At 29.6% G+C, this 144,179-nt stretch overlaps 7 protein-coding genes and 3 long non-coding RNA genes across 23 annotated transcripts; 6 read left to right on the forward strand and 4 right to left on the reverse strand.

The window, feature by feature from the left end:
- The first annotated feature begins 5,320 nt into the window (after window positions 1–5,320).
- LOC126833586 (uncharacterized) lies at window positions 5,321–8,985 on the forward strand. Of its 2 annotated transcripts, none has more exons than XM_050565014.1 (11): window positions 5,321–5,443; window positions 5,647–5,712; window positions 5,803–5,832; window positions 5,911–5,940; window positions 6,368–6,427; window positions 6,518–6,547; window positions 6,634–6,660; window positions 6,751–6,801; window positions 7,087–7,119; window positions 7,686–7,775; window positions 8,572–8,984. In XM_050565014.1, the coding sequence occupies exons 2-11, from the start codon at window positions 5,652–5,654 to the stop codon at window positions 8,826–8,828; spliced, it is 669 nt and encodes a 222-aa protein (XP_050420971.1). In that variant the 5' UTR covers window positions 5,321–5,443; window positions 5,647–5,651; the 3' UTR covers window positions 8,829–8,984. The 2 variants fall into 2 exon arrangements, with proteins under 2 accessions (XP_050420971.1, XP_050420977.1); XM_050565020.1 differs by having other exon boundaries at window positions 5,370–5,472; window positions 8,572–8,985.
- A 2,093-nt stretch (window positions 8,986–11,078) lies between these two features.
- Window positions 11,079–11,922, forward strand: LOC126836198 (uncharacterized). Its single transcript, XR_007685295.1, has 3 exons — window positions 11,079–11,156; window positions 11,748–11,824; window positions 11,905–11,922. It is a non-coding gene; the product is annotated as an uncharacterized LOC126836198 (long non-coding RNA).
- A 1,564-nt stretch (window positions 11,923–13,486) lies between these two features.
- Window positions 13,487–14,808, forward strand: LOC126836135 (uncharacterized). Its single transcript, XR_007685290.1, has 3 exons — window positions 13,487–13,505; window positions 14,343–14,432; window positions 14,643–14,808. It is a non-coding gene; the product is annotated as an uncharacterized LOC126836135 (long non-coding RNA).
- A 2,374-nt stretch (window positions 14,809–17,182) lies between these two features.
- On the reverse strand, window positions 17,183–35,648 carry LOC126835763 (zinc finger protein 501-like; the record flags this gene model as incomplete). The annotated part of the gene is made up of 4 exons (XM_050568564.1): window positions 17,183–17,298; window positions 19,034–19,631; window positions 34,749–34,904; window positions 35,157–35,648. Coding segments are annotated over 4 exons (1,362 nt in total), but the record flags the coding sequence as incomplete, so codon positions are not given.
- Window positions 35,649–40,247: 4,599 nt separating this feature from the next.
- On the reverse strand, window positions 40,248–45,211 carry LOC126832993 (uncharacterized). Of its 3 annotated transcripts, none has more exons than XM_050564075.1 (11): window positions 45,104–45,211; window positions 44,714–44,779; window positions 44,608–44,637; window positions 44,488–44,517; window positions 43,954–44,010; window positions 43,830–43,859; window positions 43,716–43,742; window positions 42,877–42,927; window positions 42,575–42,607; window positions 41,484–41,573; window positions 40,248–40,672 (listed from the first exon to the last, which is right to left on the reverse strand). In XM_050564075.1, exons 2-11 carry the CDS (start codon window positions 44,772–44,774, stop codon window positions 40,425–40,427), a joined length of 657 nt encoding a protein of 218 aa, XP_050420032.1. In that variant the 5' UTR covers window positions 44,775–44,779; window positions 45,104–45,211; the 3' UTR covers window positions 40,248–40,424. The 3 variants fall into 3 exon arrangements, with proteins under 3 accessions (XP_050420032.1, XP_050420042.1, XP_050420052.1); XM_050564085.1 differs by having other exon boundaries at window positions 45,075–45,178; XM_050564095.1 differs by lacking the exon at window positions 41,484–41,573.
- Window positions 45,212–52,398: 7,187 nt separating this feature from the next.
- Window positions 52,399–57,142, reverse strand: LOC126833842 (uncharacterized). Of its 2 annotated transcripts, none has more exons than XM_050565406.1 (9): window positions 56,945–57,142; window positions 55,487–55,658; window positions 54,763–54,842; window positions 54,502–54,676; window positions 54,372–54,436; window positions 54,113–54,272; window positions 53,158–53,228; window positions 52,823–53,033; window positions 52,399–52,757 (listed from the first exon to the last, which is right to left on the reverse strand). In XM_050565406.1, exons 1-9 carry the CDS (start codon window positions 57,002–57,004, stop codon window positions 52,645–52,647), a joined length of 1,107 nt encoding a protein of 368 aa, XP_050421363.1. In that variant the 5' UTR covers window positions 57,005–57,142; the 3' UTR covers window positions 52,399–52,644. The 2 variants fall into 2 exon arrangements, with proteins under 2 accessions (XP_050421363.1, XP_050421369.1); XM_050565412.1 differs by having other exon boundaries at window positions 52,403–52,757; window positions 55,517–55,658; window positions 56,945–57,141.
- Window positions 57,143–69,383: 12,241 nt separating this feature from the next.
- On the reverse strand, window positions 69,384–70,973 carry LOC126840945 (uncharacterized). Of its 3 annotated transcripts, none has more exons than XR_007686133.1 (3): window positions 70,492–70,973; window positions 70,031–70,174; window positions 69,384–69,760 (listed from the first exon to the last, which is right to left on the reverse strand). It is a non-coding gene; the product is annotated as an uncharacterized LOC126840945 (long non-coding RNA). The 3 variants fall into 3 exon arrangements; XR_007686119.1 differs by lacking the exon at window positions 70,492–70,973 and adding an exon at window positions 70,237–70,481 and having other exon boundaries at window positions 70,031–70,171; XR_007686116.1 differs by lacking the exon at window positions 70,492–70,973 and adding an exon at window positions 70,237–70,481.
- Window positions 70,974–73,155: 2,182 nt separating this feature from the next.
- Window positions 73,156–112,660, forward strand: LOC126840371 (nose resistant to fluoxetine protein 6-like). 4 transcript variants are annotated; one of them, XM_050576354.1, is made up of 14 exons: window positions 73,156–73,272; window positions 74,091–74,412; window positions 74,606–74,817; window positions 74,968–75,197; window positions 75,301–75,395; window positions 75,472–75,653; window positions 75,827–75,984; window positions 76,197–76,368; window positions 76,523–76,710; window positions 87,217–87,355; window positions 110,193–110,382; window positions 111,883–112,040; window positions 112,162–112,275; window positions 112,356–112,660. In XM_050576354.1, exons 2-14 carry the CDS (start codon window positions 74,094–74,096, stop codon window positions 112,416–112,418), a joined length of 2,220 nt encoding a protein of 739 aa, XP_050432311.1. In that variant the 5' UTR covers window positions 73,156–73,272; window positions 74,091–74,093; the 3' UTR covers window positions 112,419–112,660. The 4 variants fall into 4 exon arrangements, with proteins under 4 accessions (XP_050432311.1, XP_050432139.1, XP_050432051.1 ...); XM_050576182.1 differs by lacking the exons at window positions 87,217–87,355; window positions 110,193–110,382; window positions 111,883–112,040; window positions 112,162–112,275; window positions 112,356–112,660 and adding exons at window positions 76,872–77,010; window positions 77,088–77,277; window positions 78,814–78,971; window positions 79,110–79,223; window positions 88,551–88,651; XM_050576094.1 differs by lacking the exons at window positions 87,217–87,355; window positions 110,193–110,382; window positions 111,883–112,040; window positions 112,162–112,275; window positions 112,356–112,660 and adding exons at window positions 76,872–77,010; window positions 77,088–77,277; window positions 78,814–78,971; window positions 88,357–88,470; window positions 88,551–88,651.
- LOC126840587 (nose resistant to fluoxetine protein 6-like) lies at window positions 81,423–101,068 on the forward strand. 2 transcript variants are annotated; one of them, XM_050576475.1, is made up of 14 exons: window positions 81,423–81,472; window positions 95,558–95,879; window positions 96,090–96,301; window positions 96,453–96,682; window positions 96,786–96,880; window positions 96,956–97,137; window positions 97,311–97,468; window positions 97,670–97,841; window positions 97,996–98,183; window positions 98,346–98,484; window positions 98,562–98,751; window positions 100,261–100,418; window positions 100,557–100,670; window positions 100,751–101,068. In XM_050576475.1, the coding sequence occupies exons 2-14, from the start codon at window positions 95,561–95,563 to the stop codon at window positions 100,811–100,813; spliced, it is 2,220 nt and encodes a 739-aa protein (XP_050432432.1). In that variant the 5' UTR covers window positions 81,423–81,472; window positions 95,558–95,560; the 3' UTR covers window positions 100,814–101,068. The 2 variants fall into 2 exon arrangements, with proteins under 2 accessions (XP_050432432.1, XP_050432512.1); XM_050576555.1 differs by lacking the exon at window positions 81,423–81,472 and adding an exon at window positions 94,148–94,259.
- Window positions 112,661–115,859: 3,199 nt separating the features above from the next.
- LOC126840722 (protein dimmed-like) lies at window positions 115,860–132,472 on the forward strand. Of its 4 annotated transcripts, none has more exons than XM_050576835.1 (6): window positions 115,938–116,422; window positions 123,708–123,958; window positions 127,084–127,277; window positions 128,562–128,803; window positions 130,365–130,501; window positions 131,819–132,472. In XM_050576835.1, exons 3-6 carry the CDS (start codon window positions 127,097–127,099, stop codon window positions 131,937–131,939), a joined length of 681 nt encoding a protein of 226 aa, XP_050432792.1. In that variant the 5' UTR covers window positions 115,938–116,422; window positions 123,708–123,958; window positions 127,084–127,096; the 3' UTR covers window positions 131,940–132,472. The 4 variants fall into 4 exon arrangements, with proteins under 4 accessions (XP_050432871.1, XP_050432792.1, XP_050432634.1 ...); XM_050576758.1 differs by lacking the exon at window positions 115,938–116,422 and adding an exon at window positions 119,991–120,103; XM_050576914.1 differs by lacking the exons at window positions 115,938–116,422; window positions 123,708–123,958 and adding an exon at window positions 115,860–115,931.
- The last annotated feature ends 11,707 nt before the right edge of the window (window positions 132,473–144,179 follow it).

Below are 144,179 nucleotides of genomic sequence, written 5' to 3' on the forward strand. Positions count from 1 at the left end.
ATTTATTTTTCCTAGCATTTCAGTTTTTGATATATTTTAATTAAATTTGTGCCAACGGTTGTAGGTTGGTACTGCATAACTTATTAACATAAAAAAAGTGTGACTAAAACGTTTAACACTGATAAAATGACTAAATAATTAATTTACAATTTGGTCGGCGATTTTGATTAAATTATTATTTTTGCTGTTATTAAATTTTATATATTTTTAAGAAGATGACAACTATTAATATTAGTACATAACAATAAAGTAGGCTATACAATTGTCTTGTATTACTAAAAATTTGAGTGTCAAGTATAAAAAGATGAATTTCTTCAAGTTTTAAAGTTATTGCCAAGTTTAAAAAAACGATACCACAGTTTTTTGAAATATAATGCAGTTATGTTACAAACAACCAATTAATTTTTCTTTTCTGTTCAGCGCTATAACTCATTAATTTTTTCAGCTTTAATTGGTTACCCATTATCGGATATGGGACTTACTAGAAGATATGTAATTAAAAAAGCTGCAAAACCTTTAATCCTCGCTGCGCTAAGTAAATATTAATATAGACTTGTACTGGTTGTGCTTTTGATTAGTTTTAACTATATTAGTTTTACATATATATTTTCCAGCCAATCAGATGTATAGAACATTTCTTTTTCAATAATTATTTGATAATAAAAATATTAAATAAATATAACAATAAATAATAGAAGTAATATTCAATTATATTCATAAATAACACATATCATAGATTCATTCTTGTCATAGTAGCTCACAAATTTAATTATTGTTGTAATATTAAAAGTATAGGACTCACACAAACAAAAATTATATTTGTCAAGACTTTACCTTAATATACACTTCTTGGATAATAATATGATCAAATTTAGTTTTCAATTTATTGATTGATCTTAAATAATATTGTCATGACGCTTTTTGGTCAATCGCTTAGGTGATACACACTATCTTGTTACAAGACAATAATATTGTAATTAACAAGAATATAACTTTTTCAATTATTAAATAGTTAAATAGTAATAATTGACTGAGAGAAACATATGGATGAAACACCCTGCATGTTGTAATAATTACAATATTACTTATCTTTAATTATTACAATAAATAATAATAAATAAATACCTAGTAAAATAAGTTGTGCAATTTTTTTTTTAAATAAACTTTCTTTTTCATTTTTTAGATGGATTCGAAGAACCTTTCAACCGCGATTTAGCCGCGACGTGTCGTTTAATAGCACTGTTCAGAGATTTAAAATTCGACAATACATTTGTAAAATCGGCTAAGTTTGACGGTGTTGGTACTTGTACCCTAACAAGTTTCGATGGTAGTATTAACTATTATAGACTAAGGGACAACCAAATATGGAAAGTAGTGTTCAATGTACCTACTAATATATCAGAAAGATTACTAGTTGAAGAGGTTGAAAATTGGCATATTTGGTTGACTTAATAAAAAGTCGCAAACGCAGCTAAAACATATTAATGATTATATAGTATTTACTGTTGTTATTTTATGTCAATAAAATTTATATTGTACCTCTCGATTATCTAAATTATTTTAATGTATCTCATAAAAAACAGTTTTGCTCACGATTGTAAGCATATGTATTTGGTGTTTATATGTTGATATAAATTATATATGACAAAATAAATGGCACAGGTGATGTGAAAAATTTTGTTGGAAACGTAAAATAATTGAACATTTGGTAAAATTTAGAATTTTTGTACATCGCTGTTATGTGTCATTCGATTTTATAACTAAAAATATTTGTATTATAGTGCTTTAAATTCCAATCTACAGAGTTTTCAAAACGTTTTTACTCTCTTTCAAATAAGCGCATTGAGCGGCAATTTGAAAACATTGTTTATAAAAACGGGTTATTTTTATTACCGAAATAATTTTTTTACCTGCGATGCGGAGCAGCGATGGTCCTAAAATTACGGCTAAAAAACCCAAAAAACAAAATAACTTGAACCCCTCTAGGGGCGTGGGAAACGGGTATAATTTCAATTTGAGACTATTGACGCGTGAGGGCATACCAAATAAAAATTCCTTATAAATTTGATCTCGGACCGACCATTATTCTCGAAACTATTGCCAGTGAAAGTTCTAACTTTAAAACTCGGAATTGGTCCAGTATTAAAAAAATTACCAGTGTTTACAGGCACAAAAAAGGCCCACATCGTGGTAAAACTAATAGTATCTCTGCTCCACATCGAAGCTAAAACAAGTTGTATTTTATGATTTACGATAAACACAATTGATTTGTTTTGATTTAGGAGACATGAAACAACAAATTAAGATAAAATTATAAGATACATTAATTGCACTTTCAAAAATTAAATATCTTCTTAGTTATTGTTTTATTATTTTTTTTTCTCCGGCTTCACGATCCATTGAGGATCTTTACCGCCAAAACTACCTCTTCCCATTTATCTTTATCTTGCGCTATAACTTGCCAATCCGTCCCAACTTTTCGGTCTACCGCATTCCATATCTCATTTATGCTGTCTATCCATCTTCTTCGTGGTCTTCCTCTTGGTCTTCTCCCCGCTAACGTCTAAGTCGTTATTTCTTTTATCAGGCAACCATCCGCTTGCCACGCATGTCCGCCCTATTGCATTCTTTTACTTTTAACAAATTGTACAATATTTTATCTTTTGTATAGGTTCCCCAGTTGTGAAATCGATCTTAATTCCGATTGTTGGGTTTCGGTATTAAATACTGGACCATGTATTTTTCTTAAGATTTTCCTTTCAAATCTACTTAGTTTTTCTTCATCACCTTTAGTTGTGGCCCACGTGGTACACGCATACGTCAGTATTGGTCTGATGTAGCTTACATAAAGTTTTTCTTTGACATTTTTTGATATCATTTTTTATTTAAATAGGGTCTCCATTGCGAAATAACATAGATTTGCTGCATTCAGCCTCACATTTATGTCTTCGTGCATAATATTTTTGTTGTTTAGAGTTACTCCAAGGTACTTAAATTCTTTAACTTGTTCGAATTCATTATTTTCTACTTTAAGGTTGAAGCTATCCTTTTATTATTATTATTAATATTAGTTTATTGTTATTTCTTCTTATTCGCTCTCCCCCACTTCTTTACGGTCCAGTAATGTTAAGAATGAGTCATAATTAAGGAACTATGTATAATATTGTAGAAAAATATAAAACTACCAGCTACTTGTTGCCTTTTGTATTAACTTATAAAATTTGCTTCATTTGCTCTATCTCCAATTATTTACGATTATCATAATTCTAAAACGCACACAACAGTATTAACACTTATTTGTTGTGTCCTAAAATTACGACTAAAAAACTTAAAAAACAAAATAACTTAGTACTCCCCCCCCCCTAGGGAGATGGGAAATGGGTATAAATTAAATCTGAGACTATTGACGTGTGGAGACATACCAAATAAATATTCCTAATAAATTTCAGTTTGATCTGACTCTTTTTCTCGAAATTATAGCCAGTAAAAATTCTAACTTTAAAACTCCTACATTTTTTTATTTGTTTTTATAAATTTTTGCTATGAAGAAGTAAACTTTTAGGATTATAATGTAAATGTCGTTAAAGTAATTGTATATTGTTTACAAAGTCAAATCAAACACTCTTTTTGGAGAAGCTAATTGCGCGTTTCAATGCTTTAGATACACAACGAAAGACCGGTGGTTCAAATATTTTCCTATAGGAGTTCGTACAGGTAATAAACAATAATGGGCAGCCCCATGCCATTGTCTGCGTTCGCAATCACGATACTTTTTCAAATAACGGCCATCACTTATCAAATAGGTACGAAAGTTCCTAAACTGACTGGGGGCGTTGTTTTTTTTATACCTGTGGTTTTTACGTTATCTTAGGTGTGTGTGTGTCATGTAAATGATAAGTCACTAGTTTAATACAATCAACGACAAGTTGAATAATAATAATAATCATATTTAATAGCGCATAATAAAGAAAGCGGATAAGCTGTCAGCTGTCTCCTAAACGTTAATTTACGGTCGATACGATATGGTGTAACAATATTGCAGGTGGAAGCCCGACTCTCAGAAAAAGCGTGAAATTGTAAAAATTTGCCATTTTTGAACGATAATATAATAAAAAATACTTGGCAAAAACTCAAAATTTTACCAACATTTTTTTAAAAAAAATAATAATCTAACAGAATATCTCAAAAAATATGGGAGTTCCAAATTAAATATTAAAAAAGTTGATATCACACATGCACGCACTACATAAGGTACAATTTTGTATTTAAGCGTTAAATGCGCACAATATAACACCTAACCACATCCAAAAGTCAAAATTTGAAAAAAATCAATAGCTGCTATAAAAATTGCCCGTTGTCGACCTTATTGAACACCTGTGCATTGGTACGCAGTACAAAAAATCATACTATTTAACTAAACATGATTCTAGTTAAATACGGGTTATCGTCATACACCTGTATTGAAAAATTGTCGGCGAGTAAGAAATATATTGTCGCCGACTATATGTATAAATATAATGTAAATAATTTTACTTTTGAAATTTCAATTCGTAATCAGGAATAACCAAAGAAATACTAATAGTGGTTTATATTCGGAGCCTTAAGCTTCACGCCCGTGGAGTGCTCAAAGATTGAATCTGTCTATCCGGAAAATTAATAAAAGTCCCTTTCTTCCTCTGAACTATTGTTCTGATGGAACTATTGTTCTTACGTCTCGTTGGATAGACTGAACATTACAAATTCATACCACCCCCTCTCATAGAAATAAATGATTAACTTCAACCGTTCGAGGACAGGACATAACCTATTTCTATTCCACTCTTTAATGCTCTCCCTTAACGTTTCCACATTTTTCACTCGCCACGATGATGAGCATTTGCCTGTGAATTCCCTCATCTGCTCTGGTGTCCTGCTAATTTCCAACTTCACCTGCCTCTCACCGTCACTCTTTCTTTCTATGAAATTAACCTTTTTGACCTTATTTCTATACTTTATTTTTCGGCAATACATTGTGTTCTTATATTTAGTTATGAGTCAGGCTTTGTGTTGTAGGTATACAATTAATCTTAAGTCATTTTTTTATTGTAAATATCGTTATCTTTTTTTATCTATTAATAAAATATGTACAATATTTTATCGATAAACAGTCGTACATTAGTAAATTATTAAAACTGTATAATGCCATCGCCCAATATTCGTTCTACACGTGGCCGTAAAATCAACAAGTAAAGCAAAAGAAATTAATAAATATTGCTTTAATTTAGTGTTATAATTTAAACACAGTGCAATATATTTGCACATTGTCAAATATATTAAATTGTACTGTTTTAGTTGACATATAAGCCCACCGATAGGACAAAAAAAAAATCACTTTACTCAGATATTTTAAAAAGCTAAAAGAATTCATATTTTTCTTACAAGTTCTATCGTTTAAATTACAAAAGTAAGTATTATTATGCTACAATAAATATTGTGAGTACACTTTTAATACATTTTTACTAATATAATTACCATAAATAAAATTAATAACACAGAAATAAAATAAAAACACAACATTGCAAATCAAAAAAAAATTTAAGCTTTGCATTGTAGGTAATAATTAAATAGTAACCGTGTCTAATATAACATACATTTATTTTTTTACAGTTAAAATGAAACTTCAATTAATCTTACTAACACTTGTTCTTGTAAACGTTTTGGCACTAAATGATTGTAATTATTTTATTTTCACACTTACCCACTAAATATAGTAGTTAAATATGTATAAAAAAAAACGGTTCATTATTGAATTTTTTCTTACAGATGAATATAAAAAGACGATGTTCATTACAAGTCAGGAAATATTTTTCATACAAATTAATTATTAAATTTTACTGTTTTTATACTAATGTTTTAAATTATTTATTACAGACTTACACATCGGTGCGGCTTTTACAGAAAGTAATACATATACATGAGACTATATTATATAATTTAGTAAATATAATATTTTATAAAAGTTTTGTTTTGTTGCGATACTTTACGCATTTGCAACTACCCTCCCTAAAGCGTCACCAAATTTTGAGAAAATTACAATATTAAATATTGAGGGCTTAATTTTTTACAGTGTCCTTATCTACTTAAGCTTAGTCTATAATTAAAATTTTTAGAAGCCCATCGTAAGAGGAAGTAGAGATATGAGGGTGAGAAAAACCGGGTGAATTGATTTATGTAAAGTTAGACTGATATTGCGGGTACGGGTGCATTAACCTTATATTATATTATGGTCTACCATTTAGCCTGTACACAATGGTGTACTCTTATTCTGAAGAATTTTATGTATATTATAATTTTATTTATTTTTAAGACTAAACCATATTTTTTTTAGACGCAATTGGATTGCTGACAGTAATTAAAAATTTTATTTTTAATAGAGATATACCAATGGGTAATTATAACTCTATAAAAAAATAAACTTTTAATAAAAAATAAAAACTTATATCAAAAACGAATTATTGTTTTGTGATGATAATTTCAGGGAAAATTGCTATGATGTTGTCTGTACCGGGTAATAATTTCTTTGAGTTTAATGCACATATTTCACATAGTGGTTTGATAACTAATAATTAAAAAATATTTTAATTTTAATTTTAGAATTAGCAGATCGTAACAGGATGCAACGTAACTCCTTTTATGCATTCACTATTGTTTATATATATCTTCACAAGAAAATGTGTTCAAACAAATAATATATTTTTTTTTTAATTATAGAAGCCATAGCGGACCAAATTTTTTTGCAAGATGAAATAACCCGGGTGACATGCAAGTATAATATTTTACATTTGTATTCGAACAATCGTTTGAATTAATAATTACTCAGTTTCAAAAAAAATAGAAAAAATATTAAATTCAAAATAATAAGTCAGTATGGATAATAATTAAAAATTTGATGATTATTGAAATTTAATTGATTTTGTTGTATAATATTTCATATTTATTAATTGGTCTTAGTACTCTTAGATAAAGACTGGCTGTTATAGATGAAATATAATAAAACTAGCATTTATTTATTTTATAATGATTTAAAATTTTTAATATTTGATTCAGTGGTCCCTGTGCCTCCAGTTGACCCAAACCGAGGTAATCAATCTAATTTTATGATAGACGTAAACAAACTTTTAGGTTAAGGTTATACATTAAACTTAATAAGCTATAAGAATATAATTTACTAAACATGTTTTATTTTAATTAATAACTCAACATTTTTTTTTCATTTTTATCCTTCAAAATAAAAATATTATTTATTGTTGATTAGTCACGAAACTTTTCTGTATGTATCTTTTAATTTAATTATTATTTTCACTAGTATTAAATGTAATATATTATTAACTTGATGACTACTACTATGAATATATAACAGTAAACTAGGTTATTAATTTAGGTCATTATCAAAATATAAGTTTAATTAAATTTCTGAATGTGTCAAGCCGTGGAATTTTCGCTTCTCATCGGCAATGTTGATTATAATTTTCATGAATTATAAAATTTTTGAGTGTCAAGTATAAAAAGATGAATTTCAAATTTTGAAGGAAGTTCCATGTTAAAAAAAAAAATATTACAGTTTTTGAAATTATTATTGCAAAGTCACTAACAACCCATTCAATCTTTTTTTTCTCATCAACTCTTAAACTCATTCATTTTTGCAGATTTTGGCATATACATCATGGGAGATATTGGAGAAGCTAGAAGATTTTTTATTAAACAGCTTATAAAACCTTTACTCATCGATGCACTTAGTAAATATTAATATAGTTTTGTACTGGGTTTGCTATTAACTAGTTGCACTTATGCCGTTTTATAAACTACTCCTTAAATAATTTTTTTTTCTACGTTTACGACGATATTTTCCATCCAATCAGATTTCTAAAACATTACTTTTTCATTTATAATTTGATAATAAAAATATTAAATTTTAATAATAATAATTAATAGAAGTAATATTAAATTATATTTATAAATAATATTTATTATAGATTCTTTCTCGTCATAGTATCTCGAAAATGTAGTTTTTATAATAATAATAAAAGTATAGAACTCGCACAACACAAAAACTATACTTGCTAGCCTGTTATCTTAATATATACTTGTTGAATAACAATATGATGAACCTAGTTTTCAATTTTTTTATTGTTCTTTAATAGTTGTCCGTGACGCTTTTTAATCCGTCGCTTAGGCGATGTGTTTTTATACCATCACATGGTACAAAACAATAATATTATAATTTACAACAAAAATATATTTATTTAAATTTTAACAATAGAAAAGCTTCCAATAAAATACTTTGTGAAGAAATGTAATATATGAACAATGGTTTCATACAGAATGCTTGACTGTGTACCCCCCAGTTAAATAGTTTTTGACTTAGAGAAATATATGGACACTGATAGCCTGTATATTGTAATAATTCGAATATTACTTTTCTTTGGTTATTATTATCATTTAGTGACCACGTTTAGCACAATAAAGAATAATAAATAATTACCTAGTAAATTAAATTTTTTTTAAGCAATTTTTTTTCGTTTGTATTTTTAGATGGAGGCGATCGAGCTTTCTACGATTTGACCGCGATGTGTCGTTTAATAGGAATATACAAAGATTTAAAATGTTCAAATTCTTTTATAAAAAATACTGAGGCTGACTATCATGGTAATTGTACCATAAAAAATTTTGAAAATAGTTATAACTATTACAAATTATTGGACGGCCAAATTTGGGAAATAGTGTTCAATGAGCACGATATATCAACACAGTTACTAATTGAAGAGGTTGTTGATTGGAAAATAGATTAGTAAACACAGCTAAAACATATTAAAAATTATATAGTACTTACTGTTTTTATTTTATGTCAATAAGATTTATAATATTGTACCACACAACTATCCATATTATCGATTATTTCAATGCATTATTTCATAATAAATAGTTTTGCTCATGATTATATGCATATTTAGTGTTTATGTGTTGTTATAAATTATGTATGATATTACAAATGTAAAACAAATGGCATTTGTTTCTCTTAAGTTTTATTGCATCCGATATATATCTGTTATAACTTGTATACATCCAACCAACTTACTGGCCATCCCATACAAATCACATTAAATTATCAGTAAAGAATCTGAAAGATCTATCAAGCGACAATTCGTTTGTGAAAAATGCAATGTGTTAGACAACTTGCTTATTGGTAGCGAATGACTTTTTACATAATTTGCACTCAAATTTCCTCACGACTCGCTACTATGGTTGTACTTCCAACAAACTGTTATCCTCTTCTTCTACCTCTATAAGAATCTAGTAGTAAAAATAATCATCAATTTCACACATTTGATACTATAATTGAATACTCTGCATCTGACAGTAATCATAATACATTTGGTGACATTTGGAATTTCTGTGCATCACTGTTAAAAGCATTAGAGTTTATAGCTAAAAATATTTGTATTTAGTGCTTTACTTTCCAAAATACAGAGTTTTCAAACCTTTAATACTCTTATTCAAATAAAAGCGCACTAAGCGGCCAAGATGGATTTGTGGAATAGGTAAGACAAAAAAAAATATGAGTAGATAAGAAGTTTAGGAATAACGCTATTAGCAGAAAAAATGAGAGGGAACAAGTTAACCAAGTTATCTGTAATAGAGAAGTAATTAAAAAAATAAGTGTAATCAATAAAAATTGTAAACAATTTTGTCCTGTATTATATTCGATAATCTAGTACAAGTCCATCATATAAATAATAACTGCTGTTAAAAAAAAAAAAATAGTATAAACACATTACTGTATTTAACCACGGCAGTTATATATATATATATATATACTATACGAATTAACTAAGTAGAAAAAAATAAAAATCCTAAACCCTCATAATTATTTAAAGTAGGTAATCAACTAGACAAAAACGGTTGGTATCATAATATTGCACTTATTATATGAAATCACAGACAACTAAATCGTGTATCTGATTATAGTAGATACAGGATTAATTGGGAAAAAACTGATTCGTCTACTTATTACACAATTTAAAAAAAAAAAAAAATACTTATGTTTTGCATATTGTTATTCATTTAAAGAGATTCACGCTTGATTGTTTAAATTATCCAATATTACATAATCTGCTTTGTGTAATTTTTAATTTTTTAGTTTATCGACTTGTAGCTCTGATTTTGTATAAAATAGTTTAATATTTTATGTTAAAATTAAGATATATTTTAATAATAATTAAAAATCATGAATTATAATACGTTATATTATGACTCAATCAAATCTCGTAAAAATTTAACTTTGTGCTACTGCTCCTATACTATTTTTAAAAAAACACAATTTTTAAAATGTCCATATAAGAATATTGTTAAATATGTAAATGTAACAGGCAACAGCCGACAGCTAGTGGCTATAAACGTTAGTAATATTTAACTAAGAAGTAATATATGTAAGTAAAATTTAATGTTTTCTCCACCACAACACCAGTATAAGATTTAGTTTTAGTTTTAATGTTAGAAACTCAGTTTTTCTTTAGAACACAGCACATTTTTACATTTTTCTTTAGATCCAATTTAAGGATCTATAAAAAGGTTTTTTTAGTTGCATTTCGTTTGTACATTGTCAATCCAGTAAAATAGAAGTATAATAGAGCTATGAAAGAATATAATCTATGAAGTATAAATAGTTAGTCTGAGATTGCTCTAATGGAAGTATATAATAATTAAATATTGTTTTATTTTTTGAGAATAAACGATTATAATTTAAATTATGGAGTACAAACACAATATCAACAGATTTTATGATTTTACTAATTATATAAAACAAAAACTGAACAAACATAATAAAATAATTAAAGCTGTATAATTATTCTTATTACAAATGGTCATAAAATCAGCGACTAATAAAGAAGTAATTTAAACAACGTCTAATTAAACGTATGTTAAAATATAAAGACACAACAATAATATATTTACATACTGTCTTGTATAATAAATTGAACAGTTTAGTTCGATATATAAGCCCATTAAAAAGTCGAACGAAAACCACTCCAACACAGATAGTTTAACAAGCTGATATTTGACTCAAGTTCTATTCTTTGAATTATTCAATTAAGTTATATTATTCGACATCAAACACAGTAAGTATGACATTAAGACATTTTAATTTTTTTTTTTTTTTTTTATCTTTATTTTTTGCAATAATATTTTAACCGCTAGGCCACTTTAATTAATGGTTTTGTATTGAAATCGTACCTATACAAAAAGTATTTCATGCATTAAAAAGTTTAAAAACGCTATCCCGTCCCTTTCAGTTCCAAGTAAAACTCTCAAACTTGAGGAGAATTGTTTTAAGTTACTACTCATACAGATACACGGTGAAAAATCAATCAAACAAGTTTACGCCCATGGTATTTTCTACATTCACTGTATATCTGTAGTACTATATCTATAAGATATTCCACTTTTGTAAGGAATTCAATTTATAATTTTTAATAAAGTTAAAGCTTGCCCAAATTTAAAAAAAATGCAAACACATACATTTTTAGGATGTTTTTCTTAGTAAATTTATTTTCATTTTTTGTGCCGCAAAAATTTCTTTTTAGGTGTTATCTATTTCTTATATAAAATCTCGCTGAAGTGGTTAACAATTTAACGCGTGGATCCATAAACAAAAACAAAGAAACAGTAAAATTTATAAACACATCATTGTAAAACAAAAACTTTCTCAGCTTTTTTACAGTTAAGATGAAACTTCAATGCATTTTAATATCGCTTGTCCTTGTCAAAGTTATGGCAATAACTACAAGTAATTATTTTATTCTTACACCCCACTTAAATGAGATAGTTAAAAATCTAAAAAAAACAATATTTGTTTTTTTCTTTCAGCGGACTATAAAATATCGGTTTACATTACAAGTGAGTATATATTTTTTTATAAAAAATAAAAATATATATTTTTGAATTAGATGGTTTTGTTACATAATATGTTTTAAAAATTTATTTCAGACTTACAGTTCGAATGGGCTTTTAATACAAGTAAGATACACCTATTTAATATGATTATACTAATATTAAATTGTTTTGTTATGTTTGTCTGAATTTATGATGATTTATAAATTAAAAACTATAGTTCCTATAATCTGTTTGGATTAAGAATGTACAGTTGTTATACAAACAACGTGTAGACACTTTATTTATGTGACCCAAATAATTTCTACGAAAATTAGAAGTTTATGTTATTTACTTTGAGCAAACTTGGCTATACCAAATAACTATTTAATCTAATAGGCTGAATGGTGTTAAGTTAAATGACCTCCTCTTAAAGTATATTCAAATATATTTTGATTTTCATTGACATTTTTTTAAAACTCCAACCGTTATTTGTTTATAGAAAAAAATCAATTGCAGACTGTAGTTAAAGATCTTGTTCTTGGAAATAAACCAATTGGTAATCATAATGATGATGTAATGATTATAAGAGATGTACAAATATGTTGTATTAAACATAAAATAGATATCTATTTTAATAATAATTAAACGCCATATCATTAATTAACTATTGTTGTACTATGTGAATTTCAGGAAAATTTCTATGATGTTAGCTGTACCAGGTAATCATTGGCTTTGCGTTTAATGGACATAGTTTCACATTGTTGTATGATGATCATTAATTATAAAAAATTTTCGTTTAAATTTTAGAATTAGCAACCACTTCAACTTTACGAGGTAACCACTTAAATATATAATAGATGTATATATGTGTGTATATGTATAATGATTTCTATCATAAAAAAATATGTACATATAAAAATAATTTTTTAATTTTAGAATGTGTAGTAGATGACCAGATTGATTTGCAAACAGAAATAACCCGTGTCACTTGTAAGTATAATGTTTAACATTTATCATCCGGTATTTGGTGAAATAATAGTACGGTGTACTCTGTGAATGAGTTAGGTTCCCAAAAATACATTTACCAAATATCGGAGAAAATTGTGATTGTTTGAAATTTGACTGTCCTGCCTTATTTGTAAGGAATAAAGAAAAACAGTATACATTTTGATTTTTTTACTAAATTAGCATAAGTGTTTATTAGTTATGATAAAATTATGTAGGCTATATTTAAAATTTCAATAAAAACCATACTACACCTAATGTACTCAACAAATGAATCAGACTTAACAAAAATATAGTTTTAAATTTACATTTAGATAGTAGCAATTAAATCATTTGTTATTATTTTTTCTTACACAGAATAGATTATTTTTTATACATTTTTTTTATTAAAATATTGATGGTCGTTTGGTAAATAATTCAAATCGTTGTAAAATATTTTACATTGGTTAATTGGCTTAAGTAATCTAAGTTTAAGAGTAAAAGTTATAAAATTAAATACAAAAAAAAAGTATTTTATTTATTTTAGAATTATTTGACATTTTATACTTTTGTTACAGATATCCCTGCGCCTCAAGTTGACCCAAACCATGGTAATCACTAGTTCGTTAGACGTACATAGCTCAATAGACTTAGATTATAAATACAACTTTTTATAATTTAACAGATGTTATTTAGCTTGATTTCTCTATCTCGCAAAAAAAAATATAATAGTCTAATTCATCTTCTTGGCTGATTCAATTTCCTAAATCATTTTCATGATGAGAAACCGTTGACGTTGGCAATATTATATATCGATTAAAGCATTTTAAACGTAATAGTGTACTTAAAATCTATCTCCTCTATATTCTTTCTGTAGGTCGGTAATAAAACCAGCCAAGTTATATGGGTCGGAATTTGGGACAGTATATAAAAAAATTGAACAGAGAAAAAGTGTAGCAGAGATGAGAATTTTAAGATAGATGAATGGAGTGACTAAGAAGGAAAGAATAAGAAATTAATACATAGGGAAGTCTAAGAATTGCATCAATTGTGGAGAAAATGAAAAAGAATAGGTTGAGACGGTTCAGTCATGTTATGAGATAAGATAAGGCAGAGGCGGTGAGAGCTGTTATGAATGTAGAGGGAAAAGAGGAAGAGGAAGACCAAAGGAAAGATGGATGGACGGAATACAGAGTGATATGAGGATAGCTGGGGTGTTTGAACGAGATGTAGAAGACCGAGCTCTATGGAGGTGTAGAACTAGGGTAGTCGACTTCATTTAGTTGGGAGTGTAAGGCGAAGATAAAGAAGAAGATATCATTAAAAATGTTATTAGATACCTAACGACCAATTCATTCAGTACACTTGAAATGTATTGCAATTACGTCACAAGCAAACAATTTAAATTTATTTCTACTTAACAACACGTAATGTATTTATTTTCGTAGAATGTCGCTATGATGTAATGGCAGATCTGGGAAAAGATAGAAGAAAAATCACTAGACAAGTCATAAAGTCTTTAATCCACGCTGCAATAAGTAAAATATATTAATACAAACTTGTCTTTGTTTTGCTTTTAATTATAATAATGCCGTTTTAAATACTACTTAAAAACATTTTCTTTTTAACAAAAATATTATCTTGCGCAATAATGAATAAAAAAATTTAAATAGTAATTTTTCATTAAAAAAAAAGGGTAAGTTAAGTTTAACAAATTAAAAATACAACTTTTTTTTTCAATTTATAAGATGAAGACGAATCAGCATTTGACGATTTTGCCAGCATGTGCCGTTTAATTGGACTGCTAAGAAATACGGTATTCTCGAAATCATTTACAACGACTGCTGAGGTTGACGGTTTTGGTACTTGCATCATAAAAGATTCGAAAAATGGCATTAGCCAATACAGAGTGTTCGACGGCGAAATTTGGGAAGTAGAAGTCGATCGAGTCGATGAATTAACACAATTACTTAGTGAACAGGTATCCTGTTGGTAATATGGATTAGCAAACACAGTGATAGTATACTTAGAAATTGTATAGTACCTACTGTTGTTGTTTTATGCCAATATAATATTTATATACCGTAGCTATGTCCAAATCTACCTATTGTTCACCAAACCAAATCAATGTATTTCATAATAAACAGTTTTTCTCAACGATTATAAACATAATATTTTTTGCTTTATACACTTTTTGATACCAAATCATAGAACATTGAACGGGTATAATTTTTTTTTTTTTATAAAAGTTCTTTAAATCTTAAATTTATATTTGTTGTAATATTTACATTTACAATGAAAACTTTGTAGTACAATCTTATTAAAAGTAAAAAGTTTAATTTTCTCTCCAGAACAATTTCAATTCTCTAACTTATAACAAGTGTGCACTAACCCATCGATTTATTTTAAAATAGTCCTCATTGAAAGTGGTACAATTCCTTTTACAAAATCTTTTAATCATTTATGAAATAGACAATATATTTATAAACAGGTTTATATATGTACATATTATATATATATATATATATATATAGGGTGATCCTATTTCCCAGTATTTGGTTTTTAAGTCTTTAAGTTAAAAGTAATATTTTAAAACGTATAGTATAAGTTGTGTAAAGCTTAAATCAAACACTTTTTTGGTTAAATAAACTATTTTATATATATATATATACATATATTTTGTATGGTGTTTTACGAGTAACACATTTTATCTTACTAGCTAATATAAATACAAATATACTATTATTTGTCTTTAAGGTTTAAAAAATTGATTATTTTATCAATTGTAATTATAATATAATATCCAGGTCTAACAGACACACGGGACAATGCCAGGGGCACTGATGCCCAATTAGTTGACATATTACCATCTTTGGACCGCGACCTAATTAATCTCAAGCCATTACCCAATATCTCGTATAACTTAACAATTTTATATTTTTTTTAACTTATCGGTACTCGTTTGTCCGTTCAACTCCGCCATTGCCTTGAATAACTGCAGAGAACGCTTTAGGATCCAGTTAGAGGTGTAATACATATGTACATAGATTTACTTATTTAATAAACCTGTTTGGGTTAGGTTTGGGTTGTACACTTGAGAGTTAATTTATTTAGAGGTACGATCGCCTGTTGAGCTCCTCGGGCAATATAGCAAATATATAAAGGAGACTTTAGGAATATTTATGTGTAGATACGGCTGAGCCATCCGTCCCGTCTCCGAGTCCACTCATTTAACCTTATCGACTGTCGTTTCGGCCTAGCCTAGCAAACTAGCCAAACAGACACGTTACAGTGTGTTACCAGTTTATGCACATCGGGGTTTTATGGTATCCAATACTCTTTCCATCTGTGATTTATATCTTAGCGCACGACATGACATGGAATGTGCCAGGCAGGGTTCCAGCAATGCCAGTGTATCTTTACAAGAACCAATTCAACCAGTTTTTCTAATCCACATATCTCTATTTCCTCTTGAGATAAGCTTTTGAAATTTGAAACATAGATTAAACTTAAGTAGCTAAGGACAATGTGAAAATTTGAGTCCTTAATAGTAAGTCTTTTCAAAAGGGAAGAATTTCAAAGTTTTCATTTCTGTTACTCGCTCACTCACTCATAATCATCATCAAAATAATAAAACACTTCCCGTGTAGGTAGAAACGTGAAATTTGGCACAAAGGCAGGTCTTATAGTGTGACTGAAGGGACAAATTTGAAAGTTGCAATTTTTTCAAAGTTAATGCCGCTTTATGATGTGACGTGCATGAATGTTCCTTGATTAGTTTAGCACAGGTTTTTATTAATAAACCGCAGATTTCCGCGCCGTCGAAACTGTTCCCAAAATTCAAAATGCTCCCACCAATGCTTTGTAAAAACACGACGCCCACGATGATGAAGCCAGAAAAAAGGAATGATATCTCCAACAAAAACGTAACAGTTAAAAAGGGCCAAGTTCTAGACACCCCCATCCAAAAAAGTCATCCTGTCAAAGTAGTGATCTCTACATGGTGGCAAAATCTGCTATTTCTTTAGTTTATAACCTCAATTCACTCCTACTTTTATGAGCAACACTGCTCTTTGTTTTGTATTGCTTAACACTTGCCCAGTTTCTAAATGAAGCATAAAACATCATTATCAAATATAATCACTAAGGAGTTACGTGGATGATAGGAAGAAGATAACTTAGAACGAAAGAAAAACGGTTCAGATCCTTTCCCATTAGAGTAAGCCAATCAAAATAGTGGTAGCTACATTGCGGCTAAGTTTATTTTTCGAATCTGTTATGATCCAAGTTAAAAATCGTCAACCTCGGCAGTCATTGTAAATGATTTCGAGAATATCGCATTTCTTAACAATTCAATTAAACGACACATGCTGGCAAAATCATCGACTTCTGATTCGACCCCATCTTATAAAATAAAAAAAAATTGTTTTATTTTTAATTTGACAAATTTAACTTTCTAACTAACAAAGTTAATGATTGTGCAAGACTTGACTATTAAAAGATAGTAAGAATATTCAAAGAAAAATAATTACAATATCCAGGGTGTTCATTAAGTCCAACCTAAATGAGACCAATAAACTAAAAAATAGGGGAGTTGGGTTGAGCATGACTTATTTTTCATCGACATTTAATCAAATACAATTAACCAAAGAAGAAAGAATTCATTTTATTAATCAGAATATTTTACGATAGGTTAATTATTAATAAAATAAATTAGTAATATTCTTGTTGTGAATTTTAATCTTAATACTTTCTTTGTAAAATAATCAATGTGAAAAGTTATCACCGAAGCGACGGACCTTTATAAGATAAATTGTATGTTAAAAATGCTGTTTAATTTAAAAAAATACAGTACTGTTGAATAAATGTTCATATATGATTTTACAATTTAACTATATAATTTGTGCATATATATTTATCAATTTATTGTGACACGCTTGTTTAATGTATTTACTTACAGTTTTCTTGTTCATTATATTATAATACATTATAATTTAATATTATGTTTGACGTTTACTGTCAATTAAAACTGATGCTATAAAAAATCAGCTGTGTAGTGTACAGCTGTGAAAGGGAATTTAATATACTTGACATTTCACGGTCGATTACAAATTGGTTAATTCCATGAAGATAAAAATACAAATTATCAAAAATAATTACATTATTTTTTGTCATCTTAAAATTGTATAATGGCAGAAAAAATTTAATTTAAAATAATTACACAATTACAAAATTTCAAATTTGCAAAGTAAAAAAGAAATCGGCTACATGCTGAAGGTAATACAATTATTTGTTAATCGAAATTAATATCTCACTCCAATAAATTAGTAAATCCATTTCCAATAGGTCTTCGAGCTAGTATATACAGAAAATGTTTATAAACGTAGTACTTATTATTTAACGATAATTCATTGATAACATTTTATAAAATGCGTGTGTATGGCTAGAAAAGCAGAGTTTTTTAACACACTCAATACAAATAATTACATTAATGAAATAAAATATAAACCGATGAGAAATTTTAATTGAATAATTTCTTGTGCGAGCTATAACTGACCAATACTAAATTAGTCACGGCGCACTTCCTGGTAAAGCGAAGTCAAGAGCTAGTGAATCACATTTTTTATTTTTTGTAAAAAGTTCATGCTCTCATATAGTTTAATAGGTATTTTTAAGCAAAAGTCGTCCACGCTTTATGATTTCCGTCCAGCATGAGTGCGCATATGTGCTTTAAAATAATCGCTATGTGTAAATGCTTTTTGACATATTGAGCAACTATACGTTTTTTCCCCACTGTGTATCTTCTGGTGTCTAATAAGATTGCTAGAGCAAGTAAAATGCTTACTACACATATTACACATGTATGACTTTGCATTAGTGTGCGCCCGTTCATGCACCTTTAAATTTGAACTTGACGCAAACAGTTTTCCGCATATGTTGCACTTATAAGGTTTTTCACCAGTATGCGTGCGAAGGTGAACCTTGAGATGCATTTTTTGGGCAAAACCTTTGCCACACATATTGCACTTATGCGGTTTTTCTCCGCTGTGTACCTGACGATGTCTAATTAGATTTGACAAGCAAGTGAATCTTTTAGCACAAACTTCACATTTATAGAATTTTTCTTTATTATGAATACGCTCGTGTACTTTTAAATTTGAGATATGGGCAAAAGACTTCTCACAAATATTGCATTTATACGGCTTTTCTTTAGTATGCACGCGTTTATGCACTTTGAGATGCATGTTTTGGGCAAATGATTTCAAGCATATACTGCATTGATATGGCTTTTGTCCGCTGTGAACTTTCTTATGATTAATAAGATTGGACGATGATGTAAAACACTTTAAACAAATTAGACATTTGAATGGTTTCTCTTTAGTATGAGTGCGCTCGTGTATTTTGAGCGAAATCTTTTGAGCAAAACATTTCTGACAAACGCTACACTTAAATGGTTTTTCTCTACTATGCAATCTCCGGTGTTTACTGAAATTTGAAGAAGAAGCGAAGCTTTTAGGGCATTCTTGGCATTGAAAGGGCTTCTCCCCAGTGTGAATACGCTGATGTATTTTGAGGGATATCTTCTGAGTGAACGTTTTTTTGCATACAGAACATTCATATGGTTTTTCTCCGCTATGTACTGCTCGGTGCCTATTAAGATTAGTCAAGCATGTAAAACCTTTGCTACAGACATTGCATTTGTACGGTTTTACACCAGTGTGCATTCGTTCATGAACCTTCAGCTCAATATTCTGACGAAATGTTTTATCGCAATAATTGCATATAAACGGTTTCACTCCACTGTGCACACGCTCATGTACTTTGAGACAAGAGCTCTGAGCAAACGGCTTATGACATGTGCCACATACAAAAGGTTTTTTTTTACTATGAACCCTCCAATGTTGATTGAGATTAGATGAGCAACTAAAACGTTTATCACACACATTGCATTGATAATATTTCCTACCATTGTGAATGAAAACTTGATGATTTTTTTGATATTTTTTTGAGAGACAGTTCTTTGATGTTGAATTTAAATTATTGTGTTTTTTTTTCAAGTGATGAGCCATTTTCTTTTTAGTTGAAAATGATTCCTCACAAAAATTGCATATCAATGATTTTTTTTCGTTGACAGTGTCGTCCAGCTCCGTTCTCTCAACATGAATCTGTGTCGTGGAAAACCACCCATCAATTTCATCCACTTCTGTTTTTATTTCATCTTCCTCCAACAGAATTTTACTCGTCCTAAAAAAAACCATGCATATTTTAAGTAATGAAATTATGAACTAAAATTGTACTGTTAACTTCAAGTCCATATTGGAATATCAAACAATTTTGAAGACTAGCATCACAAGTTGCAGTATACTAAATTGACTAAAATAGACTAAATCTGTAGTCAAAAAACCAAAAAAGGGGGGAAATACACTTTGACTGTAGTCAATTTCTTTAGGTTGCTTTGTTTGAGGAAATCAACAGTCAACATATATCGAAAATTATTGGGGTGGGGGTAAAAAAAACGTTGCTTGAGACACAATCATAAATAACAGATTTACTTACTTATCTGAACTTTCATCATGCCTTGTTTGGACATTCCCAGTGTGAAATTCTCTCATATGATGGCCGATTTGTTTTTTGGTAGCAAATGACTTTTGACAATTATTGCAGTCATATAAAAGTGTTTTGTTTACGTGGTTTTCTATTGATTCCATATCCAATAACTCATTTTCTCCTTCTTTTACTTCTATAAGGCTTATAAAGTAACAATTATCATCTACTTCATCCACTTCAACTTTAATACAATGATTTTCATCTACCTCAATACTATCATTATCATTCATTCTGTTGAAAAAAAATAATATTAAATTAACTCAATTTAATAGATATGCTATTGATATATTTAAAAGCAACAACAAGTTGATAGTAAAACTTCATCAATCTGATGTTTTTTAATACTTCCGATTATTGCTTTGGAACAAATTTAATTTCAACCAATTTTTTTTTTTATAAAATATTTTTTTTTTTATTAAAATAAAGACAATATTTACAATCTGTATACAATAAAACAATAGGTAAATCAGCTGAAATAGAAACTAGACAAGACGACGTGAATGAAGGGAGCGTCCAGTAACACTACTTCCAAATAGGAATTTAAATTTTCAGTTTAAGGGATTAGTAATGGGTTCCTATCACTGGATAGTGCCGTAAGACAAAAATAAATATAATGGCATTTGGACACTCTAGACTCTGGATGTATACACTGGTTGTTGAACTGAAACACTGGTGTTTGTCAGAGCACTAGAGTATAACGGATAGCTGTCCGGGTTCTTCGCGGATGTCGAAGAGCCGTTGATTATACTGGATTAAAAAAAAATTAGAGAATGGGAAAGGATAGGTACAAGGTGCGAACGAATCGCAAGACACGAGTACCTAAGAAAATGTAAGCACACACGGTGCGAACGAATCGCAAGACACGTGTGTGTAGAGAGGAAAGTATAAGGTGCGAACGAATCGCAAGACACGAATACTTGGAGAGATGAAGGAAGAATAAAGTACGAGGTGCGAACGAATCGTATGACACGGGTACTTTAAGAAAGGAATGTGCACTATGCGAACGAATCGCAAGACAAGCGCACAAGGAAAGAGGATAGACTACTAGGTGTAAATGAACGAACTCTCGAACTTAAAACTTGTAGACGGACAGCGACAACCGATTACTCTTGACTGATGACATATAGCTCTGGTAAAGTCGACTGACAAAATGTTATTGACTCTTATTGACTTTTATATATTTTTACAATTTGCAATTCAGCGTTATTGTTAATTTAATCGTTTGGTCATCAGTCTCAAGTCGCCGGAAGCACTGCCCGCATTTATTTAAAAAACATGTAACCTATAATGATGACGTGGTCATCATATAACAATAGCTTCCTTACTCATAGTCTACAAGTCATTTATTACATTGTTAGCATATTTTCTTATTGTATATTTTGTATGTACAGATTGTAAATGTTATTTAAAAAAAGGGATTAGTACTTTTTATATACTGTTTTTTAATTGTATGTTAAGTGTTGAATAAATCGCTTGGCCAGTTCCGTTTTAGTCGGCGAGGAGGATTGTCGGGAATTGTGAGAGAAGCTAGCTTAGATATAAGAGAATTAGAGTGGTTGAGAGCATTCGTATGGAATTTTTTATAGTGGTAGGAACCAAGAGTTGTTAGCATTGGTATGTTGAGTTCATTGTGTAGGGTTCGGTTACTTACATACCAGGGAGCGTTTGTGATGGGACGTCGGCTTTATTGATTGAAAATATTGATGGTTGTTTAAATTAGAGATTTTAGTAGTTCCACAGACTTGAATACCTTAGGTCATTGCTGGACGTAAGATATAATATTTATACAACGAGAAAAAATAAGTTAACTGCATAAAAAACACTGTAATTTTATAGAAAAAAAAAATCTTAAAAAAAGGGAAGGCCAGGTTAAGTAAATGTATAAGGAAAAACTTCACAATAAAAAAATTATAATTCAGATTTCAACATCACAGACTTATAACTAATTTAAATATCTATCGAAATTATAATAGTGTAATAATCTAAATTTTTTAAGACATACCGCTAGTGTATTTTTTTTTACTCTAGACAGATTCTAATCCAAAACGATTTACGCAACGATAATATCAGCTTACTTAAACTAAGTGATCTTTTCTCCGTTTCAAAAAGATTATTTCGTAACATCATAAAAGTTACTCAGTAGAAGGCGATGTTAACTTAAGGTTAACACACCGTCTCTTTGAAATAATTTAATTTATATATTTCTTAAACATACCTGCGAGATTTCACTGTCCCGTACAATCCAAAGCGGTGAACGATAAGAATATAAATAATAACCCGAAACGACAAACAAGATTGTGAGTTCATAAAAACGTTATAAATAATAATAATAAAAAGGGAAAGGCCAGGTTAAGTAAATGTATAACATAGATAAGGGAAAACGTCTCAATAAAAAAATTATAATTCAGATTTCAACATCACAGACTTATAAATAGTTTAAATTTCTATCCAAATTATAATAGTGTAATAATTTATATTTTCGAAGCCATACCGTTAGTGTATTTTTATTTACTCTAGACAGATTCTAATCCAAAACGATTTACGCAACGATAATATCAGCTTACTTAAACTAAGTGATCTTTTCTCCGTTTCAAAAAGATTATTTCGTAACATCATAAAAGTTACTCAGTAGAAGGCGATGTTAACTTAAGGTTAACACACCGTCTCTTTGAAATAATTTAATTTATTAGTTTATTAAACATACCTGCGTGTTTTAATATCGCGTACAATGCAAAGCGGCGAACGATAAGAATATAAATAATAATCACCACAAAAACACTTTATAATTAAATCGGCAGAGAACAGTACAATAATTACAATAAATCAGCGAGTAATAAGTATACAGTACACACGTCATACAGTAAACACAGTACCACATACACTGGGGTGTGGCCGTTCTCGACTCTCGGCTCTCACCCCCCGAGTGTAACAATCGATACCAAGTTTGGCATTCGGCAACACAACGCTCAAATGAATGGCGACAACGGCGACGGCGGGCGCTTGACGAACCCCATTTTGTATACATTTAACCATATACCTAACAAAAATGGACGGCGCGTAGAGAGAGAGAGGAAGAGCGGCCGTACCAAGATATGTGCGAGAGAGATGATGCTAGACGCTAGTAAGCGAATACCAAAGATGTAGTCGACGGTAGACTCCTTGGAATTATATTATCACGTATTATATGTAATTACATTTTTATATAAAATAATATTATTTACATAACGCATTTTTTTTTTTAATCAAATACTGACAGTTATTTAATAAAATACAGTGTAACTAGTTCGTAACTTATACATTATCATAAAATATACTTGTTTGTTAAACGATACAAATTAGTAAAAACTATTAAAAAATAGTACTAAAAATGAGTATAAATATAGCTGTTAAATAAAATGCTAAAAACGAATACATACTAAACAGTTATAAAAATTGTTATTGTATAAAAAGCAGCTGCTGGCATTGATAAGGAATCAAAGTGATAACGATAAGAGTGATAATAACTATACAAAGTGCAAAAGGCTGTGGTCAATGTGGATTATCCACCTTAAAAATTGACAAATAATTAATTTGAAAAAAAAGGTTAATAATTAACATAGAAATATATAAAACAAGCTTCTTAATAAAAAACTATGTAGATGGACCAAGAGAGAAACAATTATGTATCAAATGATAATAATTAAATGAAAAATATTAAATTAAAATAAAATGTTGTGATGTTCTTGCTAGCGTAGAGAATATTATCGATTTTCCTTCCTTCTATCAAGTTTTCATTTGGAAATATTTTCTGATTACGCTAATTGCTAGAAATGCGTTCGAACAAATGAATAACAGAAACATTATTATCATTTGAATTTATTGTACACTCACAAATGTAATTTTCCAGCACAATGAAAAAGCCTCTAGGTGGGTAAAAGGGCAATCGTTGTTATCTTACAACAAAAAGTAGAGTTCTATAAAATTATAATAAAACCGTATTTTAATTCTTCAGGAACTTTATAATTGTAGATACCAGATAAATGATAAAACAACGGCAGTACAAATAGGCATTTGAGAATTCTTTATGTATAGATTATTTAATTATTTATTTATAATATAATGAATAATTATGATACTAATCACAAGATGTTCTGAAGCCGTCAGGTCATACATTAGTATTTACTATATTTTAATATAGTAAGAGTCAGATCACAGGTATTGATGTAATATTATTTATACTCTGTGATGAAGAGTATTCAATTGGAGGATTAAATGTGTGTTAAAGTTGAAATTGATGATTATGTTTACTACTAGTCTTATACAGGTAGAAGAAGAGGATCATAACGAGTTGTTGGAAGTACAACCAAAGCAGCGAGTCGTGAGAAATTTTGAGTGCAAATTATGTAAAAAGTCATTCGCTACCAATAGGCAAGTTCTCATAGCAAAATTACACAAACGAATTGTCGCTTGAAGATCTTTCAGATTGTAACGATCATATTTCACCTGACCGTTACTTCGCGTCCCAAACCTACTGACACAGCACCCCCGACTATAGGTAGGGGAACGGTCGCACACACAGGACAATGCACGTCGCGTATCATCTAATTAACCAGTTGACTTTACCATCACGGACCGCCAATATCCTCGACCTTGCGCTCTATATTTTTGCCGTTTTACTACAAGCCGCCCATCCGACTATCTTTTGTGTGCGTCCGTTTCAACTCCGCTTTGACCAACCATTTCATCGTCCAACCCAGGTCAGAGTATATATATATATATATTGTATAATTTTGTATTTTATTTAGAAACCCTAATTTAGAATAAAACATCTTGTAGCCTGCAGCTGAGAGTTAGATTATTTAACAGTGTGACCGCCCGTTCTAGCTCCTCGGGCGATATATTAAGTTAATAAGGGAGACTTTAAGGCCAATTAGACGTAGACAACGGCCTAACCAACCGTTTTCCAGTGGGGATCCGTCTATTTTAGCCTTATCGACGGCCACTTTGCCTAGTCTAGCCAGCTAGACAAGTAGGTCCGTTACAAGATTATATACTGATAATTTGATGTTATTTGTATGGGATGGCCAGTAATTTGGTTAGATGTATACAAGTTATAACAGATATATATATATTGGATGCAGTAAAACTCAAGAGAAATAAATGCCATTTGTTTTACATTTATAATATCAAATATAATTTATAACAACATATAAACATTAAATCATGAGCAAAACTATTTATTATGAAATACATTGAAATAATTGATAATATGGATAATATTATAAATCTTATTGACATAAAAAATTCATTTTATGTACATATTTTCTTATGATATATAATATATTTATATATTATATATGTATATATATATATATATATATATATATATATATATATATATATATATATATATATATATATACAGGGTGTAATGTAAAGTTCTACCGAGCCTAAATGAGACATTCAGGAAGTATTATGGGTACAAAAAATTGTATTCATTTTTTTTTTAATTTAAAAATTATTTAAAATAGAACTCGTAGCTCATTAAAAAATTGACTTACGAAAAAAATAATTTCAGTTTTGGAATCGGGAGAAAAAATCTTGGTGAATTGATATGTAACATGATTTTTTGGTATCTGGCCACACATACGTCCACGAGGTGACCGGTAAGTGGCCACTGAGTGGCCGTAATGTGACTTAACCCAACATTTAGCATGCGACACATAGTTTAATAATTCTAACGACTCTGAATTGTGAATAAAATTCTGATAATGATGTGTCCCTTACCATATTATGTTGGTTTCGGTCACATGCCTGAAACTTTGGGAAGTTGTTTATGGGTGTCCAGTAGTGCTTCACCCAATGTATCCAACAAAAAAACCATGTGGAATTTTGGGGAGGGGAAATTTTTGCACTTTTTTTGGATTGTCGATATATTTCAAAAACGGTTAATTTTAGCTGATAATATAGAATTAGCAAATTATAGAAAACTAAATTTCCTACAATTTTTGTAAATAAAATTATATTTTAGACCACATAGGTACTGAGATACAAATTTTTTGAAAAAATGCAAATTTTCTTTGCTTGAGCTTGAGGAACTTAAAGCTAACATGAATAATAGACCGTTTAAAAGTAATGGTAATTATAGAAGAAATTTTAATAATTATAGAAATAATGGCAGTACATTTAATGGTAACGGTGAAGGTAAACATTTTAACAAGCGCGATAATAATAATGATTATAGGAATAGAAGTTATCATAATGACGACGCCGCATCCGATAGCAGATATGGACGAAATAGACCTAGGAGTAATTCTGATTATGGTAGAAGTGAGGAAGACGATTTTGATAACCATAGTGAAAACGATTACAACGCGCGTTTTAGGAATAATGATAGACAAGAGAGTAAAAATTATAATACTCTACCCCGAGTAGAAAACATAGGTAGCTGTGTAATTAATAATGCAGATTATAAAGGGAATAATCCAGTAATCATAGGTGTTTTAGATAATGTACCACATCATTTTACTGTTGACTCAGGCGCGACTACTAGCGTTATTAACGAAAATATGCTTCCCAAAAATCATGTAATTAGTTCTTACGGGAAGACAAAATTATATACAGCCAATGGTTCAAAATTAGATTTAGTTGGCAGGTCAACTATTAAAGTATATTTTAATAATATTCCTGTAGAAATACAATGCGCGGTCGTACGAAATTTGAATTGTAATAGTCTTCTTGGAGTTGATTTTCTAATTAAATATAAGGGTGTAGTTAACTTTGCTAAGTCAAAAATACAACTTAATGTGAATAATAAAGAAATACACATGGATTTTTTGAAAAATGATAATAATGGAATTTGTATAAATAGGGTTGAAGATAATAACAACAATAGTTATTATAGGGCTAATAAGAATGTGAATAATAAAAATAGTAGGATTAGCCAGAATACTAGGATTAATAATGGTAAAAGGAATTTTAAGAATTGTGTGCATAGTAATCATAGCGCTAATAAGAATATTAATTTGGGTAACTTTAATTATTATAAATATTACAGACACCCCCGTGGGTTAAATAATAATCATTCTAGGGCTCTATTCAATGGGAAAAATAGGACAACCCATAATTATTATAATGGAACTAGAAATAGGAAGTTTGAATATAACTGTAAGAGTTCTACTTTTAATGACCAATCTAGAAAGGGTATTAGCAATAGACAGAGACCCAATTATACTAGCAGACCATTTACCACTAACCAGCAACATAACATAGGTAACTTTGACCATAACCTAGGAACTCAAAATTATGTTGAAACTCCAATTCCTCTGTATTCCTCTGTCTCTTGATGGAAATTCCAAGAGGCAGTATAAGGAAAAGGAAAAATAAATTTCTATTTTTCTTTTGTAAAAGTATAATTTTTTGGTTTTTTTTGGGGGGGGAATCATACATATAATTATATTATGCGCGAATATATAAATTATTAACTTCTGTTAGGTAGCGTCTTTAAAAATATAAATATAAATTATAATTCTCATTTCTCACGGTGTAAAAAGATTACTAGGAATACATCTAGAAAAAAAAAACACATATTTCCTTGGCGGCAGACAACTGCCGTTGCAGGTTTTATAATTTCAAACTAACTGCTATCCCGTAATTATAAACGTTCGATTGTAAGGCAATGCCTTTTTCTGTTATTGCGTTGTCAGAAATGAATCATGGACATGTCCGAGTCTTATTTTCTGACAATCCTTGGACACCCATCCCCGACTCGCACTTCATATTATTATTTGAATTTGACACGATTATAAAATATTATAATACGATTCCTTGACCGTAAGAACAGAAATTTAAAACAACGTATTTAAAAGTGATGATCATGATTTTAACGGAGAATAATAATGTAACATGTACAATCTCAGACGGTACCCGAGACGATATATACACATATACACGCACACACCCGTATGTGCCAGTGATCGCAATGTTTTGCTGACCCATTCTGGGACAATTTTTATTATAATATTGGTTAAAAGGTTTTAATATTATTTTTCATAATATTAAATAAATAAGTGATTTTTTTTCCCTCAAGACAAAGTAAATTATATTATAAAAATATAAAAGAGTAAATATTATCGGTCTGTGCCATGCAATTATGCAAACGTGTAAAAATAATTATCTTTGTATTTTGCCCCATAAATATAAATAAGCAATTAGGATCGGAACGACATATTTGGCCGCACGTTGCCGCTTTGACGATAATCAATTTGAATTTGATTTTATCTGTTTTTATTTGCCGATTGCCGTTTTTGCCATGGCCATGAATCGCCGCAATTTTATTTTTGCCGCAGATCCATTGTTGCCGATATTGCCGCTTGGTGCCGCATTTTTACTGCAAATTCAATATTTTATTGAGTTATTTGCTTATGGTCTGAAGACCAACATTTTTACCACACCAAATTACAACAATATATCTTTGAGTTTCGAATGTCGACCATATGGGTAGTTTAAGAGAAAGGTGTAATTAACCTTTATTTTATACGTCCGGATCGAATTTTTTAATTTTAAATATTTTTGTTATTATTACGCGATTGTCATCAGCGATTTTGGTAGTGAATAAATACATATTTCCGGTTGGTTACCGTTGAGTTTCTATATTTTATTTGTACGGCTTTAGTCTCTGCGTTTGTTCAGATTGACTGTTATATTATTATTTTGGCAAATATTTTCCCGGCTAACCCCCGGTGGTCGTCCGGTTTTACCGTTGACATGTTTTTTACACGGTTAGGTTAGGTTATTTTACTTGTTGAATAATATTTTATTATTTTTATCAACATCAATGGACGACTATTATGTCAGGTCACGAGTTGACACAAATTATGCGGCGTATTCATTTTTCGGCTTTATAAAATAATTTCGGATTAGTTAATGAAATAATGACTGATATTTTACACGGCGTTTCGTTTTCAATTAACTGTTTTTGACTATGTTCACATTAAATCGGATTTTAACGAATTTATTTTATTCACACAAGGTGTGCAGATGCAACCAATATTTTCTTTTTACGGCGATTTTATTTTTATATGCATAATTTTGCGCATGCTGATTTTCGTAACTATATGAAATTATTTTGAAATAGTTTCGTTTATTTATTTTTTATTTTAATAAAAATATTTTATTTTTCTTATGAGAACACTTACAATTCTGAAGAGTACTTACGTAAAATGACGTCCGAGTTGCTTGTATTATCAAACCCAAAATATCTGACCACATAATTGATTCTATTCTTATTTAAATGTTAATTTTCCAAAGCAATGTGTATTTAGGGGCTATATAAAATTATTTATCAATTAATTATACTGTATTTCATTAAGTATATATATATATATATGTATGTCTTATTAAGTCGACTTTTATATTAAGTTTTAGGCGCAGCGGTACGGTGGTCAACTTTTAAAACTGTCTTTTTAAAGACAACCTGTTTGTTAATAATGCCTTTGTTTTACATATTTTTACTATATACATATATATTGACCGATTGTTATAGTTAAAATAAATCATTTCCTAGACATACGATACGCCAAAGGCGCAAGATTAGCCGACGTCAAAATAATTTATGTAAGTTTTTTTTTGTATCGTATGTTTAATGTTTGTATACATTTTAGAAAAAAAAACCGCGTAACGACCTGGGGACGGACATAATTACTTTCTTTAATTTAAATTGTTTACGGAAAACTACCCTACAACTAATCAAAATACACCTGAAGGTGCGTGCATTTTTTAACTTAAGTGTATATTGTAAATGGTTTGGTTTTTTATGCAGCTTTTTCCCCAGAGCCATTAAGTTAACTTAAATTCTATTAATTTAGGATTACACATCATTTTATTTTATAAATATTATTCACCGGATGCACGCCCACAATGTTTGTGACCCAATAAATGATAACTTAATACATAGGGAATTTTTAAGTGTAGATTATCGTTTTATATGAATTTTAGAACACTATTTTTGGGGAGGACTTTGCGAAGACCTGGTATCCCGTGTTTGCCTCGAGCTTATGCCAAGAAAGCAACGATAGGGCAAGCCATTTTCCGATGCAAAAGGAATGCGACAATGATGTGGCTCTAGAATGAGAAGGATGTCCTTCCAGCTATTCGAAGTCACCAGAAGTCTGCCAAAAATACAAGTGTGCTTTCCCCAATTAGTTTTAAGGGTTCACCTTTATTTTCAGGAATTTTTGTACCACAATTTCGTTTCTTTTGCTTTTCAATTTCTTTTTTTTTTGACAACCCTTAACTTTATACGACTAGGTCCGAGGTCGAACCTCTACGAGGTTCATATTTCACCTGACCGTTACTTCGCGTCCCAAACCTACTGACACAGCACCCCCGACTATAGGTAGGGGAACGGTCGCACACACAGGACAATGCACGTCGCGTATCATCTAATTAACCAGTTGACTTTACCATCACGGACCGCCAATATCCTCGACCTTGCGCTCTATATTTTTGCCGTTTTACTACAAGCCGCCCATCCGACTATCTTTTGTGTGCGTCCGTTTCAACTCTATCTGGCCACACATACGTCCACGAGGTGACCGGTAAGTGGCCACTGAGTGGCCGTAATGTGACTTAACCCAACATTTAGCATGCGACACATAGTTTAATAATTCTAACGACTCTGAATTGTGAATAAAATTCTGATAATGATGTGTCCCTTACCATATTATGTTGGTTTCGGTCACATGCCTGAAACTTTGGGAAGTTGTTTATGGGTGTCCAGTAGTGCTTCACCCAATGTATCCAACAAAAAAACCATGTGGAATTTTGGGGAGGGGAAATTTTTGCACTTTTTTTGGATTGTCGATATATTTCAAAAACGGTTAATTTTAGCTGATAATATAGAATTAGCAAATTATAGAAAATCAAATTTCCTACAATTTTTGTAAATAAAATTATATTTTAGACCACATAGGTACTGAGATACAAATTTTTTGAAAAAATGCAAATTTTCTCATAATTGTAAAAAACTGCTAAAAAGGCTGTTTTTTATATTTGTTTTTGATTTTGCAACATATTTAATGAACTTGTGGTTACTACTTCCATTGGTATACGTTTGCCCCTTCCCTCCCCTATAACCGAATCGATTCCGTTTCTCACTTCTTCCTCTGTTGGGTATTACACTATAGTCTATACAGTGTACACTGTGCATGCAAGGTTTGAGAGAACATAAAATAACATACTCGTTTTTTCACTAGTATAGACTTTATCCAGAGTTACCTTTGTAAGATTCTTAAGTGACCTATTTTTTTGGGAAATATGATGGCTCGACAATTCCAAATTATTATATAACCAAAAGTAGAAAAGCGTTACAATAGGTGATATGTACATAAAGAAATTTACAAACAATGTAATAGAAAATACAAGAAGTATAGTTAAGTTAAAAAAAAAATTAATAAATAAAAACTATATAGTATAACCAGAGCTCAGGATGAAGGATATTGTGGCATTAATTACAGGAACAACGCGGGAATTAAGGATGAGAGCTGGGTTAAGTTTAGAGATGCCATGCGAGGCAAGGAAATTAAAAAGAGAACAATATAATCGTAAGTTGAATTATAATTACGATATTAAATCAAAACACAACAATTTTAAAGTAGATATTATTTAGTATAATTGTTGTGGGTAACTTTTAGCAGTAAAATTTTAAGCTACATATTTCATTCGCCTATTAAGAATAGAACAATAATGTACCTAGTGAAACCAAAGACTGGTTAATAATGGAATAAATAATTCTTGTGTTATTTGACAACTTATGTGGATAGAAATAATAGTATACAAACCTTTTTCTTCTTTGCCGAGAACATTAATATTACATTTATATTGACTGGGTACATTTTACCCTCTGTTGGATATACATTTTTTTATCAAGATAGTTATTATTTCTATGTCATATAAGTGTGATATTTATATCAAACATCATATTTTAGGTTATTAAAATTTTGTTAAGCAAAAAGTTAGCTATAAAACAATATAAAATGTGTTTTTTCATAGTAGAGAATTCTATTTTAGTAACATAAATTAATATTATCAGAAGAAACAAGAAAAGAAAAGTTATTTAAACAAAAATTATACACACCAACTAATTTTAAGGGCATTCAAATATTATTTTTTTCTAGTTTTTTAACTTTTAAAGTTATTTTTCTCAGTTTTGGCGTTAGTTTGATAAATAGTAACTCGTAAAGTCATTTTAAAACATAATAGCAAGACAGATTTCTAATTTTAATTTTAATGTGAATCTTAAAGTTTTCTCTGTGGCGGTTAAAAGCCTAATTTTTTATTAAGCTATTAGAAAACTAATTCGATTTATAGACTTATAGTTTTAGAGTAAATTATAAACATTTCAAATAAAATTCTTAAAACCAAAATTAAAATTTTTAAAATATTTTTTTTTTTTATTGTCTGCGATAAATATTATATATTTATATATATAACTACAGCAATTTCTTGTTTATCGTTGACAATAACATCCCCTCTCCACACCCTCTCAATAGGTCTTGTCACCAGACGGTTAGTGGTCCGCCGCAAATATAATAAAACATAATTGTCATGTCTAAAATAACACATAAATATAAAAATAAAAAAAGAATTTACCTGAAAGAAAATTCTATTTCATACATAAAAATTGTAGGAAATTTAGTTTCCACAATTTACTATTTCTATATTATCAGCTAAAATTAACCGTTTTCAAAATATATCGAAAAACCAAAACAAGTGCAAACATTTTGGGATTTTCCCCCTCCCCAAAATTCCACATGGTTTTTTTGTTGGATAAATTGGGTGAAGCACTACTGGACATCCATAAACAACTTCCCAAAGTTTCATTAAAGTCGGAATTTTTCGAAGGAACTAAGTACTTGTCGACTGGACTAAGTACTAAAATCGTCAACCTCAGCAGTCGTTGTAAATGATTTCGAGAGCACCGCATTTCCTAACAGTCCAATTAAAAGACACATGCTGGCAAAATCGTCGACTTCTGATTCGACCCCATCTTATAAAATAAAAAAAAATTGTTTAATTTTTAATTTGGCAAATTTAACTTACTAACTAACAAAATTAATGATTGTGCAAGACTTGACTAATAATAGATACTAATAATATTCAAAGAAAAATAATTACAATATACAGGGTGTTCACTAAGTGACCATTAATCTAAAAAATGAGGGAGGTGGGTTGAGCACGATCAAACACTCTGAGGTATTTCATTACTTATTTTTCATCGAAATTTAATCAAATACAATTAACTATAGAAGAAAGAATTCAATTTAATAATCAGAATATTTTACGTTAGGTTAATTATTTATAAAATAAATTAGTAATATTCTTGTTGTGAATTTAAATCTTAATACTTTCTTTGTAAAAAGTTATCACCGAAGCGTCAGACCATTATAAGATAAATTTTATATTAAAAATGTTGTTTAATTTTAAAAAATACAGTACTGTTACAATACATATGATCAAAAATAATTACATTATTTTTTTGTCATCTTAAAATTGTATAATGGCAGAAAAAATTTAATTTAAAATAATTACACAATTACAAAATTTCAAATTTGTAAAGTAAAAAAGAAATCGGCTACATTCTGAAGGTAATACAATTATTTGTTAATCGAAATTAATATCTCACTCCAATAAATTAGTAAATTTATTTCTAATAGGTCTTCGAGCTAGTATAAACAGAAAATGTTTAAAAACGTAGTACTTATTATTTGACGATAATTCATTGATAAAATTTTATAAAATGCGTGTGTATGGCTAGAAAAGCAGAGTTTTTTTAACACACTCAATACAAAAGATTACATTAATGAAATAAAATATAAACCGATGAGAAATTTTGATTGAATAATTTCCTGTGCGAACTATAACTGACCAATACTAAATTAGTCACGGCGCACTTCCTGGTAAAGCGAAGTCAAGAGCTAGTGAATCACATTTTTTATTTTTTGTAAAAAGTTGATGCTGTCATACAGTTAAATAGGTATTTTTAAGCAAAAGTCGTCCACGCTTTATGATTTCCGTCCAGCATGAGTGCGCATATGTACTTTAAGATAATGGCTATATGTAAATGCTTTTTGACATATTGAGCAGGTATAAGGTTTTTTTCCACTGTGTATCTTCCGGTGTCTAATAAGATTGGTAGAACAAGTAAAATGCTTACTACACACGTTACACTTGTATGACTTTGTATTGGAGTGCACGTGTTCATGCACCTTTAAATTTGAATTTGACGCAAACAGTTTTCCGCATATGCTGCACTTATAAGGTTTTTCACCAGTATGCGTGCGAAGGTGAACCTTGAGATGCATTTTTTGGGCAAAACCTTTGCCACACATATTGCACTTATGCGGTTTTTCTCCGCTGTGTACCTGACGATGTCTAATGAGATTTGCCTTGCAAGTGAATATTTTAGCACAAACTTGACATTTAAAGCATTTCTCTTTATTATGAATACGCTCGTGTGCTTTAAAATTTGAGCTATGGGCAAAAGACTTCTCACAAATATTGCATTTATACGGCTTTTCTTTAGTATGCACGTGTTTATGAATTTTGAGATACTTGTTTTGGGCAAATGATTTAAAACAAACATTGCATTTATATGGCTTTTGTTTGCTGTGAACTTTCTGATGATTAATAAGATTGGATGATGATGTAAAACATTTTAAACAAATTAGACATTTGAATGGTTTTTCCTTAGTATGAGTTCGCTCGTGTATTTTGAGCGAAATCTTTTGAGCAAAACATTTCTGACAAACGCTACACTTATATGGTTTTTCTCCACTATGCACTCTCCGGTGTTTTTTTAAATTTGAAGAACAAGTGAAGCTTTTAGAACAATCTTGGCATTCAAATGGCTTCTCCCCAGTGTGAATACGCTGATGTATTTTAAGGGATATCTTCTGAGTGAACGTTTTTTGGCATACAGCACATCTATACGGCTTTTCTCCGCTATGTACTGTTAGGTGTCTAGTGAGATGAGATGAGCAACTAAAACGTTTATCACACACATTACATTGATCATATTTCCTACCATTGTGTATGAACACTTGATGATTTGTTTGATATTTTTTTGAGAGACAGTTCTTTGATGTTGAATATAAATTATTGTGTTTTTTTTTCAAGTGATGGGCCATTTTCTTTTTAGTTGAAAATGATTCCTCACAAAAATTGCATATCAATGATTTTTTTTCGTTGACAGTGTCGTCCAGCTCCGTTCTCTCAACATGAATCTGTGTCGTGAAAAACCACCCATCAATTTCATCCACTTCTGTTTTTATTTCATCTTCCTCCAACAGAATTTTGCTCGTTCTAAAAAAAACCATGCATTTTTAAGTAATGAAATTATGAGCTAATATTGTATTGTTAAATTTAAGTCTATATTGGAATATCAAATAATTTTGAAGACTAGCAACACATGTTGCAGTACACTAAATTGACTAAAATAGACTGAATCTGTAGTCAATTTCTTTAGGTTGCTATGTTTGAGGAAATCAACATTCAACCTGTATCGAAAACTATTGGGATGGGGGTAAAAAAAACGTTGCTTGAGACACAATCATAAATAACAGTTTTACTTACTTATCTGAACTTTCATCAAGCCTTGTTTGGACATTCTCAGTGTGAAATTCTCTCATATGATGGGCGATTTGTTTTTTGGTAGCAAATGACTTTTGACAATTATTGCAGTCATATAAAAGTGTTTTGTTTACGTGGTTTTCTATTGATTCCACATCCAATAACTCATTTTCTCCTTCTTTTACTTCTATAAGGCTTATAAAGTAATAATTATCATCTACTTCATCCACTTCAACTTTAATACAATGATTTTCATCTACCTCAATACTATCATTATCATTCATTCTGTTGAAAAAAAATAATATTAAATTAACTCAATTTAATAGATATGCTATTGATATATTTAAAAGCAACAACAAGTTGATAGTAAAACTTCATCAATCACTGATGTACTACTTCCGTAAAAAAAACAGTAAAACAGTTATTATCATTATGTTATTAAATTTGTATTATAATACTTATCATCGATCAAAATTATTGTTAAAAAAGGTGTACAAATGTATAAATACAAACAAATTATCAATGCGGAAAAAGTTTGAAGTTTAATTTGGAATCACAGATTGGATAAATTTGGGCAAGATTTAACAAGGCAAAGTACCAACAAGATAAAATTTGTGATTTATAGAGTTGCTACTTGAAGGAATTGGTCCAGTATTAAAAAAGTTACAGTGTATACAGATAAAAAAAAACACACATCAGAGAATCGAAGCTAAAAGAATTGGTGAAAAAAAATGTATTTTCATTTATCCGTTTAAAAGTTATATTCATTTGAAAGTGAGGATGACTGGTGACGGGAGGTGGAGTGCGTTTATACTTTTTAAGGCGCATAAAAACGTTATTTTTAGATTAATTTTTTTAATCTACTTTAGTTATTTTGTTCTTTTTTGTTTTCGTATGTACGTATCTATATATTTAAATGTATAATGTTATATAATGAATATACATGGTAAACATGTATTCTATGGTATTAAAATGCAATAATTCTGTTCGTGCAGCAAATAAGATTTAAATTAAATTACGCTAGCCGCGCCGTACCAGAGGCGAGGTACGATATCGGCCTTACTTTGACCGCGACCAGGGGATAAAACGTGTTTCGTTTTTGTTATCTAAATACCGCCCGCTATCGACTTGGTCGTTGCGCCTTTATCTGTTGTATTATTATTTTCTTGTGTGTTACGTTGTTTTGCTAACAGTATTGTTGTGGATTAAGCGCTTTAACATTTCAATCCATAGGGCGGATTAGGTCATACTATTTGAGCCCTCCGCCTTATCAAAATCTATAAACTTTTAGATTTTTTACAATTTAAATTGCTACTTAGGTTAAAAAAAATTGTAAGAAAATGCAAAACAGTGTAATGATGGGAACGGGTTTGAACCCGGTACCGCTCATATCTGAGCACCGTTCACGCCCAAACGCACCACGAGTAATTTTTGCTGGCGAGTGAGAAATAAGTCTTTTTGAATTGCAAGATTCCACCCGAAACGACAAACAAGATTGTGAGTTCATAAAAACGTTATAAATAATAATAATAAAAAGGGAAAGGCCAGGTTAAGTAAATGTATAACATAGATAAGAGAAAACGTCTCAATAAAAAAATTATAATTCAGATTTCAACATCACAGACTTATAAATAGTTTAAATTTTTATCCAAATTATAATAGTGTAATAATCTACATTTTCGAAGCCATACCGTTAGTGTATTTTTATTTACTCTAGACAGATTCTAATCCAAAACGATTTACGCTAACGATAATATCGGCTTACTTAATCTAAGTGATCTTTTCTGCGTTTCAAGAAGATTATTGCGTAACATCACAAAAGTTACTCAGTAGAAGGCAATGTTAATAATATAAAGTTAACACACCGTCTCTTTGAAATAATTTGATTTATATATTTCTTAAACATACCTGCGAGATTTCACTGTCGCGTACAATCCAAAGCGGTGAACGATAAGAATATAAATAATAATCACCACAAAAACACTTTAAAATTAAATCGACAGAGAACAGTACAATAATTCAGTGAATAATAAGTACACAGTACACACGTTATACAGTAAGTACAGTACAAAATAAACTGGGGTGTGGCTGGTCTTGACTCTCGGCTCTCACACCCCTCGGTTCTAATAATCGATACCATGTTTGGCATTTGACAACACAACGCCCAAATAACTGGCGACAACGGCGACGGCGGGCGCTTGACGAACCACATTTTGTACACAGTTAGCCTAACAAAAATGGACGGCGCGTAGAGAGAGAGAGGCTGTACCCAGATAAGTGCGAGAGAGATGAAACTAGACGCTAGTAAGTGAATACCAAAGATATTGTCGACGTTAGACTCCTTGGAATTATACTATCACGTATTATATATAATTAAATTTTTATATAAAATAATATTATTTACATAACGCATTTTTTTTAAAATCAAATACTGACAGTTATTTAATAAAAAACAGTGTAACTAGTTCGAAAATTATACATTATCATAAAATATACTTGTTTGTTAAACGATACAAATTAATAAAAACTATTACAAAAATGGTAATAAAAACGAGTATAAATATAGTTATTAAATAAAATAGTAAAAACGAATAAATACTAAATAGTAGTAAAAATGGTTATTGTATAAAAAGCAGCTGCTGGCTTTGATAAGGAATCAAAGTGATAACGATAAAAGTGATAATAACTATACAAAGTGCAAAAGGCTGTGGTCAAAGTGGATTATCCACCTTAAAAATTGTCAAATAATTAATTTTAAAAAAAAGGTTATTAATTAACACAGAAATATATAAAACAAGCGACTTATTAAAAAACTATGTAGATGGACCAAGTGAGAAACATTAATGTATCAAATGATAATAATTAAATGAAAAATATTAAATTAAAATAAAATGTTTCGATGTTCTTTTTCGTTTTAGCGTCTGCCATTCCGAATAATCGTTAACAAAATAAATAATTAATAGGACAGCTTATAACAGGATATAATAGGTTAAATGTATTCTGCGATCAGCTCTTGGATGGACATAAAACGGTGACGGCCGACGCCCTTTAGATAATTTGGGAATTTAAATTACAAGGGATATTCCGTAGGCGTTGGGGCCAGCTGACGTTACTTCCCATTATGTAATTCTAACAAAAGAGTAAATACCATCTGCCTTATAGCAGTAAACGACCCCTCTCACACGACCGGATCTATGCTCGTATGACCGTTGTATAATAGTTTGCTCACGCTTTCTAGCGTAGAGAATATTATCGATTTTCCTTCCTTCTATCAAGTTTTCATTTGGAAATATTTTCTGATAACGCTAATTGCTAGAAATGCGTTCGAACAAATGAATAACAGAAACATTATTATCATTTGAATTTATTGTACACTCACAAATGTAATTTTCCAGCACAATGAAAAAGCCTCTAGGTGGGTAAAAGGGCAATCGTTGTTATCTTACAACAAAAAGTAGAGTTCTATAAAATTATAATAAAACCGTATTTTAATTCTTCAGGAACTTTATAATTGTAGATACCAGATAAATGATAAAACAACGGCAGTACAAATAGGCATTTGAGATCTCTTTATGTATAGATTATTTAATTATTTGTTTATAATATAATGAATAATTATGATACTAGTCAGAAGATGTTCTGAAGCAGTCAGATCATACATTAGTATTTACTATATTTTAATATAGTAAGAGTCAGATCACAGGTATTGATGTAGTATTATTATTACTCTGTGATGAAGAGTATTCAATTGGAGGACCAAATGTGTGGTAAAGTTGAAATTGATGATTATGTTTACTACTAGTCTTATAGAGATACAAGAAGAGGATCATAACGAGTTGTTGGAAGTACAACCAAAGCAGCGAGTCATAGGAAAATTTGAGTGCAAATTATGTAAAAAGTCATTTGCTACAAATAGTAAAATTGTCTAACACATAGCAAAATTTCACAAACGAATTGTCGCTTGAAGATCTTTCAGATTATTTACTGATGATTTAATGTTATTTGTATGGAATGGCCAGTAAGTTGGTTGGATGTATACAAGTTATAACAGATATCTATCGGGTGTAATAAAACTCAAGAAAAACAAATACTATTGAATTTCCATTTATTTATCTAGCATAAATAATATCAACATATAAACACTAAATATGCTTATAATCATGAGCAAAACTTTTTATTATGAAATGCATTGAAATAATTTATAATTTGGATAATTGTGCAGTACAATATTATAAATCTTAATGGTATATAAAAAAAAAACAGTTGGTACTATATAATTTCTTGTATGTTTTAGCTGCGTTTGCTGTTCTAAATTACCAACCACCAATCTCTTCAATTAGTAATCGTGTTGATACATTGAATTCAGTGAACTCTACTTCCCACATTTGGTTGTCTATGATTCTATAATAGCTTTTAATATTTTCATCATTTTTTAAGGTACAATTACCATAAGAGTCAGCCCGAGCCGTAATTATAAAAGAATTTGAACATTTTAAATCTTTGTATATTCCTATTAAACGACATAACGCGGCAAAATCGTAAAAATCAGGTTCAACTCCATCTTAAAAATAAAAAAAAAAGTTTTTTAAAAAAAAAAAATTGCCAACTTACTTTACTAGATAACTACATAATATTCTTTATTGTGCAAGACACGTCCAATAAATAATAATAATCAAAGAAAATTAATATTGTAATTATTACAGCATACAGGGTTTCAAAGTGTCAATATGTTTCTCTCAGTGAATAACATTTAACTGGGGGGACACTCTGTATATGAACACCCTCAAACGGGACAATTTGGGGCATATGTGTAAATAAATAAACATTAAAATATAATATATTTGCCAATGCCCCAAATTACCCGTATTGCCCCATGTTGGCCCGAAGGGACGGCATATAATTCATCGATATTTAATAAAATATTTTTAAAAAACTGTTAATTTCTTCACAACTAATTTTATTGGAAGCCTTTATATTTTAAATAAAAATTTTAAAGTTATGTTCTTGTTTTAAATTATAATATTATTGTCTTGTAATATGATGGTGTACATCACATCACCTAAGCAACGGACCGAAAAGTGTCTTAGTCAATTATTAAAGAACAATAAATAAAACTAGGTTTGATCATATTGTTATCCAATTAGCTATTAAGATAAGAGTCTAGACAAATACATCTTTTGTGTTGTGTGAGTTCTATACTTTTATTATTATAGTTAATACTAAATTTGAGATCTACTATGACAAGAACGAATCAACGATAATTTTTATTTTTTATGCATATAATTGAATATTACTTCTATTAGTTATTAATTATTATTATTTAATATTTTTATTTTCAAAATATTTCAGAACAAGACTATATTCATATTTACTTAGTGCAGCGAGCATTAAAGGTTTTGTAGCTACTTTAATAACAACTCTTCTAGCTTCTCCAATATCTGACAATAAGTAACCGCTAAAATCTACAAATTTAATGAGATTTAAAGTTCATAAGGAAAAATAGGATTGGGTTATTTGTGATATAATTGCATTACATTTCAAAAACCGTTGTATTGTTTTTTAAAACTTGGAACCATCTTCAAAATTTAAAGAGATTCATCTTTGTATACTTGAAACTCAAATATTTTATAATACATGAAAATAATTGTAACTAACATATAGTCGATGAGAGCAAATGTCACATAGCTTGACGCATTCAGAAATTAAATTAAACTTACATTTTGATAATTAAACGTTTTTAGAACCTATTTTGCCGTTATTTATTTGATAAACAGTTGTAATCTTGTTAAAAATATATAAAATTTAATATCAGCAAAAAAAATAATAATTTAAGCAAATTAATGGGAATTTTTAAAACCGATTTCTTCATGTAGGAAACTTATAGAAAGGTCCGTGCAAGGATGTTTCGTCACTAAGCTACAATAATTAAGTTTTAGTTTTAATAATTTAATAGTTCTAATTTGCATGGATGTATTTTGAGCAGTAATATCACATCTAGGAAAACTATGACCTGTCCAGCCCCTATATGTTTCATTCCCACTAAGGTCTGACAAAAGTATTGTGATTATGATAATTGAATAAGATGACTGGAAATATCCAATTATTTTAGTGACAATTTGGCTATAAAGAGTTAACACATCGCCGTCCAAATTGTAAATTTATTAACTAGCCATTTTATCAGTGTTAAACATTTCAGTGACAATTTTTTATGTTAATGAGTGAAGATGAACCCACCTACAAACATTATCATATATTTAAACACATTCAAATACAATATATCAAAAACTGAAATGTTAATAAAAATGAACGACATACATTATATTCTATCAGTATGTATAGGCCATATGTATTTTAGGAGCATTACAAAACTATATATTATATTCTTATAACTACTTACTAAGTTTAATTTATAACTATGGCCCTAAATGCTATTTACGTCTATTATAAAATAATGAGTGATCACCTCGGTTTGGGTCAACTTGAGGCACAGGAATCGCTGAAACAAATAATAACAATTTTAAATAATTGTACAATGAATAAATACCAGTTATTTTATACTTCATCTACTATAACAGTCAGTCTATAACTAATATTACTTAAACCAATTAAAAATATAAAAAATCGTAAAACGAAATAAATTATGTTTCAGACGATCAATTAAGTTTTAATTAATATCCATACTGGTTTATGATTTTGATTTGTTTAAAGCTGAGTAATTATTATTTTGTTGATTGTTCGCATAAAAATTTTAAATATTATACTTGCACGTGACACGCAATATGTCTTCTTGCAAAAAAATTTGGTTGTCCATGGACTCTATGATATAAAAAACAAATAATTTTATGTACATATTTTCTTATGATATATAATATATTATATATATATATATATGTATATTGTATATATATACAGGGTGTTATGTAAAGTTCTACCGAGCTTCAAATGAGACATTCAGGATGCTCTATGGGTAAAAAAAAATGGTATTCATTTTTTTTTTAAATTTTAAAATGATTTAAAATAGAACTAGCATCTCATTAAAAAATTGTCTTACGAAAAAAATGATTTCAGATTTGGAATCGGGATAAAAAATCTTGTTGAATTGATATGTAACATGATTTTTTGGTATCTGGCCACGGGATTACCGCCAAGTGACTACTGAGTGGCCGGAATGTGACTAAAACCAACAATTAGTATGCGACACATAGTTTAATATAAAATAATTCTAACGACTCTGAATTGTGAATAAAATTCTAACCGATAATGATGTGTACCATATTATGTTGATTTCGGTCACATGCCGGCCACTCAGTGCCACTTAGTGGACGCAAATGTGGCCAGATACCAAAAAATCATGTTACATATCAATTCAACAAGATTTTTTCTCCCGATTTCAAATCTGACATTATTTTTTTCGTAAGACAGTTTTTTAATGAACTACGAGTCTATTTTAAATAATTTTAAAATAAAAAAAAAATGAACACCATTTATTGTACCCATAGAGCATCCTAAATGTCTCATTTGAAGCTCGGTACAACTTACATTACACTCTGTATATACAATACGGAATAAAATAGTATAAATATGAGATATATAAAATGAGTTACGTCGTATATTGGTAAGATCTGCTAATTCTAAAATCAAAACGAAAATATTTTATAATTATTAGATATAAAACCACTATATGAAAGTACGTCCATAAAACGCAAATGAATTATTACCCGGCACAGCCAACATCATAGCAATTTGTCCTGAAATTACCATCACAAAACAATGATTAATTCTATACATGCGGTTTTATTTTTTTATTAAAAGTATGTATTTTTATTATAGAACTATGACTACCCATTGGTCTATATCCAATTATAATATTTTTAATTACAGTCCGCAATCCTTCTTCGTCTAAAACAAATAATGGTTGAAAATCGGTAAAAAAAAAATAAAAAACATAAAATCATATTATACATCAAATTCTTCAGAATAAGAGTACACCATTGTGTAAAAAATAAATGGTAGACCGTATAACTTAAGGCTACTCAACCTGTTCCAGCAATGTCAGTATGTAGTTTTACATGAACCAATTTACCCGGTTTTTCTTACCCTCATATCTCTCTTCTCTTAAGATAGGCTCCTACAAATTTTAATTATAGATTAAGCTTATGTAGCTAAGGACACCGGAAGAACTTGAACCCTTAACACTAAGCCTTTTTAAAACTGAAGAAATTGCTAATCTGAAAATTACAATTTTTAAAAATTGGTTACCCTTTAGGAAGGGTAGTTCTAAATGCGTGAAAAAACGCAACATAACATGACAATTTTATACTATTATAATAGTAACTAAATTATATATAGTCTCCTTTATATATTTATATGTCTTACCTTGTGTAAAAGCTGCCCCGATGTGTAAGTCTGTAATACATTATTTAAAACATTTGTATAATAACAGTAAAGTTTATAAACATAAAAATTAATTAATTTATACGAAAAAACGTTCCTTACTTGTAATGAAAACCAGTTTTTTATATTCATCTGTAAGAAAAAATTAAACATTGAACAATTTTTTAGATTTTTAACTTCCTTAAGGAGGTGAAAATAAAATAATTACATTCATTTGTTGCCAAAACGGTTACAAGAACAAACGATAGTAAAATGAATTGAAGTTTCATTTTAACTGTAAACAAGTAATTAACTTAAATACCTTTTATACTAGACTCAGTTTTATATTAGCTCCAATGCAAAGCTGAGCACTCTTTTGTTTTACAATTTTTTTGTTTTTATTTTATTAATGTGTTACTAATTTTATGTGCGATATATTATAAATCACTGGACCGATATTTTTATGTAGTGAGACTTTGGGTCGGATGTAAATAAAAAAAGTATTTATGTGGCCAAAAATAAATAAAAAACCAAGGCTAAACAATCTTATAAGGAATATATTGGTAAAAATGTATTGAAATTATACTCACAATAGTTATTGTCACATAATAATACTTACTTTAATAATTCAATCGATAGAATTTGGAAGAAAAATTTGAATTCTATTAGCTTATCAAAATATCTGTGATAAAGTGATTTTCTTTTGTCTTATCGGTCGGCTTATATGTCGACCGAAACAGTAATATTTAATATATTTGACAACATGCAAATATATTGTAGTGTGTTTACTTATTAATAGTCAATTGAAGCGTTATTTATTAAATAAATTTGTTTTAGTTATTTATTTAATGACCACGTGTAAAACGAATGTTGGGCGATGGCTTTAATAATTCAATTATGCATGCCATTTTGTCGGTAATATATCGAACATATTTAGTTGTTAGATACAAAAGATAACGGTATTTACAATAAACAAATGACCTAAGATTAATTGTATACCTACATTACTAAGCCTGACTCATAACTAAATACAAGAACAAAGTTTATTACAGGAAAGACTGAATATCCATGTATAGAATCAAGGTCAAATAGGTTAATATCATAGAAAGAAAGAGTGGCGGTGAGAGGGAGGTGAAGTTGGGAAATAGCAGGACACCAGAGCAGATGAGGGAAGTCACAGGCAAATGCTCATCATCGTGGCGAGTGAAAAATGTGGAAACGTTAAGGTAGAGCATTAAAGAGTGGGATAGAAATAGGTTATGTCCTGTTCTCGAACGGGTGAAGTAAATCATTTATTTCTATGAGAGGGGGAGGTATGAATTTGTAATGTTGAGCATATGAGTTGAGTCCTTCCAACGAGAGGTCTAGGTGGCATGTAGGGCCTTGCGTTTACATAGGTAGGATGAAAGCTGTCCATTTGCATTTTAGTGTAGGAATCTAGTGTCAGTATTTTATTAATAATTTAATTGTTTAGTCATCAGAATCGAGTCGCCGGAAGCACTGTCCGTATTTATTTTTATAAATATATCATATTAATAACGTGGTCATCGTATACCTAACAGATTGAAGCGAGGATAGCCAAGACAGGAAGTCGGAAACGTTGAAAACGTTATTAAAGAAAGATTATTTAATATATTCTAGTGCTTTGGTTATGCCTATATTGTATTCTTTAGTGAAGGACGGAGAAAAAAGGGAGGAGGGGGAAATGTCGCCATTAAAAGAATTGTTTAAGCAGTGGACAAAAAAGGCGAAGCCAGCTGAATTGAAAGAGACGGAACGATAGTGGATACGGTAGATAGGAAACAATAGTGTGCAGAGGGAAATTGTTTTGTATATATTCGTGAAATGGGAAGGTAATGTTTTTTAAGGTTTAGAATGAAGCCCTAAAAAAATAATATTGTTAAAAGTAGAAGGGTCATAAAGAAAGCCGTTAAATGGGGTGCGATAGAATAAAAAAATTTAGGGTGAGAAACAATATGGTGTTTTTTTAAATCGCTGTATTTTGGAACGCCGCGCCACTGCAATACTATATTGTCGGTGAATATTCTTTAAAAACTAACACAGGTTTTATTTTATATTATTTATAAAATAGTAAACCTAAAATGTAACATAATCAATATTAATAGTAGTTAGAATACAGCATAATATAAACTAGCAAAGTAGTTTCATTTTTTTTTTTAATAACTTGATATTTAAAGCTATTATTGAAAATGTGAAAAGTAAATTACTTGTCATAAATAAAAAACCGTTTCTTTATTTTTAAGGTTCTTAGTTATTTATTATGCAAATTAACTTAATTTTTTAACCACTTTGGAATAGCTTTCATTACAATCAAACACCCTGATGGGAATTTTTTTTGAATAACTCAAATCTAGCACAGTACAAAGCAGTATTAAGGTTTCATTTTTATACTTTTTGAACACCCTGTATACATTTAGTGTTAAATATGCATGATGTAATTTATGTGGTCGATATTTTTTATCTGTTTCATTTATACACGTGTCTCCAAAAACTATAACATTAGAACATATGACGGTTTAAGTTAAAATAAACCTGTATGCACAGAGTCGCAATACAAATATTAAAAAACGGTCTACCGCTTGACTTCTAAACGACGTCAATACGGAATCCTCTTAAAAATGTTTGATACTATTAGATTTTGGATAATTATGATTAGTTTTTTTTTTTGCCAACTATTGACTATCATTCAAACCTTTTTTTACTACTATCGTGAACATCATATTATCACATGATTGTATAATATTCGTTCGACGGGATTTTCATAATTGAGTTGTTTTTTTTTTTTAAATAAAGCTAAATAATATATAAGATCTTAGGAATCATTTTGATTTTAGTTTGAACAAAATTGGTTAAATATTGGGCTAAACGTTAAGACACGTTTAAAATACCATCACGCCAAATGGTGGGCCTCATGTAATTTATCATGTCCGATTAAAACCCAAATATATAAATGCCTTATATTGTTTCACTTGTACTTGTTCCCACGATTATTATGAACTTTACTGGTAGAATAGCATGTACACAATAATGTATAATTAAAATCTATAATCTGGAGTTCTATCAATAGACAATAATTACCTCCCCGCACGTTATGCACTGCTAATTTTTATATTTTAAAAGCAACATAATATTGTGCTCATTATAGAAAGTTATCTGTAGATTATATATTATTCTTAGAACTTTGATGCTTATAACTACACCAACTAGACACTGAAAAATCAAACACACATCATTGTAAAAACAGTACCTTCTCAGCTAAAGTGTCAAGTGTTTTTATCGACTTTAAAGGAATAGATGTAAACATCAATTCAAACGTTCGCCTAAATAAATTACCTTTCAGATAATAAAATATAATAATGTCAGGCTGTACAAAAATAGGGAACATATATTATATATATATATATAGTGAGTAGAATAAATTACATACATATATCAAGGATAAGTTAATTTTCTTTCAAAATAATTACAATTTTGTAGTTTTTCTTTTCTAAATGTTAGTACACAATATTAAAATGCTTTTCTTTAAAAATTTAAATGTTAACATATACGAAATTTTATGTTCAATTCACTTTTTAAGGTAGAAGCAATTCATATTTCACAAATTTTCACTAGATGTGTCGTTTGGTTTTAATGTTAATTCTTTGAAACAAATTTTTGTTTTTTAATAATTGGAAATTTGTACATAATCAATATTTAGTTATCAATATAAAATTATTTTTTTATAATACTTACACAATCCACTACAAAGTTTTATTAAACAAACTTATGACCAATGTTTTTTTTTAATATAGATGCTTTTAATTCTCTTATAAGTTAAACTATGTTTCAATTACGATTTTCTTTTTTCTAATGAATATTACTTGTTTCATAAATAATAGATTATAATATACAAAATGTTCGACCGTGTTCCCTACCAGTTTAAAATTTAATGGTCTAAAAGTAACATGTTTAAAAAAATAACAACTCTTATTTTTTACACGCGTGAAAAACATGTGTCTTGCAAATAATGAAGAGCAGTATTAAATCATATAATTTAGTAAATTTTTGCACTTTTTTAAGGTTGAGAGAATCAAGATTTTAATGATTTTTTCCAGATGTGTCGTTTATTAGAATTTTTCAGCAGTTTAAAATACCTAGGTTCATACAAAATGATCATTGCATACCGCATTAATATCCAAGCTGTCAATAAATTATGTTTATTTTAAAATGAACAGTTTAAGATACGTTTTAAACGTATTAGCTCCCCTGAAAAAGCTTTTTAAGGAAAGAAATGACATTAAACCAAATGGACCAAACGAAATAAAGTCTTAAGGATTAATATTAGGTTGATTGCAATTTTTTTTCAGACATGCAAGTGATTGAGAAAACAATATTTTCCCTAAGTTGTGGATGAGATAAACCTAACTTAACCGTATTTGGTCGTACTCATAAATCACTAAAAATTCATGAACACTCACTATTTCACACCTAATGAAGTCACATAATACTGATGTATTATTGGTATAGTACCACGAAGAACACCTGAATATGAACTATTAGCTGCAGAAATTTCAATACAAATTCCAGACAAATTTTTACATTTTATACTAATTGCTTACTTACATAATCAACACAACCCATTGTTTAGCTTATTTTCCTACTCACTGGAGACACTCCATTTATAATCTTCACTTATAACTCTAAAAAACCTCTTGAAATTTCATCATCTTATAGACCTAACCATAAGTCTCCTCCGTGTGTGAAAAACTTATTCAAATTTGAACGTATTAACTTAAGTTAAGAATAATTTGCTGGACATTTTGACTTGTCGTTCAAAACTGGTTAGGTTAGGTTAACATTGAGAGCTATAATTTATCGCCAAATTATATTATCAATATTGTAAAAGTTATCATATAATATGACAAAACAAATGTAGAAGCAAATGCAGTTGCGGGTTTTAATAATTCCTGTGGACATGCTACCCAAATACCCCCCTCCCCCATGTACTGGCATGTTTTGTAGATTAGTTTATTTTCTAAAAAGTTTACAAGATTAGAGGACTGGGGGATTTTAAATATAAACGGAGATCATCGTACATTCACAGATGGGTGTGGAGGTTAGGTTAGGTTAGGTTAGGCTAAAATATAATATTTTTCAACTTAAAATGATTGTGCTATACGTTTTACCATCGCTGTTTCTTTCTAATGATATCTAGTTTGTACATACAAGACCAGCACTTGTGTATCGTGCGAGTATAATAAACCTCAAGGCAATAGTAAATCTGACGTTTTAATGACTTTTTAGTAATAGAACTTGTCCAAGGCAAACAATAAGTGCGTGTCTCTTCGCTTTTGCTCGGAGTACTGTCGATTTAATTTGGCTATTTTCGTTTGGGTTATACACCGAGCAAGTCATGTTGGTTATGTGAAGTAAGCAAATTTGGCGCGCAGGTGATCGTTAACATGGGGAAAATTGTGATCGTTAAGTTGTTAACTGCGGCAGCCGTTTTGTGTGTGAAAAACGATACGAGGTGTAATGGCGCACTCACCGAAGAGCAAACAACCAATCTTGTAAATTATATTAGCACACCGGAACACTGGCAAGAGATGTGGTTCGACGCGGTGAAAACCGGAATGAATTGGATAGACAAACGCAATTTACCCGATCCAGATACCGTCAGCAGCGTAATAGACAAGTTGGACGTTATCCCTTATTTGATGGTATGCGGTTACGGGAAACAATTCAACGACTTCCTCAGACTGACGGTTCATACGATGGAAGAGTGCACAGCGATTCGACAAAATTTTGTAGCCGACGACTGTTGGCAGAAACTGAACGGTAGTCTCCAGACGCTTGCTTCGACTGTAATAAGCGTGTTGCGCGTCTTTGAGCTGCTCAATTCCATCGACGGTACTGTAACTCTAAGTGCACTTTACGGGTGTCTGTTGGTGGTCCCGACCCATATCGCAGCCCAAGGCTTTAACTGGCAAATAATGTCTGTTGCCGGTTACTTGGAGAAAGTCTTGAACAGGGACTGCAAGCCAACACCCCAGATCTTTAATATAAAGTCGCTGAAGGACGAGTATAACAATCAAAATACCACAATTCTTTGCCGATACGCTTTCTATGTAAACAAATTGGATTCCTACACAGGGTATATAAGCGAGCACTTGGGTAAGCTTGGTTTTCAATTCGACCCGAGGAATAACGTAATTACCTACACGGCTGCTAACCTAATAGACTAATATCGGGTAAATTCGGTAATAAGGAAACACAGATATAAATGGTTTTTTTCTTCCACATAAAAATGGTAAAAAGTTTAAAAAATATTGTTATAAAATGCATTAAACATGGCACGTTTATGTGTTATAACTTATTAGGTGTAATTCGTAAAAATCCATTGTAATAATTGTTTTTAGATTTATTGGTTTCAATGTATTTAAAAAATGTAATAAAAGTCAAACACGTGTTAATATAAACTGTACCTATTTTTATTGACTCGGTTACTTCATATGATGTATAATTATTTTCAGATTAAACACACTTGAAAACCTATTTAAGTTAATTGACTAAATAATACTTTTAACTCAGCCAAAAACCTTAACACAAAAATTGTATCCGTCAACATATTTTTACATTTTCCTTGTATCTCCATAACATGTTTATTTACAAACGTCCATCTAGTTCTTATTCCGCCTACCTTTTGCACTAAATCCTTAACAGAGGACTCTGCCACGACTTAACGCCAAAATTCCCTAGTTAAATGATTAGAGCATTGTTGGACAAAGTCAATCCTAAAAAAAAAAAAAAGTGCAATGAGGTTGGGGCATAAAGGAGACGGAGAGGTCACAGGTTTACAGGAATTACTATACTTAAAAGTGAAAAACAACTTTAAAATAAACGCTTCAATACAAATCTGTGGGTAACATGTTCATACCGGTACAGTCCAAACCAAGTAGAGTAAGTAGTAGTAGTAATAAGAACAATAAGGGAGGTCCAGTGTTCACAGATAAAAATACAAATATCGATAAAACCATTGTATCCAGTGAGAAGTGTGTACTTAAAAATTAATTTTTAGTATTAGAGTGGGTACGATTAAGGTTGACCATATGTCTATACAAATGTATTGCCATAGTTACCCATAAAGTTATTTATTCATTTATTTGTATTACCTGTTGACAAAGCAACCCATAAATTGGCTACGGTCAAAGTGTAATTCCACTTTTTTTGGGGGTTTTTTCTTAATAAAAATAATGTTTGATTCAGATTTTTGAGAAATATGTATGCGTTATAGTTTCGTTCTAGATCTACATAAGAAAAAATTTTAAATATTGAAAAAAGTATAAATTACCTATATTAACTTGGAACTTACATTCACATGACATTATAGATCATAATATTTATTTATATCTCATTTTAAGCAAATTAAACATTACAGTGATATAAATTTGGTTAAAAAAATTAAATTTCTATCATACCGTAGGATTGGAGAGTAAATTAAACGGAGAGTCCCGTCGAGAAGTAGGATGGGAATTTTTTGTGGTTTTAGCCCAACAAAGTAGATACTTCTGACTTCTGGCATTCAGAGTTGCTACATTAAGGAAACGGTTCGGCGGTTTAAACGATATCGTGGATTAAAAAATAGAAAAGTTGTAGAAAAAACACATCATTTAAGAAATTATAACTCATTAGACCGTTTTCGTCTAATAGTCTACATCGACTTTATGAGAATTTCGTTAATTTAATCGTTTAATGTCTTCAACTACATTTGTTAGTTTCATTTTTATTAGTATATTCGTTTACAAAGAGTTAACTGATAACACCCGAGAAATTTAATTTCTCATCCGGTCTAATCTTTAAAATGTTTAACATACTATGGTGAAAGTAAATATAACAAAATATAATATAATTGGCTGTTTATAATTGAACAAAAATAATTACAGTTTTGTAGTTGAGTTTTTCCATAATCTTAATTGCTTATTAGTACTTATCACATAACAAAAAAAAAATCCAATTCTATTACTTTGTTTTAGTATACATTAAACATATGTTAAATATTATAATAAGTTATTATTAAATGTAAAAATGTCGAATATTGTTATTATGCTTATTGGTCACGCACAAGATGAAACTTATGCTGTTTAAACTTGTTTGTAATCATCACTCATGATTATTATTAACGTCAGAATCAAGAAGTTTGAGTAGCACTGCGGTTTTTTCCGAATAGAACCATATAATTTCCAAGAATTCCGCAATGTTAATATTTTTATCACCTAAAAAACAAAAAAAAAGCTTATTTCAGGCAAAAGTCATGGTTAACTGGTCAATGTGACAATACCGTCAAAGTAAATGTTCGTTAAATAGTTTTTCGAATTTTCTCGAGTGGCAGAATCTTTCTCGGGCGCTCCCAAATACTCCAAAAATTCCTCTAACTCGTCAAGAAACCCGGAAGTCTCTTCAGCCGAAAGTAAACCGTCTTTGTTCAAGTCCAGTTCAGTGAAACCGTGTACATAGCGTCTGATCTGTTCCGTACAAAGCACGCCGTCTTCCTGGAGAACCGTCAAAGTAAAATATTGTTCAACGTATCGAATATATTATAAACAAAGTAGGTAAGTCGATACAATATACAACAAGCGGAGAAATTAAAAATGTACACAAATTTAACGATATTACATTTTTCTTAACCGTTCTATTACGTTCTGCCGTGACGATGACCAACTCCATCAACTCTTTTTCAGCGGGTCCTGTGCAGGTGTTATATATTTCAAATTGATATAATATTTAATTCAGATATATTGTATTTTATTATTAAAGTTTGGGAAAGGCGACAGAAAAGAAAATGCGGAGTGAGAATACAATATCAAAGAATTAATTTCAGACATGTCAGGGAAATCAACTATGGAACCAACATTTTGTAGGAGGCAAATTGTGGAAAAATACAGAGAGAAAAAAAACCGTGTATGGTATTTATAGACTTAGAAAAGGCATATGATATAGTTTTCAGAGAGGTTTTAAGGTGGACGTTGGAAAAAAAAGAGTGCCCAGGGTATATGACGTGAAAGTAGTAGAGGAAATTTATGAAGGGGCAAGTACAAGAGTGAAGAGTGTGTATGGAGAAACTGAAGGTTTTAGTGTAAGAATAGGTGTGCAACAAGGTTCAGCGTTGAGTTCTTACTTGTTCTATTTTGTAATGGTCAAGATTACGAAAGATATATAGAGGGAGGTGCCATGGTACCTTGGGAATGAAATAAGAAATAAATACATAAGGAGGAGTCTAGGAGTTGCATCAATTGTGGAGAAAATGAGAGAGAATAGATTGAGATGGTTCGGTCATGTTATGAGAAGAGATAAGGAAGAGCCGGTGAGAGGTGTTATGAAGATGAATGTAGAGGAAAAAAGAGGAAGAACTAGATCGACGAAAAGATGGATGGACGGAATAGTGAATGATACGAGGATAGCTGGGGCGATTGAACAAGATGTAGAAGATCGAGCTTTTTGGAGGTGCAGGACTAACGTGGCTGACCCCGTGTAGTTGGGAGTGTAAGGTGAAGATAAAGAAGAAGATATATATTGTATTATAATGAATAATGTATCAAACGTAAACACGTTAACATTGTGTTTTTCTTACTGTTGGATTTAAAAATTTTCGATTCATGTTCCGTTGTAGCCATATCGAACTCTTTGAATATTTTATGTACTTCCAGAGTATCGATGCTACCGTTATTAGTTTTGTGAAATTTGTACAAATCAACCAGCTTTTTTATTAGTGCTTGGTTTAGACCATTTCCCTGTAGTTTAAGAACAAAATATATAAAATACCATTAGATAGTTATAAATAAAATTCCCCCCGTATTATACTGTTTTACACACAAGATATACTTTCTTACTTCTGGTTTAATATCCAACATGATCAACAAGAAGTCCCCTGGATTAATTGCGGAGCTGTCAACTGCTGTATTAACAAATTTATTTATTACCATGTTGTAAACAGCCTTGTTTGGCTTATATATTTCTTACCACTATTTTTAGCTTTAAGGTCCTCGACTAATAGTTCGGCACCGTCTATTTTCAAATCTTCAAATACATCTTTCAGAAGTTGAGGAGTAAGATAGCCCTCTTGTTCATCATTTTTGACATGACCGGCAAACACGTTAAGGAAAAGCTCTACTTCGAAAGCAGTAAGCATTTGACACTAGGTACAAAGTTATCGATGTACAAAACTAATTCACAATTTTGATTAAAATTGCTATAATAAATTAAATATTTTAGACCTAATACCTCGAAGCAGTCAGATATTGGCTTATCTTCGTACGCTAATGCTAACAATAACTCCTTCAAATTTACAGAACCGGAAACTTCTAAAAACATTAAATTTAATATCATGGTACACGGTCCAGAGGTGTACTGACAGTAGGTCTACTTTAAAAGAAAACTAAACTATTCTATATCTGGAATGAATAAATCCACAAATGAAAGGTCCAACCCAGAACGAGGTCTACAAATCATAAGTATCTACATTTATATTATTGGCATTTATTTATTAACAACACAATACCAATCTATTGATGGCAAAAAACTTAAGTGTTCGTAGTTTTGTAAGAAAAAACTGGTAAAATAACAGGAATTTAATTTAAAAAAAACAGTACAGTACAGTAAGGTACTGCAGGTGAGAAAATCACTTTCAATTAAAAGCTTCAAAGCGATTTTGTAGATGGTAGATTTAAACTAATAGTTAAGTCCTAATAAATTAGGTACATTTTGCACCAATGAGGCAATGACACTATTAAAATAATCTAAATTATACGTCGACAGCACATACCTATGTTAAAAGCTATTCCCGGTAGAAGAACATAAAATAGTAGACGAGAATGATTTTAAGACATTATTAATTATTATTAATAGACTCTTAGAAACAATAGGCTTTCTGCTGTAGACCAACGTTCGGTAGACATTAAAATGTAGACCTACTGTCTTCTATTTTTTGCACCTCCTGACCTCAAACCGTTAAAATCTATACAAAATAATAAGTTACTGGAATCGTATTTGAAAACATTTCTGAACGATTTTATTCCAAACATGTTTTCCATAATTTGTGCGGTTTCTTTTCCGGAAATTTCGTCGTTTTCGTACATTCTAATAACTGTATTTAATTGATCTCTGTTTAGTCCAGTGCCCTAGAATATGGTATATCGACTTCAAAAACCCATACGATTAAATGATAATATAAAGTAATAATATATGGTCGTTTTGGTTTTTTTTCGGACACATAAATAATTTTAGCCACGAAGGTGCTCTACAAGAAGCAGCTAAAAAAAAATTGTATAAAAGAAAATTAGAAAATTGGTGTTCCAAAAATTGAAACATGTGTACTTGAAACTCGAAATGCGTTTTAGCCACGATTAATGTTAAATTCCGACTCTAGACTCAAACCATAGCGTTATGATCTAAATATATTTACATAAATATATATATATATATATATATATATATATATATATATACAGGGTGATTCAACTAACGTAAGACACTCATTTTCTCTGAAAATAAAAATATTTTGAAAACAATTTTTTTCCAAAACTTTTAGGTACATATTTTACTACACTTTTTAATATTTTAAAACATTTTATCACCAATCCTTATAAGCCAAAATGGGGGATTTTTGTTTTTTTTTAATGGCAGCATATGTTTTTAATTACATAAGTTCATAGACAAAAAATTTAAAATTATGTTAGCGTTTGAGTTATGATTTTTCATTTATTTGTTCATTTGTTACGACTTTATAAAGATTTGATTTTTTGACTGTATTTCTTAATATTTTCAATCGTTACTACGCAGACGAGTAGTTTTATTACATTGCATACAAATAATTTGACATGTTACCGTACTCTGTATCATAAGCAGATATAATAAATAACCTATAATCTAAGTAATCTGTAGATAAGAACCTTTGTCTATTTCAAAATCTTTTATAGTGAATTCCTAGTTGTTAGAATGTTATCGCCAATTGGACAATGCGAACATGAATATGAATTTGATGTGTTACCGGTTTTGAACAAACCGAAGAAATATCATTATTATTTAGAGAAAATGTAGTATCTTAACAAAGTCATAACTAATGAACAGATTAATAAAAATAAAAAATTTTAACGATAAGATATTTTTTAATTTTTTGTCTACAAATTTATGTAATTAAAAACATATGTTGCTATTTAAAAAAAACAAAAATCCCCTATTTTGGCTTATAAGGATTGGCGATAAAATGTTTTAAAATATTAAAAAATGTAGTAAAATATGTACCTAAGAGTTTAGGAAAAAAATTGTTTTCAAAATATTTATATTTTCAGAGAAAATGAGTGTCTTACGTTAGTTGGATCACCCTGTATATATATATATATATATATAATATACTAATCTTTGGAAATATTATCCGAGATAAATATTTGAATACGTATACTCTTACCCATGCTGAAGTTAAAAAATGCACTGCGCAGATTATATAAACGGCGCTCTTCAAAAGCATATTTGTTGTTGTGTTTATCGGAATTCTGTTGAGTAAATGTGAAATATATACCGACTATTAGCACCGAAGTCGAATAACGTATGAACAGTAATAAAAGTGTGTCTGTCGTGTCTTTCATATTAATTCGCTAAACTTAATATTATTATACTTGCGCTATGATACGTTTGATGGTAAGCAAGACGAACGGTGTTGGCTAACCAAATACAGCTGTATACAATTTTTGTATCGCTGTACTTTTTTTTAATAATATGTATTTTTTTTTTTTTTTTGAAAGTATTATAATTTAAAATAATAGTTTCTGGCTTTTTGGGTGTGGTGTAATGTTTTATTTTAAAACATTGTAGCCAAGAATGTTTAACAATTTGTAGTCAAAGCAATGCAGTGGGAGTAGATATAATTATTATCAAATACATAACAATATGAATGTGATCAAATCGTTTTCAATGTGGTGTTTAAATCAAACAGCTATTGTGAAATCAAATACAAATCACCTTATTATACAAAGCGTTAAAAAAAATTGCTGACTTCTAAGCTTGATTGTTATAATCAATTTATAGTAAACTCCTTTACATTGCCCCCCCCCCTCCTCATTATGCTGTTTTATTGTTAATTTTTTAGTATATTATTTTATGGCATCAATGCAGTATAACATTTGTATAAGAAAATCGTTTTTAAGCTATTGAAAAAGCTTAAATTATATTTGAATAAAACACGATTTAAATTTGTTATTTTCAATTTTTTACCTATTCACTCAGTATAGGCCATGAGAGGCATAATACATGTTTTACAATTGCGTATTACCGTGGTTTTTTGGTTTCGTTATTCATTTTCGACACCACAGCTGCGATGACAGTAGTAGCTTTTATTAAACTATAGTTTAATACATGTTTGTCTGATTTATGATAGAAAATATTGCCTAAATGAAAAAAAATTGCTATACACCGACTTTTTTCTTAAACCGTAATCGCTTTATTATGTTGACTAAAGAAAATGATAAGCATGAACAGCGTTTAAAAATTTAAAACATTGAAAAAAAACCTGCATAATATTGGAAACGGATTGTAATAATAAAAATAAAAGAATAAAAAGGGGGATGTAAGATTTGCAGGTATGATGTTAGATTGTGTGCTGATGCAATTCCTATTGTGTCCTGTTCTCTTTATCCAATCCTATTATTACCTTGATTCCGGTGCAGCGGCAATCTTGAAATAGCAGCTTTGTAGATTAAGTTAATTTACTACTTAGATATTTTTGAAGTAACATACTTGCGTCTACTCTAAATCAGTCGTCCTTTTTGGGTATTGATATGTTTTTCTGACACATATATTCAAGTATAATACATCTGCGACTGACTCAGTGTATGATTATAATTATTCTGATCAAACTAACGTTTGTATATTATACCCTTTAGCTTTGGTTATCTCCTCTCAGGCTGCTTGACAAATAATCGGGGGACTACACAAAGCTCGCTTAGAAGTCGAGTCTATTTGGTTATCCTAATTCCTATTCCAAGGCTACATATCTTAATAAAGACTGGTATTCCTTCCTTCACAAAACACTTCATAATGACTATTTAATTATTTAAAGAATCCGATTCTTATCGAGAACACCCAACTCATTGGCAATCAATGAAATTGGATTCCTGGGCTGCATTCGCTTCCCAAGAAATATAGTGAACCAGGATAAATATAACCGGACTACCTTAAGATAATTAAATTATAAAAAAATAAGTAAATGATCAAATAGAGTAATAGTTGAACGCTTTCATACAATCTCATTTAAATGAGATTGTATTGTCAACCATATTAATATGGTTGACATAAATATACTACAGGATCGTGTGGAGTGGTAGAGTTCAGAGGCTTTAGGGATTATTTTTACCAAAGTTGATTTAATCACTTTCAAATAAATGCTTCGATGTGAATATATAGATATAATGGAATAGAAACCCACTGAATAGTTACCTACAAACTAGGTTATGGATAAAACAAGTTGGTTTTAGTGTACCAAGAGGTAGGCCAAGTGGTGACTAGTGCCACAAGTTATTATCTACTAAAACTGAATAATATGTAGTCGAATTGCTAATAGTTTTTCATTTTTATTAATATTGTTTGTTGTAGTATATTTTTTGGAACTTGATAAAACAGGTGGTTTGTAAAATTGTTTATAGTTTTCACCATTGTAAGACTGGAGATACGGTACTCCAAGTATGTAATATTTATGTAGAACTATTGTTTCCTTATTGCCTATACAATTTAAAAAAAAAATTGATAACTATCTCAATGCTTTTTGTGCTCACTTGTCATTACTTTAAAATTTCCTTTAAACATTAATTTTTTACTAGTGTCACTTTCGAAACGCATGTGTTGGTATGTCTGAAAAACTGACCAAATAATAAAAAGAAAGTGGTTTGGGAACAAAGTTCAAACACGAAAAAAACATTTTAAATTGTTAAACACAAAAGGAACATTTAAGTTACAAAAAATAATTCATTTTTAAAGACTCAATCACCTTGACAGTCAACCGATAAACTATTTTAGACATTTTTTTAACGAAATTTACTATTTCCGAGCAACAACACGACGGATAAGCGCGATAGCGGTGAAAACACGACAGAGGTGCAGTTAAGGCAATCCTAGAAACACCCAAAAAGCCAGATGTTCCATAATTTTCACAAACATGTTTCAAACAATTGTGTAGCATATCATTATTTTTGATTTATCTTATGATTGTCATTACTCTTTCTTCAACGCCATCGACGTAAGTATCGATAAATAAACATTTTCCCCAAAAATTTCTACGACAAAATTCGGCATCCGGAATTGCAAATAATTTCCAAAATGGACCATCTGCTATGTGAGGTCAAACGCACACGTAAAGCAAATAAACTATTACGTATGTTGGCAGTAAGTTACTGTGTAAGACACAGTAGTAAAATTGTCACGATACAAAAACTAAAATTACTTAGTTTCATAAACCACAACATATCGTCTTGTTGATTTTGATGTGTTTCAAGTTTTAAATAGTATACCCCTTTAAATAAAACCCTAGTTATTTGCACCGCTCCACGGAACACCATTGAACCATAACGATTTTATTTGTATGAAGTACAATTAATTTACATTGCAAATTGACGGCCGCCACTGTCACACTTCCAAAGTATCAGGGTCCTATGCTAAATTTGCTACGCATTCCTCAGCAGTTGTAGCGGATGATAATTTATATGAGACGCATACCGTCAGAACTCCTTAACCTATTAACATCTGTTTATTTTTTTTAGAATAATACAATATAAACTTGCTCCAAAAAATCCTGTAAAGTGACTTAAAATTAATGTTTGTTGATTCTAACCAAACCTAACCTAACCTAAACCGGCACACAATAATAAAATTAACTTACCTTGCCATTCTATTCAATAGTAGATAAAAAAATTTGAGTTCCTTTTCTTTATTTAATCTATTGATCACAGAATTGTACATCATATATCCCGAAATTACAAAACATGTTTCCACACCAACATTGGTACATTTATCTAAACATTGCTCATCAACTAAAACATATCACGAATAATTGCATTATTAATTGTTAATTTAATGTCGACGGATAATCATAAAGCATGAATAAGAAATCTAAGATTAAGGCGAAACATTTTCATGAAGATGTTGTTAAAATATTACGTTTTTCATAAAATAAGGAGTAGTTGTTGTAAAATATCGGCCAAAATAAATTCTGTGTAATATAGGTACAAAAAACGGAAAATATAATTTTAGCGAATCAGTTGAAGCCGTCTCATTTTTGATTTGTGTTTTAAACACACTTTCCATGCTTGTTCTAATAGACAAATCCAATAAATATTTTCTAAAAAAGACAACAAAAAAAAAAAAAGATTTAAACAGTCATTACAACTTTTGAATTATTCATAATTGCTATATGACATACTTAAAATAGAACAATGAACGTATTGATCGCCAATAATATTCGTTTCGTACAAAGTCCCAACTATATTTAACGTTAAGATCAGTACCACAATCATGCTAAAAAGTACATATAGATATTATTATAATTTTTAAATATTGTTTAAAGTAATTAATATTTATTTAATATATAGTCGTATATATTTTAACAAAGCAATTTACTAAAAACAAAATAAGGTATCCATCAGTGGATTTTGCATCAGATGTTCTTTTTGATGTATATAGAGCTGGATGAACAGAAACCTTGATTGTAAGAATGTTGAAAAATAGGCTTCAACAATTCTTCCATTGATGTCTGTACGTCTTTGGCGTTACAAGAGTCCGGGATACATAATGCCCAATTTATGTTAACGATTTTTTGGCTATGGCTTGAATAATTGCCATCGTTCTAAGAACAAACAATTATTACAAACAATAATTTAATACATCGGAACCAAAAATATTAGTTGTAGTCAATAAATAGTTTAAGTATGAACGTTAAAAGTCTACTAGGTAGTTGGGCCTGCTCTTATATAAAATGTTTAAAAATGTTTACTAACTTCAACTTTCAGATTTAGGACAGGAGGTAGAGTGGTTATTTTTATCTGTCAAAATGTTCAGTACATTTTTTCAACAGTTATTAAAATATTTACATTACCGATTATGTTCCAAAGAATGGTGAAATTTTATAAAATACTAATAATGACACAAAATTGAATATTATAATATAACACAAACAAACAGGGTTCCAATAAAAAAAACTACAAATTATCAACTATTTTAAAAGCAAACGTGTGTAGGACGTTAAAATCACTACATAATATTGCGCTTAATAATATTTGTCTTTATATAACTTAAATGATAAGAAATGTTTCAACAATGAGAAAAAATATAATCATTTTTATACAATATACATTTGATTTTTATTATCATTAGTTGAGTTGCATCAAAATTATGCACTTTTTACTAAAGAGTACAAGTAAATATAACTTTATCAGTGATTATTCAAAACTAGTTGTCGACCATCTTAAATTGAATAAAACAAAAACGGTTAAGAGTAATAGAACCCGTGGTGTTTATAGTAAAAATGAGTTAAAATTCATTTTAAAAAACAAATCTTAAAAATAATCACAAGAACAAAAGTTTTGTCATTTGTCAGGTCTTTGTAGGACACTATAAAATAAAATAATTTTTAGTACTTGCGATTTTGATCTATTGCAAGTGTATCATGGTATGGATCTGAATTTCTACTAAAGTAGCTTCAGACTAATACACTTAAAAAATAACTATTGTTTAGCTAATGAACCAGTTGTCAAGACTTAATTATAAAAAAACAAAAATCCACTGACCGTCAAATTATTAAAACGTGGGATCTTATTATTATTGTTCTTATTTAAAACTAGCTGCCTTTACACAATGGCGACAAATTTTAATTAATACACCTAAATTAAAAAAAAAAATCGCTTCCTGGTTATATAATAAGTTTTACGAAAATAATAAATTACATAGTACATACATTTATTATTTAGTCATCTTTGCCTTTTTTATTTCCAAACAATTCCTTCTGAAAACTTAGGATTGTAGTACATTCGCCGTTTTTGCCAAGATGTTCGCATTCTTTGTAATATTATTTTACTTAACAAAACTTTAAAATAAATAGATTATTTTATTTATACGATATAGAACATTTTTTTCACAATATTGATATTCTAATATCGCCGTTGTGATATAAAACATATATTGGCCAACAACTAATTAATATAATCTGATTAAAAAAATAAAAATTATAATTTAAAATCATTTAAATAGAATTTTAAAACCTTTGTTAGTTCATTGCTCATAATTTTTATTGTTGTTCTATTAAGTTTCACATATTTTTAAATTAAAGTAAATAACACGTGGGAACATAATTGTCAGTAATGTGAGATTTTCCAAATAGATTGGCTCATTGTTTTAACGAGCTGACACGGCATTATTAAATTGTAATACCTCTAACAGAACTTAATTAATTATTATTTATAACAGTCAACAATTTTCTTAAACTCAATAAATAATCATAAGAGCGGAAAGTTAGTCTGAAGATGTATTTTTTGTGTATCAATAACTTGCAAAAAAATGATCTATACTCAACATTTTTTATTGTAAACGAAAAACATGAAAAATGTTAAAATTTGGACTTTGAATGCTATTTTGGGTTTAGGAACTTGAAATGTTGCATAAACACTATTATGTGAGTAGTGAGTACTATACTATACTGGGTGATTGGTAGCTTTTTTGTACAGTATAAACAAAGCACAGTTTAAGCCAGTGTAGTTCTAACTAGTACAGTATAGGCAATCTAATATTGATGGATATTAAAGCTTTATGATATGTGTATTATTCCGCTGCCGTAGTCGTTAAGTAACTATAGTTTTGCCAATGAACCAGTTGTCGAATGCATTTAAAATAAACAAATGAAAAATACATTGACCTTCGAATAATTAAAGTGTGGTATCTTATTATTATTGTTCTTGATTAAAACTAGCTGCCTGCGTTCCCGGTTTTGCTCTGGTTAAGAAATACAATTGCAACAAAGTACTCACAAATTTATATACTTCAAACTTTTAACAAAAATGACTGCCCGGGTTAATTAATAAATTATATAAATTACACAGTACTTACATTTATTTAGTCAGTCTTTGCCATTTTTTTTTCAAACAATTCCTTTAGGAAACTCAGCATTGTGGCCCCATTTACCGTTTTTGCCAAAATGTTCGAAGTCTCCATAATATTATTGTACTTTTTAAAATTTTTAAATAAACAGATAACTAGATTTTTGAGGTTTTTGAAATTTGTTTCATAATATTGACATTCTAACAGCGCCGTTGTGATGTAAAACAATTATCGACCAGCAACTATATAATATAAACATGATACATCTTTGTTAACACAATTACATAAATATTATATTTGATAATAATAAAAAAAAAAAAATTATTATTTATAACAAATCATTCAAGTAGAATTTTAAAACCCTTATTAGTTCATTGCTCAATAGTTTTATATAGTTTTATCCTCCAAAGCAATTAGTAAAATGCGAAGATAAAGGAGAAGAAGAATATACGTTTAAAATCTATTATAAAACTAATTATAAAATATTTTATTTTTACTGTGTGGAATTTCGTTATTATCAACGTAATTGGTTTTGTACAAAATTATCATGACATTTTTTTTTTTTTAATTTATACTTTCAGGTTGGAATTTGAACTTTTTTTTTCTGTTATGGGAAAGCTTACTTACGGTCTATTATTTAGTCATAACTTTTTTATAACACAATCACTGTTTTCCAATAAAATACTTGTGGAAAACGACTAGTGGATTATGGTATGGTTTGATTTCTATTCAGTGAAACTTTTCATACCTATACAATAATAGATAATTTATTTATGTTTTCTCAAATTTAATGTTAGGAAATAAAATGTTAGAGACTTGTATGTGTATTTTTAGATCCGATCTTCAATAAGTGATGTTGTATTAGGATTGTTTTGCAGTTTACTAATAGTTTTGTTCGTCGAAACCCCTTGTATTACGATTAGACATAATTTAGACAATTATTTTCAGGTAAGTTTTATTTGAAATATTTAAAAAAAAGTCGGAAATCGTATATTAATTTAAAACAAATTTACGTACATTTTTTAGAATGTATAAAAATAGAATATTTCCCGCTCGCAGGAAAACGATACCAAAATAAAACACAATATGTATCAAGTTTAGGTGGTCAAGTACACTTTTTTTTAAAGTGAAGATACAAACAGTACACCGTATAAACTCAAATGTAAAATTATTAGACACTATCTGCTTTTTATGTCGAAAAACTGACAAAATAAAATATGTAATTACAGACACTTACATCTTTTTTATTTATAGCTCTAGTTTTTTTCAAGGGAAATGAAGTTCTTCTAACCTGTCTCCCTCTCTCTTCCATAGTATCAAACCTTGAATTTTCTTCAAGTTTTTCTAAATTTATCACACAATGGAAATTTTAAACATTATATATCATAAACATGTTTTACAGAATGTAAAAAAACAGAATATTTCCAAATCACAGAAAACGATAATAAATAGCAATAAAATAAATATCAATTTCCAGTAGTGAAGTACACTTTTTAGCGAAGAAAAAATATAAATGAGGGCAGAACATCGTAGTAATTTTAATAAATTAATATTTGACTGCCTGGTTTTTTCCCTGTCGGAGCACTCGCTGTAATGCAATATACTGTATTTGGTTTGGACTTACTGTTTTAAATTTTCTATCCAAATATTTGCATCGAATTTTAATTATAGGTAACCTCTACGTGTCCTTAAGATAATTTATGAGTTTAAGAAAATTATTGGCTGTTATAAGTAATAATTAATTAAGTTCTGTTAGAGGTATTACCATTTAATGATGCTCTTCAAGTTGAATGCTTTAATACTTGTTAAATACTTCATTAACTTCAAAAATATTTATCCGAAAATGGTTATCGACCACTGAAAATTCTGAGTACATTATTCCCTATATAAAAAAAGTTAATAAAATGTATGCGTTACCATTGAAGTTTCAAAAGTTGCCATCAGAAAAACTAAGTTGGGAAAGTGATCACATTGTATAAAAACATTATGGTAAAAAATAATGTAATTATTAACTAAACCCAGTGATTGAGTGGTTCACGATAAGTTCACCCTGTGTAATATAAAAAAAATAGTGTTGTATATTTATATAGTACTCACTACTCATATAATATAACATTTTATGTGGTCTTTATACAACACTTTAAGTTCCTTAACCCAAAACAGCTTTCAAAATCTAAATTTTATGATTTTTCATGTTTTTTATTCATAAAAAAAAAAGTTGAGTATAGATTTTTTTTTACAAGTTATTGATACACAGAAGATTTATCTTCAGTCTATATTTCCGCTCTCAAGTCTTAAAATTGCCGGGGAGCAGGGAATGGAACAAAATTTGGACAACTATGTTCCCACGTGTTATTTACTTCAATTTAAAAATAGGTAAAAATTAATAAAGCAACGATAAAAATTATGAGCAATTAACTAACAAAGGTTTTAAAATTCTATTTAAACGATTCTAAATTATTATTTTTTTTTTTATCAGGTTTATATTAATTAGTTGTTGGCCAATATATGTTTTATGTCACAACGGCGATATTAGAATATCAATATTGTGAAAAAAATGTTCCAAATCGTATAAATATAATAATCTATTTATTTTAAAGTTTTGTTAAGTAAAATAATATTATAAAGATTGCGAACATCTTGGCAAATTCGGCGACTGTACCACACTACTAAGTTTTCCAAAAGAATTGTTTGGAAATAAAAATGGCAAAGATGACTAAATAATAAATGTATGTATTATGTAATTTATTATTTTTGTAAAACGTATTATATAACCGGGCACCGATTTTTTTTTTTTTAATTTAGGTGTATTAAATAAAATTTGTCGCACTTGTGCTTCTTAACCAGAGCGAGACCGGAAACACAGGCAGCTAGTTTTAAAAAAGAACAATAATAATAAGATCCCACATTTTAATAATTTGACGGTAAGTGGATGTTTGTTTTTTTATAATAAAGTCTTGACAACTGGTTCATTAGCTAAACTATAGTTATTTTTTAAGTGTATTAGTCTGAAGGTACTTTAGTAGAATTTCAGAAAACCTTGAATTTTTATCAAGTTTTACTAGCTTTATCACACAGTGGAATTTTTATACTGTTTTCAAAATTATTAAAATTAGTTCCACATTTTGATTCCACTTTTTTGAAAGTTCTTTTGGGACTTGAAACTTAGTAAATTTCACACACAGTTATCTCGAACATTAACCATGTTCGAGAACCATCTAAAATAATTGAAAAAAAAAAAACTCTTCCATGCATATTTATATATGGTAGAAATGTTAAATACCAATGAAGATCATAGTAAATTTAATAATACTGTTAAAATTGTGATTTCAGTATTAGATCTGATATATTACTATACTTTTGGGTTCATCGTCTGTCTGTAATAACAAACAAATAAACGACATAAAAAAATGTATGTCTGTTACCTGTTGACTATATTAATTTATTAACTCGTAGCAAGTTATACATTAAATAAGTTCAATGTGAAAATGTTCACACATATTTGGTTTTTAATTAATAAAAACAAAATGTTAACTATAAATTTTCGAGAAAACTGTGTATGTTATTTACTTATTTCCAAGTCCCAAAATTACTTTCAAAAAAGTGGAATCAAAATGTGGAACTAATTTTAAAACTTTTTAAAATAGTCACCCCTTAAATTTAAGGTACGACTGGGATGACCTTTTTGATTTTAGTGTAAAATCAATACCTTCTGTAATGAATATAGTGTATAACGCGATAGATATCTATCCTAAGGAAACCTAACCTAACCTAACCTTAAAGATTACCTATTTCCTTCAGTTGTACTGACATAGGCGGACTTAGGGGTGGGCTAAAAGGGCATTAGGCCCCCCAATTTGTGATTTAGCCCCCCCAAACCCAATTGGCTTTTTTTATTTCAGTAAAATTCTTATTTAATTTTCTATTACCTAAAAATGTATAAAAACCGTATTTTTTTTCAAATGTGCCTTTTTTATAATATATAATTCAATACTTAGGTTTTTTAGACTAGTTGGATAACGTATGATTGTGGTTAAGGTGTCATTTTACACAAGGCAACTTCTGATGCTTTATATTATTCTGGCGGCGACCGCCAACCGTCTGGCGGCAAGACCTGTTGGGAAGGTGTGGTGAAGGGTTGTTATTGTCATTTTAGACTACTTTTCACAGCTAAATATAAACAAATACAAAATATAAACATTGTATATACAGGGTGATCCAACTAACGTAAGACACTCATTTTCTCGGAAAATATAAATATTTTGAGAATTTTTTTTTTTCTAAACTTTTAGGTACATATTTTACTACATTTTTCAATATTTAGAATATTTTTATCTTCAACCCTTATATGTAAAACAAGTATCGCATTTGGTTTTTTAAATGGGAACGTATGTTTTTAATTTCATAAATCTGTAGACAACATTTTTAAAAAAGTTTTAGCGTTTGAATTTCTAATTTTCATCAATCGGTTTTGTAGTTATTACGTTGTAAAGATTTGAAATTTTGATCCATATTTCTTTGGGATTTCAAAACAGGTAGCATATTAAATACTATTAAATAATATTATCGACCTCGCCCCGTCGTCCGTCGATAAAACCGATAATCAGATAATAGTAATACTCCTTACTTTTTTTTTTTATAATATATGGAGATGCGGTTCTTTACCTACTGTCAGAAACCGCGATACCATATACATGTCTGGTCAATTGTTCACATATCTTATCAGTAGACAACACTTACGACGAAATTTTTTCCAACCTTACCTACCCATATTATCACGGTATGATTATGATATATTATCAAGCCCAAAAAAAGTGCGTGCAACCGGCTGCCGGCAACGTGACTTGCATTGTGTATTCAGAACCCGGAAACGTCCTATACTCCTATGCCGTTTTTTTTGTTAATACATTTAACTATTTAAGTAGAGTCAATTGTGTTTATATATTCTCTAATTGTGACTACATTTTATATTGCTCTACAATGTACGATGAAAACTAATAAACATAATGATTTCATAAGCAAAAACTTATTTCTACTAGTAATAGTAAACATTTTGTAAATATATTTTTGATATTTGACATATTATGGGAAGTAGGTTTATCAGTATCGAACACCGATTACACTATAGCGTAATAATAATAATAATAAAATATATTTCGTTTGTCAGATCTTTGTAGGACACCCTGTATATAATAAAATATTCTATTTAAAATTGTAATTATTACTAAAAGTATATTCTACAAAAAAATGAATATTGATAAAAAAAATATTTACATTAGTTTAATAATAATTAAAAGAGCACAAGTGAACAACAGTTGAATTTTCAAATCAATACAACTACTTTATTTTATTTTATGTACATTGACTGACTTGATTAAATCATCAAATGAAAAAGTTTGATTTATTGTTAACATGTTATAACCTATACGCATTTATTTGTCAATCATTAATATTTTGAAGAAAATATTTGGTATAAAATGTATGGATGATAGTCAAACACCAAGTTTAATTAATTTTATATTCCATAATCAAATATCCGTTATGCATTAGAAATGCAAAATATGGGTTAGATTACAAAATTTTAAATTAAATAAAATCTGACATTAGATCTACCATAAATAAAAATATTAACCAAATATGAATACATTTGCTTCATTGATAAAAAAAAATATTGCTACATTTTTTTTTAAAGATGATTTCATTCATGTAAGAAACTAGAAAACAAAAGCTACCACATAACATAAAATCTAACTTTTTTCATTTGTTAAGCCACATTAAAAAAATGAATAGTCAACTATAATTATAGAGTGACTTGACTAAAAGAAACTAATATTTTTAACATTAAATGGTACTAATAAAAATGCTTATACAAGTTATTATTCGAGACAAATAATTATGATGTTAAAATTTAACATCCTTATTGCAATCTCGAACGTTACACATCTTGAAAATATAATTGTTTTGTTATATTTTATATTAATATTTTTTTTTTTTTATAGCCTTTAAATATTTATAATGAGTTCTTTTTGGGCCACATAAAAATAATCGGCGGGCTGTATGCAGCCCAGGGGCCGCTGGTTGAGTATGGTTGTGTTAAATGCTAATATTTTATTCTTCTAAGATTCCAAGTAGAAAGCAATATTTTCTTCATCTGAAAAAAATAATTTAATAATTATTAACTTATATCTCCTAATTTCTATAAAATGCCTAATCTAAAACAATATTATTTTTATTTTGTACATTTTTGGGTTATATCTACAAAAGACGACTTCAAAATGAAGACGTTGACACAACTGAAAATATACAAAGTAACAATTTACTAATAGTAATAGTGTAATATCTATTATTCACAATATACAGTTTTTCAATACTAAAATATTGCACATCTAGACTCTAGTGCATATTGATATTCGAAACATACCTAACTAGTAACTGAATAATCATAAATGACATATTGATATGTAGCTTGATAAACCAATACTGACTATTGTAATCAGTGACAAATTGTACATTAAGGTTTCAACACATCATTATCTTTCCAGTAATCTTCTTAAAAAATGTCCTGCTAAAAAATACAAATTAAAATTTTATAAATTAAAATTTTAGTATTTAATATATTGTACTTACAGCTTTCCTGCGGTTAGTCATCAACATTTATTCCAGTTAAACTATAATTAACAACTGTTAATTGGCCATATAATAATATTATATTACGTATAGTATTAAATAAATCAGTAGGTATATTGTATAACTTGGTTGTTATGTTGAGTTTTCCAAGTCTTAAATACAAATTTCACTATTACTAATGAGAACTAATTATATTTATGAAATCATTACATTCATTATAGTTTCAAAATAAATTGTAAAATGTATGTCACTAACCACAATTAGACATTTTAAAACACAATACTAGTTTCTTCTTTATATATAAAAAAAACTGTTCACAAATCACGAGTACACGTTGTTTGTCGTTTGACAATTTAAGTTTTACTCATACCATAGTATAATGATACTGTGATAATAATATTAACGCTATATTATAATCATACCGTAAAAGTGGTTTAAGGCAAAATCGTCCACATCGCAGTCTACTGATAATACATGTGAACGGATGACGGTTATGTAAGGTATATTTGTTTCCAAACAGGTAGATTAAGAATCGATTGTCCATATAATAATAAAAAAAAATTAGAGCCAGAGTTATTTATGTCTCATTATCGGTGACAGTATTATCGATGGGGTCCAATATTATCATTATTTACTGGCAAATAAAAGTGCTACTGCTGAAAAACCGAACAAATATTGATTTTAATTTCAAATCTTTACTAAGTCACAGAAAACGAACAGATAGTTGAAAATTGAAAATTCAAACGCTAACATTTTTTAAAAAAAATTGTCTACATACTTATGGAATTAAAAACATATGTTTCCATTTGAAAAAACGAGTTTCGTAGTTTTATAACGTATAAGGGTTGAAGATAAAAAAATTCTAAATATTAAAAAATGTAGTAAAATATGTACCTAAAAGTTTAGAAAAAAAAAAATTCTCAAAATATTCATATTTTCCGAGAAAATGAGTGTCTTACGTTAGTTGGATCACCCTGTATATTAATAATAAAGCAAACTTATCGCAGATATTATAAAAATAGTTGAAAACCCGTGATAAAATGAAATGGTTTTATTTTTTTTTCATGTTAAAACATTTTGGGGTATATCTCTTTTCTACAGGTTTATGCCATGCTAAAAAATATAACCAATTCATTGCCTATTTTACTGACAAATAGCGCAGATAGTGTTTTTAATACATCAAAAATATTTCGGTTTGTTTTGGCAAGTGGAACAAGTTATATTCGTAAGTTGAATTATAATTACTGTAGTTGTTTTAAACAAAACAATTTTACAGTAGGTATTATTTTAAAGGATAAATGTTGAAGATAACTTTTAAAAGTCAAATTTTAACCTAAATATTTAATTTGTTTATTAAGTATAGAACAATAATGTACCTAGTGAAAACTGAAAACTGGTTTGTTATGGAATAAATCATTTTTGTATAATACGCTTTTTAAATTATAGACGAAGTATGTGGATGGAAATAATAGTATTCTAGTCTTCTATCACCTCATCGAGAACATTAAACTAAATTTTATATTTAATTGGACATTTTTTAGCTAAAATAAATAGAAAAAAAGATGTATAGGCGTTAAAAGGCAAATTTTTGATTAAGCTATTAGAAAATTAATTCGATTTATAGTTAGAAAAAAAATTAAAAAACTAATTATAAACACTTCTACAGTAGAGGCTTTGAATCTTTGCCTGGGGGGGAGGGGGCAATATTTTTGTATATAAACATACTCAAACTATAAAAAAAGTTAGTCAGCAAGTGTAAAATATAAATTAACAGTATATTTATAGTTTATACTATATAGTAATAATTTTGTTATCAGTTGATAATCAATTCGATTATAATATTATACATGTTGCATCAATAAAAAAATATAACAAAATATTGCATATACATGCCCACACATGCTTAAAGCGAAAAATTTACGAAAAATAAAGATTTTGTAGGCTACATCAGTGTCTAAATATTGTCTGGGACTAAAGCCCCCCCAAAAATCAACCCCTAAGTCCGCCTATGGTTGTACATGTGGAATCTGATTTTGCATCATGTCATTCCAACGGAATTCCTTTAATAATTCCACTTGTATAATTTACTTGTGCTATAAGACCGTCAGACCTAACATGTGTATGATGTGTGTTTACGTAGAGGTGTTTATCACCGCACCTAACCTAACTTTAGGTTAGTACACCATATAAACTCAAATGTAAAATTATTAGACACTATCTGCTTTTTATGTCGAAAAACTAACAAAATAAAATATGTAATTACAGACACTTACATCTTTTTTATTTATAGCTCTAGTTTTTTTCAATTGAAATGAAGTTCTTCTAACCTGTCTCCCTCCCTCTTCCATAGTATCAAACCTTGCATTTTCTTCAAGTTTTTCTGAATTTATCACACAATGGAAATTGTATACTATTTTAAAGATTATTTATCATAAACATTATTAAGTTCCTAAAACCAAAACAGCTTGCAAAATCCAAATTTTATGATTTGTCATTTATAAAAAAAATGTTTTGTACAGATTTTGTTTTACAAGATATTGATACACAGAAGATTTATCTCTAGTCTAACTTTCCGCTCTTAAGACTTTTAAAAATGAACCTTTTTTTTAAATTTTTGGATTTTTTTTTGTTATTTAAATTGTTTTGAAAAAAATTTTTTTAAAAAAAGGATGTCTTTTTGTGTTGTTGACCCAAGGGTTACTTTACATTGAACGGGGCGTAGTGTAATCGAAGAGGTTACAGGCCTAGTTCTGCTAGAGGTATTACTATTTAATAATGCCGTGTCAGCTCATTTAAACAATGAGCCAATCTATTTGGAAAATCCCACTATATTAGCAATTATGTTCCCACGTGTTAATTATATATTCACAAATAAAAAAATTTGAAAAAGAAATACATACGATATTTTAATATTTTGTCAGTCTAGGCAACTAGTTGGTTGGTTAAACTATAGTTTTTTTTTAAATGTATTAGTCTGAAACCACATAAGTACAATTTCAGAGCCATACCATAATAGACTCGCCATAGATCAAAATCGTAAGTACTAAAAATTATTTTATTTTACAGAGTGTCCTACAAACATCTGACAAATGAAATAACTTTTGTTCTTGTGATTATTTTTAAAATTTGATTTTTAAACTGAATTTTAACTCATTTTTACTATAAACACCACAGGTTCTATTACTCTTAACCGTTTTTATTTTATTCAATTTAAGATGGTCGACAACTAGTTTTGAATAATTACTAAAAAAGTTATATTTACTTGTACTCTTTTGTAAAAAGTGCATAATTTTGATACAACTCAACTAATGATAAAAAAAATTAAATGTATATTATATAAAAATGAGTATATTGTTTCTCATTTTTGAAACATTTCTTATCATTCATGATATATATAGACAAATATTATCAAGCGCAATATTATGTAGTGATTTTAACGCCCTACACACGTTTTCTCTTAAAATAGTTGATATATTGTAGTTTTTATTATTGGAACCCTGTTTGTTTGTGTTATATAATAATATTCAAATTTGTGTCATTATTGGTATTTTATAAAACTTCACCATTTCTTGAAACATAATCGGTAATGTATATATTTAAATAATTTTTGAAATAATTTGCTGAAAATTTTGACAAATAAAATGAACCACTCTACCTCCTGTCCTAAATCTAAACCTAACCAGTTTTGAATAAATGTTTTAAAAGTTATTTAAGTTCAACATTTTGGGTGCAAAATTAAAAATGTACGTTCAATTTAAATTAGGCATCTTAGACTCAATCAATAGAATAAGATTTATTGCATACATTTATTTCTATATAAATATGTATATATTTACAGTATTGTTTTATTGCAGAAAATGCAGACCCGTTTGATTTTGTTATTTGTCATATGCTTCAATACATTAAATCATAGTTTCCAACTACCATCTGATCATTCCGAAAAAATAAATGCATACACAACACCGTCCACATTGAACGACAAAAACTATGAGAATGAATTGGGAAAAAAACTTTTCAACATCAAAAGCAATACCAATAGTACCATATGGATAGGTAATATGATTGCTATGCATATGGACGGATTTGCACCGTTTTCTTCTGACAATCCAAAGTGTACTGAGGATGGAAAACTGTACAAGGAACACTTGGTCAATCAAGATTTGTGGGCCGTTCAAAGTAAGTATTATCAGGTATAATAACCTTCGTACATAAAAAAAAATTAAGTCATTTAAAAATTTTTAGAATCCTTGATACACAGCACATCTACATTACTGTGATACCATTTTTTTTATTCGTTCTCTTAGAAGTTTCCTTTGTTTATTTTAGTTTATAACGATAATAATCATTAAAAGTTTATGAATTATTTCAGTGTATGATTCTTCAGCAAAATATCCCGGCGGCCTTTTGTCTGGCATTGCATACGAAATGGGATATTATGATCAGTGTCTGAGAGCGCATTCAGAAGATTTAAATATTTACAGTGCGTATGTTTTGCCAAACGTTCAGTTTCAAATTCCTGCAGCAAATGACTATACGTCAGTAGTAAGACACAACGAAAGATCAGCTTGGAGAAATTTGAAAGTTAGTAAACATTTTTAAACAATTTATATAAGAACAGGCCCAACTACTTAGTAGACTTTTAACGCTCATACATAAACTATTTATTGACTGCAGCTAATATTTTTGGATCCTATGTATTAAATTATTGCTTGTAATAATTGTTTGTTTTAGAACGATGACAATTATTCAAGCCATAGCAAAAAAATCGTTAACATAAATTGGGCATTATGTATCCCGGACTCTTGTAGCGCTAAAGACGTACAAGCATCAATGGAAGAATTGTTGAAGCCTATTTTTCAACAATCTCATATTACAATCAAGGTTTCTGTTCATCCAGCTCTATACACATCTAAAAGAACATCTGATGCAAAACCCACTGATGGATACCTTATTTTTTTTTAGTAAATTGCTTTGTTACAATATATACGACTATATATTAAATAAAAATTAATTACTTTAAACAATATTTAAAATATTATAATAATACCAATATGTTCTTTTTAGCATGGTTGTGATACTGATCTTAACGTTAAATATAGTTGGGAGTTTGTACGAAACGAATATTATTGGTGATCAGCATTTTCATTGTTCTATTTTAAGTATGTTCTATAGCAAATATGAATAATTCAGTTATTGTAATGACTGTTTTAATCATTTTTTTTTTTGTTTTTTTAGAAAATATTTTATTGGCTTTTTCTATTAGAACAAGCATGGCAAGAGTGTTTAAAACACAAAACAAAAATGAGTCGGCTTCAACTGATGCACTAAAATTAATTTTTGCGATTTTTATACCCATAACACATAGAATTTATTTGGGCCGATATGTTGCAACAACCACTCCTTATTATATGGAAAACGTAATTTAAATGTTTTGTTTTTGTAATACTCTTACAGCAAAGTAATATAATATTTTAACAATACATTCATGCAAATGTGTTGCCATATTCTTAGATTTCTTATTCATAATGTATGATTATGCGTCGATATTAAATTAACAATTAATAATGCAATTATTCTTGATATGTTTCAGATAATGAGTAATGTTTGGACAACATGGTTGAATTCACCGGTTTGTGTGGAAGTATTTTTTGTAATTTCAGGGTTTATGATGTATATGTCTGTGATCAACAGATTAAATAAAGAAAGAGAATTAAAATTTTTCAATCTACTATTTTATAGATTGACAAGGTAAGATCATTTTAAGGTTAGAATCAACGATCGTTAATGTTAAGTTACATAAGATGGTTTTTTTTTAATGGGTTTACCATTCAAAAGTTAAAACACAGCAAAATTTAAAAGGCTGTATAATGTTGTTGTATATAAAATTAAGTAATTTTATTTATTGTATCGTGATGATTTTACTACTGTTTATTAAATGTTATTTATTACACATTTTTCAGACTTCTGCCAGCATACGTAATAGTTTATTTGCTTTACATGTGTGTTTTACCTCACATAGCAGATGGTCCAGTTTGGAAGTTATATACAATTTCGGATACCGAATTTTGTCGTAGAAATTTGTGGAAAAAATGTTTATTTATCGATACATACATTGACGGCGTTGAAGAAATAGTAATGCCATTTATAGAATAAATCAAAAATAATTATTTGCTACACAAATTTTGGAAAATGTTGACACCACTTGTTGTCAACAAGCTGTGACCAAACGATTAAAAAACAAATCCATAATATTTATGTTCTTAATCAATGAAAACTATTTTTCTAGTGTATGGGTTTTTCCTGGTATGTAATATGCGAAATACATTTTTACGCAATCGGAATAATTCTAACGTACGCAATATGGAAATGGAAAAAATTAGGAATTTGGATTTTAGGAATATTATTTGCAGCATCAATTTACATGCCAGCAAGGACGATTTATGCCAACCATTTGTCGACTGTAGTATCAGCAAAGTACTAGAATTAATATATTAAGGCAGTGAACTAACAAGTTTAATTTACCATTACAAAGCCTGAACATAGAAGAGCTTTCTGTTTGATCTGACTTATAATCATACTTATTTATAGGATACAGTTTTATAGCAATAGAGGTTCAATAAATTATTTTGTTTCAGCACAAAGAATTTTCGATCTCAGCCATTTTTCTTATTTGTATACATGAAGAGTCACCAAAGAATTACAACATACCTGATCGGAATAGCAGCCGCACTCATACTCAGAAAACTAAAAGAAAATGGTTTCAAAATATCCGTTGTGAGTATGCAAATACACTGCATATTTATAAGTATATTTTATAATACATTTTAAAAATAAAACACTTTTATTTCTAGCAAAGCAAGACGTTTGGTTCCATAATTTCTCTTATAATATTGGTGTTAAGTTTATATTCATCGACTTACTTTTTTTCACCTGAAATAAAGTACAACCCGTGGCATCACGTTTTATACTTTACTCTACAAAGGATCGTAGTTGCAATTTGTGTATCATATTTCATGGTCGCTAATGGATTATCTAGTTCTGGTACACAATTTTTGTTTATGATTTCTAATAATAATTCAACAGTTATTAAAAAATATAATATTATACAATTACTGAAGAAACGTATTATGTTTCAAATTATAAGATTTGTTACAATGTTATTTAATAATGATACTGCGAATAGTTTTATAATCAACTACGAAACCAATACTTTGTAAAAGGCAAATAATCTAAAAAAATACAGGGAGAAAATGAAAATTTTTAATGGTATTTATAGACTTAGAAAAGGCATATGATAAAGTTCCCACTGAGGTTTTGAGGTAAACGTTATAAAAGATAGAAGTGCCGAGGTTGTATGTGAAAGTAATAGAGAAAATGTATGAAGGGGCAAGTTCACGAATAAAAATTGTGTGGGGATAAATTGAAAGTTTTAGTGTAAAAATAGGTGCATCAAGATTGATCGTTAAGTCATTACTTGTACTCTTTTGTAATAGTCAAGATTACAAAAGATATATAGGGAGAGGTGCCATGGTGAATGATATTTGTGGATGAAGTAGTGTTAGTGGGGAAAAGGCCAGAATAAAGCGGAGTAAGAGTGAAGAGAAGCGCTTGAAGTAAAAGAACTGAGTGAGAAGGAGTAAAAGTAGACAGTCGTATTTGATTTTGGAGAAAGGTATATGGCATGCCAGGTAATGCAGATGGGGGATGATAAAGTGTGTGAGGTTAATAGGTTTAAGTTTATAGGATCGGTCGTACAAAAAAAAAGATGGGAGGACGTGAAAATTGAATTAATTGTGGACGGATGGATGGAGGGGAGCATCGTGTGTTTTGTGTGACAGGAGGATGCCTATTTGTTTGAAGTGTAAATTGTATAGGTCGGTAGTGAGGCCAACAATGTTACATGGATGGAAATGTTGGGCAGTAGATAAGAAAACTGAACAGAGAATGAGTGTAGCGGAGATGAGAATTTTTAAATGTATAAGCTGAGTTACTAGAAAGGATAGAATAAGAAATTAATACATCAGGGGAAGTCTAAGAGTTGCATCAATTTAAAAATAAATTAGAGAGAATAGGTTGAGATGGCTCGGTCGTGTTATAAGAAGAGAAGAGGCAGTGGCAGTGTGAGGTTCTATGAAGATGAATGTAGAGAGAAAAATAGGAAAAGGCAGACAAAAGATAATATGGATGGATGGAATATTGAATAATAAGTGAATAGTTTGGGTGATTAAACGAGATGTAGAAGACCGAGCTCAATGGATGTGCAGGACTAGGGTGGCCGACCCCATGTAGTTGGGAGTGTAAGGCGAAGATAAAGAAGAAGATGAAGGTGTTGTCATCACCTAACCTAACTTAATAGTATGTACCATGGAAAAGTAACGTGGCAATTTTAGAAAGAGGATAACGAAGAAGAAGAATAGATTTTAAAATCTTATCTTGGTCTTAACAATTAATAAAAAATTTATAATTTATTTGGGTAATTTTATTAAAACATTATTTATTTTATTCCTGTCAAAATATTATTTTTAAATCTAACTAAAAAATTAAGATATGACATTTTTTTTCTACTTATACTTTTAGATTCAAAATTCAAAGGTTCTATCAGCAAGAGCACTAATAGAAATTTTTTTTCTGTTATGGGAAAGCTCACTTACGGTCTATTTTTATGTCATATCTTTTTTATAACACAATCACTGTTTTCCAATAAAACACTTGTGGAATTCGACTTGTGGATTATGGTATGCTTTTAATTCTATTCAGTGAAACTTTTTATACCTAATGCAATAATATTCATACAATAGTAGATAATATATTTATATTTTCTCAAATTCAATGTTAGTAAATAAAATGTTAGAGACTTGTTTGTGTATTTTTAGATCCGATCTTCAATAAGTGATGTTGTATTAGGATTGTTTTGCAGTTTACTAATAGTTTTGTTCGTCGAAACCCCTTGTATTACGATTAGACATAATTTAGACAATTATTTTCAGGTAAGTTTTATTTGAAATATTTAAAAAAAAGTCTAAGATCGTATATTAATTTAAAAATGTTTTACACACATTTTTTTCAGGGTGTAAAAAAACAAAACATTTCCACCTCGCAGGAAAACGATAACAAAATGAAAAAACAATAAGTATCAGGTTTAGGTGGTCAAGTACACTTTTTAGCGATGAGAAGGCACTAACAGTACACCATATTAACTCAAATGTATAATTATGAGACACTATCTGCTTTTTATGTCGGAATACTAATAAAATAAACTGTGTATTACAATTATGATAAGTTGCTTATAGGTACATTTTGCGTAAAGGGTTTCTTAAAAAAATATTTTAGTTGTACTTAATTTTTATTGTTGTGTTTAGGTAAGGTGTTTTATAATAACTAATGTTTAACAAAATTGCTATTTAAGTACTTGAATTTTATTATATTATTATACATTAATCATTATTATGATAGACATATACATCTTTTTTGTTCATAGTTTAGTTTTTCTCAAGTTGAACTATGTTCTTCTAACCTGTCTCTTTCTCTCTTTTATAATTTTAAACCTTGAGTTTTCATCAAGTTTTTACTTACTTTATGACACAGTGTACATTGTATACTGTTTTCAAAATTATTAAAATTAGTTCCACATTTTGATTCCGATTTTTTGAAAATTGTTTTGGGACTTGAAAATTAGTAAATTTCACACACAGTTTTCTCGAACATTGACCATGTTCGAGAACCATCATGACGGATAAGCGCGTAAATGATGGAAACACGACAGGGGCACAGTTTAGGCAATCCTAGAAACACCCATGAAGGTGTATGTGTGACTCGACCGCCGTCAGTACAACGCCTTCTGTATTTTGTATCAAATTGTTTTCTAAAATTATTAAAAAAAAAATAAAACTCTTCCATGCATATCTATAAATGGTAGAAATGTTAAATACCAATGAAGATCATAGTAAATTTAATAATACTGTTAAAATTGTGATTTCAGTATTAGATCTGATATATTACTATACTTTTGGGTTGATCGTCTGTCTGTAATAACAGACACATAAACAACATAAAAAAATGTATGTCTGTTACCTGTTGATCAAGTTCAGGAGGTCAACTACACTTTTTGGTATAGTGAAGATACAAACAGTACACCGTATAAACTCAAATGTTAAATTATTAAACACTATCTGCTTATTATATTGAAAATCTAACAAAATAAAATATGTAATTACAGTAATAATTAGTTAATTATAGATAAATTTTGGGTAAAGGTGTTTTATAATAACTAATATTTAACAAAATTTGTATTTAAGTATTGAAATTAATTCCATTATTATACATTAATCATTATCATAATAGACACTTACATCTTTTTTATTCATAGCTCTAGTTTTTTTCAAGTGAAATGAAGTTCTTCTAACCTGTCTCCATCTCTCTTCCATAATATCAAACCTTGAATTTTCTTCAAGTTTTTCTGAATTTATCACACAATGGAAATTGTATACTATTTTAAACAATAATTTTTCATAAACATTAACTACAGAATGTAAAAAAACGGAATATTTCTAAATCACAGGAAACGATAATAAAGTAGCAATAAAATAAATATCAATTTCCTTTAGTGAAGTACACTTTTTAGCAAAGAAAAAATATAAATGAGGGCAGAACACCGTAGTAATTTTAATAAATTAATATTTGACTGCCTGGTTTTTTCCCTGTCGGAGCACTCGCTGTAATGCAATATACTGTATTTGGTTTGGACTTACTGTTTTTAATTTTCTATCCAAATATTTGCATCGTATTTTAATTATAGATAACCTCTACGTGTCCTTAAGATAATTTATGAGTTTAAGAAAATTATTCGCTGTTATAAATAATAAGAAATTAAGTTCTGTTAGAGGTATTACCATTTAATAATGCCGTGTCAGCTCATTTAAACAATGAGCCAATCTATTTGGAAAATCCCACTAAATTAGCAATTATGTTCCCACGTGTTAATTATACATTCCTAATTAAATGTCTAAAAAAATTAAAAAAGGAATATGTACGATATTTTAATAATTTGACGGTCAGCGGATTTTTGTTTTTTTTTATAATAAAGTCTGGACTACTAGTTGGTTGGTTAAACTATAGTTTTTTTTTTAAATGTATTAGTCTGAAACTACTTTAGTACAATTTCAAAAACATACCAAGATAGATTTGCAAAGTACAATTTCAGAACCATACCATAATAGACTCGCAATAGATCAAAATCGTCAGTACTAAAATTTTTTTTATTTTACAGAGTGTCCTACAAAGAACTGACAAATGAAATAACTTTTGTTCTTGTGATTATTTTTAAGATTTGTTTTTTAAATTAATTTTTAACTCATTTTCACTATTAGCACTACGGTTTCTATTACTCTTAACCGTTTTTATTTTATTCAATTTAAGATGGTCGACAACTAATTTTGAATAATTATTAATAAAGGTTTACTGACTTGTACTCTTTAGTAAAAAGTGCACAATTTTGATATAACTTAACTAATGATAATAAAAATCAAATGTATATTACATAAAAATGAGTATATTGTTTCTCATTTTTGAAACATTTCTTATCATTTATGTTATATATAGACAAATATTATTAAGCGCAATATTATGTTGTGATTTTAACGCCCTACACACGTTTTCTCTTAAAATAGTTGATATTTTGTAGTTTTTCTAATTGGAACCCTGCCTGTTTGTGTTATATTATAATATTTATATTTGTGTCATTATTAGTATTTTATAAAACTTCACCATTTCTTGAAACATAATCGGTAATGTATATATTTAAATAATTTGCTGAAAATTTTAACAAATAAAATGAACCACTCTACCACCTGTCCTAAATCTAAACCTAACCAGTTTTGAATAAATGTTTTAAAAGTTATTTAAGTTCAACGTTTTGGGTGCAAAATTAAAAATGTACGTTCAATCTAAATTAGGCATCTTAGACTCAATCAATAGAATAAGATGTAAGATGTATTGCATACATTTAAATCTATATAAACAGTATTGTTTTATTACAGAAAATGCAGACCCATTTGATTTTGTTATTTGTCATATGCTTCAATACATTAAATCATAGTTTCCAACTACCATCTGATCATTCCGAAAAAATAAATGCATACACAACACCCTCCACATTGATCGACAAAAACTATGAGAATGAATTGGAAAAAAAACTTTTCAACATCAAAAACAATACCAATAGTACCATATGGATAGGTGATATGATTGCTATACATATGGACGGATTTGCACCGTTTTCTTATGACAATCCAAAGTGTACTGAGGATGGAAAACTGTACAGGAAACACTTGTTCAACCAAGATTTGTGGGCCTCTATAAATCTAGTTAGGTATTGTAACGATCACATTTCACCTGACCGTTACTTCGCGTCCCAAACCTACTGACACAGCACCCCCGACTATAGGTAGGGGTACGGTCGCACACACAGGACAATGCACGTCGCGTAGCATCTAATTACCCAGTTGACTTTACCATCCATCACGGACCGCCAATGGCCTCGACCTTGCGCACTATATTTTAGCCGTTTTACTACAAGCCGCCCATCCGACTATATTTTGTGTGCTTCCGTTTCATCTCCGCTTTGACCAACCATTTCATCGTCCAACCCAGGTCAGATTGCATATATTGTATAATTTTCTATTTTATTTAGCAACCATTAATTTAGAATAAAACATCTTGTAGCCTGCAGCTGACAGTTAGATTATTTAACAGTGTGACCGCCCGTTCTAGCTCCTCGGGCGGTATATTAAGTTAATAAGGAAGACTTTAAGGCCAACTAGACGTAGACAGCGGCCGAGCCAACCGTTTTCCCGTGGGGATCCGTCTATTTTAGCCTTATCGTCGGCCACTTTGCCTAGTCTAGCCAGCTAGACAAGTAGGTCCGTTGCAGTATTATAACCGTATTAACGAAACTTATACGTTTAGGTGTACAATTACACTTTAGAAAAAAACACGTGACCAACGTAACAATAACAAAGAACACTGCTACACTGCCATACATGTGAACACGAATTAACAAAGACACAAACTACGACCAAATCATGGCTGACTATAGACGTGGGCATCCAAAGCGCCCTGTACCGGCTGTAGCGCGGCGAAGATCATGAACCCCCTAGCGCATTAATTTTGAGCAAAATTGGAATTTTCAGACTTTTTCCTTTGTTAACACTATACAATACACCTTTATGCCAAATTTTACGTTTCTACCTATACGGGAAGTGTCTTATAATATTGATGATGAGTGAGCGAGTGTGTGAGTAACAATAATGCAAATTTTGAAATTCTCCCATTTTGAAAGGGCTGAATATAAAGGGCTCATATTTTTACAGTGTCAAAAAAGCTTATCTTAAAAAAAAAAACAGAGTAATGAGGGTTAGAAAAACTAGGTGAATTGGTTCGTGTAAAGATACACTGCCCTGCCGTGCGCTCAGTCTATTAAAAATGCGAGCATCTTAAAAAAAACGGCAAATGTACCACAATACTGAGTTTTCCGAAGGAATTGTTTGAAAATAAAAATGGCAAAGATGACTAAAAAAATGTATGTACTATGTAATTTATTATTTTCGTAAAACTTATTATATAACCGGGCAGCGATTTTTTTTTTTTTTAATTTAGGTGTATTAAATACAATTTGTCGCAATTGTGCTTCTTAACCAGAGCGAGACCGGAAACACAGGCAGCTAGTTTTAAAAAAGAACAATATTAATCAGATAACAAATTTTAACAATTTGAAGGTCAGTGGATTTTTGTTTTTTTATAATAAAGTCTTGACAACTGGTTCATTAGCAAAACTATAGTTATTTTTTAAGTGTATTAGTCTGAAGGTACTTTAGTAGAATTTCAGAAACATACCATGATAGACTTGCAATAGATTAAAATCGTAAGTACTAAAAATTATTTTATTTTACAGAGTGCCCTACAAAGACTTGACAAATGAAATAACTTTCGTTCTTGTGATTATTTTTAAGATTTGTTTTTTAAATTAATTTTTAACTCATTTTCACTATTAACACCACGGTTTCTATTACCTTTAACCGTTTTTGTTTTATTCAATTTAGATGGTCGACAACTAGTTTTGAATAATCACTAATAAAGTTATATTTAGATAGACAATAACGTGTATTGCATACATTTATTTCTATATGATCAGTAGTGTTTAATTACAGAAAATGCAGACCTGTTTGATTTTGTTATTTGTCATATGCTTCAATACATTAAATCATAGTTTCCAACTACCATCTGATCATTCCGAAAAAATAAATGCATACACAACACCGTCCACATTGAACGACAAAAACTATGAGAATGAATTGGGAAAAAAACTTTTCAACATCAAAAGCAATACCAATAGTACCATATGGATAGGTAATATGATTGCTATGCATATGGACGGATTTGCACCGTTTTCTTCTGACAATCCAAAGTGTACTGAGGATGGAAAACTGTACAGGAAACACTTGTTCAACCAAGATTTGTGGGCCGTTCAAAGTAAGTATCATCAGGTATAATAAACTTACTACATCAAAAAAAATAAGTCATTTAAAAATTTTGAGAAACCTCGATACATAATACATCTATAATACTACATTTGAATCATTGGATAATTGTGATACCATGTTTTTATTCGTTCTCTTAGAAGTTTCCTTTGATTATTTTAGTTTATAACGATAATAGTCATTGAGAGTTATGAATTATTTCAGTGTATGATTCTTCAGGAAAATATCCCGGCGGCCTTTTGTCTGGCATTGCATACGAAATGGGATATTATGATCAGTGTCTGAGAGCGCATTCAGAAGATTTAAATATATACAGTGCGTATGTTTTGCCGAACGTTCAGTTTCAAATTCCTGCAGCAAATGACAATACGTCTGTAGTAGGAAACAACAAAAGATCGGCTTGGAGAAATTTGAAAGTTAGTAAACATTTTTAAACATTTTATATAAGAGCAGGCCCAATTACCTAGTAGACTTTTAACGTTTATACTTAAACTATTTATTGACTACAACTAATATTATTGGTTCCAATGTATTAAATTTTTGTTTGTTTTAGAACGATGACAATTATTCAAGCCATAGCCAAAAAATCGTTAACATAAATTGGGCATTATGTATCCCGGACTCTTGTAGCACTAAAGACGTACAAGCATCAATGGAAGAATTGTTGAAGCCTATATTTCAACAATCTCATATTACAATCAAGGTTTCTGTTCATCCAGCTCTATACACATCAAACAGAACATCTAATGCAAAACCCACTGATGGATACCTTATTTTTTTTTAGTAAATTGCTTTGTTAAAATAAATACGACTATATTTTAGATAAAAATTAATTACTTTAAACAATATTTAAAAGTTATAGTAATATCTATATGTACTATTTAGCATGATTGTGATACTGATCTTAACGTTAAATATAGTTGGGACTTTGTACGAAACGAATATTATTGGGGATGAATACGTTCATTGTTCTATTTTAAGTATGTCCTATAGCAAATATGAAAATTTAAATGTTTTAATCATTTTTTTTTTTGTTTTTTTAGAAAATATTTTATTGGCTTTTTCTATTAGAACAAGCATGGCAAGAGTGTTTAAAACACAAAACAAAAATGAGTCGGCTTCAACTGATGCACTAAAATTATATTTTGCGATTTTTATACCCATAACACATAGAATTTATTTTGGCCGATATGTTGCAACAACCACTCCTTATTATATGGAAAACGTAATATAAATGATTGATTTTTATAATATTCATACAGCAAAGTAATGTAATATTTTAACAGTACCTTCATGAAAATGTTTTGCAATAATCTTGAAATGAACATAGATTTCTTATCCATTGTGTATGATTATGCGTCGACATTAAATTAACAATTAATAATGCAATTATTCGTGATATGTTTTAGATAATGAGTAATGTTTGGACAACATGGTTGAATTCACCGGTTTGTGTGGAAGTATTTTTTGTAATTTCAGGGTTTATGATGTATATGTCTGTGATCAACAGATTAAATAAAGAAAGAGAATTAAAATTTTTCAATCTACTATTTTATAGATTGACAAGGTAAGATCATTTTAAGGTTAGAATCAACTATCGTTTAAGTTAAGATGGTTTTTTTTTGTAATGGGTTTACTATTCAAAAGTTAAAACACATCAAAATTTAAAAGGCTTTATTATGTTATAGTATATAAAATTAAGTAATTTTATTTATTGTATCGTGATAATTTTACTACTGTTTATTAAATGTTGTTTAATACACATTTTTCAGACTTCTGCCAGCATACGTAATAGTTTATTTACTTTACATGTGTGTTTTACCTCACATAGCAGATGGTCCATTTTGGAAGTTATATGCAATTTGGGATACCAAATATTGTCGTAGAAATTTGTGGAAAAAATGTTTATTTATTGATACATACGTCGACGGCGTTGAAGAAATAGTAATGCCTTTTATAGAATAAATCAAAAATAATTATTTGCTACAAAAATTTTGAAAATGTTTACACCACTTGTTATCAACAAGCTGTGACCAAACAATTAAAAAGCAAATACATAATATTTTTGTTCTTAATCAATAAAAACTATTTTTTTAGTGTATGAGTGTTTCTTGGTATGTAATATGCGAAATACATTTTTACGCAATCGGAGTTATTCTAACGTACGCAATATGGAAATGGAAAAAATTAGGAATTTGGATTTTAGGAATATTATTTGCAGCATCAATTTTCATGCCAGCAAGGACGATTTATGCCAACCATTTGTCGACTGTTGTATCAGCAAAGTACTAGAATTAATATATTAAGGCAGTGAACTAACAAGTTTAATTTACTATTACAAAGCCTGAACATAGAAGAGCTTTCTGTTTAATCTGACTTATAATCATACTTATTTATAGGATACAGTTATATAGCAATATAGGTTCAATAAATTATATTGTTTCAGCACAAAGAATTTTCGATCACAACCATTTATCTTATTTGTATACATGAAGAGTCACCAAAGAATTACAACATACCTGATCGGAATAGCAGCGGCACTCATATTAAGAAAACTAAAAGAAAATGGTTTCAAAATATCCGTTGTGAGTATGCAATTACACTGAATATTTATAAGTATCTTTTATAATACATTTTTTGATAAAAACACTTTTATTTTTAGCAAAGCAAGACGTGTGGTTCCATAATTTCTATTATAATGTTCGAGTTAAGTTTATATTCACCGACTTACTTTTTTTCACCTGAAATAAAATACAACCCGTGGCATCACGTTTTATACTTTACTCTACAAAGGATCGTAGTCGCAATTTGTGTATCATATTTCATGGTCACTAATGGATTATCAAGTTCTGGTACACAATTTTTGTTTATGATTTCTAATAATAGTTCAACAGTTATTAAAAAATATTACATTATACAATTACTGAAGAAACGTATTATGTTTCAAATTATAAGATTTGTTACAATGTTATTTAATAATGATACTGATAGTATGTACCATGGAAAAGTAACGTGGCATTATTAGAAAGCAGATAACGAAGAAGAATTGATTTTAAAATCTTATCTTGGCCGAAAATGCATTATTTTCTTAACAAATAATAAAAAATGTATAATTTATTTGGGTATTTTTATTAAAACATTATTTATTTTATTCCTGTCAAAATATTATTTCTAAATCTAACTAAAAAATGTTTTACCAATAGTTATAAAATATTTTATTTTTGCTGTGAGGAATTTAGTTATTGTCAACGTAATTGGTTTTGTACAAAATTATCATACGACATTTTTTTTTTAATTATACTTTCAGATTTAAATCTGAAAGGTTCTATCAGCAAGTTTAAAAATAGAAATTTTTTTTCTGTTATGGGAAAGCTTACTTACGGTCTATTTTTATGTCATAACTTTTTTATAACACAATCACTGTTTTCCAATAAAACACTTGTGGAATTCGACTTGTGGATTATGGTATGGTTTGATTTCTATTCAGTAAAACATTTTATACCTATACAATAATAGATAATTTTTTTTTATTATCTCAAAGAATGCTATTAAATAATATGTTATAAACGTGTATGTGTATTTTTAGATCCGATCTTCAATAAGTGATGTTGTATTAGGATTGTTTTGCAGTTTACTAATAGTTTTGTTCGTCGAAACCCCTTGTATTACGATTAGACATAATTTAGACAATTATTTTCAGGTAAGTTTTAATTGAAATATTTAAAAAAAAGTCTAAGATCGTATAATAATTTTAAAATGTTTTACACACATTTTTTTCAGGGTGTAAAAAAACAAAATATTTCCACCTCGCAGAAAGACGATAACAAAATGAAAAAACAATAAGTATCAAGTTTAGGTGGTCAAGTACACTTTTTAGCGATGAGAAGGCACTAACAGTACACCATTTTAACTCAAATGTATAATTATGAGACACTATCGGCTTTTTATGTCGGAATACTGATAAAATAAACTATTTATTACAATTATGATAAATTGCTTATAGGTACATTTTGCGTAAAAGGTTTCTTAAAAAAAATTTTAGTTGTACTTAATTTTTATTGTTGTGCTTAGGTAAGGTACTTTATAATAACTAATATTTAACAAAATTGCTATTTAAGTATTGAATTTTATTATATTATTATACATTAATCATTATTATGATAGACATATACATCTTTTTTGTTCATAGTTTAGTTTTTCTCAAGTTAAATTATGTTCTTCTTACCTGCCTCCCTCTCTCCTCTATAGTATCAAACCTTGAGTTTTCATCAAGGTTTTACTTACTTTATGACACAGTGTACATTGTATACTGTTTTCAAAATTATTAAAATTAGTTCCACATTTTGATTCCGATTTTTTGAAAATTGTTTTGGGACTTGAAAATTAGTAAATTTCACACTCAGTTTTCTCGAACATTAACATGTTCGAGCACCATCATGACGGATAAGCGCGAAAATGATGGAAACACGACAGGGGCACAGTTTAGGCAATCCTAGAAACACCCATGAAGGTGTATAAGGGACTGGACCGCCGTCAGTACAATGCCTTCTGTATTTTGTATCAAATTGTTTTCTAAAATTATTAAAAAAAAAATAAAACTCTTCCATGCATATCTATAAATGGTAGAAGTGTTAAATACCAATGAAGATCATAGTAAATTTTATAATACTGTTAAAATTGTGATTTCAATATTAGATCTGATTTATTACTATACTTTTGGGTTCATCGTCTGTCTGTAATAACAGACACATAAACAACATAAAAAAATGTATGTCTGTTACCTGTTGACTATGTTAACTTATTAACTCATAGCAAGTTATACATTTAATAAGGTCAATGTGAAAATGATAACACTTATTTGGTTTTTAATTAATAAAAATAAAATGTTGACTACACCTTTTCGAGAAAACTGTTTATGTTATTTACTTATTCCCAAATTTATTTTCAAAAAAGTTGAATCAAAATGTGGAACTAATTTTAATAATTTATAAAACAGTCACCCCTTAAATTTAAGGTACAACTGGGGTGACCTTTTTGATTTTAGTGTAAAATCAATACATTCTGTAATGAATATAATGTAGAAAGCGATTGATATCTATCCTAAGGAAACCTAACCTAACCTAACCTTAAAGATTACCTATTTCCTTCAGTTGTACATGTGGAATCTGATTTTGCATCATGTCATTCGAACGGACATCCTTTAATAATTCCACTTGTATAATTTACTTGTGCTATAAGACCGTCAGACCTAACATGTGTATGATGTGTGTTTAGGTAGAGGTGTTTATCATCGCACCTAACCTAACTTTAGGTTAGTACATCATATAAACTCAAATGTAAAATTATTAGACACTATCTGCTTTTTATGTCGAAAAACTAACAAAAAAATTTTTCAGCCGATTCTGCAACCACGAAAGAGCATTTTCATGTCTCGTTGAAATACCGAATAAATTTATATTAGCTGTGGAATTATAATTAAAAAAAAAAAATTACATGGAGCTTCCAGTTACAGCATAAGGTCAAGTAGATTAAAAAATTATGTACAATCAAGTTTCTGGCTAAAATTGTAGTGTTTATTATCTGGCCAAAAGTAACTTACATAGAGAATTAAATTATTTTGAATTTATTATTTAGTTCTAATTTGAACGTTGAACGTACAACATATCTCTTATCTACTATATCTTACCCCTCTCCCCTATCCACTATCTCCCGTCCCTATCACTCACCCCTATGTCTCACCCTGATCTTCTACCCCTATATCCCACCCCTATCACCTGTTCCCAACCCCAACCCGATTCCCTCTCCCACCCCTATATCCTGTTCATAACCCCAACCCCATTTCCACCCCTACCCCTTATATCCCACCCCTATCTCCCACCCCTATCTTCCAACCCTTTCCCACCCCTATCTCCCACCCTTTTCCCACCCCCAACTTCATCTTCATCCCCATTTATTTTTTCGTTACGCCTTTTGGCAACGCTTTTTTGATAACGCTTTTTTCGGTTATGTGCCAGAGCTAAGACATGAAAATTTATTTATTTATTTTATTTATTTATTTATAGTAATTTACGCCAAACGGCTTTTTATAAATTAGACAATAATATATATATGTAGTGATATTTAAAATACACAAATCAACCAAAAGAAAACGAAACAAAACAACACAACAAAAAATATACATAATAAAAAGGTAATATTGAGAGGTGTGGCTTTAACACAAATAATATAAATCATAAATCGTTAAAAATTCCCATCATACGAATGAGAGGTGCATTTTTAGTGAAATTGGATCTGGTGGTAGGAAGATAAAAGAACTTTTTAAGTCTGGTGTTAGTCGGGACCCGAATACTAAGTTGTTCCAATAAGCGAGGGGCGTCAACTCGGCCGTCTAACAAACCCGAAATAAACCGAGAGCAGAGGTTCTTGCGCCGCTGCTCTAGTGGTTGCAGTCCAAGAACATTATTAATGGGACTGTAATCATGAGGTGGGTGTAAGATTTTTAAGCGGTACCCAACAAAACTTAAAAACCTATTCTGTACACGGTTCATTATCTGTCTGTCACCTGCAGTATATGGCGCCCAAATGACTGCACCGTACTCTAGGTTAGACCAAACTAGGGAATTATATAGGGCAGACAGACATTTACACTTATTAATATTCAGTGATAGACCTAACAAATTACACCAGATTGAAAATTTATCCAAAACGGTTTGTAGTACAAGGCAGTCTTCCTGCGATGAAATTGCATAAAAAATTTTGGCGTCATCAGCAAAAAGTAGAACACGGCATGGGGAAACAAAGGAATAAACGGTGTTTATGAAGATATTAAACAGAATGGGACCAAGATGACTACCCTGAGGAACTCCGGACAGCGCTTGAAAATAATCTGATGCATTTCCAAAAAGATTTACGAACAGTCTGCGCTCCATAAGGTAAGATCTCAACCATGAAAGAAGTGGTTCACCAACTCCAAGACGATCCAGAGCATATATCAAAGAACGATGGTCGATAGAGTCAAATGCTTTATTAAAATCAGTATAGATGACGTCAACCTGTTGCTTTAATTCAAACGCCTCGTGAACGAAGGAGGTGAAATCGACTGCGCTAGTAGCTGTTGAGCGACCCGGGATAAACCCGTGTTGATCAATTGAAATAGTTGACAAAAGAGGTCGGTCAATGTTTTTTAGCACAATTAATTCAAATATTTTACCTAAAAAGGGCAACCCAGAAATGGGCCGATAGTTTCTAATGTTAGTCGGATCACCCGATTTTAAAATCGGTGTGATTCGACTAACTTTCCAAACTGATGGAAAAACGCCCTCAGAAAGCGACTTATTATAAATCAAACAGACAGGTAAACAAAGAATATCGCGACAACGATATAAGAATTGAGCAGCAATTCCATCAGGCCCTGAACCGAGAGTAGTAGCCAATGAGCTAAGAGCAGCGTTTACCTCGCCAATGGATATAGATAAAGAGGACGGAAGGAAGGAAAATTGACTTGGGGTAAACTCATCCAATAGGGTTTTAGGGACGATTGTGGGTGCTTTATATACAGATGAAAAATAGGAGGCAAATAAAGTAGCTATTTGATTGCCCGAAGCCTTGACAGCATCTAAGTGTACTTCTTCAGGAATGGCGTGACCTTTCTGGCGGCTACTAACAAAAGACCAAAACGAACGTGGATTAGTACGCAATTTGTTCTGTAAGGTATGCATATAATCTCTGTACAAACGTTTTGACTCAGCCTTGCAACGAGCGCGCAATAAAGAAAATGTATGGTAGCGATTAGGACCGTCTAGGGTTTTGTAAGCTTTATGGGAAAATGTCAATTAAATATAATAACTAATATTTAACAAAATTTATAATTAAGTATTGAATTTTATTACATTATTATACATTAATCATTATCATAATAGACACTTACATCTTTTTTATTCAAAGCTCTAGTTTTTTTCAAGTGAAATGAAGTTCTTTTAACCTGTCACCCTCTCTCTTTTATAGTATCAAACCTTTATTTTCTTCAAGTTTTTCTGAATTTATCACACAGTGGAAATTGTATACTATTTTAAACATTATTTAACATAAACATTAATTACAGAATGTAAAAAAACAGAATATTTCTAAATCACAGGAAACGATAATAAAATAGTAATAAAATAAATATCAATTTCCAGTAGTCCAGTACACTTTTTAGCGAAGAAAAAATATGAACGAGGGCAGAACACCGTAGTAATTTTATTAAATTAATATTTGACTGCCTGGTTTTTTTCCTGTCGGAGAACTCAAAATAAAATATTTAATAATATTATTATTTAGTTATACTTTTTGGATTACAAGTTTCTTCAAGTTGAATGCTTCACCCTGTATAATATCAAAAAAAAAGTGTTGTATATTTATATAGTACACACTACTCATATAATACAACATTATATGTAGTCTTTATACAATATTTTAAGTTCCTAAACCCAAAACAGCTTGTAAAATCCAAATTATATGATTTTTCATTTATAAAAAAAATGTTTTGTACAGATTTTTTTTACAAGATATTGATACACAAAAGATTTATCTTCAGTCTAACTTTCCGCTCTTAAGTCTTTTAAAATTGGACTTTACTGGTTTAAATTTTCTATCCAAATATTTGCACCGATTTTTAATTGAAGACCTGGGGCAACAACAAGACATATACTTTTTTTTTAATTTTTGGAATTTTTCGAAGAATTTTTTTTTGCTATTTAAATTGTTTTGAAAACAATTTTTTTTAAAAAAAGAATATCTTTTTGTGTTGTTGACATAAGGGTTACTTCACTTTGAACGGGGCGTAGTGTGATCGAAGAGGTTACAGGCCTACAAAAATGATATCAACTCAATGTGATAAAAATCGCTTTCAACTAAACGCATTGATGTTAATCTGAGTGTCAGCGTCCAACACTCAGTATGCTACTTTCTCACTGTGATGTATTATACTGTGTTTGGTTTGGACTTAACTGGTTTAAATTTACTATACAAATATTTGCATCGAATTTTAATTAAAGATAACCTCTACGTGTCCTTAAGATAATTTATAAGTTTAAGAAAATTGTTGACTGTTATAAATAATAATAAATTAAGTTCTGTTAGAGGTATTACCATTTAACAATGCCGTGTCAGCTCATTTAAACAATAAGCCAATCTTATTGGAAAATCCCACTATATTAGCAATTATGTTCCCACGTGTTAGATATATATTCATAATTAAAAAAATTTACATTCGAAAAATTCAAAATCGAAAAAGAAATACATACGATATTTTAATAATTTGACGGTCAATGAATTTTTGATTTTTCTATAATAAAGTCTGGACTTTATTATAGAAACCAACCAATTATATGGACAACCAACTAGTAGTTGGTTGGGTAAACTATAGTTATTTTTTAAGTGTATTAGTCTGAAGGTACTTTAGTAGAATTTCAGAAACATACCATGATAGACTTGCAATAGATTAAAATCGTAAGTACTAAAAATTATTTTATTTTACAGAGTGCCCTACAAAGACTTGACAAATGAAATAACTTTCGTACTTGTGATTATTTTTAAGATTTGTTTTTTAAATTAATTTTTAACTCATTTTCACTATTAACACCACGGTTTCTATTACCTTTAACCGTTTTTGTTTTATTCAATTTAAGATGGTCGACAACTAGTTTTGAATAATCACTAATAAAGTTATATTTACTTGTACTCTTTAGTAAAAAGTGCAAAATTTTGATACAACTCAACTAATGATAATAAAAATCCAATGTATGTTATATAAAAATGATTGTATTGTTTCTCATTGTTGAAACGTTTCTTATCTTTTATGTTATATAAAGACAAATATTATTAAGCGCATTATTATGTAGTGATTTTAACGTTCTACACACGTTTGCTTTTAGAATAGTTGATATTTTTTAGTTTTTCTTATTGGAACCCTGTAAATTTGTGTTATTTTATAATATTCAATTTTGTGTCATTATTAGTATTTTATAAAACTTCACCATTTCTTGAAACATAATCGGTATGTATACATTTTAAAAACTTTTAAAATTGAAAATAATTTGCTGAAATATTTGACAGACAAAATGAACCACCCTACCTCCTGTCCTAAATCTAAACATAACCAATTTTGAATGGATATTTTTACAGTTAGTAAAGTTCAAAATTTCAGGTGGAAAATGAAAAATATACGTTCAATCTAAATTAGGCATCTTAGACTCAATCAATAAAATAACGTGTATTGCATACATTTATTTCTATATGATCAGTAGTGTTTTATTACAGAAAATGCAGACCCGTTTGATTTTGTTATTTGTCATATGCTTCAATACATTAAATCATAGTTTCCAACTACCATCTGATCTAGTGATTTTAACGTTCTACACACGTTTGCTTTTAGAATAGTTGATATTTTTTAGTTTTTCTTATTGGAACCCTGTTAATTTGTGTTATATTATAATATTCAATTTGTGTCATTATTAGTATTTTATAAAACTTCACCATACTTTGGAACATAATCGGTAATGTAAATATATTTTTATCACTGTAGAAAAAATTTACTGAAAATTTTGACAGATAAAAATAACCACCCTACCTCCTGTCCTAAATCTCAACCTAACCAGTTTTGAATAAATATTTTTACAGTTATTAAAGTTTCGGGTGGAAAATGAAAAATATACGTTCAATCTAAATTAGGCAACTTAGACTCAATCAATAGAATAAGATGTATTGCATACATTTAAATCTATATAAACAGTATTGTTTTATTACAGAAAATGCAGACCCGTTTGATTTTGTTATTTGTCATATGCTTCAATACATTAAATCATAGTTTCCAACTACCATCTGATCATTCCGAAAAAATAAATGCATACACAAAACCCTCCACATTGATCAACAAAAACTATGAGAATGAATTGGAAAAAAAACTTTTCAACATCAAAAACAATACCAATAGTACCATATGGATAGGTAATATGATTGCTATGCATATGGACGGATTTGCACCGTTTTCTTATGACAATCCAAAGTGTACTGAGGATGGAAAACTGTACAGGAAACACTTGTTCAACCAAGATTTGTGGGCCGTTCAAAGTAAGTATCATCAGGTATAACCTTCCTACATCAAAAAAAAAAGTCATTTAAAAATTTTGAGAAACCTCGATACATAATACATCTATAACACTACATTTGAATCATTGGATAATTGTGATACCATGTTTTTTATTCGTTCTCTTAGAAGTTTCCTTTGCTTATTTTAGTTTATAACGATAATAGTCATTGAGAGTTTATGAAATATTTCAGTGTATGATTCTTCAGGAAAATATCCCGGCGGCCTTTTGTCTGGCATTGCATACGAAATGGGATATTATGATCAGTGTCTGAGAGCGCATTCAGAAGAGTTAAATATATACAGTGCGTATGTTTTGCCAAACGTTCAGTTTCAAATTCCTGCAGCAAATGACTATACGTCAGTAGTAAGAAACAACGAAAGATCGGCTTGGAGAAATTTGAAAGTTAGTAAACATTTTTAAACATTTTATATAAGAACAGGCCCAACTACTTAGTAGACTTTTAACGCTCATACATAAACTATTTATTGACTGCAGCTAATATTATTGGTTCCAATGTATTAAATTTTTGTTTGTAATAATTGTTTGTTCTTAGAACGATGGCAATTATTCAAGCCATAGCAAAAAAATCGTTAACATAAATTGGGCATTATGTATCCCGGACTCTTGTAGCGCTAAAGACGTACAAGCATCAATGGAAGAATTGTTGAAGCCTATATTTCAACAATCTCATATTACAATCAAGGTTTCTGTTCATCCAGCTCTATACACATCAAAAAGAACATCTGATGCAAAATCCACTGATGGATACCTTATTTTTTTTTGGTAAATTGCTTTGTTAAAATATATACGACTATGTTTTAGATAAAAATTAATTACTTTAAACAAGATTTAAAATATTATAATAATATCAATATGTACTTTTTAGCATGATTCTGATACTGATCTTAACGTTAAATATTGTTGGGACTTTGTACGAAACGAATATTATTGGTGATCAGCATTTTCATTGTTCTATTTTAAGTATGTTCTATAGCAAATATGAATAATTCAGTTATTGTAATGACTGTTTTAATCATTTTTTTTTTGTTTTTTTAGAAAATATATTATTGGCTTTTTCTATAAGAACAAGCATGGCAAGAGTGTTTAAAACACAAAACAAAAATGAGTCGGCTTCAACTGATGCACTAAAATTAATTTTTGCGATTTTTATACCCATAACACATAGAATTTATTTTGGCCGATATGTTGCAACAACCACTCCTTATTATATGGAAAACGTAATATAAATGTTTTGTTTTTATAATACTCTTACAGCAAAGTAATATAATATTTTAACATTACATTTATGCAAATGTGTTGCAAAAATCTTAGATTTCTTATCCATAATGTATAATTATGCGTCGATATTAAATTAACAATTAATAATGCAATTATTCGTGATATGTTTTAGATAATGAGTAATGTTTGGACAACATGGTTGAATTCACCGGTTTGTGTGGAAGTATTTTTTGTAATTTCAGGGTTTATGATGTATATGTCAGTGATCAACAGATTAAATAAAGAAAGAGAATTAAAATTTTTCAATCTACTATTTTATAGATTGACAAGGTAAGATCATTTTAAGGTTAGAATCAACTATCGTTAAAGTTAAGATGGTTTTTTTTTTAATGGGTTTACCATTCAAAAGTTAAAACACATCAAAATTAAGAAGGCGATATTATGTTGTAGTACATAAAATTAAGTAATTTTATTTATTGTATCGTGATGATTTTACTACTGTTTATTAATGTTTTTATACACATTTTTCAGACTTCTGCCAGCATACGTAATAGTTTATTTACTTTACATGTGTGTTTTACCTCACATAGCAGATGGTCCATTTTGGAAGTTATATGCAATTTCGGATACCAAATATTGTCGTAGAAATTTGTGGAAAAAATTTTTATTTATCGATACATACGTCGACGGCGTTGAAGAAATAGTAATGCCATTTATATAATAAATCAAAAATAATTATTTGCTACAAAAATTTTGGAAAATGTTTACACTACTTGTTGTCAACAAGCTGTGACCAAACAATTAAAAAACAAATCCATAATGATTATGATCTTAATCAATGGAAACTATTTTTCTAGTGTATGGGTTTTTCCTGGTATGTAATATGCGAAATACATTTTTACGCAATCGGAGTAATTCTAACGTACGCAATATGGAAATGGAAAAAATTAGGAATTTGGATTTTAGGAATATTATTTGCAGCATCAATTTACATGCCAGCAAGGACGATTTATGCGAAACAATTGTCGACTGTACTATCAGCAAAGTACTAGAATTAATATATTAAGGCAGCGAAATAACAAAAATGTATTTACTATTACAAATCCTGAACATAGAAGAGCTTTCTGTTTGATCTGATTTATAATTATACTTATTTATAGGATACAGTTATATAGCAATTTAGGTTCAATAAATTATTTTGTTTCAGCACAAAGAATTTTCGATCTCACCCATTTTTCTTATTTGTATACATGAAGAGTCACCAGAGAATTACAACATACCTGATCGGAATAGCAGCGGCACTCATGTTCAGAAAACTAAAAGAAAATGGTTTCAAAATATCTGTTGTGAGTATGCAAATACACAGAATATTTATAAGTATCTTTTATAATACATTTTTTGATAAAAACACTTTTATTTTTAGCAAAGCAAGACGTTTGGTTCCATAATTTCTCTTATAATGTTCGCGTTAAGTTTATATTCACCGACTTACTTTTTTTCACCTGGAATAAAATACAACCCGTGGCATCACGTTATATACTTTACTCTACAAAGGATCGTAGTTGCAATTTGTGTATCATATTTCATGGTCGCTAATGGATTATCTAGTTCTGGTACACAATTTTTGTTTTTGATTTCTAATAATAATTCAACAGTTATTAAAAAATATTATATTATACAATTACTGAAGAAACGTATTATGTTTCAAATTATAAGATTTGTTACAATGTTATTTAATAATGATACTGCGAATAGTTTTATAATCAACTACGAAACCAATACTTTGTAAAAGGCAAATAATCTAAAAAAATACAGGGAGAAAATGAAAATTTTTAATGGTATTTATAGACTTAGAAAAGGCATATGATAAAGTTCCCACTGAGGTTTTGAGGTAAACGTTATAAAAGATAGAAGTGCCGAGGGTGTATGTGAAAGTAATAGAGAAAATGTATGAAGGGGCAAGTTCAAGAATAAAAATTGTGTGGGGATAAATTGAAAGTTTTAGTGTAAAAATAGGTGCATCAAGATTGATCGTTAAGTCATTACTTGTACTCTTTTGTAATAGTCAAGATTACAAAAGATATATAGGGAGAGGTGCCATGGTGAATGATATTTGTGGATGAAGTAGTGTTAGTGGGGAAAAGGCCAGAATAAACGGATAAGAGTGAAGAAAAGCGCTTGAAGGAAAAGAACTGAGTTAGTAGGAGTAAAAGTAGACAGTCGTGTTTGATTTTGGAGAAAGGTATATGGCATGATAGGTAATGCAGATGGGTGATGATAAAGTGTGTGAGGTTAATAGGTTTAAGTTTATAGGATCGGTCGTACAAAAAAAAAGATGGGAGGACGTGAAAATTGAATTAATTGTGGACGGATGGATGGAGGGGAGCATCGTGTGTTTTGTGTGACAGGAGGATGCCTATTTGTTTGAAATGTAAATTGTATAGGTCGGTAGTGAGGCCAACAATGTTACATGGATGGAAATGTTGGGCAGTAGATAAGAAAACTGAACAGAGAATGAGTGTAGTGGAGATGAGAATTTTTAAATGTATAAGCTGAGTTACTAGAAAGGATAGAATAAGAAATTAATACATCAGGGGAAGTCTAAGAGTTGCATCAATTTAAAAGTAAATTAGAGAGAATAGGTTGAAATGGCTCGGTCGTGTTATAAGAAGAGATGAGGCAGTGGCAGTGTGAGGTTTTATGAAGATGAATGTAGAGAGAAAAATAAGAAAAGGCAGACAAAAGATAATATGGATGGATGGAATATTGAATAATAAGTGAATAGTTTGGGTGATTAAACGAGATGTAGAAGACCGAGCTCAATGGATGTGCAGGACTAGGGTGGCCGACCACATGTAGTTGGGAGTGTACGGCGAAGATAAAGAAGAAGATGAAGGTGTTGTCATCACCTAACTTAACTTAATAGTATGTACCATGGAAAAGTAACGTGGCAATTTTAGAAAGAGGATAACGAAGAAGAAGAATAGATTTTAAAATCTTATCTTGGTCTTAACAATTAATAAAAAATTTATAATTTTTTTGGGTAATTTTATTAAAATATTATTTTTAAATCTAACTAAAAAATTAAGATATGACATTTTTTTTTCTACTTATACTTTTAGATTCAAAATTCAAAGGTTCTATCAGCAAGAGCACTAATAGAAATTTTTTTTCTGTTATGGGAAAGCTCACTTACGGTCTATTTTTATGTCATATCTTTTTTATAACACAATCACTGTTTTCCAATAAAACACTTGTGGAATTCGACTTGTGGATTATGGTATGCTTTTAATTCTATTCAGTGAAACTTTTTATACCTAATGCAATAATATTCATACAATAGTAGATAATATATTTATATTTTCTCAAATTTAATGTTAGTAAATAAAATGTTAGAGACTTGTTTGTGTATTTTTAGATCCGATCTTCAATAAGTGATGTTGTATTAGGATTGTTTTGCAGTTTACTAATAGTTTTGTTCGTCGAAACCCCTTGTATTACGATTAGACATAATTTAGACAATTATTTTCAGGTAAGTTTTATTTGAAATATTTAAAAAAAAGTCTAAGATCGTATATTAATTTAAAAATGTTTTACACACATTTTTTTCAGGGTGTAAAAAAACAAAATATTTCCACCTCGCAGGAAAACGATAACAAAATGAAAAAACAATAAGTATCAGGTTTAGGTGGTCAAGTACACTTTTTAGCGATGAGAAGGCACTAACAGTACACCATATTAACTCAAATGTATAATTATGAGACACTATCTGCTTTTTATGTCGGAATACTAATAAAATAAACTGTGTATTACAATTATGATAAGTTGCTTATAGGTACATTTTGCGTAAAGGGTTTCTTAAAAAAATATTTTAGTTGTACTTAGTTTTTATTGTTGTGTTTAGGTAAGGTGTTTTATAATAACTAATGTTTAACAAAATTGCTATTTAAGTATTGAATTTTATTATATTATTATACATTAATCATTATTATGATAGACATATACATCTTTTTTGTTCATAGTTTAGTTTTTCTCAAGTTGAACTATGTTCTTCTAACCTGTCTCTTTCTCTCTTTTATAATTTTAAACCTTGAGTTTTCATCAAGTTTTTACTTACTTTATGACACAGTGTACATTGTATACTGTTTTCAAAATTATTAAAATTAGTTCCATATTTTGATTCCGATTTTTTGAAAATTGTTTTGGGATTTGAAAATTAGTAAATTTCACACTCAGTTTTCTCGAACATTAACCATGTTCGAGAACCATCATGACGGATAAGCGCGTAAATGATGGAAACACGTCAGGGGCACAGTTTAGGCAATCCTAGAAACACCCATGAAGGTGTATGTGTGACTCGACCGCCGTCAGTACAACGCCTTCTGTATTTTGTTATCTAAAATTAGTTTAAAAAAAAAAGGCTTCTATGCATATCTGTAGATGACAGAAATGTTAAATACCGATGAAGATCGTGGTAAATTTAATAAAACTGTTAAAATTGTGATTTCAGTATTAGATCTGATATATTACTATACTTTTGGATTGATCGTCTGTCTGTAATAACAGACAAATAAACAACATAATAAAAATGTATGTCTGTTACCTGTTGACTATGTTAATTTGTTAACTCATAGCAAGTTATACATTAAATAAGGTCAATGTGAAAATGTTCACACATATTTGGTTTTTAGTTAATAAAAACAAAATGTTGACTACACCTTTTCGAGAAAACTGTGTATGTTATTTACTTATTTTCAAGTCCCAAAATTACTTTTAAAAAAGTGGAATCAAAATGTGGAACTAATTTTAAAACTTTTTAAAACAGTCACCCCTTAAATTTAAGGTACAACTGGGATGACCTTTTTGATTTTAGTGTAAAATCAATACCTTCTGCAATGAATATAATGTAGAAAGCGATTGATATCTATCCTATGGAAACCTAACCTAACCTAACCTTAAAGATTACCTATTTCCTTCAGTTGTACATGTGGAATCTGATTTTGCATCATGCCATTCCAACGGACATCCTTTAATAATTCCACTTGTATAATTTACTTGTGCTATAAGACCGTCAGACCTAACATGTGTATGATGTGTGTTTAGGTAGAGGTGTTTATCATCGCACCTAACCTAACTTTAGGTTAGTACACCATATAAACTCAAATGTAAAATTATTAGACACTATCTGCTTTTTATGTCGAAAAACTAACAAATTATAATATGTAATTACAGTAATAATTAGTTAATTATAGATAAATTTTGGGTAAAGGTGTTTTATAATAACTAATATTTAACAAAATTTGTATTTAAGTATTGAAATTAATTCCATTATTATACATTAATCATTATCATAATAGACACTTACTTCTTTTTTATTCATAGCTCTAGTTTTTTTCAAGTGAAATGAAGTTCTTCTAACCTGTCTCCCTCCCTCTTCTATAGTATCAAACCTTGGATTTTCTTCAAGTTTTTCTGAATTTATCACACAATGGAAATTGTATACTATTTTAAACATTATTTATCATAAACATTAATCACAAAATGTAAAAAAACAGAATATTTCTAAATCACAGGGAACGATAATAAAATAGCAATAAAATAAATATCAATTTCCAGTAGTCGAGTACACTTTTTAGGGAAGAAAAAATATAAATGAGGACAGAACACCGTAGTAATTTTAATAAATTAATATTTGACGCCTGGTTTTTTTCCCTGTCGGAGAACTCACTGTAATGCATTATACTGTGTTTGGTTTGGACTTTACTAGTTTAAATTTACTATCCAAATATTCGCATCGACTTTTAATTAAAGATAATCTCTACGTGTAATTTTTTGAGTTTAAGAAAATTGTTGACTGTTATAAATAGTAATAAATTAAGTTCTGTTAGAAGTATTACCATTTAATAATGCCGTGTCAGCTCATTAAAAACAATGAGCCAATCTATTTGGAAAATCTTACTTAAAACTTTAGTGATAATCATGTTCCCACGTGCTATTTACTTTTTATTTACCTACTAATTAAAGAAATAATGAGCAATGAATTAATATAGGCTATACAATTTTATGTTACCATCAGAAAAACTAAGTTGGGAAAAGGATCACATTGTGTTAAAACATTATGGTAAAAAATAATGTAATTATTAACTAAGGTCAGTGGTTGAGTAGTTCACGATAAGTTAACCCTGTATAATATTAAAAAAAATAGTGTTGTATATTTATATAGTACTCACTACTCATATAATACAACATTATATGTAATCTTTATACAATATTTTAAGTTCCTAAACCCAAAACAGCTTGCAAAATCTAAATTTTATGATTTTTCATGTTTTTCATTTATAAAAAAAAATGTTTTGTACAGATGTTTTTTTATAAGTTATTGATACACAGAAGATTTATCTTCATCCTAACTTTCCGCTCTTAGAAGAAATAATGAGCAATGAACTAATATAGGTTATAAAAATTTATTTAAATTATTTTAAATTATTATTATTTTTTTTTATCTTGTTTATATTATTTAGTTGTTCGCCAATATTTGTTTGATATCACAACGGCAGTATTAGAATATCAATATTGTGAAAAAAATGTTCTAAATCGTATAAATAAAATAATCTATTTATTTTAAAGTTTTTTTAAGTATAATAATATCCCTAACAAAAACCTAACAGTAAAAAATGGCCAAGTTCCAGACCCCCTCCCAAAAATGTCAGCCTATCAAAGTAGTGATATCTACATTGTGGCCAAGTCTGCTATTTCTTTGCTTAAGTAATAGCAGACTTTATTAATAAACCGCAATAGTAATTAAATTAGTCATAATTAATATAGTATGATTTAATTAATTAAAGTAATTTAAGTTAATTTTTATTATTAATAAAGTAATATTAATTATTATTTTTATAGTATAATAATATTATTATACATTATAATAAAAATGAATGTCTGTTTGTTTGTATGTCCTTAATTCATTAATACACCATTCATCCGATCGCCGTGAAACTTTGGAAGTTGTTGAGTACACTCCCGCGAAGATAACTGGCGTAGTATTTTTCGAAATTTCCACCCCAAGGGTTGCCTCAAACACGAATTTTGTACTTTAAATACGAAATTTTTTTCGTTGCTTACCCAAAATAATCACTTGGTTTGTAACCATGGTAACCACGGAACTCGGAATCGAATGATGATTAATTTTATGTTATGCCCCCCAAACGTCAATCGATTAGTCGATCTACGTCTCAAGCGCGAAAGAAAAGGGCATTACGAGCTACAGAAACGACAATACCCTGATTATGGGAACGCTTTTCACAATTGGGACTAGATCTGGGACTGGGACCATTGAGTAAGAGCGGAACATAATCAATACAATGTAACGTACACATGTAGGTCCAAAACAAAAGGCCCAGACGGGGTATGCTAAAGCTTTACAATATACAGCCTGGAGAACTGACTTATTTGTAATTATTTTACTCAGCCCAGGCAAACTAAATCTTGGGCAACGCCGGGTCGGGACAGCAATATATTATAAAAAAACCGAGAGAGCCGTGAAAATTACTCACAATAGTTATGTGTAAACATTTTTTAGTTTTTAAGTGTGGCATAATAAGTGCTACATACAAGAGATGATTCGATGTTAATACCGGGAAATTCACAAAAAAGAATATCTTTTGAACAATGTGGAGCATTGGAAGTTTTTTTAAATCGTTATCATATCAAAATCTATCACATACACTACATACTAGGGTTGGGACTAATATTCGGATTCTGCGGATATCATCTTACATTTTTGGCGCTCTTTGGATTCTTTTTGTCTCTCCACGTTTGTCTTAGGCATATTTCTTAAGCACAATGTATCAATTAAAATCAACGAAAAAAATTTGTTTGGTTTTGTTCTAATTTTTTATCGATTTATATCATCACTGTATACTCAAATTTCATTTATAATTTTGTATTAAATAATTACCTAATCAATTTTTGTTACGGTCTATAAAATGTACAATATACATATTATAAAATATTATATTAAGTATATTACCTAATCCTAATTTTCTATTCTATTTTAATTATTTATTTTATGTAATTAATAAAATACTTACTTGTACATTATAATTTTACTTATACAATATAATTATTATTTTTACATTTTAATAGTAATAAAGTTATTAGATAAAACAACTTTAAACTTAACCCTTGTCTTGTTAGGTGATGACATATAAATAACAAAATTGTATTGACATAGATTGAAGCCCGTCTTATGAAAACTACAGAGGTACCGTCAAAATTGGTTCAGCGTAATTTTTTAGTATATTTTAAAATGTCATTTCTTTACAACCTGTAACGAATTAATCCCATCTGTCGCATCAATATCTGAGTTGTTTCCGTCAGGGTAATATACAGATTGTAACTTGTTGGTACAAGGGTAAGATGCGCGGATAGATTTGGTTGTAGTGAAGCTAGATTTTATACAAGTAGCCACTATAAATCTAGTTAAGTATTATAACCGTATTAACGAAACCTATACGTTTAGGTGTAAAATTACACTTTATAATAAACCACGTGACAAACGTAACAATCACAAAGAACACTGCTACACTGCCATACACCTGAACACGAATTAACAAAGACACAAACTACGACCAAATCATGGCTGACTATAGACGTGGGCATCAAAAGCGCCCTGTACCGGCTGTAGCGCGGCGAACATCATTAATCCCCACCTAGCGCATAAATTTTGAAAAAATTGGAATTTTCAGAATTTTTCCTTTATTAACACTATATAATCCACCTTTATGCAAAATTTTACGTTTCTACCTATACGGGAAGTGTCTTATAATTTTGATGATGAGTGAGTGAGTGAGTGAGTAACACTAAAAATGCGAACATCCTGGAAAAACGGCAAATGTACCGCAATACTGAGTTTTCCGAAGGAATTGTTTGAAAATAAAAGTGGCAAAGATGACTAAATAAATGTATGTACTATGTAATTTATTATTTTCGTAAAACCTATTATTCACCCCGGCAACAATTGTACTTCTTAACCAGAGCAAAGCCTGAAACACAGGCAGCTAGTTTTAAATAAGAACAATAATAATATGATCCCACATTTTAATAATTTGACGGTCAGTGGATTTTTTTATTTTTATAATAAAGTCTGTTAACCAGTAAACAACTGGTTCATTAGCTAAACTATAGTTATTTTTTAAGTGTATTAGTCTGAAGGTACTTTAGTAGAATTTCAGAAACATACCATGATAGACTTACAACAGATAAAATCGTAAGTACTAAAAATTATTTTATTTTACAGAGTGCCCTACAAAGACTTGGCAAATGAAATAACTTTCGTTCTTGTGATTATTTTTAAGATTTGTTTTTTAAATTAATTTTTAACTCATTTTCACTATTAACACCACGGTTTCTATTACCTTTAACCGTTTTTGTTTTATTCAATTTAAGATGGTCGACAACTAGTTTTGAATAATCACTAATAAAGTTATATTTACTTGTACTCTTTAGTAAAAAGTGCATAATTTTGATACAACTCAACTAATGATAATAAAAATCCAATGTATGTTATATAAAAATGATTATATTGTTTCTCATTGTTGAAACATTTCTTATCTTTTATGTTATAAAAAGACACATATTAGTAAGCGCATTATTATGTAGTAATTTTAACGTTCTACACACGTTTGCTTTTAAAATAGTTGATAATTTGTAGTTTTTCTTATTGGAACCCTGTTAATTTGTGTTATATTAAAATATTAAATTTTGTGTCATTATAAGTATTTAATAAAACTTCACCATACTTTGGAACATAATCGGTAATGTAAATATTTTAATAACTGTCGAAAAAATTTACTGAAAATTTTGACAGATAAAAATAATCACCCTACCTCCTGTCCTAAATCTCAACCTAACCAGTTTTGAATAAATATTTTTACAGTTATTAAAGTTTCGGGTGGAAAATGAAAAATATACGTTCAATCTAAATTAGGCATCTTAGACTCTATCAATAGAATAAGATGTATTGCATACATTTAAATCTATATAAACAGTATTGTTTTATTACAGAAAATGCAGACCCGTTTGATTTTGTTATTTGTCATATGCTTCAATACATTAAATCATAGTTTCCAACTACCATCTGATCATTCCGAAAAAATAAATGCATACACAACACCGTCCACATTGAACGACAAAAACTATGAGAATGAATTGGGAAAAAAACTTTTCAACATCAAAAGCAATACCAATAGTACCATATGGATAGGTAATATGATTGCTATGCATATGGACGGATTTGCACCGTTTTCTTATGACAATCCAAAGTGTACTGAGGATGGAAAACTGTACAGGAAACACTTGTTCAACCAAGATTTGTGGGCCGTTCAAAGTAAGTATCATCAGGATAACCTTCCTACATCAAAAAAAATAAGTCATTTAAAAATTTTGAGAAACCTCGATACACAGTACATCTATAACACTACATTTGAATCATTGGATAAATATGACACCATGTTTTTTATTCGTTCTCTTAGAAGTTTCCTTTGATTATTTTAGTTTATAACGATAATAGTCATTGAGAGTTTATGAATTATTTCAGTGTATGATTCTTCGGCAAAATATCCCGGCGGCCTTTTGTCTGGCATTGCATACGAAATGGGATATTATGATCAGTGTCTGAGAGCGCATTCAGAAGATTTAAATATTTACAGTGCGTATGTTTTGCCAAACGTTCAGTTTCAAATTCCTGCAGCAAATGACCATACGTCTGTAGTAAGACACAACGAAAGATCAGCTTGGAGAAATTTAAAAGTTAGTTACCATTTTTAAACATTTTATATAAGAACAGGCCCAACTACTTAGTAGACTTTTAACGCTCATACATAAACTATTTATTGACTGCAGCTAATATTATTGGTTCCAATGTATTAAATTTTTGTTTGTAATAATTGTTTGTTCTTAGAACGATGGCAATTATTCAAGCCATAGCAAAAAAATCGTTAACATAAATTGGGCATTATGTATCCCGGACTCTTGTAGCGCTAAAGACGTACAAGCATCAATGGAAGAATTGTTGAAGCCTATATTTCAACAATCTCATATTACAATCAAGGTTTCTGTTCATCCAGCTCTATACACATCTAAAAGAACATCTGATGCAAAATCCACTGATGGATACCTTATTTTTTTTTGGTAAATTGCTTTGTTAAAATAAATACGACTATATTTTAGATAAAAATTAATTACTTTAAACAATATTTAAAAGTTATAGTAATATCTATATGTACTATTTAGCATGATTGTGATACTGATCTTAACGTTAAATATAGTTGGCACTTTGTACGAAACGAATATTATTGGTGATCAGCATTTTCATTGTTCTATTTTAAGTATGTTCTATAGCAAATATGAATAATTCAGTTATTGTAATGACTGTTTTAATCATTTTTTTTTTGTTTTTTTAGAAAATATATTATTGGCTTTTTCTATAAGAACAAGCATGGCAAGAGTGTTTAAAACACAAAACAAAAATGAGTCGGCTTCAACTGATGCACTAAAATTAATTTTTGCGATTTTTATACCCATAACACATAGAATTTATTTTGGCCGATATGTTGCAACAACCACTCCTTATTATATGGAAAACGTAATATAAATGTTTTGTTTTTATAATACTCTTACAGCAAAGTAATATAATATTTTAACAATACATTTATGCAAATGTGTTACCATAATCTTAAATTTCTTATCCATGGTGTATGGACGACAGTAAATTAACAATTAGTAATGCAATTATTCGTGATATGTTTCAGATAATGAGTAATGTTTGGACAACATGGTTGAATACACCGGTTTGTGTGGAAGTATTTTTTGTAATTTCAGGGTTTATGATGTATATGTCAGTGATCAACAGATTAAATAAAGAAAAAGAATTAAAATTTTTCAATCTACTATTTTATAGATTGACAAGGTAAGATCATTTTAAAGGTTAGAATCAACGATCGTTAATGTTAAGTTACATAAGATGGTTTTTTTTTAATGGGTTTACCATTCAAAAGTTAAAACACATCAAAATTAAGAAGGCGATATTATGTTGTAGTATATAAAATTAAGTAACTTAATTTATAGTATCGTGATGATTTTACCACTGTTTCTTACAAATTTTTCAGACTTCTGCCAGCATACGTAATAGTTTATTTACTATACATGTGTGTTTTACCTCACATAGCAGATGGTCCATTTTGGAAGTTATTTGCAATTTCGGATACCAAATATTGTCGTAGAAATTTGTGGAAAAAATGTTTATTTATCGATACATACGTCGACGGCGCTGAAGAAATAGTAATGCCATTTATAGAATAAATCAAAAATAATAATTTGCTACACAAATTTTGGAAAATGTTTACACCACTTGTTGTCAACAAGCTGTGACCAAATAATTAAAAACAAATACATAATATTTATGTTCTTAATCAATGAAAACTATCTTTCTAGTGTATGATTGTTTCTTGGTATGTAATATGCGAAATACATTTTTACGCAATCGGAGTTATTCTAACGTACGCAATATGGAAATGGAAAAAATTAGGAATTTGGATTTTAGGAATATTATTTGCAGCATCAATTTACATGCCAGCAAGGACGATTTATGCGAAACAATTGTCGACTGTACTATCAGCAAAGTACTAGAATAAATATATTAAGGCAGCGAACTAACAAAAATGTATTTACTATTACAAAGCCTGAACTTCGATGAGCTTTCTTTTTGATCTCACTTATAATCATACTTATTTATAGGATACAGTTATATAGCAATATAGGTTCAATAAATTATATTGTTTCAGCACAAAGAATTTTCGATCTCACCCATTTTTCTTATTTGTATACATGAAGAGTCACCAAAGAATTACAACATACCTGATTGGAATCGCAGCGGCACTCATACACAGAAAACTAAAAGAAAATGGTTTCAAAATATCCGTTGTAAGTATTTACACTGAATATTTATAACTATCTTTTATAATACATTTTTTAAATAAAACACTTTTATTTTTAGCAAAGCAAGACGTTTGGTTCCATAATTTCTATTATAATGTTCGAGTTAAGTTTATATTCACCGACTTACTTTTTTTCACCTGGAATAAAATACAACCCGTGGCATCACGTTTTATACTTTACTCTACAAAGGATCGTAGTTGCAATTTGTGTATCATATTTCATGGTCGCTAATGGATTATCTAGTTCTGGTACACAATTTTTGTTTATGATTTCTTATAATAAACCAATAGTTATCAAAAAATATAATATTATACAATTACTGAAGAAACGTATTATGTTTCAAATTATAAGATTTGTTACAATGTTCTTTATTAATGATACTGCGAATAGTTTTATCATCAACTACGAAACCAATACTTTGTAAGAGACAAATAATCTAAAAAAATACAGGGAGAAAATGAAAATTTTTAATGGTATTTATAGACTTAGAAAAGGCATATGATAAAGTTCCCACTGAGGTTTTGAGGTAAACGTTATAAAAGATAGAAGTGCCGAGGGTGTATGTGAAAGTAATAGAGAAAATGTATGAAGGGGCAAGTTCAAGAATAAAAATTGTGTGGGGATAAATTGAAGGTTTTAGTGTAAAAATAGGTGCATCAAGATTGATCGTTAAGTCATTACTTGTACTCTTTTGAAATAGTCAAGATTACGAAAGATATATAGGGAGAGGTGGCACGGTGAATGATGTTTGTGGATGACGTAGTGTTAGTGGGGAAAAGACTAGAATAAACGGATAATAGACTTACCGAGTGAAGAAAAGCGCTTGAAGGAAAATAACTGAGTTAGTAGGAGTAAAACGTAGACAATCGTGTTTGATTTTGGAGAAAGGTATATGGCGTGCTAGGTAATGCAGACGGGTGATGATAAAGTGTTTAAAAGGTAAATTGTATAGGTCGGTAGTGAGGCCAACAGTTTTACATGGATGGAAATGTTGGGCAGTAGATAAGAAATCTGAACAGAGAATGAGTGTAGTGGAGATGAGAATTTTTAAATGTATAAGCTGAGTTACTAGAAAGGATAGAATAAGAAATTAATACATCAGGGGAAGTCTAAGAGTTGCATCAATTTAAAAGTAAATTAGAGAGAACAGGTTGAGATGGCTTGGTCGTGTTATAAAAAGAGATGAGGCATTGGCAGTGTGAGGTTTTATGAAGATGAATGTTGAGAGAAAAATAGGAAAAGGCAGACAAAAGATAATATGGATGGATGGAATATTGAATAATAAGTGAATAGTTTGGGTGATTAAACGAGATGTAGAAGACCGAGCTCGATGGATGTGCAGGACTAGGATGGCCGATCACATGTAGTTGGGAGTGTAAGGCGAAGATAAAGAAGAAGATGAAGGTGCTATATCACCTAAATTAACTGAATAGTATGTACCATGGAAAAGTAACGTGGCATTTTTAGAAAGCAGATAACGAAGAAGAATTGATTTTAAAATCTTATCTTGGCTGGGAATGCATTATTTTCTTAACAAATAATAAAAAATGTATAATTTATTTGGGTATTTTTATTAAAACATTATTTATTTTATTCCTGTCAAAATATTATTTCTTAATCTAATTAAAAAAGTTTTTACCAATAGTTATAAAATATTTTATTTTTGCTGTGTGGAATTTAGTTATTGTCAACGTAAATGGTTTTGTACAAAATTATCATACGACATTTTTTTTTAATTATACTTTCAGATTTAAATCTGAAAGGTTCTATCAGCAAGTTTAAAAATAGAAATTTTTTTTCTGTTATGGGAAAGCTTACTTACGGTCTATTTTTATGTCATAACTTTTTTATAACACAATCACTGTTTTCCAATAAAACACTTGTGGAATTCGACTTGTGGATTTTGGTATGGTTTTAATTCTATTCAGTAAAACATTTTATACCTATACAATTATAGATAATTTATTTTTATTATCTCAAAGAATGCTATTAAATAATATGTTATAAACGTGTATGTGAATTTTTAGATCCGATCTTCAATAAGTGATGTTGTACTAGGATTGTTTTGCAGTTTACTAATAGTTTTGTTCGTCGAAACCCCTTGTATTACGATTAGACATAATTTAGACAATTATTTTCAGGTAAGTTTTAATTGAAATATTTAAAAAAAAGTCTAAAATCGTATATTAATTTAAAAATGTTTTACACACATTTTTTTCAGGGTGTAAAAAAACAAAATATTTCCACCTCGCAGGAAAACGATAACAAAATGAAAAATCAATAAGTATTAAGTTAACGTGGTCAAGTACACTTTTTAGAGATGAGAAGGCACTAACAGTACACCTTATAAACTCAAATGTATAATTATTAGACACCATCTGCGTTTTATGTCGAAATACTAATAAAATAAACTATGTATTACAATAATGTTAAGTTGCTTATAGGTACATTTTGCGTAAAGGGTTTCTTAAAAAAATATTTTAGTTGTACTTAATTTTTATTGTTGTGTTTAGGTAAGGTGTTTTGTAATAACTAATATTTAATAAAATTGCTATTTAAGTATTGAATTTTATTATATTATTATACATTAATCATTATTATGATAGACATATACATCTTTTTTGTCCATAGTTAAGTTTTTCTCAAGTTAAATTATGTTCTTCTTACCTGCCTCCCTCTCTCCTCTATAGTATCAAACCTTGAGTATTCATCAAGTTTTTACTTACTTTATGACACAGTGTAAATTGTATACTGTTTTCAAAATTATTAAAATTAGTTCCATATTTTGATTCCGATTTTTTGAAAATTGTTTTGGGATTTGAAAATTAGTAAATTTCACACTCAGTTTTCTCGAACATTAACATGTTCGAGCACCATCATGACGGATAAGCGCGAAAATGATGGAAACACGACAGGGGCACAGTTTAGGCAATCCTAGAAACACCCATGAAGGTGTATAAGTGACTGGACCGCCGTCAGTACAATGCCTTCTGTATTTTGTTATCTAAAATTAGTTTAAAAAAAAAAAGGCTTCTATGCATATCTGTAGATGACAGAAATGTTAAATACCGATGAAGATCATAGTAAATTTAATAAAACTGTTAAAATTGTGATTTCAGTATTAGATCTGATATATTACTATACTTTTGGATTGATCGTCTGTCTGTAATAACAGACAAATAAACAACATAATAAAAATGTATGTCTGTTACCTGTTGACTATGTTAATTTGTTAACTCATAGCAAGTTATACATTAAATAAGGTCAATGTGAAAATATTCACACTTATTTGGTTTTTAGTTAATAAAAACAAAATTTTGACTACACATTTTCGAGAAAACAGTGAAAATTTACTAATTTTCAAGGTGTCTTTCCTATGGAAACCTAACCTAACCTAACCTAAGCTTAAAGGTTACCTTTTTCTTTCAGTTGTACATGTTAAATCTGATTTTGCATCATGTCTTTCCAACGAAATTCCTTTAATAATTTTACTTGTATAATTCCACTTTTACTTGTGCTATCAGATGGTCAGACCTAACGTGTGTATGATGTTTATTTAATTCAAGTTGTATCTTACCTAACGAACCCTTAAGACATTTATGGTACAATTTTTTATGACACTGTGACAGTGATGTGGTATCACTAAAATGTGTACTTGACTCATTTGGTTTTTAATTTATAAGCAAATCAATACCTTCGTCAATGGTTATAATGTAGAATGCGATAGGTATCTTTCCTTAAGGTTACTTCCTTTAGGCTTTCGGTTCTATTGGGAATTTAAATAAGGAGTGTACAAACTACACCCACGTTATGTAGCTATACGAATGTATAAGCACATAACACTTTAGCATCTATACTTCTAGAACATAATACTAGTCGTTCTTCTCTGTAACACACTTAATAATAAATAGACTCTATTTTTTTTATACACCGTATAACGTAATCGTTTCGAGTTCACAGATTTATTGGCGCTGAATCGTCACGTTTTTCAGGTCACACCACTCTCTATTGAGAAGAGTACACACGTCTGTAGAGATAGGTAGAATGATAAAACAAAATTAATAAAAAAATCGTGGCTTCTGAGTGAGTAGGTACAATAGCTGTTTTTCATGGACTTAATATAAACGTATCACTAACAACAAGACACGGGAGAAATGGTAACATTGTGTTATTTGATTTCGAGTTTAATTCGGTTAGGATGACTTTTACTTTCATGATAACGTGTAATAATCATAAGATCACATACTGGTACTCTTCTCGCGCAACATTCTACATGATAAATAGAAATAGTACTTGTATATAATATGAAATAGTAATTGTATATACCGTTAATTACTTAGATAACACCGTTGTGTTGAGGTCTGTGCTCTAATAATTACATTTTTACTACTTGTGCATGTTATACATTTATGGTAATAGTTGTGATAACAAAAGTTATTCTAATGAATAATAATATGCTTGTGTTAAGTAAAATAAGTAATTTGAAATCGCCCACACGCAATACAACGATACGTATAACCGGGCAATAATATTGTAAATACAATTGTTAACAATAACCTTTTGCTAAAATCGTTAAAATAATTTTTTGTTCAATTTAAAATTGTTGCACATGCGTAATGTAAATTTTGTGTCTCGAATAAGATCAATGGCCATCTATGTTTGAACATTTCAAAAGAGGGGACGAAAGGAAAGCACAATATTGTTATGTTGAAATAGCGTTAATCAAATAGAATGTAAAATAGAAACTCCACATTATACATTATACCGTTTACTGGTATGAATTAATATTAGATCTCTTCAAAAACGGAAGGGGTTATGACTGTAGACACAATTTCAGTTATTCAAAGGATTTGGGTCTTTTTGTACGCTGCTAAAGGGAACAGATAAGAATATAGGAAAATTTAAGTGGACAAAATATAGGACACCCACAAATAATAGGAAAAAGTTAAGCTGAACTAATTTATAAAATTTGTTCAATCAACATGTGCTCACTTATTTTTTTTACTTCTTCTTGTACTTGTTCCTCGGGTCGATTTCTTTCACGCTTAGACTTGCTTCACGAAGAAATCGGTTCGGCGGTCTAGTAGATATCTTGGATCCAAACACAAAAAAAAACCGCTATTAAAACACATAATTAAAAAACCAAACAGTAATATTCGAAGCTGAAAACTGTTTAAATAATAAACCGTTATAAACAGTATTTTATAAAAATTCATTTTTTATAAACAATTAACTTAATCAGCCAAACACAAATTTAATCCTACAAAATATTCATCGATTGCTAATATTATCATTAAAAAAAAAAAAAAAAATCCTCGATCTGTGTGATAAAACAATAGAATTTATACAATTTTCAAGGGAGCAACTTTGTATGGAGTAGGTAAGTAACTTTCTACTTACTTGCTTAGTATCATAACCTACCCGGTTAGTTTAGGTTAGGAAATTTTATCCTAAGCACAACCGTCATTCTGGCGGCAATTAGCCAGGTTTTTTTTGCTCATAATGTACACTATAAATACTAGAAACCGATATCTCAAAAGTGAACCACGGCGGCGGCGGCGGCTCTAATATAATAATATTATCATCGCCTACCTGTACATGTACCTAGACCGTGACATCGTTTGACTTAAAGCAGGCCCCTCCCCGGTCCCCCTGCCCCCCAAATAAAGCCCCAACAAACCACTTAGTATCAGAAGAAAGTGTTAAAAATCGGTCATTGTGCGCCGCAGTAGACCGTCGCCTCGACGTTGGCCGGACCACCTCAGTCAGCTGCACGCACAGCTGTTACAAACAACAGGTAGAACACAATATTAATATATTATAACAGTAGTGTTTTTAGTAGCAACAGTAGTAGCACTAGCAGTAGTAGTAGTAGCTACAGTGTCTATTGGTCTAACCCGCGGTTTACTAATTCCTCCCACTCGACGGTGTTAAAATAAAAAGTAGTAAACAAAATCGGTTTTTTTTTTTTTTATCGCCGTTATATTTTGCCGGTGTGAAATTATTGTGCGACCGCGGTTCGATACACTATATTATTTTACGTCTTATAGTCTATTCGGTACATGTATAATATTGTTGTATTTTGTTCTCTCTCTCTGTCTCTCGAATTTCCTATCCGCTTCCTCGGTCGTTCCAATCGTTCAAACACACAGCCGTTGGACCAGCGGTCGAATTCGCACCGCTGTCATTTGTGTGCCGCTCGCGGTGGAAAGCGCAAGTAACACCGTATCGGCCTCGCGGATGGATAGACCGACACGCACCGCACAGGGCAACTGCACGTGACGCCAGGTGGGTGCTGCTTGAACCTTTGACTAACATAATACAATTTAAATAAAATGTGTATTTTTAAAAAAAAAAATATTCAAAAAAATTTCGTTCGAAATCGGGTCGTTTGGGTCTGTTGGGTTAACCTCACCTAACCTAACCTAACCAAACCTTTTTTTTTTTTTTTACTGCATCCATAGAAAACTGGGGAGGTACTCGCCTGTTGAGGCATTACTTCCCCCCAGTTTTCCGATGCCATTTATTTCTCAATCAATTTTACAACTTTGTTGTGGGTGCTCCACACACCCACTAACATTTGCCTTAAACCTAAACATTTTGGTCTTAAACTAACACACCCTCTCCGGGTGGGGGCCCAATAACAATATTCACATTGGGCCCCGACGGAATTGTATATACATTTTTTCCTTAATAACTACTTTGTACATTATACTATATATTTTAATCCTATGTACAGATTAGTGTCTTCTCGGGCCGGTGACGCACGCACCCGCCGCCCTGGACTATCTCGTTCACCCGTTGGGACGCTGTCTGCCCCGTTCTGCCTCTTCCTTTTCGCGAAGGACGAGTTCCGCAAAACGGGCGACAGCGTTCCAGGCTTCGGCGTTCTCCACCATTTTTTGGACCATGGTTAACCTAACCAAACCTAACCAAACCTAACCTAACCTAACTTAACCTAACCTTACCTTACCTAACCTAACCAGTCGAGTCTGTTGGGTTAAGGGTCAGTTGGGTTAACCTAACCTAACCTAACAAGTCGGGTCTGTTGGGTTAAGGGTCAGTTGGGTGTGCTGGGTTATCCGGGTACGGGATGTCGGGCGAATTCGGGTCAATGGGATATTCGGGCATTGGGTTTTTCCAAGTTGTACTGTTAAAATAAATAGTATGGGTTGCATTGATTGGGATCAGGGGGGGGGAGGGACTTGGGAAAACTTCAAAAAACTCAAAACATAAAATCAGCGACACATTTGAGTATTTTATTTCAACAAATCTATCGTTAAAAAATAAAATTTGGTGATTCGAAAAGCACTGATTTTGAGTTTTAAGATTTTTTAGTATCCCAACCCTCCCCACCCCCCGACCTCCACCATTGATGGGTTGTTTGGGTTTTGGGAACTAATTTCGTGGATTAACAACTGTAATAGCTTGTCGCATTAAAAAAACTGAGTTATTTAAGGGTTTTGGGTGTAAAGACTTTTATAGGGTTACAATAATAATTAACGTGGTCGACCCAACGTGACAAAATATATTGTACTATTTAAGTGATGAACCGTTAGAAACAGTCCTTTATCTTCTGGTAAACGGTAAACAGCTATGAAATAGTAAAGAAAAAAATCATAATATGATCTTAAAAACCGATAATCTTTACATACATTTTTATGCATAGATACATTTTTTTTAGTGTGGTTTAGTAAAAAAATTATCATTATTTCACCTTGCAATCGCTTATATCGTTTCGAAAAATTGTGTAAATTAAAAACACAATAATTATTCTGTACGCTAATATAACATAACAATAAAACATTATCTAGTACATGGCGATGTGGCATAAATGCACTGTGTTTAAACGAAGCGAATCTGTTTCGTTCGTCTCTTGTACACTCACAACATTTGTTTATTGACATTAATTGTCAGTCGAAGTTTACTTTTGAAAAAAAAAAAACACACACAGCCTACACTAGACGGTGCTAATACACACCGAAGCGGTTCTCAAACATTGGCATAATATTATTGCTAATGAAATATATATATATAAACGGTTAGCACTCAGCGTTAATGATTGGATATTTTTTTTTGGAAAATTCGCATTATTGGTAAAATTACATAAAAAGTAAAGTAATGTCTGAAATGCACTCGAATAACGTGTACAACATTTATCACACATTATCGATTCGGCTATACAAGTGTAAAACACATTTCATTCGGGCATAGCAGTTGTCGAACATTTTATTTAAATATATATTTTTCCCAAACTCTTCGCACTGTACATCTGAATACACAGGGTGTTCATAAAGTTTCGAAAAAAGAAGAATTTTTTGAGCCGTTATTGATTTTATTTTTTGGATCTTTGAAAATTTAAAAGGAAGCCCTTTTGTTTATTTTTTTTTTTTTTTTTGGGATATTCTGTTAGTTAACAGTAATAAACATCTAAATGCCACCAAAGCTGGACAATTGACTTATTTTGTTTTATTTTCATAGAAAAAGTAATAAAATCAAAAATAAATTTACAGCTTAAAATATGTAAACGACCAAACGGTTTATGGTGTATTTAAACTTTATAAAAAAAAAACCGTCAACGATGCGTTGAATGAAATATTTCCATAAATTCTATTATACACAAACGGTGTAATCGTGTCTGTGCGTTTGTATTATGATTCAAACGGTGGTCAAATTGTTTGATGTTATTTTTGTCGTGATCGAATTCATATAGTAATTGTTTTTGAACTTTCCGCAAAACTATACATTGTAGTCTTCCGCAGTTTTGCAACCTTCCCAACACATAAACGTATCAAAACAACATAACGGTTTTTTGTAAACAACGCACGCATAGGTCGTTTTTTAGTTTATTTAAAATATTTTGTATGAACGCGTCCAAGGTTAACGCTTTTATCAAAACAGTGATGCGTTGTGCCGTCTAGACGTGTAAAAAAAAACACCATTATAATTGTAACATTAAACTTAAACAAATCTAAAAAAAAAAAAATGTAAAAAATCACTACATCGCTGTGTTCGACTTACTGTGAATTAAATTTACAGTCAGCCGGTTGCACCAACATTTGTTAAGAATTTAACTTTTTGTTAATTATATTTAACAACTAGTTAATTGGGTTTCGTCGAGATTTGTTAGCCTTAACTCATTGTTAAAACGATTGTTAAATTAATCACCCGAAATCGGCTTGTTAAAATGTATTGTAGTACTTACATATAATATGTATATTATTATAGTTCAGAAATTGTATTATAATTTTTTTGTCGACTGAGTATACTAGTAATATATAATAATGAATTACCCATTTGATGAGGAACTTCTTTGTGTTGGATATTTAGACAACAATTGAAATGACAACTTCGATAACTCTTCAATAGGTAAGTTATTTTATGTAGGCAGATTAGGTAAAAAGGAATGGCACAGACTTGCATCATAGGTTAAAATATCATAATTTATTGTATTTTAAAATTTCGATAATAATTATTATGTCTTGCCTGTCCTGAGTGTAACAATGGAAATAATTCTTATCACTACTTACTTTTTTTAGGCCTTCAAAATAGAAAAAATGATTTTAATAATCTTGATGACAAACTATTTTTTGGAAAGGTATAGACTATCTGAACATGTGTAAGAAAAATTATATATAAATTATTTATCTAAACCGAATCGTTAAAAGAAAGTAAAAGAAAATGCCAAGTAATAACAAACTGAAAAAATTAAATGATACAATCGCTTATCAATAATTATCACATATCTTAATAACCAATGAGAACGTTGGAATCGAGGTAACCGCTTTGGTAACCCAACCAACGTTTTGTTAACTTAACAAATAGAATTTAACAGTAATGTTATGGTGAAACTTATTTCATTTGACCGGGTGTTAAATTTAAATGAATAGTTAACTAACATTGTGTTTTAAGAGTGTATTTAACAATAGTTGGTGAAACCGGCCTAGTACGTTCCGTGGTGGAAATCATGTAAGTCTGTTTCAGTTTAATATTGTGGTTTTATCTGTTTAATTAATTGAGCACTGAACTTGAACTTATTATACTTTTTCTTGTACTGTCTTCTAAAAAAAAAATTGGTTTTAGTTACCCTCCACTCCCTTGCCAATCTTAACTCTAAGTACTTATTATAAGACACTCTTTGCAATTGCGACTGTTAAACATGGAAAATTGTAATTTTTCATTCAAACAGTTAGTAAACACAATTTCTCAAAAGGTAAAAAATATGACACTTCAAAACTCAATCTCTTGTTTTTTCATAATGACAATTATTATTGTTTTTATCAAACAATAGCTTATGGCGAAACTGATAACTTGTTTTGAAAAAAAAAAGTATCAAAAGAAGAATTTCTGAAGTGTCTTATATCAGTTTTCAAAAATATAGTATAATATGCATAAAGCTATTTTTTTGTTTTTAAATTGTTGCTTTTTAAAAAATAAAAAATGTACACCAAGATTCAAATAAACTACTGATAATGGTATGGTATGGTATAATGGTATAGGGATATTTTTGCTGTTTGTCGGTTGCAGTTTTATTAGATTAATTTTATTTATATTTTTGGTATAATATTATTTGTAGATAACTTTATTCCTTAATAGTTTCTATTAAGTAATACTATATTTTGTACTAATAAATGTATTGGAATAACAATTTCAAAGAATAAAAATATCATGTTTTCAAAGAATGTTATTTGCGAATTATATTTTGTATTCGAATAATTTTATCAAACCATTTTTTTTTTGTATTTCAATTAACAGACTATTCTAATAATTGTTTTAGTGGTTTTTTGTTGTTCAGTTAAATTTTTCCCAGCTGTGGTGTGGTGATAACATCAATCTATAAAAATTAATCAATTTTCTAATGTTTTAGCAGCCAGAAACAAAAATACAGATTACTCATTTAATAACTATTATAAATCAACTAAAAATATACATACATATATTCTAAGACCTATTGCATACAATTTTTCAACTAGCATATTAACTTTTTATGCACAAAATACATCATTTGGGTTATAGTTACTCGAAAATAATGTTCATTTCGCATTCTAGAGGCATATTATTGTGGCCGGTTTGAATACTTACATTGTTTACTACCAGACAATCTGTTGTGGTGTAATTATATACTATCTCGGTCACCAGGAAAGTGCGTTAGGCGATTGCCTTTATCAATGTAAAATGTGTTTGTATACAGTGCGTCGTCCAAACCTAATTACAGTTTATATGCAATTTACATAATACAATATGTTATCTCCTACTTACCGTTTCACGTGAACCAGGACATTTTTATGGTCTGCTTGAAACAAAATATAGTTTATTCTAAGACTTCAGTAATAATTGTTTAATGTGTTCTCAAAATTTCACGAGAAATCTTTTTTTTTTTTAATATTTTATTGGGTAAAAATATAAAATTTTATTAATATTATCATTTTTTGAAAACTATAATAGCACTACTCTCTTATGCCATCTATTTAAGTAAAAATCGTTATAGAAATATTTCATACACATTGCATTTTACAATTCGCCATAACTCATGTTCAATAAATACACAATAACCAAATTTTTAAGTACTTATATTTTTACTAGAAAAATAAAATGAAACAGGGAAACCAAATAGTTTTTATTTTATTCATGTTAAATTACAGTTTTACTTAATAAAAATTATAAATTTCAATTTTAAAACATAATAGTATACACAAACTACATGAAAAATTATTAGCTTACAATTTATAAATCAAAACAAATAAATATTAGATTACAGATAACAGATTACATATAACAATTTACATATGAGTAAATTTCTTTAGGGATTTGGATACTGATAGATACTTATAAATGAAACATGGCCAATAAATATTTTTAAAAAGTTGATTATTCAGTATCTCATTGAAATATTTCATACACATAACCCCAAAAAAAGGGGTCATAATTTAAAATTAATTTAAGCATTACATTTCACTGTTAATAATTATTGTGAAAAAAGAACTTTTAGAGTCTCTAGCATATCTACATAAGATTGACTAGGCCAATATTAATAGTGAAGTATCTAGTTTAAATTAGCAATTACATGACACTGATTGTTTGATTAGTTATAAGTAGGTTTTCTTTGGTTTAACTATTTTTATAAAATTAATACCGAACGTGTTAGCTGTGATTCGAAAAATTTAAAACTTAAACTACCTTTAGAGAACACTAGTGTCTTGCTTTGACCATTTTTGACCTGCGTGAAATTAAATTGATATGGTAAGGGTTATGCAAAATTTATAAAGAAAATTAAATATTATTCCTATTATATTTTTGTTCTTTTTTTTTGTTCTTAAAACAATTAATGGTTCTTTAAAAAAATAGGTTTCACATGAAAAAATGCCAAAAATGCATGATTTAATTTTTAGTTCAATATTTACAATTTTCCCATAAAAAAAATTATTTAAACTTTTTTGGGAGTAATAATTGTAAATGATTTGTTCATTTACAATTATTGAACCTGTTGAATGTTATGCAATATTGTAACTGGGGCAATTTGAAATAAAATGATTCCCGATCATTTTAAGAGTCTCAAGTGTGAATTATACACATATTTACAATAGTCCCATTTCATATGACTGACCATTGAGGTAATTGTAAATAATAATAATATTCTCCCATTTTTAATAACAAAATGCTTGAAGCAAAGTAAATAAAAACTAAATTTAATATTTTAACATGATTTCTTTATTCTTATACCTCTGTGTCAGTCTTTTAATTCAACTAAAAATGTAAATAACATATTAATACTACTCAGCGAAAATATTAAAATACAATATCAAAAACCTATTGGCACGTCTCCGTGAAACATACCGAAACGTATATATATATATATATATATTGGGTGATCCAACGTTAGTAAGGCACTCATTTTCACTGATCAAATTTCCCTAATTTTTTAAGTAGGTACATATTTTACAACAATTTTCAATATTTTGAAAATTTTCATCACCAATCCTTATAAGAAATTTATCATTTTTATTAAGTAAAGCTGTAATATACCACGAACAAAAAAAATACTATTTGGCTTGCCTATTTCGTTGAATTTCTCTAGTTGAAATATAAATACTTAAAAATTAAGTTACTGTGTATTTATTGAACATGAGTTGTGGAAAATTGTAAAATGCAATTTGTATGAAATATTTCTATAACGATTTTTACTAAAAATAGACGGCATGAGAGATTAGTGCTATTATATATTGTTTTAATGTTTGTCGCGCATTTCTACTTTGATTGCAAATTACTTTGATTAAACTATTTATCGAGATGCTAACTTTTGAAGAAAAAATTAAACAGATTATCACATTTTAACATGGACATGAGTTTGAAAGGGTCGTTCGGATTCGAACCTTGCAAACCGTTTCGGATGTATTATGTTCTTGGGTTTTTTTTTTTAATTTTCTCACTGTCGAAAATCGCAGTTTTTCTATTTCATTAGTCGATTTTGTCGGTTGAGAAACGCGACGCGTGCTCAACGACTCGTGAATATTTATTATTTTCACAGTAAAAAAAAAAAAACCCCAATTTAATACACACCGTTCTTTGATTTTAGGTTAGTCGAATGTCGATGTTGTCTTCAACGAATGGATTTTGAAGGGAAAGCGTTGAAAATCGTCGCCGACCGTTTCTAAACCGTATCAATTGAAACGCGTACTATCGCCAAAAAGAAAAAACCATTTCCGCGGTGGTCTTTTTCTTTTAATTCTAGCAATTTTCCTTATACGAAAGAAGAAGCTTTTTCATTTTGGCACAATGCGCGTTTTTTCCTTAATTGATACACACACAATCTGTGTGTCCAAATAGGTAAAATAAGAGTATTAGCTAAAATAGTATAATTAATAGTGAAGTTGTTTAAATTAGCAATTACATGACACTGGTTGTTTGCCACCAGCTATAACATTGTAAGTAGGTTTTCTTTGGTTTAACTATTTTTATAAAATTAATACCCAACGTGTAAGCAGTGATTTGGAAAAAATTAAACCTACAACTACTTTCAGAGAACACTAGTGTCTTGCTTTGACCATTATTGACCTGCGTGAAATGAAATTGATAATTTTCTGCAAAAAACAAATTATTTTACATGTTAGGATAATTGTAAAGATTATGCAATATTCATAAAGAAAATTAAATATTATTCCTGTTATATTTTTGTTCTTAAAATCAATTAACGGTTATTTGAAAAATAAGGTTTCACATGAATAAATGCCAAAAATAAATTTTTAAATATTTAGTTCAATATTTACAATTGCCCCATAAAAAAAATTATTTTAACTTTTTTTGGGAGTAATTGTAAACGAACAAAATTGAACCTATAGAATATTATGCAATGTTGTAACTAGAGCAATATGAAATAAAATGATTCCTGATCATTTTAAGAGTCTCAAGTTTGAATTTTACACATATTTACAAATGTCCCATTTCATATAACTGGCCATTGGGGTAATTGTAAATAATAATAATATTCTCCCATTTTTAATAACAAAATGCTTGGGGCCAATGTAAATAAAACAAAATGTAATATTTTAACATGATTTCCTAATGTCAAGTTAATAGATCTCTACACAATTTTCGTTTTAAGCGTCTCGGAGGATTACCAGGAATAACATAATATGTTGAAAGATCTTTTACTAAGGGATTGGAGTGAGAGGCTAGTGTGGAATCTTTTAGAATATGTAATGGCTTTTTCTTTCACAGTTTTAATTTTCAGGTCAGCGTGGAGGATATAATTTGATACGTATGGGGGGAGGGGGGAGTTTGTTAATTTGCGCAATGTAATATTTTGAAAGGTCTGAATTCGATTTAAATTTGAATGTTTGGCGTTTCCCCCCAAAGTTGGAGGCCATAAGGCCATATGGGTATGATGAGGGTTTTATACATTAGTAGCTTCATAATTAAGTTTGTATGTTTGTTATTAATGATTAAAGTTTTAAGCATACGAAGTCGAAAGGTTTAATTGAAGTCTTCTTGTCAAACAAATAATATTAATAAACTTTTGTTTACATATGATGTATCATAATATTTGTATTAATAGTACATTGGCATATAGTGCAAGTATTAATTAAAATATTATAATATATGAATAATATAGGATAAAAAAAATACTATTTGAGAATTTATCAAGAAACGAATTGACGAGATACGAATTTCAGTAATTTTTGTTAAATACTGTTCTTAATGTTGTGCAAAGATATTGTAAACAGTACAAAGATATTATAAATGGGACAATGGATTTTGTTTTGGCGGCCTTAAACAATTAAAATTAAAAAAATGGAGATAGCGGTTTACTGCACTGAACCCTTCCAATGAACTCTAAAACGGTATTGTTATCACAGAGTTATAATATTACCTAAGTCAGCTATCTCTTTGTACGCGTCCCCTCGATTTTTTAACGTTAGGTACATTTGCATACAGTTATAGTTCATGTTTTTTTTTTATAGTTGAGATACATTTTGATTGCAGTCCCAATACCATTGCCAAACCATGTCGGTTACATGTCTTTTTGCATATCATTATTTTCGTTTAACGCGGTGCATCCTAATTATAACGATGGGGTTATGTCAAATAGAGTAGCTACTTTGACCACAAGAATCCACTTGACGAAGCTAGGCAATAACATAAATATCTATCTTACTATTTGATTTCTTTGTAGTTGGTTTTCAACTGTTTTTGGTAGCTACATCAGATTAGGCGCATAAAGTTACATTGAAAATTCCATAAAATCAACACACATCAAGTTCACATAAAAACATATAAAATACATGTATACAACATTTTAATAATTCCAAATACTTAAATAGTTAAACATAAAGTAAAAAAAAAATTGTAATAATTTTGTATTTTCGGTGGTATTATCTTTTAAAATGTGTAAAAAGATGGTCCAGATAAATAGTATATCTGTTTGTACATTTAAAACATTGTTGAATCTATTAGGTTTTATTTGTTTTATGCATTTTATATAGCTTCTTAAAAATAAATTTAAATACCTATTTCTAAATCTGAGTATTAATTGTGATTGATTAACGCATTCTCTAGTTTATAAAACATGAATAGCAAAATTTGACCTAAATTACCTATAATTGACTCACCCAGATTATGAAACAACGTTTTGTGATACAATTTAAATGAAAATTTCCAAATTCTAATGTTAAAATGTTTCTAAACGAAAAATATATGGCTAATTAACAGCGTTAAGAATATTGGCTTCTTATTTACATTTTTTTTTTTTTTTGTGAAAAATTGCCAAAATGTTTTAATCTTAATGATATACAATATACTTGTAACAAATGAATCATTCGTGTGGGGAGTGTGGTGCCAACCATCTTTACATACAGTCAGATAGATATCAACACAACTGTTATGATTGAGACTGTTTCATTTGTACACGAACAATATTAATTTGTTTGTCTCTCTCCGTAATGTCAGTCACTGTCGTCTGTCAAGCGTGGTTTGCTCCCGGGTTTCTCGTCGACGGTTGTATTTTTTTATCATTTATTTAAGCTACAAAAAAAAAAAACAACAACAACACCGTTCTGGTGCACTGTTTTAATAACAATATTCCACTTTCCCTTCCGAGAATAAATAGCTACACGACTGTTTAAACTATTTGCGGTTGCGCTTGAGTGTGTTCGTATCAACAGACATCAACTCGAAATCAACATTATGGTCATTGTGTAATTTAATAAAAAATTCGTTATGGTTTTACACTGCAATAACTATGACAATAATATGTATATAGGTGCACCGGTATTATCTCTCAAGTCTTGTAATTTATTGTTTTCACGTTAAGACATCAGCTTTTATGTACGTAACCACCTGTTGTTACAATGCAAAATTATTGTAAAATGTACCACAACTTATGAATATAACAATTATAACCCAAAACTGTTGTATTTTTGTTTTACTAATTGGGTCTTCTTTTTTTTTTTCAGGCATTTACTTTCTATGCCGGACACCGGCGATCTTCATTCGGAAGAAGATAACATGTTAGACGGACTCCAACTCCGCGGTCGGTCGTTTGATTTGTCCACCGACCGTTCGAGATCTTCCAGCATCGAAGACAGTTCTTTCTATTTGCCAAACAACAACAACGCGTCCGAAGACGACGACGATAATAATTCAAAAAGTATGTGTCGACCAAACACATTTAATACATTTTTTTTTTTGCTTCGACGAGGAGCTGAGGGGCTATTGGCTTTGCTAAGTCCAAACGGGTTTGACGACGGTATTATACATTGGTAGCTTCGTATTTAAGTTTGTATGTTTGCTATTAACGAGTAAAGTTTAAAGCATACGAAGTCGAAAGGTTTAATTCAAGTATTTTCGCCAAACATTTTTTACAAATAATATTAATAACCTTTTGTTGACTTATGACGTAACATAATATTTGTTTTAGTAGTAGAGCGGCATGTAGTGCAATTTTTAATTAAAAAATTATAATAATAGTATAATATAGGATAAAAAAATACTATTTGAGAATTTATCGAGAAACAAATTGAAGAGATAACAGTTTTTTTTTCCCTTTAGAATAATTTGAGTAAGATGTAATATAATACAATTAACATAGGTAGTATATATGACATCAGTGAGCGTAGATTTATATAGTTTATTATTAGAATCTAAGAGTAAACAAAATTAATTATGAGTAACATATGTAGTCAGATTATAATTGCAATAAAAACTCATTTAGACATTACACGGATAATATTTTATTTGGTATAATTTCTTGCAGTATTCCTTAAATAAAATAAACACCTGATCCTATTGTGTTTATTTTGAAATTAATACATTCTAGTAATTCAGGGCAATCGATTAAGTTGTTTAATAATTTGAATAAGAATTTCAGTAATTTTTGTTAAATACTGTTATTAATGTCGTGCAAAGATATTGTAAACAGTAAAAAGATATTTATAAATGGGACAATGGATTTTGTTTTGGCGACCTTAAATAATTTAAAAAAAAAAAAATGGAGATAGCGGTTTATTGCACCGAACCCTTCCAATGAACTCTAAAACGGCATTGTTATCACAGAGTTATAGTATTACCTAAGTCAGCTATCTCTTTAACGTTAGGTACATTTGCATACAGTTAAAGTTCATGTTTTTTTTTATAGTTGAGATACATTTTGATTGCAGTCCCAATACCATTGCCAAACCATGTCGTTTACATGTCTTTTTGCATATCATTATTTTCGTTTAACGCGGTGCATCCTAATAATTATTACAATGGGGTTATGTGGAATAGAGTAGCTACTTTGACCACAAGAACTCACTTGACGAGGCTAGGCAATAACTTAAATGTCTATCTAACTATCTGATTTCTTTGTACTTGGTTTTCAACTGTTCTCGGAGAGTTTATTGCACCGAACCCTCTTGTTGACCATGATTGATTGTTAATGATAATTTTGCAGGCGATTCAGAAAGCTCAGACGAAAAGTCTTCGAGGAGGGCCACGTCGGGCAAGCGCAAACGTCAGAGCAGTCTCGATGACAACGACGAAGCATCGACGTCTCCAAAGACCAGAAGATGCCGGAGAAGTATTCGTCAAAGACGGTCAATGGACTCGCTGACGGCCAAAGACCGGAATTTAAGAAGACTCGAAAGCAACGAACGCGAACGATTGCGCATGCATTCCCTAAACGATGCATTCGAGGTGAAATTTTACAATTCCAAAATAATTTCCACGTTACATTTCCACGATACACCCAGTATAATGCTAGGTTAGGTGCGATGATAAACACACATCATACACAGGTTAGGTCTGGCGGTTTTATAGCACATGTAAATTATACAAGTGGAATTATTAAAGCAATTCCGTTGGAATGACATGATGCAAAATCAGATTCCACGCGTACAACTGAAGGAAATAGGTAACCTTTAAGGTTAGGTTAGGTTTCCTTAGGAAAGACACTTATCGCTTTCTACATTATACCCATTAGAGAAGGTATTGATTTTACACTAAAATCAAAAAGGTCACCCCAGTTGTACCTTAAATTTAAGGGGCGACTGTTTTAAAAATTATTAAAATTAGTTCCACATTTTGATTCCACCTTTCTGAAAGTAATTTTGGGACTTGAAAATTAGTAAATAACATACACAGTTTTCTCGAAAATGTGTAGTCAACATTTTGTTTTTATTAACTAAAAGCCAAATAAGTGTGAACATTTTCACATTGACCTTATTAAATGTATAACTTGCTACGAGTCAATAAATTAACAGGTAGCAGACACATATTTTTATTATGTTGTTTATTTGTCTGTTATTACAGACAGACGATGAACCCAAAAGTATAGTAATATACCAGATCTAATATTGAAATCACATTTTTAACAGTTTTATTAAATTTACCATGATCTTCATCGGTATTTAACATTTCTACCACCTATAGATATGCATGGAAGAGTTTTTTTTTTTTTTTAAACTAATTTTAGAAAACAATTTGATACAAAATACAGAAGGCGTTGTACTGACGGCGGTCGAGTCACTTATACACCTTCATGGGTGTTTCTATGATTGCCTAAACTGTGCCCCTGTCGTGTTTCCATCATTTTCGCGCTTATCCGTCATGATGGTGCTCGAACATGGTTAATGTTCGAGAAAACTGAGTGTGAAATTTACTAATTTTCAAGTCCCAAAACAATTTTCAAAAAATCGGTATCAAAATGTGGAACTTATTTTAATAATTTTGAAAACAGTATACAATTTACACTGTGTCATAAAGTAAGTAAAAACTTGATGAATACTCGAGGTTTGATACTATAGATGAGAGAGGGAGGCAGGTAAGAAGAACATAATTTAACTTGAGAAAAACTAAACTATGAACAAAAAAGATGTATATGTCTATCATAATATTGATTAATGTAAACCTGTCAACCTCACACACATCTACATAACAGACCTTTTGAATTCATTTTCATGTTAATTTCTATCAGTTCTGGTTTATTTTTTTTATAAGTAAATTGCCATTTTGGTGGTGAAAAATGCATTCACTGTGACAACACTGTGAGGCTTTAACTGGTTCAATTTCAATTGTGTAAAAATATAAGAATTTTTTGGCACCCTTAATGGGGTATTTTGAAAATAATCAATTAAATGTGCTTGCAGAACGATTGATTTTGAAGGGATAATTCTCTAAAACCGTTAAGGATGTCTCGTTACACGGTATACAAATAAAGTTAATTAAGCCAAACAATGTTTTTTTTTTGTTTTTCTAGAAATTGCGAGAAGTCGTACCACACGTGAAAATGGGACGAAAACTGTCCAAGCTAGAAACGTTGACGTTGGCGAAAAACTACATAATGGCGTTGACCAATGTGATATGTGAAATGAGAGGAGAACAAAAACCATTCACGTGAGATTGATATCATTACATATTTAAAAAAAAATTACTTATTTACGCAATGTCAGGTTAGGTTTAGGTTAGGTTAGATGGGAAAAATACATTTTAAATCGCCGACAAAGACGATAGAAGAAGCTACTATCCAAAAAAATAAACTAAAAAGAATGCCCGAGAAGAGTTTTTATCACTAGTCTAATAATTACAATTTAAGCTTTGAATTAAGATTCTTATACCTAACTCCTTAATAAATAATGGCATCACTTACCATTCTTAAACGCACACTAGTAGACTTGAATGAAGTGAACACGTGAAACTATTTGGACGGCTTATTAATATTGTTCAACTCTTCAGCTCTACTCGATTAAATACAACTATAATAATTAACTAACTCTAAATATAATCTAACATAATCTATTTGTGTTGAATACTTGAAATACACACAAGTGTAATTTCTGTGGGCATCAAAAATATGATTAAGGCGTTGAAGGCGTTCTGTTTTTTTTTTTAACAAATTATAAACATTTTTATTCGAACAAACGGTTGTTAGGAAAACCTATCATTGTATCAATCGGACAGTAATTTATTTAAATAAACAATTACTCAAGTAGCGGCCAACTCTGGTTAAAACTGAAATGTATCCTCTCCCAAAACATTCATTTCTTTGACCACATGTCCACTTGGTGAAATCTCATTGAAAAACAATTGAATATATTAAGTATATTGCATTTTAGCTGTTAATAGAATTTAAGGGGATCTGTTTTTTTTTTTTTTAAGTTTAGACCGAAAAGCCTGACAAATCGTTGACTACTTAAGACGGTCTGATTTTAAATCTGTAAAAATACAGTTCTTACTTTGGCTACTTAACTTAGATCACGATGGAAAAGGGTTTATTATTTTTTATGTAACAAAATTGCGTTTTAATGTTGAAAATTTTCAAATTTAATTAACTTATGAAAAAAAAAGAAATTTGTTGATTGATTTTTTTCAAATAACTCAGAAAAAGGTGCCCAAAAATTCTTATATTTTTACACAATTGAAATTGGACCAGTAAAAACCCTCACAGTTTTGTCTCAGTGAATGCAATTTTCACCACCAAAATGACATTTATTCATAGGAAAAATAAACAATAAAAATAATAAACTAAAACTGGTGCAAATTACCACGAAAATAAATCAACAAGGTCGAAATAACTGAATAAAACCACTTTTTATTTAAATTTTAACCATTCAAAGCTCCTTGCAAACCGCCCACCTCCTGTACCCTTGAAAAAGTTGTGTAGATTTCTACTAAGGCATCTAACTAACAGGTTTAATACATTTTTTATTTTAGTTTTGACGATCCCGACCAACCGGAAAACGAATACGATTCCAGCAACGACGGCGGATTCGAGTCCGGCAACAGCAGTAAAGTTCCTAACAACTTGGAACAAGAGTTACTGTCTTCAGACTAACTTGGTAGAACGTCTAAGCGACATACACCACCATTTCCACCCTTCCTATATTGTATTTTTATTAGTATTTTTTTTGTATAAATACCACAACCTATTATTATTATTAATTTAATTATCAATGTGTTATTAGTTATGTTAAGTCCTCATGATTTTTGTTTTTGGAGATTACCACAAAACATATATATACATTGCACGTTATTACAGCAATAATATTATATTATTTTATTCGAATATTATTATAATGTTAATTCTCGCACTGGCCTATTAGAGTGAATTTAAAGTAAATATTGACTCGAATCGCACGACAGGCAATAACTGCGTGTTTGTGTGTCGAAGTGGTTGCCTACCATTTGTAAATTAAGGCGACTCTTGATCTCAAGTCACTCCACACATACACTCACCTTCTTATTTAACGTTATCATTATCTGCTAAGGTCCATGTTCAGCTGCATTTTCCTATCCACAATTGAAAATTCTGTGAATTTATCAAACGTTCCAACAGTTACAAAGTATAAAAATTGAACTTTATAATTATTTTATTTGTATTTTATTCATTACCGGAAACACTTGAACGCTTTTTTTGTTAAATATGATTGTTTTTTTTTTTATAAATAACTATTCCTTATTTGACGAAAAATACAAAATTGTCTTTCGTAACGCGTGAGATACATATTATCAAATTATAAAGTTTAATTGTTCGAAACCGCGTGGTTGCTTAGTAACTGTAAATTAAACGTTAATTTTTTTTTTTTACATAAAATGAATAAATTACATTTACATCGTTTTGCTGCTATTTTTTTGTGTGTGTAAAATAATAATAAAATGTAGAAATTTAAAAGATAGCAAACGACCATACTGTTCAATGTAATAATCGAAAATATTTTACTTTAACGTTAACCTAACCTAACCTAAGCTAACTAACCTAACCTAACCTTACCTAAAGTTAAAACGTGTAAGGCTAAACATGAGCAACAACATAATATATAATATCCAAGTGTTATAATATAGTAAATTGTACAGTTAGGGTTGGTCAAAATTCAACTAAACTACAAACAACAACTAAACCGAATCGTAAAACATGATGTATTTTTGTTTATCGATTAGTTTTCAAACGACGTTATTCAAAAAGTATTTTTAGTAGAAGTGGAATCGCCTTTTATTTGAATAATCGATTCACCGAATAACAATAAAAATGGTTATCCGTTTTCCCTAAAATGGGCGAAAACTTATCATCAATTTGTCAACTTAAGTGTTAAGACTGAAAGAATTTTTATATCAACCCTTTTTTTTATAAATAAAAGCCAAAAGAAAAACTATAAACACAATTACAGAATGCACAATAAATTGTATAACTTTTAATAATGTCACCTGTTGATTTTTATGGGTTTTTCGAGTATACAGGGTGTTTAGATCACCGTATTACAATTTATTTTTCAGAAATAATAGTAATTATAATATTATCGAAACAAAGGGCCTAATTACACATTTTTTTTTCAGGAGACTTCTCTTTAGGCTAAATAAAAAAATACATATTTTATAAATTAAATCAACCCATCAAATGGTATTAAATTAGACAAAACTATAAACATTTCGTTTAAAAAAACAATGTACCTGGACAATTAGTTTTTTCTCCAGAAAAAAAAACAAAATTTGAAATCGGCCACTTGTTATATAATAAGCGTCTCGATTTTCATAAAGTAGTTTTAATTTTTTTTTTTAATCGTTATTAATATTTTAATACATTCTTATGGTCAAATTAAACTGCCTAAAACGTATAAGTTTATCAAAAATCAATTACCAAATTATTGTTGTCTGAGAATATTGTACACAAACAAAAAATAACCTGTTGATCTGTATGCAGTGTTGCCTATGCGTTACCCCTGAAAACTATTGGGTAATTAGCCTCGAGTGGTTACCTGAGCTAAGTCACGTATGCTACATACCAAAACTGGACGTCTATTAGTATTTTTCCATATCGGCGATTGTTCAAAAAAAAAAAAAAATTAATAATACATAATTACCGAAGGTCGATGGTTTGTCATTTTATACATAAACAGTTACTATTAATAGCTTTCTCCGGTGTAGGAATGTATACCGTGTTCGATCCTGAAACAAATTCAGCATAGTCTCAAATGTCTTAAGGGTTTGCCACAGGTGAAATTGATAAAAAATATAATATAAATTATATTATGATAAAAACTTTGGGAAATAAAAGTCAAGAGTATCCATAGACCACGCTTAATGCAGATACATCAATACACGGATATGTCCTGATATGTGCATGAAGTGTGGATACTTTTAACCGAGTTTTCTTGTCGTTATATCCTTATATATCCTGCAACTTGATGTATCTGCATGAAGTGACCAAAAAAAAAAGCTTACTCTAAGTTAAAAAAAAATCATTGAAAAAATGACTTAAGAAAGTAACAATATAAATATATCTATATAAATGACTATAAATATTTAGTAATTTTCTAACACAACATAAACAAATAAGTTTTTCAAAAATTAAAACTACAAAATTGCAATAATTTATATAGTAATGCCTTATTCTTAATGAAACTGTACACAAAAATAATTATCTCCAAAAAACAAGACAGTCATGGTTTTAAATTAAAATTTTCCTCGAATATCGATCAAGAATATTCCGTTTGCTATTAATCGTATACTATATTATCTCAAGCATATTGTATTTGTAGAAGGGTGAATGAACTATTGGAATGACTTAAGGAAACAAAGGTATGCATGATGAATTGTGTTTTTATGTCGTTTAGCACTTGTCTTGATCATCATCTGTTTTGGTGTATATTTTTTCAGTCCAAAATATAAAACTACAATCGAATTGTAATATTCATATTATCTTATTTTGTCTTCATTGAATCTTATATGGTTTGTATTAACTGATTTTTTGCCCGATAATAGACTTACTCGAACTTATAGTTTTAAACATTTGTTGTCGTCTTCAAACTAAAAGTAAAGTGCGCACAACCATTTTTTCATATCAAAAAACTATTTTGTTCAAAAGTTGTACAGCTATTTCTTTCCTTGTCTGTTTTACTGTTGTATATGAGTTATTACAACTGAAAGTGATCAAATCAAAGACACAAGTACCATGTGGATAATAATATGTCCGAACCAGTACCAATGTCAAACCAAGCACAGCGAGAAAGTATTGAACACAAGTGAGTAGTAGTAAGATATATATATAAATTGGTTTGGCATTTTTAAAAGGGAAGGGGTGATTTGATTGGGCAACTTATGGTCAAACAGAGTATCTGTTAGGCCTAAGATTATTTACTACACTGTGTGGAGAACGCTGCCGGTGTGGTGAGCTATGGGGCCGACGGTTATTAATAACGATATTATAATAATAATTATAATTATTAAGAAGTCAAGGATCCGAGTGAGACGACAACCTTCGCGGGCAAAAGAAGGCCACCGCGGATTCAAGAGTTTGACAATGACATTGCCCGAACACACACACAAGGGCCATTAACTGCGTACACAACATTTTTTTTTTTTTTTACCAAGTACCAAGCACTACTGTTCACTAATTGTACTGGCAAATATAGAAAACCCATATCAATATTTAAATATGTTTAACGTTAACAGCATCTCAACAATATCCGCACAACCGTTGACATACACAGTCTCGTTAACTCCTCCCCTCTTTGGGGGCAAGCCAATACAACTGTTGTGTGTATTTTGTTTACCGTCCATCACAACAGCAGACTACCGGTTTGGCACCAGTAAAAACCGGTCACGATTGAGAGAAAAAAAAAATAAATAAAAAATCATCAGACCTATGCAAAATTATTAGGCACATAAATATCATGTTTGTCGGCCTCCGGGCTCAGCATTATCGCTGCTCGGTTAGCCCCGGTGAGAAAAATCCGTTGACGTCAATACCGCACGTGTGTGTGTGTGTGTGTACAATAATATTATAATAATACTACATTATTGCATTGCGGATATGGTAAAAAATAAAATTAAAAAAAAAACAACGGTGACTTCTCTGTCTCGAGTGGATGAAGACGGATGATGACGTAGGGAAACGCATTTCACGCCGCCGGTATACATCATCAGTACACGGAATTCAGCAAACCCAATATAATGTACATAATTTTATCATCATCTTCTTCTTCTTCTTGGGCGGTTGCCTCGACGTAAGACGATCGACGTCAATCCACCCACCGTTGAAGATAAATAGATAAAAACAGATCTATCACAACAACACGGATATCGCTGAAACGCCTAATTGGCCTAATGGTGTTCAAAAAAAAAAAAATCAAACGTTTCAAAATGTTTATAATATGTCTTTACTCTTGTGCTGTACAGTTAAATTACATTTTTAAAACTTAGCTCCTCCTCGATCATGGTTATTTAATATGTATACCATTTTGCCCATAGGTCATTTCCATTTTTATGGAAATTGCTTTTTTTTTTGTTTATTTATTTAATGTAAACGCCCAAGAGGGCTCGAGTACCTACACTTAGGTAGTACAATATTATTTTACAATTAATTACATTAACTATTAACATAATGAATGATAAAATACAAGATAGTAGTTTGTAAACAAGAACAAGTAAATTGTAGAATAAAATTGAATGAACTTAAACTTTATATGATCGCTCTATTATTTATATTTCTATATTATCAACAGCTACCAAAACTTAATTATTTGAAATTATATTATCATTTGTGTGTGTGTCTTTATGATGAAAATACTTTGAAACTTAATATATTCAAAATATAAGAAATATGCTAATTGTAACTATTGCTAATGTAACTATTGGCAAGTATAAAAAGGTAAAAATACCAAGTATAAAATTTAAATAATTAATATAAAATTGCATTAATATTTTTCCTACATGTTTTCCTTTATAAACATTTGAAATTTTACTAGCTATTACCTAATTATACTTAATCGTAGCTGATAATAAAGTGGCAATTTATTATTTTTTTATATTGTATTAATATTATGCATAAGGCCTACCAATGTTGTTTACCTACAAATATTGTCACCTTCCAATAGTTTTGGAAAACAAAATTAAAACCTTTTTACCAAATGAAACTACACTGATGGCTATATTTCTGATAACCAAAATGCTTTTTCCCCTCATTATTATCAATGTAAATTAATTGTTTTTGAAAATTGTCAAAAACCAGTTTAACCTAAAGTATAAGGTCTTTTGAGTTAATTCAAATAGTTTCCAGATGTTACTGTTTGCAACGATTTGAGGAATTATAATTGAAAACTGTCTGAAAATCATAATTTCTCGAAAATTTACTATTTTTTTTTTTAATATTTCTTATCCTTATTATGGGCGAGGATGCACTTGTCAACAAAACTTGCAGAAGTTGGCCTCTGCTCATTAAAATTTTAAATAAAACACACCAAAAGTATTTCAGTTTAAAATTATGGAATAGTTTAACGTTATTTTTATAAACGGCCAAAAAAAAATCATCAACATTTTCTATTGAAAAATAAAATTAGGAATAACAGTTATTGTACCTTATATTTTTAGTATATCTATTCAAGTTAGACTTAAAAACTTGAAGGGTGGAGGTTTTGTAAAATGCATTATGCTTTTTATGAATAGTTTTAGGGACTTGGGGTCTGAAAATTGATAACTGATGGCATTCCCTGTCTCCACTATGCTCCTTACCTAGTAACTGTCAGGAGAAACTTCCCTGAATGAAGCAAAACTATTTTAGAAAAAATAATATGCTAAAAAAAGCCAACAAAATATTTAAAAAAAACAACGCTTTATTGTTAAGCGACATATTGCCTATACCAAACCCCTTAAAATGTAATGTATTCCTAATATTTTTCTTGGCCGAAGATGATTGTAGTTTCATGGTCGAATGCTGTGAATGATCAAATACAGACCAAACAGTTTTAACCGTGAATCAATTAATTAAAATAAATTCCGAATTAATTTAATGTCGAGAAAGCAGTTGTATAATAATATGTTGTAGCCCAATTCTAGATCTACCTTCGGTCTAATTTTCATGGCTTAAAACCGAAAGAAACAAAATTTCCACCCCTTCTAGTGGAAAAGGTTTATGATGTTTGTTTGGTTTGTTAACGTCAATCGGTAGTAACACAGCTAAAGAATTGTCCACACAAATTTGTAACTAATTTGACCCTTTTGAAAAAAGTTATAGAGTGCAGTAATTTCAAGTTGAAAAATATCTATATTTTTTGGGTGTTTTTATTCGATTTTAAAGGGAAATGGGTGAATTTTTGGCCCAATCATTTACCTTTAGAGTATGATTTATGATCTACAGAGTTGCTACACAAAAAATAAAAACATATCTGAATGATTCAATGAGCTAGGTTATAGAGATAATGGATTAGAGATAAGAGATTAGAGTTCAGAGATGGTCCAGCTGGATGCTGGAGGTGCAGTGATAGATAAAACATTTGATGTTAGTAAGTACCCGGGTCCTATACTTGTATAGTAAGACCGTGAATATATCCATGTTCCTGTTTACTCAGTCATGCCCACCTGATTTTTTTTCATATAGATAAGACTAAGAGACACGAATTTTTAACTAGACAATAATGAGTTTAGGTTATTGTTCTTTGTTGTATAATGCACAACACAATTACTCGATTCAATTGGTAAGGTTAGCCCATAAAATGAGCTTTTTCTTTCCACAAATCAGGCAGGATGTTCTAGCCTTGAACGTTATGGGACATAAAACTGCGATGGAAAATAATAATTTTATGGGCCGGTCTGGAAAGGCGAATGAAAAAAATTTACATTCCGGAAGTGCCCAAGTACGGTCGTTAATATTTAATGAAATTGCGCAACGCGTGAAACCTACGTTTTCAATTGATGTGTGGACAAATTAAATTGCGCAGTTAATTCCTTTTGGGGGGGGGAAAACACATCTATACATGATGTTATATGATCATGTATAGATCTACACCGGAGTTGCCGAAGACTCTACTGAGATTTGTTTTTGAGAGTCATCAGCAATTGTAATATGATATGACGTATGCGTAGGATAATATGCGATTCTACCAATAACAACAAGTCGTGACTCAAAAATAATAATAATGAAAGACAAGTTAACGATAAAAAATAGTATATAGCAATAAAAAAAAAAAAAAAAAACCTCTTTGGTCAGTCATATTATATTGTGTTCTCAAAGGTCCGCGGTGGGTAGATGATCAATCCAAGATAAATGATCCAATCAACGTGACGCATCCATGTGTTCATCGATCAAATTATAGTAATTTTATTTTCATAGGCGAATCTCGATTCATTAACGCTGTTTGTGACATCTTCCAGTTGGCTATAATATTGTTGGGTATTTTGTTATCGTGTCATAGCTGTTGGTTTTAAACGTTTTGTACACTGTATGAGCACAAGCACTCTATCAGCTAATATTTTTAAATAGGCTGTTTTGAGATGACCAAATGAAATTACATAGTTTTCCACAAAAACAAAGTGAAAGTTACTGAAAATAACAAATTATAATCATCTATTGGGTAACTGAATAAACTCAGTAAAGAGTATCCACACTTTATGCAGATACATCAATACATGGATATGATATCTGGTATCTGCATGAAGTGTGGATACTCTTAACAGCTGAGTTTTCTTGTAGTTATATCCTTATATATCTTAATATATTTTTATATCCTTATACCCTTATATCTTTATATATCCTAATATATTCTTGTATCCTTTTATCCTTATATATCCTTATAATCTTATATCCTTAAATATCCTGCAACTTGATGTATCTGCATGAAGTGTGGATACTCTAAACTGAGTTTACTCAGTTTTCTTGTCGTTATATCCTTATAATCCTTATATATTCTTATAACCTTATATATCCTGCAACTTGATGTATCTGCATGAAGTGAATTTGCATGAGCCAAATAATTAGAGTTTAAACTTTTTAGGATTGATTTTCCTGTAAATATTACTACAAACGGTGTAATTGTAAAACGTTGTTCGAGAGTAATTTTAAAAATATTATCAATTCATTTTTAACGACACTGTATTATATAACTTTATCAATTTAAATGTCCAGGAGAACATATTACATAATACAACGTAAAATGTCACATGATTTTATGAAATTATATTAAAACACAAATAATATAATTTCGACAATTTTGTTAATAATTATTAAACGTTAATGGTAGTATAAACGAGCTGCTGTTTTAAACGCAAATAATGAACTGGAATTTTAAAAAATATTTATTTATATATATTTTGTTTTTCATTCTATGAATAAAATCTTATTGTACATAATTAATAAATTATTCACAAATCCAAAAAAAAACTAATAAAATAATTCAAAAATGTGTAAATTTTATTATTTTTATTTCCTTTTCGAACAAGATTATTATTAATCTGTAATTGATGATTTCCAGATTGCTTGAATACATCTCATACTCGTTTTATTTATGTGACATTACTTAGATATATATTTTAGGCTCGGCTATACTTATGTAGATTTTGCTATGCCATTGACTACGTCAGTGCCAACCACTGCATAATTTACTCTCAGACTGAATTTTTCATTATTTTATGCAAAAAATGTCATTGTTTTTTTGTCAAAAGAATAATTGAAATTATAGGAATAATGATAAGACAGAAAACAGTTGATTACTAAACAAAGTAAGCAAAGAAGGAGCTTGTTACTTGTTACCATAGTAGTAAAAACTTGACTCGCCTACTCCAAATAGTAGTTATTCAGTGTACATATTTTGAATTTCGCTCAATGTTATTTAAATGTTTTTAAAGAGTTTCCCATGAATTGAATTGAGTAATTGAAGTGAATTAAAATTGAACTATTTACTTCAACATTTTAAATATTCGCACATCCCAGTACAATTTGCATTTTGTTAATACTTTGATACATTTATTTGTAAATACATTGTACATATTAAAAAAAAAAATATTCAACTCAGGGACTTGCGATGACCTCCAATAAAGTTTATTATTTGTTTGTCAACAAACAGTTAAATAATACAACTTCTGGTTTACTCTTAATTGTTTGAATAAATACTTGGTCCGTTCAGTTATATCTTATACAACCGATTTCAACAAATATTGTTAAATACACTTTTAACACAATGTTAGTTAACAGTTCATTTAAATTTAACATCTGGTTAAATGTAATAAGATTCACCATAACATTATTATTGTTAAATTTTATTTGTTAAGTTAACAAAACGTTAGTTGGGTTACAAAAGCGGTTACCTCGATTCCAACGTTCTCATTGGTTATAAGGATATGTGATAACTGATAAGCGATTGTATTATTTAAATTGTCAGTTTGTTATTATTTAACATTTTATTTTTCTTTCTTTTAACGTTTTGCTTTATATAAATAATTTATACACAATTTTTTTACACATGTTCAGATAGTCTATACCTTTCCAAAAAATAGTTTGTCATCAAGATTATTAAAATCATTTTTTCTATTTTGAAGGCCTAAAAAAAGTAAGTAGTGATAAGAATTATTTCCATTGTTATACTCAGGACAGGCAAGACATAATAATTATTATTTAAATTACAAAATACAACAAATTATGATACTTAAACCTATAATGAAAGTCTGTGCCACTCCTTTTTACCTAATCTACCTACATAAAATAACTTCTGCTTACCTAATAAAAGATTATCGAAGTTGTCTTTTCTGTTGTTCTCTAAATACTCAACACAAAGAAGTCCCTCGTCAAATGTGTAATTCATTATTATATATTACTAGTATACTCGGTCAACAATTTTCACTAATAAATTGTTAAATATAATTAACAACAAGTAAAATTCTTAACAAATGTTGGTGAAACCGGCTGATTATGTAGTACTTATTATTGATACATTTTTTACAGCCAATTACCTAAAATGAAATACTGTAATATTGTTTTACTGTTCGGTTGAAACAACAAATCAACCAAAAGCTAAACGGCCAAAGTTGCCGGAGCTTAGGGGAAAATAAAATTATTATTTATACACAAAATATGGCGCTTATCGAACATTGTTTCCTTCTTCTAAGCAACCGTCTTGTGAAATACAAAAATTGCCAATACACACCAATTACTGAATTACTGCAATCCTGCCGACGATTAACCGCGTACACAATGAAGAACGGCGGAAGTAATCTAACCGGTGGTTTAATGCTCATTTAATTATGTTTATTTAATTTAATGACAAGGATACATCACTTACACAGTTGAAGTCAATAGCGTGCAACCCATTATTAAATAATGTGTATAAAACGATGTCTAGGTAGGTATTTTAAAAAAATAAATCAGACAAATTATATAAGGTTATAAACAGTACCTCGTTGGTTTCGTTATAATAAACAATTATTTCTTATAAAACCTAACATAACCTAACTTGAACTATGAATACATGTATTTGTGACACCAAAAAAGAGCGACTAGGGAAAGAATAAACCAAAATAAATAATTTTTCCTTTAAGGAGGAAAGTTAATTTTTAAAATACAATTATTGTGAAATGTCATTGTTTGAAACTTGTATGGAAAAAAATTGGATAATATTTAAGCGCCAGTGCGGAAAACATTGATATTAAACTGATGACAGATAACAATAATATACCAGGGAAATCCTCGTGCAGTTAAATTATTATACTTTAGCTCATTATAGACTGCAGAATTTCAATAGTCACCGTGACGTATGTCTCAATATGTATTTCTTTTTTTTAGCAAATCATTTTATGAAAATGTTGTTGTCATAATAATTGTTGTACTATCATAACGTTCAATAATACTTAAAAGAGTGCCGGACAAAATCAATAAAAAGTTATTCGTGGAACAATCATAAATAAAGATTAATTTCTTAAGGACAAGACACTGATTCTCTCTTAAAATAATAGAAAATTTGTAGTTCTTCTTTTGACATGGATATGTCAAGCTTTTTGTAGTAGCAATTCTATTTGTATTATTAACTTTAAATAATTGTTTGTTATTTCTATGATCGGGGGTAGAGCAGTTTTTTGCGTTTTTAACTTCATATTATTATTTAACTTTAAAGTCGGTGCCAAGTAAACATGATATTGCAAGCTGATTTAGATAGATTTCAAGCTTGGTGTGTAGCAACTCTACTGGTATTATTAGCTTTAAATGCTCCCAAATTACTTTTTGTAGGAGTAAAGAAACACCAGTTTTTAATTACAATATTGATGGTATCGCGTTAAATATTGTTTCTCATATGTTTATAATTAAAACATACCAGATCCCCACCATTCCTCAACTCAAAAATAAGATCATAGAAGGTATGCATGCTCTTCTCAATAGGCTTATTTTTAATTGCAATAAATTTGGTAAAAGTTAGTATTGAGGAATTTTGGATGTGAGTTAATATAGATAGTGGATTAGAGATAATAGATTAAATGTAAGATATTAGCGACACTAGTTTGCAGGACATATCCATGTATTGATGTATCTGCATAAAGTATGGATATTCTTAACTTTTTTTGGAAAAAATAATAATTTTCTTAAAAATCGTTTTGAATAAACATTATTTTCCACTTTTTAAGCAAACCACATAAACATTTTAACACATCTAACCAAATGGCTAGGTTTATAAAGCGCTTTAAAATTAGAATGTTTACAGCAATAAGTACAAGTGTTTTCGCTTTGATACAAAGCTCAAAAGTTGTATTGTTTTTACAACGATTGTTTTTTAGCCGACGGACTGCTTTCATTACACACAGCAAGTCTATAGATCAGAAATCATGCAAAAAAAGATACTTTGTTCACACCTTTACTTTTAAAATCAGATTAGGTTTTATTGAATTTAATATTGTTATCTCTTGATATTTTTTTATTGTGATTTAAGTGATATTATAATGTTTAATATTTCTACAGTGTACACGGTAAGCCTAGTTGCTCACACTACTTGTGTGGGCTATTATGTAAAGCGAAAAATGATATTATATGTACAAATATAATACTATGAGTAACGTTATTTCCTAGTTTTTCAAATACATTACTTGCCGCTTATTGAAATCAAACAGTCTGATCAAACTCATATGAAAAAAATTGTTTGTTTATTCTACTCACAACTGCACTGGTTAATATTGGGTCAACTGCGGCTAATGTGTTTAAAATAAGGTTATTTCTAATAATTATGAGTAATACAATACGACCGACCTAGAATAATTCAGGTTTATTGTATAGGAGTGGGCAGGGGAAATGTTGATTTCAGTTTAATAACAAATATAACAATTACTGCAT

The sequence above is a fragment of the Adelges cooleyi genome, unplaced genomic scaffold, assembly GCF_023614345.1.
Source record: "Adelges cooleyi isolate 19-005CV unplaced genomic scaffold, UGA_ACOO_1.1 ACOO_flye_CR_arks_rails_tigmint_CR_PRNA_1, whole genome shotgun sequence".
NCBI lineage: Eukaryota > Metazoa > Arthropoda > Insecta > Hemiptera > Adelgidae > Adelges > Adelges cooleyi.

What these genes read in the sequence shown, in the direction of transcription:
- LOC126833586 (XM_050565014.1), top strand. Translation starts at nt 5,652, where the DNA reads ATGAAACTTCAATTAATCTTACTAACACTTGTTCTTGTAAACGTTTTG. An exon ending in AAAGACGATGTTCATTACAA is followed by an intron (nt 5,833 to 5,910) that starts GTCAGGAAATAT and finishes TATTTATTACAG; the next exon opens with ACTTACACATCGGTGCGGCT. An exon ending in TATGATGTTGTCTGTACCGG is followed by an intron (nt 6,548 to 6,633) that starts GTAATAATTTCT and finishes TTTTAATTTTAG; the next exon opens with AATTAGCAGATCGTAACAGG.
- LOC126832993 (XM_050564075.1), bottom strand. Translation starts at nt 44,774, where the DNA reads ATGAAACTTCAATTCATTTTACTATCGTTTGTTCTTGTAACCGTTTTG. An exon ending in CGTTTTGGCAACAAATGAAT is followed by an intron (nt 44,638 to 44,713) that starts GTAATTATTTTA and finishes TTTTTCTTACAG; the next exon opens with ATGAATATAAAAAACTGGTT. An exon ending in CGGGGCAGCTTTTACACAAG is followed by an intron (nt 44,011 to 44,487) that starts GTAAGACATATA and finishes TATTTGTTTTAG; the next exon opens with ACGAAGAAGGATTGCGGACT.
- LOC126840587 (XM_050576475.1), top strand. Translation starts at nt 95,561, where the DNA reads ATGCAGACCCGTTTGATTTTGTTATTTGTCATATGCTTCAATACATTA. An exon ending in AGATTTGTGGGCCGTTCAAA is followed by an intron (nt 95,880 to 96,089) that starts GTAAGTATCATC and finishes GAAATATTTCAG; the next exon opens with TGTATGATTCTTCAGGAAAA. An exon ending in AATTCGACTTGTGGATTATG is followed by an intron (nt 100,419 to 100,556) that starts GTATGCTTTTAA and finishes GTGTATTTTTAG; the next exon opens with ATCCGATCTTCAATAAGTGA.
- LOC126840722 (XM_050576914.1), top strand. Translation starts at nt 127,097, where the DNA reads ATGCCGGACACCGGCGATCTTCATTCGGAAGAAGATAACATGTTAGAC. An exon ending in CGACGATAATAATTCAAAAA is followed by an intron (nt 127,278 to 128,561) that starts GTATGTGTCGAC and finishes ATAATTTTGCAG; the next exon opens with GCGATTCAGAAAGCTCAGAC. An exon ending in GGAGAACAAAAACCATTCAC is followed by an intron (nt 130,502 to 131,818) that starts GTGAGATTGATA and finishes TTTTTATTTTAG; the next exon opens with TTTTGACGATCCCGACCAAC.
- LOC126833842 (XM_050565406.1), bottom strand. Translation starts at nt 57,004, where the DNA reads ATGCTTTTGAAGAGCGCCGTTTATATAATCTGCGCAGTGCATTTTTTA. An exon ending in ATTTTTTAACTTCAGCATGG is followed by an intron (nt 55,659 to 56,944) that starts GTAAGAGTATAC and finishes ACCATATTCTAG; the next exon opens with GGCACTGGACTAAACAGAGA. An exon ending in CCTTAAAGCTAAAAATAGTG is followed by an intron (nt 54,437 to 54,501) that starts GTAAGAAATATA and finishes TTGTTAATACAG; the next exon opens with CAGTTGACAGCTCCGCAATT.
- LOC126840371 (XM_050576354.1), top strand. Translation starts at nt 74,094, where the DNA reads ATGCAGACCCGTTTGATTTTGTTATTTGTCATATGCTTCAATACATTA. An exon ending in TTTTCATTGTTCTATTTTAA is followed by an intron (nt 75,396 to 75,471) that starts GTATGTTCTATA and finishes TTGTTTTTTTAG; the next exon opens with AAAATATTTTATTGGCTTTT. An exon ending in ATTTAGACAATTATTTTCAG is followed by an intron (nt 112,276 to 112,355) that starts GTAAGTTTTAAT and finishes CATTTTTTTCAG; the next exon opens with GGTGTAAAAAAACAAAATAT.